The sequence below is a fragment of the Urocitellus parryii genome, chromosome 5, assembly GCF_045843805.1.
Source record: "Urocitellus parryii isolate mUroPar1 chromosome 5, mUroPar1.hap1, whole genome shotgun sequence".
NCBI classification, from domain to species: domain Eukaryota; kingdom Metazoa; phylum Chordata; class Mammalia; order Rodentia; family Sciuridae; genus Urocitellus; species Urocitellus parryii.
In genome coordinates, this window is record NC_135535.1 from 174034128 (window position 1) to 174154403 (window position 120276).

At 41.3% G+C, this 120276-nt stretch overlaps 5 protein-coding genes and 3 pseudogenes across 7 annotated transcripts; 7 read left to right on the forward strand and 1 right to left on the reverse strand.

Moving 5' to 3' along the window:
• The first annotated feature begins 15521 nt into the window (after positions 1-15521).
• On the forward strand, positions 15522-27137 carry LOC144254888 (protein IFIT1 homolog B-like). The gene is made up of 2 exons (XM_077798637.1): positions 15522-15654; positions 24967-27137. Exons 1-2 carry the CDS (start codon positions 15650-15652, stop codon positions 26363-26365), a joined length of 1404 nt encoding a protein of 467 aa, XP_077654763.1. The 5' UTR covers positions 15522-15649; the 3' UTR covers positions 26366-27137.
• A 15579-nt stretch (positions 27138-42716) lies between these two features.
• LOC144254890 (protein IFIT1 homolog B-like) lies at positions 42717-52647 on the forward strand. The gene is made up of 3 exons (XM_077798640.1): positions 42717-42851; positions 50822-51759; positions 52149-52647. The coding sequence occupies exons 1-3, from the start codon at positions 42847-42849 to the stop codon at positions 52637-52639; spliced, it is 1434 nt and encodes a 477-aa protein (XP_077654766.1). The 5' UTR covers positions 42717-42846; the 3' UTR covers positions 52640-52647.
• A 3419-nt stretch (positions 52648-56066) lies between these two features.
• On the forward strand, positions 56067-73619 carry LOC144254887 (protein IFIT1 homolog B-like; annotated as a pseudogene). Its single transcript, XR_013343623.1, has 2 exons — positions 56067-56146; positions 71125-73619. The product of XR_013343623.1 is annotated as a protein IFIT1 homolog B-like (transcript).
• LOC144254944 (syntaxin-6 pseudogene) lies at positions 65287-67210 on the reverse strand (annotated as a pseudogene).
• A 4940-nt stretch (positions 73620-78559) lies between the features above and the next one.
• Positions 78560-80948, forward strand: LOC144254889 (acyl-coenzyme A diphosphatase NUDT19 pseudogene; annotated as a pseudogene).
• Positions 80949-81683: 735 nt separating this feature from the next.
• Positions 81684-93704, forward strand: LOC144254884 (protein IFIT1 homolog B-like). Its single transcript, XM_077798634.1, has 2 exons — positions 81684-81772; positions 89939-93704. Exons 1-2 carry the CDS (start codon positions 81768-81770, stop codon positions 91341-91343), a joined length of 1410 nt encoding a protein of 469 aa, XP_077654760.1. The 5' UTR covers positions 81684-81767; the 3' UTR covers positions 91344-93704.
• LOC113201472 (antiviral innate immune response effector IFIT1-like) lies at positions 81704-109209 on the forward strand. Of its 2 annotated transcripts, none has more exons than XM_077798639.1 (2): positions 81704-81772; positions 107558-109209. In XM_077798639.1, the coding sequence occupies exons 1-2, from the start codon at positions 81768-81770 to the stop codon at positions 108948-108950; spliced, it is 1398 nt and encodes a 465-aa protein (XP_077654765.1). In that variant the 5' UTR covers positions 81704-81767; the 3' UTR covers positions 108951-109209. The 2 variants fall into 2 exon arrangements, with proteins under 2 accessions (XP_077654765.1, XP_077654764.1); XM_077798638.1 differs by lacking the exon at positions 81704-81772 and adding an exon at positions 101399-101552.
• A 3664-nt stretch (positions 109210-112873) lies between these two features.
• Positions 112874-119341, forward strand: Ifit5 (interferon induced protein with tetratricopeptide repeats 5). The gene is made up of 2 exons (XM_026415229.2): positions 112874-112944; positions 117268-119341. Exons 1-2 carry the CDS (start codon positions 112940-112942, stop codon positions 118709-118711), a joined length of 1449 nt encoding a protein of 482 aa, XP_026271014.1. The 5' UTR covers positions 112874-112939; the 3' UTR covers positions 118712-119341.
• Positions 119342-120276: the final 935 nt, after the last annotated feature.

Consider the following 120276-nt stretch of genomic DNA (forward strand, 5'->3'; position numbering starts at 1 on the left):
TTTTTTATGTGGCCAGATACCCTGAGGCACTACAAAACCCAAGAGCAAGACGACTTTTCCTTCTCTAAAATCATTCCTGTCAAGTCTTTTGGTTACAGCAATGAAAAAGCTGATGAAAATGCATCGCTGGAAATTTGTTCAAGCTAACAAGACTTTTGATGTTTCAGGGAAATAAAAAGAAGAAGAAAAACAAATCTTGTGTGAAATGTGCCAGTTGAAAATGACATAAAGAGGTTTCTATAGTTTTTAGGTGGTGTGTGATATATGCTTCGCTTTTCATCTGACCTGAAAAGATCATTAAAATTTACCAAAAGTACAAACTCTTTCAGTGTGTTTTGTTGGCCACATGACATAAGGACAGATGTGAAAGAAAAGTGTGTAAGGGAAGGGGAGAAGGGATAAGGCAGGGTAATAGATTTGGTGGATACAATCAGTGTTTGTTAAATATGTGTATGAAAATGTCACAGGGGAACCCATTACTTTGTACAATTAATATGCTCTAATAAATGTAATGGAATGTTTTTATTAAAAGTTTTGTGATGAAATGGAGAAATGTGGAACCAACTCATACAGCCCTGTGAGTCCGAAGAAAGGGAAATGAAAAAGGGTGTGCATGTGGCTTAGAATCAAAGTCATGGCTGTTTGCACAACAGACATTGAAAGGTTGGCAGCATCAGCATTCTCCACGGGTGGAGTTTTGGATAACCTTGCTGATCACATACAGCATATATATAGTTATCCATGCATTATATATAGTTTTATTCAACTATAAATATTCAGCAAATTGTTCTAAGATCACCAATTCTTTGAGTGTGGTTAGAAACATCACAAAATATGTATATTCCCTGTTTGTGTGCAAACAGCAAACTCTACAATCCACTCATACAGTACTATAAGGCCTGAAGCAAAGACATTCATGCCAATACTTACACTACCAAAGTCTTTAGAAAAGACAGGGGAGGAATTCAGTTTTAGAAGCCATAAAATTGGAAGGCTGACATGTCACCTGAATTCCTGAGTTATGAAACTGGCCAGTAGCACATAAACACACACATTCACATCACATATAACTAGATACATGAGAGTACCTTTTAAAATTCAATTATCTCTTTTTGACAATATACATGATAAAATGTTTGGATAAAAGAGCAAATACAAATATCCAAGAAACAAAGCAGAGTGAGATAAATGAGCCAAAATATGCATGGATAGAGAGAAACCCATGTGGAGAGGCAGGGTTCCCAAGGAGTTTTAATACACCACTCCTATTTAACAAGATATGCCTATGAGAGAGAGAAAGAGAGAAATATTAGGTCTTATTTTGTTTGTGCGGAACTTTTAATATTTTTCTCTGTGAATGCTTAATAACTTGAGTCTGTGAAATAAATTAGCAATAGAGAGAGTTATGGCTTCAATCTGAAATGTGCCCCTAAATCTCATTTTTGAAAGTTTGATTCCCAATTTGATTGGATCATGAGGGCTCAGATTTCATCAGTAGATTAGTCCACAGATTCATCATTTGAATGAGAAATTAGGAGGTGGTAGAAACTGTAGGAGCAGGGCCCATTGGGAGGGAATGGGTTTTGGATGAATACTTTTGGGGATTCTATCTTGTGCTTGTTCGTTCTCTCTTTCTCTCTCTCTCTCTCTCTCTCTCTCTCTCTCTCTCTCTCTCTCTCTCTCTCACCTTCCCATATTCCCACCTGTGATTCCCATCTACAATGTGTTGAACTACTTGCACCCACCATGCCCTTCCAACATGATGTATTGCCTTACCACAGGCCCAGAAGGAATGGAGTCAGCCAACCACACTGAAACCTCTAAATCTGTGAGACAAAATACATGTTTTATTCTCTAAGTTGATTTCCCCAGGTATTTTGTCCCAGTGACAAAAACTGACTAACATAGAAAATTGATGCCAAATAGAGAGGTCATTCTTGTGACAATACTTGACCATGTGTTCAGAGCATTTGGAACTGGTTTGCAAGAAGAGTTTGGAAGTTTTGGTGATACAGGCTAGAAACCTGCTAGAAAGTTAGATGCAGAGCTTAATGGACAATTCTGGTATGAGCTCAGAAGACCAGAATGCTGATCAAAATTCACAAAAGTACAGACAGTGCTGATGAGTTTCCACATGGGAATGAGGACACTATTGGTAAATGAACTAGAGGCCATGTGTGTCACATTATGTCAAAGAACTTGTCTACATTTTGTCCATGCACTGAGGTTTTTGTGAGATACCCTGAGGCCATATTAAGAGTTAGTTGGGCCTCACCTATCACAGCAACATACATGCCCCTGCCTGAATGCTGTATTGCATTAAAGGTGACAAACTAATTAATTAGATGGAGAATATTTCCAGGGAAGACAGCATTCAGGCAGGGGCATGTGTGTTGCTGATGGTTATGAGTCCCATTTCCTGTAAGAAAAGAGTAAGAAGCTGAGCAGAAAGCTTTGAACAACTTTCAGTTTGGCCAGAAAAACAAAGATACAATTGGGCCCAAGGAAGTTGACACTAAAGAGATCACCCCTACTAAAGAAAAGCGAAGGACTATGCACGAGGACAATGAGATGCTTTGAGGGCATATTAAGCATTAGTTGGGTCCCACCCATCACAGCTCAAGGGTGCAAAAGAGTAGACTGTTTCAAAAAACTTTGGTTGAAAAGAGACCCTGTGATGCCCTATGTGCAGAGGGCCATCTAGGGAATTGTGTCCTTGGGAGGCCTTTCCCCATATTCAGCCATCCAGGCACTCAGAGATCACATAGTCATGGTCCCAGGTGTCGGGGCTACTACCTCCACTGGTGGCAAACCTTGGCATTATCCAGGAGGTGCTAGCTTGGCAGGAATGCAGAATGTCAGAGTTATGGGGTCATGGAAGCTTCCACTAACATTTCAAAAGAAAGCCTAGGGTCCCAGGCAGTGTGTGACAAGGTTGGAATCCATGAGGGCAGCCCCTTAGTGGATGACATATGAAGCTGTGAGAATGAAGCCAAAACTGCAGTGCAGACCCAGGGACTTTAAGATGCCAGGAAAATGGAACATCTGCCCAGGAAAGCTGTAGGCAGCAAAGACAGCCAGCCCAACAGAGAGGCCCTGTGTGCTGGAGAGGCCCCATGTGCTGCGACCAGCAAGTCCACATAGGTAGGACTGCCCCAGCTCTTTGGAATTCACATTTCACTGTCTCGTGGCCTAGTTGTTTGACATGGACCAACAGGATTTCATGATTGCCCAGCTAGGTTTCAGTCTTGCGTTGGCCTCATCATTTCTTCAATTGTCAGCATTTCTCTTTTTTGAAATGGAAATGTTTACTTTCTGCATATCTCACCATTTGTTAATGGCAATGTGAAACACACTTTATTAATGTTGACAGAGGCTTACAGATAAGAGTTGTCTTGAGTCTGAGAAGAGTCTTTGGACCTGGACTTTTGGGCAATGCAGAAATCATTAAAACTATAGGGAACAACTATATAGAACAACAATCTTTCCTGCTTGCTGCCTACCAAAATGTATAACTTTTTGTTTTCTGCCCTAACTTAGATAATAACTACCAATGTTTTATAATATTGGTGTGTCTGCTCTGTCTTCAGGACAATACTCTACATTCCAGAAAGACCAGATATGAGGTTATGCTACTTTTAGAATTTATTATTTTCTAATATATTTTTCCTATATATCCTAAGATTGTAAAGAAAATCAAACAAGTATATTGGGGAAACATGTTGAAAGATAAAAGTGTATTACAAATATCATAGGCTGTTAAACTACTCAATGCGTAGTTATTTAGCGATTTGGAAATGCAATTAAATGGTAATAACAAGAGTTGCACTGAGGTGGTGGTGATGGGGTACCCAGCCTAAAACCCTTCTAGTAAGAAAGCATAGTTTTAAAACTTACAGACTTCCTAACAGTGCATGGCCCTGGGTGGGTTACTCTTCACAACACTTGAGTAAAGTTCTTTCAGTTAATTCTTATATATTCCCAGCCCTTATTATATATATATATATATATATATATATATATATATATATATATATATATATTAAATTTTGAGACAGAGTCTCTCTAAATTGCTTAGGGCCTAAGTTGTTCACACTATCTGAACTTCCAAATCTCCTGCCACAGCCTCCCAAGTCAGTAGATTGCAGGCATGCACCACTTTGTCCAGCTATTTCCCCCAAAATGTATAACTAATGAAATAAAAAAGTAGGTGGCAACAGCACATGCCCTCTCACCTGCCTGCCTGCTCCTGCCTTCTCCCTGCTGCCTTAGTGCCTAGGCCAGGAGCCTCCATCCTCTCCTCTGGCATCCCTGCACTCATTGGCCCTGGATGAAAATCCTTTTTGACACCCAGCAGCTGCTGAATCAACCAGGGTCCTTTTCCTAATGACTGTGCCTTGGAAGTGAACTGCTTCCTCCTTCAGTGAGGCTGTTGTCCTGGACCAAGGAGAATTCAACAGAAAGGGGTGCTTTTTTATGTGGCCAGATACCCTGAGGCACTACAAAACCCAAGAGCAAGACGACTTTTCCTTCTCTAAAATCATTCCTGTCAAGTCTTTTGGTTACAGCAATGAAAAAGCTGATGAAAATGCATCGCTGGAAATTTGTTCAAGCTAACAAGACTTTTGATGTTTCAGGGAAATAAAAAGAAGAAGAAAAACAAATCTTGTGTGAAATGTGCCAGTTGAAAATGACATAAAGAGGTTTCTATAGTTTTTAGGTGGTGTGTGATATACGCTTCGCTTTTCATCTGACCTGAAAAGATCATTAAAATTTACCAAAAGTACAAACTCTTTCAGTGTGTTTTGTTGGCCACATGACATAAGGACAGATGTGAAAGAAAAGTGTGTAAGGGAAGGGGAGAAGGGATAAGGCAGGGTAATAGATTTGGTGGATACAATCAGTGTTTGTTAAATATGTGTATGAAAATGTCACAGGGGAACCCATTACTTTGTACAATTAATATGCTCTAATAAATGTAATGGAATGTTTTTATTAAAAGTTTTGTGATGAAATGGAGAAATGTGGAACCAACTCATACAGCCCTGTGAGTCCGAAGAAAGGGAAATGAAAAAGGGTGTGCATGTGGCTTAGAATCAAAGTCATGGCTGTTTGCACAACAGACATTGAAAGGTTGGCAGCATCAGCATTCTCCACGGGTGGAGTTTTGGATAACCTTGCTGATCACATACAGCATATATATAGTTATCCATGCATTATATATAGTTTTATTCAACTATAAATATTCAGCAAATTGTTCTAAGATCACCAATTCTTTGAGTGTGGTTAGAAACATCACAAAATATGTATATTCCCTGTTTGTGTGCAAACAGCAAACTCTACAATCCACTCATACAGTACTATAAGGCCTGAAGCAAAGACATTCATGCCAATACTTACACTACCAAAGTCTTTAGAAAAGACAGGGGAGGAATTCAGTTTTAGAAGCCATAAAATTGGAAGGCTGACATGTCACCTGAATTCCTGAGTTATGAAACTGGCCAGTAGCACATAAACACACACATTCACATCACATATAACTAGATACATGAGAGTACCTTTTAAAATTCAATTATCTCTTTTTGACAATATACATGATAAAATGTTTGGATAAAAGAGCAAATACAAATATCCAAGAAACAAAGCAGAGTGAGATAAATGAGCCAAAATATGCATGGATAGAGAGAAACCCATGTGGAGAGGCAGGGTTCCCAAGGAGTTTTAATACACCACTCCTATTTAACAAGATATGCCTATGAGAGAGAGAAAGAGAGAAATATTAGGTCTTATTTTGTTTGTGCGGAACTTTTAATATTTTTCTCTGTGAATGCTTAATAACTTGAGTCTGTGAAATAAATTAGCAATAGAGAGAGTTATGGCTTCAATCTGAAATGTGCCCCTAAATCTCATTTTTGAAAGTTTGATTCCCAATTTGATTGGATCATGAGGGCTCAGATTTCATCAGTAGATTAGTCCACAGATTCATCATTTGAATGAGAAATTAGGAGGTGGTAGAAACTGTAGGAGCAGGGCCCATTGGGAGGGAATGGGTTTTGGATGAATACTTTTGGGGATTCTATCTTGTGCTTGTTCGTTCTCTCTTTCTCTCTCTCTCTCTCTCTCTCTCTCTCTCTCTCTCTCTCTCTCTCTCTCTCTCTCTCACCTTCCCATATTCCCACCTGTGATTCCCATCTACAATGTGTTGAACTACTTGCACCCACCATGCCCTTCCAACATGATGTATTGCCTTACCACAGGCCCAGAAGGAATGGAGTCAGCCAACCACACTGAAACCTCTAAATCTGTGAGACAAAATACATGTTTTATTCTCTAAGTTGATTTCCCCAGGTATTTTGTCCCAGTGACAAAAACTGACTAACATAGAAAATTGATGCCAAATAGAGAGGTCATTCTTGTGACAATACTTGACCATGTGTTCAGAGCATTTGGAACTGGTTTGCAAGAAGAGTTTGGAAGTTTTGGTGATACAGGCTAGAAACCTGCTAGAAAGTTAGATGCAGAGCTTAATGGACAATTCTGGTATGAGCTCAGAAGACCAGAATGCTGATCAAAATTCACAAAAGTACAGACAGTGCTGATGAGTTTCCACATGGGAATGAGGACACTATTGGTAAATGAACTAGAGGCCATGTGTGTCACATTATGTCAAAGAACTTGTCTACATTTTGTCCATGCACTGAGGTTTTTGTGAGATACCCTGAGGCCATATTAAGAGTTAGTTGGGCCTCACCTATCACAGCAACATACATGCCCCTGCCTGAATGCTGTATTGCATTAAAGGTGACAAACTAATTAATTAGATGGAGAATATTTCCAGGGAAGACAGCATTCAGGCAGGGGCATGTGTGTTGCTGATGGTTATGAGTCCCATTTCCTGTAAGAAAAGAGTAAGAAGCTGAGCAGAAAGCTTTGAACAACTTTCAGTTTGGCCAGAAAAACAAAGATACAATTGGGCCCAAGGAAGTTGACACTAAAGAGATCACCCCTACTAAAGAAAAGCGAAGGACTATGCACGAGGACAATGAGATGCTTTGAGGGCATATTAAGCATTAGTTGGGTCCCACCCATCACAGCTCAAGGGTGCAAAAGAGTAGACTGTTTCAAAAAACTTTGGTTGAAAAGAGACCCTGTGATGCCCTATGTGCAGAGGGCCATCTAGGGAATTGTGTCCTTGGGAGGCCTTTCCCCATATTCAGCCATCCAGGCACTCAGAGATCACATAGTCATGGTCCCAGGTGTCGGGGCTACTACCTCCACTGGTGGCAAACCTTGGCATTATCCAGGAGGTGCTAGCTTGGCAGGAATGCAGAATGTCAGAGTTATGGGGTCATGGAAGCTTCCACTAACATTTCAAAAGAAAGCCTAGGGTCCCAGGCAGTGTGTGACAAGGTTGGAATCCATGAGGGCAGCCCCTTAGTGGATGACATATGAAGCTGTGAGAATGAAGCCAAAACTGCAGTGCAGACCCAGGGACTTTAAGATGCCAGGAAAATGGAACATCTGCCCAGGAAAGCTGTAGGCAGCAAAGACAGCCAGCCCAACAGAGAGGCCCTGTGTGCTGGAGAGGCCCCATGTGCTGCGACCAGCAAGTCCACATAGGTAGGACTGCCCCAGCTCTTTGGAATTCACATTTCACTGTCTCGTGGCCTAGTTGTTTGACATGGACCAACAGGATTTCATGATTGCCCAGCTAGGTTTCAGTCTTGCGTTGGCCTCATCATTTCTTCAATTGTCAGCATTTCTCTTTTTTGAAATGGAAATGTTTACTTTCTGCATATCTCACCATTTGTTAATGGCAATGTGAAACACACTTTATTAATGTTGACAGAGGCTTACAGATAAGAGTTGTCTTGAGTCTGAGAAGAGTCTTTGGACCTGGACTTTTGGGCAATGCAGAAATCATTAAAACTATAGGGAACAACTATATAGAACAACAATCTTTCCTGCTTGCTGCCTACCAAAATGTATAACTTTTTGTTTTCTGCCCTAACTTAGATAATAACTACCAATGTTTTATAATATTGGTGTGTCTGCTCTGTCTTCAGGACAATACTCTACATTCCAGAAAGACCAGATATGAGGTTATGCTACTTTTAGAATTTATTATTTTCTAATATATTTTTCCTATATATCCTAAGATTGTAAAGAAAATCAAACAAGTATATTGGGGAAACATGTTGAAAGATAAAAGTGTATTACAAATATCATAGGCTGTTAAACTACTCAATGCGTAGTTATTTAGCGATTTGGAAATGCAATTAAATGGTAATAACAAGAGTTGCACTGAGGTGGTGGTGATGGGGTACCCAGCCTAAAACCCTTCTAGTAAGAAAGCATAGTTTTAAAACTTACAGACTTCCTAACAGTGCATGGCCCTGGGTGGGTTACTCTTCACAACACTTGAGTAAAGTTCTTTCAGTTAATTCTTATATATTCCCAGCCCTTATTATATATATATATATATATATATATATATATATATATATATATATATATTAAATTTTGAGACAGAGTCTCTCTAAATTGCTTAGGGCCTAAGTTGTTCACACTATCTGAACTTCCAAATCTCCTGCCACAGCCTCCCAAGTCAGTAGATTGCAGGCATGCACCACTTTGTCCAGCTATTTCCCCCAAAATGTATAACTAATGAAATAAAAAAGTAGGTGGCAACAGCACATGCCCTCTCACCTGCCTGCCTGCTCCTGCCTTCTCCCTGCTGCCTTAGTGCCTAGGCCAGGAGCCTCCATCCTCTCCTCTGGCATCCCTGCACTCATTGGCCCTGGATGAAAATCCTTTTTGACACCCAGCAGCTGCTGAATCAACCAGGGTCCTTTTCCTAATGACTGTGCCTTGGAAGTGAACTGCTTCCTCCTTCAGTGAGGCTGTTGTCCTGGACCAAGGAGAATTCAACAGAAAGGGGTGCTTTTTTATGTGGCCAGATACCCTGAGGCACTACAAAACCCAAGAGCAAGACGACTTTTCCTTCTCTAAAATCATTCCTGTCAAGTCTTTTGGTTACAGCAATGAAAAAGCTGATGAAAATGCATCGCTGGAAATTTGTTCAAGCTAACAAGACTTTTGATGTTTCAGGGAAATAAAAAGAAGAAGAAAAACAAATCTTGTGTGAAATGTGCCAGTTGAAAATGACATAAAGAGGTTTCTATAGTTTTTAGGTGGTGTGTGATATACGCTTCGCTTTTCATCTGACCTGAAAAGATCATTAAAATTTACCAAAAGTACAAACTCTTTCAGTGTGTTTTGTTGGCCACATGACATAAGGACAGATGTGAAAGAAAAGTGTGTAAGGGAAGGGGAGAAGGGATAAGGCAGGGTAATAGATTTGGTGGATACAATCAGTGTTTGTTAAATATGTGTATGAAAATGTCACAGGGGAACCCATTACTTTGTACAATTAATATGCTCTAATAAATGTAATGGAATGTTTTTATTAAAAGTTTTGTGATGAAATGGAGAAATGTGGAACCAACTCATACAGCCCTGTGAGTCCGAAGAAAGGGAAATGAAAAAGGGTGTGCATGTGGCTTAGAATCAAAGTCATGGCTGTTTGCACAACAGACATTGAAAGGTTGGCAGCATCAGCATTCTCCACGGGTGGAGTTTTGGATAACCTTGCTGATCACATACAGCATATATATAGTTATCCATGCATTATATATAGTTTTATTCAACTATAAATATTCAGCAAATTGTTCTAAGATCACCAATTCTTTGAGTGTGGTTAGAAACATCACAAAATATGTATATTCCCTGTTTGTGTGCAAACAGCAAACTCTACAATCCACTCATACAGTACTATAAGGCCTGAAGCAAAGACATTCATGCCAATACTTACACTACCAAAGTCTTTAGAAAAGACAGGGGAGGAATTCAGTTTTAGAAGCCATAAAATTGGAAGGCTGACATGTCACCTGAATTCCTGAGTTATGAAACTGGCCAGTAGCACATAAACACACACATTCACATCACATATAACTAGATACATGAGAGTACCTTTTAAAATTCAATTATCTCTTTTTGACAATATACATGATAAAATGTTTGGATAAAAGAGCAAATACAAATATCCAAGAAACAAAGCAGAGTGAGATAAATGAGCCAAAATATGCATGGATAGAGAGAAACCCATGTGGAGAGGCAGGGTTCCCAAGGAGTTTTAATACACCACTCCTATTTAACAAGATATGCCTATGAGAGAGAGAAAGAGAGAAATATTAGGTCTTATTTTGTTTGTGCGGAACTTTTAATATTTTTCTCTGTGAATGCTTAATAACTTGAGTCTGTGAAATAAATTAGCAATAGAGAGAGTTATGGCTTCAATCTGAAATGTGCCCCTAAATCTCATTTTTGAAAGTTTGATTCCCAATTTGATTGGATCATGAGGGCTCAGATTTCATCAGTAGATTAGTCCACAGATTCATCATTTGAATGAGAAATTAGGAGGTGGTAGAAACTGTAGGAGCAGGGCCCATTGGGAGGGAATGGGTTTTGGATGAATACTTTTGGGGATTCTATCTTGTGCTTGTTCGTTCTCTCTTTCTCTCTCTCTCTCTCTCTCTCTCTCTCTCTCTCTCTCTCTCTCTCACCTTCCCATATTCCCACCTGTGATTCCCATCTACAATGTGTTGAACTACTTGCACCCACCATGCCCTTCCAACATGATGTATTGCCTTACCACAGGCCCAGAAGGAATGGAGTCAGCCAACCACACTGAAACCTCTAAATCTGTGAGACAAAATACATGTTTTATTCTCTAAGTTGATTTCCCCAGGTATTTTGTCCCAGTGACAAAAACTGACTAACATAGAAAATTGATGCCAAATAGAGAGGTCATTCTTGTGACAATACTTGACCATGTGGTTCAGAGCCTTTGGAACTGGTTTGCAAGAAGAGTTTGGAAGTTTTGGTGATACAGGCTAGAAACCTGCTAGAAAGTTAGATGCAGAGCTTAATGGACAATTCTGGTATGAGCTCAGAAGACCAGAATGCTGCTCAAAATTCACAAAGTACAGATAGTGCTGATGAGTTTCCACATGGGAATGAGGACACTATTGGTAAATGAACTAGAGGCCATGTGTGTCACATTATGTCAAAGAACTTGTCTACATTTTGTCCATGCACTGAGGTTTTTGTGAGATACCCTGAGGCCATATTAAGAGTTAGTTGGGCCTCACCTATCACAGCAACATACATGCCCCTGCCTGAATGCTGTATTGCATTAAAGGTGACAAACTAATTAATTAGATGGAGAATATTTCCAGGGAAGACAGCATTCAGGCAGGGACATGTGTGTTGCTGATGGTTATGAGTCCCATTTCCTGTAAGAAAAGAGTAAGAAGCTGAGCAGAAAGCTTTGAACAACTTTCAGTTTGGCCAGAAAAGCAAAGGTACAATTGGGCCCAAGGAAGTTGACACTAAAGAGATCACCCCTACTAAAGAAAAGCGAAGGACTATGCACGAGGACAATGAGATGCTTTGAGGGCATATTAAGCATTAGTTGGGTCCCACCCATCACAGCTCAAGGGTGCAAAAGAGTAGACTGTTTCAAAAAACTTTGGTTGAAAAGAGACCCTGTGATGCCCTATGTGCAGAGGGCCATCTAGGGAATTGTGTCCTTGGGAGGCCTTTCCCCATATTCAGCCATCCAGGCACTCAGAGATCACACAGTCATGGTCCCAGGTGTCGGGGCTACTACCTCCACTGGTGGCAAACCTTGGCATTATCCAGGAGGTGCTAGCTTGGCAGGAATGCAGAATGTCAGAGTTATGGGGTCATGGAAGCTTCCACTAACATTTCAAAAGAAAGCCTAGGGTCCCAGGCAGTGTGTGACAAGGTTGGAATCCATGAGGGCAGCCCCTTAGTGGATGACATATGAAGCTGTGAGAATGAAGCCAAAACTGCAGTGAAGACCCCAGGGACTTAAAGATGCCAGGAAAATGGAACATCTGCCCAGGAAAGCTGTAGGCAGCAAAGACAGCCAGCCCAACAGAGAGGCCCCGTGTGCTGGAGAGGCCCCGTGTGCTGCGACCAGCAAGTCCACATAGGTAGGACTGCCCCAGCTCTTTGGAATTCACATTTCACTGTCTCGTGGCCTAGTTGTTTGACATGGACCAACAGGATTTCATGATTGCCCAGCTAGGTTTCAGTCTTGCGTTGGCCTCATCATTTCTTCAATTGTCAGCATTTCTCTTTTTTGAAATGGAAATGTTTACTTTCTGCATATCTCACCATTTGATAATGGCAATGTGAAACACACTTTATTAATGTTGACAGAGGCTTACAGATAAGAGTTGTCTTGAGTCTGAGAAGAGTCTTTGGACCTGGACTTTTGGGCAATGCAGAAATCATTAAAACTACAGGGACACTTTGGGATGGACTAATAGTATTTTTCATTATGAGATGGACATGAACTAGGGTGAAATGTTATGATTGGACAGGAAGTGTACCTCAAAGACATATGAGTTGAAGGTTTGGTTCCCAATGTAGCGATGTAGAGAGGTAGGTTTTTGGGGAATGGCAGATCATGAGGGTTCTTACCTCATCCATGGATTACTACATTGAGAGATTCAAGGCCATGTGACTATTGGGAGTTGGTAGAACCTACAGGAGGTAAACCTACTGGGAAGTGGTGGGTCCTTGGGCATGAGTCCTTGGGGGCTATATCATGTTCCTGAAGCCTTCCTCACTCTCTGCTTCCCTATTGCCATGAGGTGAACGGCTTTCCTCCATCACACCCTTCTGCCATGATGATCTGCTTCATCTCAAGCCTAAAGCAATGGAGCCAGCTGACCGTGAATTGAAACCTCTGAAATTATGAGCCAAAATAAATCTTTCCTTCTTTCCATTGTTCTTCTTGGGTATTTTGAAAAAGTGATGATAATCTGATTAACAAAGAGAGATTACGAGGGTGGGGTGGGGAGATACACAACTATTAGTGTGCTCAAACATGAGGCCCTGACAAAAGAACAAGTCTCAAAGGCAGATGTGATATTGAGGCTTAAGTAGCCTGCTAACAGGGAAGAAGAGAAGCGGGAAGAGGACTGTAGGCAATCTTAGAGACACAGTAAGTAATGATTAAAGAGAATAAATGGATGAAGAAACAGAAAACCACTTGTGAAACATTCTCTGTGGAATTTGAATGAGCCTCGGGGGCAGATATTATCTTGTGAGAAAATCCATCTGAGTTTGCATATACTCCTTATCATCTCTTCTGCCACAGAAAGTGAGATTTCAGGATGCTGCGGAAAGCAAATGTAATCACTTTTTGGTTCTGATTTTAAAGCAGATTGAATAAAATCTTCTCCCCTGCATTTGGGAGGTGAGAAACAAGTTATGAGGTACAGGATTCTGAGGCCCAATCTAAGCATCTTAGCATGTCAAGGGCCCAATTTTTGTCAGTTTTGTCTTAGGTAGCTTTTTGTTTCTACTGTGACTAAAAGACCTGACAAGAACAAATTTAAAAAGGGAATTTTTTGGGGGGGGGGAGATGTGGTGGGGCTTGCAGTTTCAGAGTTCTCAAACCATAAATGGCCAACTCCATTGTTCTGTGTGAGGGGTGGTGGAATGTTAGGGCAGAAGGGCATGAGGATGAAAACAGCAACTCAGGATTTGACAATCAGGAAACAGAGATACACTAAGCTTGGCTCACCAGAGACAAAATATATACCCCAAAAGCACACCTCCACCGACCCACTTCATCCAGCCTCACCCTACCTGCCTACAGTATCACCCACTTAATCCATTCAAGTGAATTCACACATCAATTAGCTTAAGGCTCTCCTAACTGGATATTTCACCTCTAAACTTTCTTGCATTGCCTCTCCCATGAGCTTTTGAGGGGCACATCACAACTTAGCCATAACACACTTTCTCACCCCTAACACACTCACTCCTAAACCAAGTTGATCATTTATTTCCTACGAACTGACACACATATAAGAACCAGGAAGCTTTTTACTACCTTAGGAAGCCTCTTTATATGCTATACCAGATACCCCTGCACCGAGAAAGCTAAGTAAAAGCAGAACTGCCTCCCTCAATCCTCTTCTTCTCTAAGCAGTCCAGATTCCAGACACCAACCTCCATGAGAGTCCACAAAGGGCTCTTGTTCCTTGGTAGGGTGTGAGGCAAATGTATTTCCCAATGCTGGCCAGTCACTGGATTCTGCACCTAAGAAGACGTATAGTCCAGCAATATAGTCACTGGTAGTGTGCTTTTGACAAATCAACACTCATCCGAGAAGCATAAAATGCTGCATTTGTACTTGCACCATGACTCTTGACCACACAACTCTGAGGGAAAAGCCAAAAAAAAAAAAAAAAAAGAACATCTTCAGGAATTTCCATCTTTTATCTCATATTCCCTTTATCCCAGTTCAATTGCCTGATGTTCTTCTCTGCTTGAGAACAATATTGTTTTTATGTTCAGGCCACAGGGAAAACATGTTTGACTGTGGTACCGAAATTATACATGACAGGCCCAGTACATTCAGATTCAGCTATCCAGAGAAGCAAGTCTGACACCTCCTCCCAATAAAGGGCTTTGCCATGATTAAATGAACTGAGGCTGGGGTGAGTTTGCTCTCTGTAAGCTACTGGAGAGCCATGAGATCACCACGCCTGCCAGGAAAAGGGAGAAATTTCCAGAGAAAGTTAGGAACAGCAGAGCTCAGCAGAGCATCAGTAAAAAGAACCAAAGCTGTACCCATAATTTTACATGCAGCACAGAGGTATTCTTCTTGGGCTCTGCCTATGAATTCAGAAGATTGCACGGGCAGGTAAAGGCAGAGCAAGGACAGTTTTCATGACACCAAGGGGACTTCACACAGCTCTGAATAATGTTCTCCTATGCATGGCTGTGAGAACCATTTCTGGGGAATCAGATCACCTTAAGGGGCTAGAATAGAGAGCCTCATCATGAGAAACACATTGTCATTCAGCCCCAATGTGCTCTGTTTGAAGGCTCAGAATGCTGGCACATTGGGCTTCTCTCTTCCTATGAATAAACAAGAGGTTAATAGATCATTGAGGACTCTTCAGAAGGTAAGCAAAAGATAGACTACTTAGTAAAACAACCTCTCAGAGAAAGGCAGCACACTTGGAATAAGACTCCCATTCAGAGAATTACAGAATTCTACGCCATGTCTGAACAATCCCTGGTTCCAGATGGGCAAACAGGAGCAGAGGGGGAGGCATGACTTCTCCAAGTTCACACAGCCATCTTCACAGGTCCTCCTGACTCAGGGGACTCTGAAGTAACTCCCAAGTCCTTGCACCCAGAGTGTCCCCCAGGCTGGGAGACAGGAATTCACACCTCAGAACAACTGCTGTCACCAGCCTTCTCTCAACCAGTTCTCAGAAGGAAACAAAGAAGGAATTTCTATCTCGGCTTAAGTTTCAGTTTCTTTGACCAGGAACATGCCAAGTTGAGTTGCACTTTTGACTTTCAGATTCCCGTTCTAAATTGCAAGGACACACCTTCAAATGATATCATCTGTTGCTTATAAAGCCCTGAGTTTCACTATAAGAAGACCTACACACCAGCAACCAGATCTCTGAGAAATCAACTTGACTGAAAATAGTTCAGAACTGCAACCTCATTCACAGCAACCATGAGGTGAGAATTTCTCTGCTATTTATTGGTTTATTTTTAAATTAATTAGTCGATTTATTTTAATTAGGTATATATGACAGCAGAATGCATTTTGCTTTTGTAGACAATTGCAGCATAACTTTTCATCTCTCATTGTACATGATGTAGCATCACACCATATATGCAATCATACATGTACCTAGGGTAATGACTTCTATTGCATTCCAACATCTTTCCTGCCCCCATTCCCTTTCCCCACCTCTCCCTCCCCTTTGCCTAATCAGTATTCCTCCATTTATCCCATGACTGCACCCTCATTTCTCTGCTGTTTTGCCAATATGTCTTAACGTTTAGAAGCAATGATAATCAATATTATCTCAAAAGGTTCATTTTCAGGCATCCTAAATTTTCTATTTGAGTATCTGTTCATAGACTGATGTGTACATGTGAGTGTGTAACCCGCTAGTGCATTCATACCAGAACTTGAGCTGTTGTGTTAGTGTAGGCATTTTCATTTCTGTTGGCCTTATGAAGCTATCTTCATGCTTCATAAAGAAGGACAGGAAAAAGGGAGAGAGTTTGCAGGAAAGGAGAAAATCATTCCAGATTGCGAGATTCTTTTTCATCACACTATTTTCCATCTAGGGAAAGGAGATCAGTTTGTCGGATCTCTGAGTAGAGACATCTCTTTCTCTTCATTCCTCATTTTGCTGGAAAATTAGGACCCACACAGCAATATGAGCTTCAGTGGAACCTCCCAAATGTCTGGGGAGACACTGTGGGGATGGGGTGGGAGAAGCTCATGGCCTTCTTCTGGAGACTCCTCAACTCACCTTCTGAGGAGCCTACTCTGATGAGTGTGTGAATAGACTGAAGTTGATCAGATCACATTTCCTGGGTCTGCCCATTACCTGCAGGTTCTTGGCATCCACCTGTCCATGGGTCTTGGCTGGACTTCTGAGCTTAGGAACATTCACATCTTCCTTATAAGAAGGGCTCAATGGGAATTTCTCTATGGTCCCAACCGAATCTTAAATCAAGCAACTACTCAGATCAGAAGATAAAAATCCTCTAGTTAATATTGACTTGCAAATGTCCCCTAAGAGTTCCACTGGGCAAAATTTGAGAGAGGCAGAATTTCCAGAAACTACAAAACCACAAGTCAACCCAGTGTCAAATATATACTTGTAACTGATATCTAAAATGAGAAATAGTAATAATACCAAAGGATATATGATAGTTATCTCATCCTCAATAATTATTCAATGCCAGACTGTTTTCTAAAACTGTTTTGTAAATTATTACATTTAAATCTTAAAAGAAAACAATGAGAAAATCATTTATCCTCATGTTGCAAGGTGGGGGTGATGTCAGATTTAGATAAGCTAAGGTCACCCAGTCCATTAGAGGTGGAGCTGAGATATAAAAAAGACAGTTCATTAAACTGTTAAGCCTATTGCTCCAAAAGAGTTACAATGCAGGTTCCTGACTTCATTTCAGATGACATCCTAATCAGTTCTAAAATTTTAATTTCAATATGTACCAGGAAAGGAATATGTGTAAAAGCGATATCATTTGCCATTTAAAAATTTTAAGCACTACAATTTATTGGTGTTTAGCATCTTCACCATGTTGTGGGAGCATCACCATGATATGCTTTAAGGATGTCTAATAACTGTAAGAAGACACCTCGTATACATTGTCACTTCCTACTCGGCCCTTGCTCCAGGCCCCAGCAAATTTTCTGCATTTGCCTATTTGGTTCTGTCACATGAATGGACAGGTACAATATGTGACAGGAGTGGATTCCTTCAATTTTATGTTGCCTCAGCCTCCATTTTGAAGACCAGTTGGCCTTTCTCATGTGGAAACAGAGCTAAGTCTCCCTTGACTCAGCTCCCAGTTCTTTACCACCTCCCAACTCCTCAGGGTGACTGATCCAGACATCTACCTTCTGCAAAATCCTCCTGGTAACCAATTTTGTGGGATCTCCTTTGGGACCAGACAATAATTCACGCCTAAGGATATTTACCCAACTGACACCTAAGCCCTTCCCAAACTGGGCAGATATGCCACAGGACCATATCTCAGTGACACCATGACACCTTAGAACTAGAACCAACTTGCTCAAAGCTGACCAATTAATATTCTCTGCACATTTCTCATCTAAGTTGTTGTAGAACCCAGTAAAGGATCATCCCAAAGAGGCAGTCTTCTTTCTCTTTTTATGCCCACCCCCTGGTTAAGCTTCAGTGTCCCTGAAGCTCCCCCAATTCCTGTTCTCCCTGCAACGGGTCTTGCTGTCTTTTCTCTGGGATCTGTTAGTGAGAACTTGCTTCTATTATTTCCCCTGTGACTTGGAGTGGCTGCCTCTGTGTCTCTCCTGATGGACATGTCTGCAGTGGAGAGTGGTTACTTTGTTGTGAAGAAGGTAGAGAAGGTCCAACAGAAGCCACTGGATGGTTTTCCAGTATAAAGAGGTTTGCCATGAGGGGACAGGGGACACCTGGTCATGGGTCAGACACACAGGTATTGGGCTGTACACCAGGATGAAGAAGTAGCCCCTGAAGGCACACTGCAGATATCCAGGAACAAATACCATGGAGTTACATCAGAGCAGGACTAGAGTTTACAATCACACTCAGGAGAAATCTCAAAACCAAAAGAAAAAAAAAATGAACACTACAATGTCCCTTTGTCCTGTATCCCTTCATCTGCCATAAATTTGCTTTTTGGAGGGGGCAGCATTGAACATTGAACCCAGGACCTCTCTCAGGTGAGGCAAGCACTCTACCATAGAGCTACATTCCTAGCCCTTTTTCATATTATATTGTGATAAGGGCTCTCACTAAGTTGCCCAGGGTAGCCTCAGACTTGCAGCCCCCCTGCCTCAGCCTCTTGATAAGCTGGATTACAGGCACACACACCTACACTTGGGGACCATCATGATTTCAAGGCTCTTCCCTATTTAACTTGTATCAGCCTTTGTTGCTTTCCATGGCTGAATAATATCCAGTTGTGTGGGTATATGACATCTGCTTATCCATTTATTAATTCATGAACATTTGAGCAGTTGTCACCTTTGGCTGTAGACAGTGCTGCAATAAACATCCAACTTGCACAAGTGTTGCTTTCAAACCTGTTTCCAATTGTTTTGAGCATCAACGTATGCTAAAGATACACTCATTTCAGATAGTGGTTGCAAATATTTTGTATCATTCTGGGAGCTCTTTTATCAGTCTGTTGATGGTGGCCTTTGATGCACACATTTCTTCATTTTGGTCAAGTCCAACTCATCCCTTCTTCTGTTGTTTCCTGTGTTTGGTTGTCACAGTCAAGAAAGCATTGTCAAATGCAATGTCAAGAAGCTTTTCCCTTATATTTTCCCCTGCAAGTTTTATTGTTTTAGTCTCACATTTAGGTTTTTAATTCATTTTGAGTCATTTGGTATACTAAATAACGTAGATGTCCAACACATCTTATACAACTGATGTTCTAGTTTTTCCACAACATTAGTTGTAAAGACTGTCCTTTTTCACAGTGAGTGGCCTTGACATGCTTGTCAAAGTTGCTTCATCAGTGTTCTGAACTGAATCCCTAAATCACAAGTTCAAATCTCTAAATATTACCGTTAATGTGACAGTCTCTTGATACAGAGTCTAGAAAGAGATAGGAATGATTGAGGGGAAATATTTAGGATGAGGCCTTACTTCTCTAGGGCCAATGTCATTAGAAGAAGGTAAAGAGATATTTAAGTTGTCTGCACCCATGGGCCATGGAGGGATGGCCAAGTGAAGTACAAGGAAAGTGGGAACTGGGCTGGGGTTTTGGCTCAGTGGTAGAGCGCTTGCCTAGCATATATGAGGGTTCAATTTTCAACAACATATAAGTAAATAAAATAAAGGTATTGTGTCTACCTACAACTAAAAAATATTTAAAAAATAAATAATTCATATGGCAATCTCCAAGTCAGTGGCCTTCTATAAAGAGCCCTTGCTAGGTACCATAGGCACACACTTTTACTTGCAATTCTAGCGTCCAGAACCCTGAGAAGAGTTCTACCACCACATGCTTTGTTATTATGGCAGCCAGGGCTGACTAATGTAACTCTACAGACAAGAGTTTATTTCCAAGGTCTCCCTTTTCTTGGTCTTTGTGTTCCTTATGTCTTTCATGTGGTGATTAGGGCACACCATAATGTTTGGATTTCTATAGCTTTGTATTCACTTCTGAAATCAGAAAGTGTGAGAGGTCTAGCTTTGTTCTTTGTTCTCAAGATTATTTTGGCAATCTCAGTGCCTTTGTGTAATGGTTACTCTGCATTGCCAACTTGATTGTGATAAGAGATGCTGAGGATTATGGGTGTGTCCATGATATGAGTCTAGGAATGATTGGCATGTGGGATAGCCTACCCAAAAGGAGAGCCTTCAATAGGAGGATGGCTTAAATGGAATAAAAGTTGGAAGAACAAAGAATCAGCAGCAGATGCAAGCTGGATTCTTCCTGAAAGTCTTCTTGATTGCTGGTAGCATATCTGGGGATATCAGACTCTCTCTTCTTTATTTTTCTGAAGCACACTCTGACAGTGATTCTCCAGAAGAATTAGGGCTCAGACTAGAATAGCACAATTGATCCCTCTTGTTCTGAGGCTTCAGCCTCTTGGACTGCACAGCTACTGGTTTTCCCAGCTCTCCAGCCTACAGATGGCCATTGTGGACTATTCAGCTTCTGGTTGCATAAGCCAACCTAATAAGTCCCCTTTTTATAATCATACTTCCTGTTGATTCTGTTCCTGAGATCAGAACTGTTCCAAAGAACATTCTGTTCCAGAGAACCCTGACTAATAATATACTGAGACACCACATGAATTTTAGGATGAAATTTTCTACTCCTGAAAGAAACTTTCAGTGGATCGTTGGTAGGGATTGCCCTGAATCTGTAGCTCACTTTGGGCAGTACTGACGACTTAGCAATATTAAGCATCTGGCCTATGAATTTGGGATGTCTTTCACTTTTCCTTGTGTCTTCTGTCTTTCAAAAATTGCTTGCAGTGCTCAGTGTAGTCTCCTTTTCCTCCTTGATTGAGTTTATTCTTCATTCTTCTCCATGCTATTGTAAATAGGATTGTTTTCTTTATCTCTTTTGAATTGATCATTGTGTTTAGAAACTCAACTGAGTTTTGAGTACTGATTTTGCATTCTACTCCTGTGCTTCATTTGTCTAGTAGTTGGAACAGTTTTTGTGTGGCCTCTTGAGACTCTTGTACATATAATTTATGTTAATTACAAAGGTGAAAGCCAGAATCCTTACCTTGGTCCAGATCCTGGAGAAAAAGCTTTCATTATTTCTTCATTGAGGTTGATACTAGCTGTGGACTTTTCATATACAACCTTTTTTGGGTTAGGACATTACTTTCTGTTATCCTGACAGGGAGGGTAATGTTGTTGATGGGTTTTCTGCAAACGGACTCTTTTTTTCTGTGACTCTACTAATGAACATTTACATTTATGAGTTTTATGTGTTGAACCACCCTGTTGTATAACATTCTCCACTTACCTGACTTTCTTGAAATGACAAATTAACAGCCATAAAGAGCAAAGTTTTAGTTACCCAGGGCTATGAATTTCTGAGGAATGTAGCAGAGGCGTCCACTGGTAGGACGCTAAGGGGTACATGAGGTGATGATGTAGTGGATCTTCATCTGCATCAGTGTGGTGCTTTCAGAGGTTCATTCTGTGAAAGAATGGTAGAGCTGTACACATGTTGTGGTAATCAAAGCAATTAGCTTGAGTTGATACTGTACTACAGTTGTAAAAGTTATAATTACTGGAGAAATTGGGTATAAGATAAACTGGTTCTCCTCATAACTACATTTCATGCTATATTTATTTCCAATAAAAAGTTAAGGGAAAAAAAACACCAGACTCCAGATTTCTTTTCTGTAATTCCAAGCTATCAGGAGGCTATGCCAAGAGGAACCCAGTCTGTGCATTTTAGTAAGACCTTCTATCAAAATAAAATACAAAGGGCTAGGGATGTAGTTTAGTGGTAGAACTATTGCCTAGAATGTATGAGGCTTTGTTTTCATTTCTCAGGGGGAAAACAAAAGCTTTTGTCACACATTATTCTCAGTTTAATGGTCTTCATTGGTTGTTTTCACACACTTTATAATCCCGAAGTCGATAATGTTCACTAAAGCTATGCATTTCTAATTAGTCTTTCTTATTTTTTACTAATAGTTAAATAAAAACCTTTTACATAGCATGTGATATGGAATGTTCTCTGCATAAGTAGGCTTATTAATGTTCCTGAAAGCCATTGTTATCATAATTTTACAAATGTGAGTCTAAAGAATGGAGTGGTGACTTGCTTAGAATGTGAAAGAACAATGCTATGAAGCCAAGCAAACTACAATCACTATTCATGCATAGCTTAAAGATCTAAATACATTGGTGTGGTTGCATCATTGTTATATGCTGATTTTAAGTCCTTTGGGTGTGGACTCAGGAGGGGATAGCTGGGTGAAATGGTGATTCCACGCCACATTTTCTGAGGAATCTCCACATTGCTTTCCATAAACGTTGCAGCAATTTGCAGTCCCTCCAGCAATGTATGAGTATGCCTTTTCCCCACATCCTCACCAACATTATATTTGCTTGTATTATTTTTTAAAAAATATTTATTTTTATTTTTAGTTGTATACAATACCTTTATTTTGTTTTGTTTATTTGTTTTTATTTGATGCTGAGGTCAAACCTAGGGCCTCACGCATGCTAGACCAGTGCTCTACTGCTAAGCTACAACCCCAGCACTATTTGCTTGTATTCTTGAAGATTGCCATTCTGACTGGGGTGAAATGAAATCTTAGAGTAGTTTTGATTTGCATTTCTCTACTTACTAAAGATGTTAAACATCTTTTCATATATTTGTTGATCAATTATAATTCTTCTTCTGTGAAGTGTTTGTTCAGTTCTTTAGTCCATTTATTGATTGGGTTATATGGTTTTTTTGGTGTTAGAGTGTTTGAATTATTGATATATCCTGGAGATTAATGCTCTATCAGAGGTGCATGTGGTAAAGATTTTCTCCCTTTCTGTTCGCACTCTCTTTCCGTTATAATTTTTTTTTTCTGAGAAGAAGCATTTTAGTTTGAATCCCATCCCATCTATTGATTATGTTTTAATTTGTTCAAATTAGTTACACATTTCTCTCCCTTTTTCCCCCTCCCCCTTGCCCATCATAACCTCTTATAGTTTTGTGTATCATTGAAGGTCTCCTACCATTTGCATATCCTTTCCCTTCTCTCTCCCTTTCTCTCCCCCCATTCGTCTTTGTTTACTGTTAATCTTTTCCTCATGCTCTTCCTTCCTGTTCTGTTCTTAGTTGCTCTCTTTATATCAAAGGAGACATTTGGCATTTGTTTTTTAGAGGAGGCAGAGAGGGAAGGTGGGAGGGGAGGGGAGGGGGATAGTAGGGGTTAGGAAAGGTAGCAGATTAAAACAGTCACTAATATGCCATTAGGTAAAAATGTGAGTATGTAACAGATGTGATTCTGGTATCTGTATTTGGGGTAGAAATGGGAGTTCAAAACCCAATGGAGTCAAATGTATAAAAGATGATTTATCAAGAGCTCTGTAATGTTTGGAACAATCAATTAAAAAAAAACAAAAAAAAATTAGTTATACATGATAGAAGACTTCATTTTGATTCATTCTACACAAATGGAGCACACCTTTTCATTTCTCTGATTGTAGACAATGTAGAGTCACCACCACATGTGCAGTCATACATGTACCTAGGGTAATGATGTTCATTTCATTCCACCATCTCTCCTGCACCCATGTCCCCTCCCCTTCCCACTCTCCACTTTGTGCAATCAATGTGCCTCCATTCTCCTCCTCCCCCCATTATGGATCAGTATCCACTTATCAGACAGTACATTCAGCCTCTGGGTTTTTGAGATTAGATTACTTTCCTTAGTATGATATTCTCCAGCTCCTTCCATTTACCTGCAAATGCCATAATTTTATTCTCTTTTAATGCCGAGTAATTTTCCATTGTGTATATATAACACAGTTTCTTTATCCATTCATCTGTTGAAGGGCATCTAGGTTGGTTCCACAGTTTAACTATTGTGAATTGAGCTGCTATGAACAATGATATAGCTGTGTCATTGTAGTATGCTGATTTTAAGTCCTTTGGATATAGACTAAGGAGTGGGAGAGCTGGATCAAATGGTGGTTGCATTCCAATTTTCTATGGAATCTCCACACTGCTTCCTACAGTAGTTGCACCAATTTGCTCTGCCACCAGCAGTGTATGAGTGTACTTCTTTTCCCCACATCCTTGCCAACACTTATTATTGCTTGTATTCTTGATAATTGCCTTTCTGATATGAGTGAGACAAAATCTTAGAGTAGTTTTGATTTGCATTTCTCTAAACACTAGAGAAGTTGAATGTAAATGTTTCTGGGAAAACTGGAAATCCACATGCAGCCAAATGAAATTAAAGAAATATTTCTCACCATGCACAAAGCTCAACTCAAAGGAGATTAAGGACCCAGGAATTAGATCAGAAACCGTGCACCCAATAGAAGAAAAAATAGGCCCAAATCTTCACCATGTCAGCTTAGGATCTGACTTCCTTAATGAGACTCCTAAAGCATAAGCAGTAAAATCAAGTATCAATAAATGGCCTATTGTATATCCTCTTCTAAGAAGTGTCTGTTACATATATATATATATATATATATATATATATATATATATCATATATGTATTATATACACACATACATAGTATATATAATTTACTATTACTCAACTTTATAAAAGAATAAAATTATGGCATTTACCAGTAAAGGAAAGGAGCTGGAGAATACTATGCTAAGTGAAATAAGGCAACATCAAAAAACTAAAAGCTCAATATTTTCCCTGATAAATGAATGCTAATTAACAATGGAGGCACTATGGAAAAATAGAGTTACTTTAGATTAGGTAGAAGAGAGTGAATGGAGGGGAGAGGTGTGTGGGTAGGAATGATAGTAGAATGAATCAGACATTATTATCCTAAGTACACACATTAACTATAAGACTGGCAGGATTCTATACTATGGACAACCAGAAGAATGGCAAATTATATTCCATTATATATGATACAACAAAGTGCATTATGCTGTCATGTATAACTAAATTGAAACATATTTTTTAAATTATTTTTAAAAATCTGAATACAGGTGAAACTTTCAGTTTGCACTAATATTGTAGTAGGTGTTTCACTGGAGTTTTCCTTATGGCTGTTCCTCACCTAAAGACAAAATCCACTTTTGTTTCACAGTGAGAAAGCACATGATCATGGGATCCAGAAGAACCTGGGGCAGTTGAGATGTCATTTCACGTGGGGGCTGGAAATTGAAGATAATGAAATACCGGATTTAGAAAGCAGGGTCATGGAAGAAATTAACACCAGATATAATATAGGGGGGACTCACAACCTCCTGGCCTATGTGAAGCACCTGAAAGGCCAGCATGAGGAGGCCCTGCAGAGCTTAAGAGAAGCTGAAGACTTGGTCCAGAGGGAGCACGCAGACCAGGCAGACCTGAGGAGCCTGGTGACCTGGGGCAACTGTGCCTGGGTGTATCACCACATGGGCAGATTGGCAGAAGCCCAGACTTACCTGGACAAGGTGGAGGACACTTGCAAGAAGTTCGCAAGTTCCTCCCGCTACAGGCTGGAGTCTCCTGAGATCGAGAGTGAGGAAGGATGGGCCTTGCTGAAGTGTGGGAGAAAGTATTATGAGCGGGCCAAGGCCTGCTTTGAAAGGGCTCTGGAAGTGAAGCCTAAAAACCCTGAATTCAGTCTGGGGTTCGCCATCTCCTCCTTCCGTCTGGATTATGATGATGAAAACGTAATTTCTCTAGAGCCCCTGAGGACAGCTTTCAGGTTAAACCCAGAAGATGCATATGTTAAGGTTCTCCTTGCCCTGAAGCTTCAGGATGTAGGACAGGAAGTGGAGGGAGAAGGCTACATTGAGGAAGCTCTGAACAGCACATCCTCCCAGCCCTATGTCTTTCAATATGCAAGCAAATTTTACCGAAAAAAGGGCTGTGTGGATAAAGCTATTGAGCTCCTTGAGAAAGCCTTGGAGGCAAGACCCAACTCTGCTTCCCTGCATCACCAGTTAGGGCTTTGCTACAGGGCAAAAATGTGTCAAGTAAAGGATGCAACAAATATGAACCCGATAGGGCAGGAAAGAGAAAATGTGGACAGATGGGTTCAATTGGCTATAAAGGAATTTCAAGAGTCTGTAAAATTAAAGCCAAGATTCGAGATGGCTTACGTTTACATGGCTGAAATGTATGCAGAAATACGCAAGTATGAAGAGGCAGAGAAAATTTTTCAGAAAGCATTATGCATAGACAACATTGCTGACAGCATTAAGCAAGACATTCATTACCGCTATGGCCGTTTCCAACAATTTCACATGAGATCTGAAGACAAAGCAATCACCCACTATTTAAAAGGTCTGAAGATACCAGAAAGGTCCTTTGCCAGGAAAAAACTCATAAGTGCCTTAGAAAAACTGGCTAAAAGTCATGTGAACCAGAATGTGAGTGTTGTGGAGAGGGTCAGCCTCCAGGGTCTCAGCCATGAATTAAAAGGGGAAGTGAAGGAGGCCCTGCTGTGCTATGAGAGGGCTCTGAGGCTCACTGATCAGCTGAACACTGTGTTTTGAGGAAGGGCCCCACCCCCCACTTCATCTACTCACAACTAAATAGAACAACAAGCTTCCCTGCTTGCTGCCTCCCAAAGTGTATAACTGACAAAATAAAAAAGTAGATGGGGATAGCACTTGCCCTCTCCCTGCCTGCCTGCTCCTGCCTTCTCCCTGCTGCCTTAGTGCCTAGGCCAGGAGCCTCCATCCTCTCTCCTGGAATCCCTGCACTCACTGGCCCTGGATGAAAATCCTGTTTGACACCCTGAAGCTGCTGGATCCACCAGGATCCTTTTCCTAATGACTGTGCCTTGGAAATGAACTGCTTCCTCCTTCAGTGAGGCTGTTGTCCTGGACTAAGGAGAATTCAACAGAAAGGGGTTCTTTTTCATGTGGCCAGATACCCTGAGTCACTTCAAAACCCAAGAGCAAGACGACTTTTCCTTCTCTAAAATCATTCCTGTCAAGTCTTTTGGTTACAGCAATGAAAAAGCTGATGAAAACGCATTGCTGGAAATTTGTTCAAGCTAACAAGACTTTTGATGTTTCAGGGAAATAAAAAGAAGAAGAAAAACAAATCTTGTGTGAAATGTGCCAGTTGAAAATGACATAAAGAGGTTTCTATAGTTTTTAGGTGGTGTGTGATATACGCTTCGCTTTTCATCTGACCTGAAAAGATCATTAAAATTTACCAAAAGTACAAACTCTTTCAGTGTGTTTTGTTGGCCACATGACATAAGGACAGATGTGAAAGAAAAGTGTGTAAGGGAAGGGGAGAAGGGATAAGGCAGGGTAATAGATTTGGTGGATACAATCAGTGTTTGTTAAATATGTGTATGAAAATGTCACTGGGGAACCCATTATTTTGTACAATTAATATGCTCTAATAAATATAATGGAATGTTTTTATTAAAATTTTGGGATGAAATGGAGAAATGTGGAACCAACTCACACATCCCTGGGAGTCTTAAGCAAGGGAAGTGAAAATGGGTGTGCATGTGGCATAGTATCAACGTCATGGCTCTTTGCACAACAGACATTGAAAGGTTGGCAGCATCAGCATTCTCCACGGGTGGAGTTTTGGATAACCTTGCTGACCACATACAGCATATATATAGTTATCCATGCATTATATATAGTTTTATTCAACTATAAATATTCAGCAAATTGTTCTAAGATCACCAATTCTTTAAGTTTGGTTAGAAACTTCACAAAATATGTATATTCCCTGTTTGTGTGCAAAGAGAAAACTGTACAATCCACTCATACACTACTATAAGGCCTGAAGCAAAGACATTCATGCCAATACCTACACTACCAAAGTCTTTAGAAAAGACAGGGGAGGAATTCAGTTTTAGAAGCCATAAAATTGGAAGGCTAACATGTCACCTGAATTCCTGAGTTATGAATCTGGCCAGTAGCACATAAACACACACATTCACATCACATATAACTAGATACATGAGAGTACCTTTTAAAATTCTCTCAATTATCTCTTTTTGGCAATATACATGATAAAGTGTTTGGATAAAAGAGCAAAGACAAATTTCCAAGAAACAAAGCAGAGTGAGATAAATGAGCCAAAATATGCATGGATAGAGATAAACCCATGTGGAGAGGCAGGGTTCCTAAGGAGTTTTAATACACCACTCCTATTTAACAAGATATGCCTATGAGAGAGAGAAAGAGAGAAATATTAGGTCTTATTTTGTTTGTGCAAAACTTTTAATATTTTTCTCTGTGAATCCTTAATAACTTGAGTCTGTGAAATAAATTAGCAATAGAGAGAGTTATGGCTTCAATCTGAAATGTGCCCCTAAATCTCATTTTTGAAAGTTTGATTCCCAATTTGATTGGATCATGAGGGCTCAGATTTCATAAGTAGATTAGTCCACAGATTCATCATTTGAATGAGAAATTAGGAGGTGGTAGAAACTGTAGGAGGCAGGGCCAATTGGGAGGGAATGGGTTTTGGATGGATACCTTTGGGGACTCTATCTTGTGCTTTCTCGTTCTCTCTCTCTCTCTCTCTCTCTCTCTCTCTCTCTCTCTCTCTCTCTCTCTTTATCTCACCTTCCCATATTCCCACCTGTGATTCCCATCTACAATGTGTTGACCTACTTGCACCCACCATGCCCTTCCACCATGATGTATTGCCTTACCACAGGCCCAGAAGGAATGGAGTCAGCCAACCACACTGAAACCTCTAAATCTGTGAGACAAAACACATGTTTTATTCTCTAAGTTGATTTCCCCAGGTATTTTGTCCCAGTGACAAAAACTGACTAACATAGAAAATTGATGCCAAATAGAGAGGTCATTCTTGTGACAATACTTGACCATGTGGTTCAGAGCCTTTGAAACTGGTTTGCAAGAAGAGTTTGGAAGTTTGGCGATACAGGCTAGAAACCTGCTAGAAAGTTAGATGCAGAGCTTAATGGACAATTCTGGTATGAGCTCAGAAGACCAGAATGCTGATCAAAATTCACAAAAGTACAGACAGTGCTGATGAGTTTCCACATGGGAATGAGGACACTATTGGTAAATGAACTAGAGGCCATGTGTGTCACATTATGTCAAAGAACTTGTCTACATTTTGTCCATGCACTGAGGTTTTTGTGAGATACCCTGAGGCCATTTTAAGAATTAGTTGGGCCTCACCTATCACAGCAACATACATGCCCCTGCCTGAATGCTGTATTGCATTAAAGGTGACAAACTAATTAATTAGATGGAGAATATTTCCAGGGAAGACAGCATTCAGGCAGGGGCATGTGTGTTGCTGATGGTTATGAGTCCCATTTCCTGTAAGAAAAGAGTAAGAAGCTGAGCAGAAAGCTTTGAACAACTTTCAGTTTGGCCAGAAAAGCAAAGGTACAATTGGGCCCATGGAAGTTGACACTAAAGAGATCACCCCTACTAAAGAAAAGCGAAGGACTATGCACGAGGACAATGAGATGCTTTGAGGGCATATTAAGCATTAGTTGGGTCCCACCCATCACAGCTCAAGGGTGCAAAAGAGTAGACTGTTTCAAAAAACTTTGGTTGAAAAGAGACCCTGTGATGCCCTATGTGCAGAGGGCCATCTAGGGAATTGTGTCCTTGGGATGCCTTTCCCCATATTCAGCCATCCAGGTACTCAGAGATCACACAGTCTTGGTCCCAGGTGTCGGGGCTACTACCTCCACTGGTGGCAAACCTTGGCATTATCCAGGAGGTGCTAGCTTGGCAGGAATGCAGAATGTCAGAGTTATGGGGTCATGGAAGCTTCCACTAACATTTCAAAAGAAAGCCTAGGGTCCCATGCAGTGTGTGACAAGGTTGGAATCCATGAGGGCAGCCCCTTAGTGGATGACATATGAAGCTGTGAGAATGAAGCCAAAACTGCAGTGCAGACCCAGGGACTTTAAGATGCCAGGAAAATGGAACATCTGCCCAGGAAAGCTGTAGGCAGCAAAGACAGCCAGCCCAACAGAGAGGCCCTGTGTGCTGGAGAGGCCTCGTGTGCTGCGACCAGCAAGTCCACATAGGTAGGACTGCCCCAGCTCTTTGGAATTCACATTTCACTGTCTCGTGGCCTAGTTGTTTGACATGGACCAACAGGATTTCATGATTGCCCAGCTGGGTTTCAGTCTTGCTTTGGCCTCATCATTTCTTCAATTGTCAGCATTTCTCTTTTTTGAAATGGAAATGTTTACTTTCTGCATATCTCACCATTTGATAATGGGAATGTGAAACACACTTTATTAATGTTGACAGAGGCTTACAGATAAGAGTTGTCTTGAGTCTGAGAAGACTCTTTGGACCTGGACTTTTGGGCAATGAAGAAATCATTAAAACTATAGGGAACAACTATATAGAACAACAATCTTTCCTGCTTGCTGCCTCCCAAAATGTATAACTTTTTGTTTTATGCCCTAACTTAGATAATATCTACCAATGTTTTATAATATTGGTGTGTCTGCTCTGTCTTCAGAACAATACTCTACATTCCAGAAAAGACCAGATATGAGGTTATACTACTTATAGAATTTATTATTTTCTAATACATTTTTCCTATATATCCCCAAATTGTAAAGAAAATCAAACAAGAATATTGAGAAACATGTTGAAAGATAAAAGTGTATTACAAATACCAAAGGCTGTTAAACTACTCAATGCGTAGTTATTTAGTGATTTGGAAATGCAATTGAATGGTAGTAACAAGAATTGCACTGAGGTGGTGGTGATGGGGTACCCAGCCTAAAACCCTTCTAGTAAGAAAGCATACTTTTAAAACTTACAGACTTCCTAACAGTGCATGCCCCTGGGTGGGATACTCTTCACAACAGTTGAGTAAAGTTCTTTCAGTTAATTCTTATACACTCCGAGCCCTTATTATATATATATATATATATATATATATATATATATATATATATATATTTTTTTTTTTTTTTAATTTTGAGACAGTCTCTCTCTAAATTGCTTAGGGCCTAAGTTGTTCACATTATCTTTGAACTTCCAATTCTCCTGCCTTAGCCTCCCAAGTCAGTAGATTGCAAGCATGCACCAATTTGTCCAGCTATTTCCCCCAAAATGTATAACTAATGAAAAAAAAAGTAGGTGGCAACAGCACATGCCCTCTCCCTGATGCCTGCTCCTGCCTTCTCCCTGCTGCCTTAGTGCCTAGGCCAGGAGCCTCCATCCTCTCTCCTGGCATCCCTGCACTCACTGGCCCTGGATGAAAATCCTGTTTGACACCCTGCAGCTGCTTGACCCACCAGGGTCCTTTTCCTAATGACTGTGCCTTGGAAATGAACTGCTTCCTCCTTGAGTGAGGCTGTTGTCCTGGACCAAGGAGAATTCAACAGAAAGGGGTTCTTTTGGGGGGAGGGCTGGTGGTACTGGGAATTGAATTCGGGGGCACTCAACCACTGAGCCACATCCCAAGCGCTTTTTTGTATTTTATTTAGAGACAAGGTCTCACTGAGTTGCTGAGTGCCTTATAGTGGCTGAGGCTGGCTTTGAACTCACAATCTTCCTGTCTCAGCCTCCAGAGCAGCTGGGATTGCAGGTGCAGGCCAACTCACACTGCCAGGGTTTTTTTTTTTATGTGGCCAGGTCTCCTCAGGCACTTCAAGATCTAAGAGCAACACAACTTTTCGTCCTCTAAAATCATTCCTGACAGGTCTTTTGGTTACAGCAAAAATTTATTCACAGCTAATAAAACTTTTGATGTTTTAGGGAAAGAAAAAGTAAGGAAAAAAAAACCTGTCTGGAATGTGCAAGCTGAAAATGACATAAATAGCTCCCTATAGTGATATATTTTATATGTGTATATATTCATATCACATATAAAGAGAACCCTAAGAACATCTTTTGAAGTGTTTATGGCGAGGTATGTGATATAATCTCCTTCTTCACCTGACCCAAAGTATTCATTAAAATTTGCAAAAAGTACTAACTCTTAAAGTGTGTTTGTTGGCCACATAACAAAAGAATACATAGGACAGGAAAGTGTGTGAGCGAAGGGGAGAAGGGGTAAGGCAGGGTAATAGATTTCATGAGTAGAATCCAAGTTTGTTATATGTATGAAAATGTTTGTGTATGAAAATGTCATAGAGGAACCCATTAGTTTTTCAATTAATATGCACTACAAAATTGTGGGAAGCCATTCTCACAGGTGATTGGTTGCCTCCCGTTAAGGGCCTGAGGCACTTTGGCAAAAGTCGAAGTTTTCCGGACCCTTTCCTGATGAGAGAGCCCATCCGTGTGGGGGTGTGCCTGACCACTGACCCAGGGGACCCAATCACTGACCCTGACCTTGGAGTGCAGTCCCCCCTCAACCTTCATTGGATGGAATTCTCCCCTGAATCTCTTGTTCCCTAATGAAAGGCTAGTCCCCAGCGTGCTCCTGCTAGCCCTGAGTAATCCTTGCTGCCCTGCTGGGCGGCTAGAGGAGAGAATCAGAGAGGTGAGCCATCTCGGACCTAGCAATAGAAATAAGGTAACTGAGTCTTGTGTTTTTATTTCGATCTCGTCTAACTAACTTTATGCCTAGAACCTCATTAATGAAACCACTGCGCAGGCCGCGTGATAGATTTGGCGCCCAAGAGGGGGGCATTCTAGATTAGTTAGATTGAGTGGGAGTGCGGTATAAAGATAAGGGAAAAAGAGATAAAGATAAGGAAAAGGTAAAGATAAAGGAAGAAGTGACATTGGGTCACAAAAGTACCTGGAGTTACTGAAGGAAAGAGACGTTAAATTAATTAAAATGGGAAATTCAACTTCTACTGATAAGGAAATGTACCTGACTATTTTAGACAGTATAATTAATCAGAAAGGAAAGCAGATAAAGAAAACTCAGTTATTACAATTGTTAAAGATTGTAGGTGAATATTGTCCTTGGTTTTGCGAACAGGAATCTCCAAATTTACTTACTTGGGAGAAATTAGGAAGGAAGTTATAGAGAGTTTGTATTTCTAATGAATTACCTGGAGGCATAGAAAATATACAGAAAACGTGGACAGCTCTAGAGGTTTGTCTTTTTAAATATATGGGCCAAAGTACAAGGCCCCCTGAGGACCTTTTAAAAGGCATTCCAGGAGCTGTTAGGTCTATTCAAATGGAAAATCAGCCTGAGGCTAAGTTAATTCCCTTTCCTTTAAGTTGTTTAAAAACAAAGGCAGTAAGGGCCAAGCCAAAGGTTAGAAATGTGAACTTAAACTCAGGGAGAATTCAGATGGCGTGGATCAGCCGGCCTTCTCACCGCCATCATTCCCTCCTAGCGGGGGCAAGCAACAATACGGGAATTCCAGGGAAGGTCGCAGGGTGTGTTGTCACTGGCGCCGACCAGAACAGTCCGCGATTTTTACCGGGACAGGGACAGAGATCACAGACAGTTTTCTTAGGACCTTCAAAGACAGTTGAGGTAAATCCTGAAACGGGGCCAGATCAAATTCCTACTGGGATTTTGGGGCCGCTTCCTGATAATACTGTGGGTTTAATTTTGGGACGAAATAATTTGAAGGGAGCCATTGAGGTAATACCTGGTGTGATAGATTCAGGATTTAAAGAACAGCTATATGTTACTGTAAAAGCCAATTATCCCCTAAGACTCACCCCAAAGGATACTTTTGCCCAATTAATATTATTGCCTTGTGTCTCAGAAAGGCACCTACTGGCAGATTCAGTTTCTAAACAGCCGGACAGAGTATACTGGTCACAGTTAGTAAGACAAGAACGCCCTTTATTAAAACTTAGAATTAATAATAAAAATTTTCTAGGAATAATCGACATAGGAGCTGACATTTCGGTATTGTCTAGTCGGTTTTGGCCTAGAAACTGGCCTTTGCATGTAGCACCAGCTAACCTAGAGGGAATAGGACAGGTTTCACAGCCTGCTCAAAGTGCCAGCTATCTCCGTTGGGAAGATTCTGATGGGAACAGTGGAGTATTTAAGCCTTATGTGTTAGAGTCTTTACCAGCTAACCTATGGGGAAGAGATATTTTAGCCAAAATGGGATTATTATTAGTTACTCCAAATTCTATAAGGTCAATTGAGGAAGCTAAGCAGAGGTATTTTCCTGGAGATGATAGGGAGACCTTTTAGGAAGAGTATCTGTTTACAAGCCAGTCTCCACGACAAAGATTAGTAAATGCTCCAAACCAAAATTTTTACTAGGGGCCCTGAGTACTTCCCCTATCCCTAAGACAGCTGAAAAAATAAAATGGCTCACAGAGGAGCCTATATGGATTTCTCAGTGGCCCATCTCAGGGGAAAAGCTTAAAATAATTCATAGATTAGTTGAGGAACAATTTCACGCTGGTCATATTGAACCAACGCTTAGTCCTTGGAACACACCTATTTTTGTTATTAGGAAAAAGTCAGAAAATTGGAGATTACTACAGGATTTAAGGGCAATAAATCATGCAATTCAGCCTATGGGATCATTACAGCCAGGACTTACCTCCCCCACAGCCATTCCTTTAGATTATAGCTTGATGGTAATAGATTTAAAAGACTGCTTTTTCTCTATAAGGTTACATCCTGAAGATTGTGAAAGGTTTGCTTTCACTGTCCCAGCAATTAATTTTAAGGAACCTGTTAAAAGATATTGCTGGAAGGTTCTTCCTCAGGGAATGTGTAATAGTCCTACATTGTGTCAAAAATATGTTGACCAGGCGATAGATCCCATAAGAAATAGCTTTCCTGATGCATATATTATTCATTTTATGGATGATATATTATTGGCTCATGCTAATCCAGAGGTACTTTCAGAAATTTTTACTCAGAGACTTCACTTACAGCAATGGGTTTATGTATAGCTCCTCAAAAAATTCAAAAGGTATCTCCTTTTCAATATTTAGGCCAGATAATTCAAGGACGTACAATCCGTCCTCAAAATCTTCAGATAAGAGTTAAGGAGTTACATACCCTTAATGATTTTCAAAAACTATTGGGAGATATTAATTGGCTAAGACCATCCTTAAAACTAACTACTTCTGAGTTAAGTCCCTTATTTCACATATTACAAGGGAATCCTTCTCCAACCTCTCCACGTCAGCTAACTTTGGAAGCTAAGGCAGCCTTAAGAAAAGTTGAAGTTGCAATTAAAAATGCACAGCTTACTAGAATAGATCCTAAAGAAATAGTGTATTTATTAATATTTCCAACTGAGCATACCCCAACAGGAGCCATATGGCAAAGATTAGGAGTTATTGAGTGGATTTATTTATCCCACTCTCCTCAAAAAACATTAATTCCTTTTCATGATTCTATAGCTCAATTAGTAATTAAAGGTAGAACTAGGATTTTGCAATTAATTGGATCTGAGCCTGATATCATAATTATTCCATTTTCTGTTCCACAGACTAATTGGCTTTTTCAAACTTCTAGCTCATGGCAGATAGCTTTTGCTGATTTCCCTGGACAGATAGATAGCCATTATCCTCGTGATAAGATTGTACAATTTGCATCATTAACATCACTCATTTTTCCAAAAATTGTACGAGCTTATACAATAGAGGGAGCTTTATCGGTGTTCACGGATGGTTCTAACTCCGGTAAGGCAGGTTTTTTCAGCCGTGTTCACACAGAGGTAATACAAACTTCTTATACTTCTGCTCAAAGAGCAGAGCTTCGAGCTCTGATCTGTACCTTAGATTACTTTTCAAATGAGCCTATTAATATTTATTCTGACAGCTTATATGCAGTCGGAGTTACCAAAAATATTGAAACCTCAATGATTGGGTTTACTTCATCACAGGAGTTATTTGAATTATTTCATAATTTACAAAAGACAGTGCTAATGCGAAAGTACCCATGTTTCATAGGACACATTCGAGCCCATACTAATCTTCCTGGATCTCTAGTTTCAGGTAATGACAAAATTGATAAGTTAGTAGCTTTTTGTCAACAGATGTCTTCATAGGACTGTGCACTAGCTTCCCATTCCTTGCATCACCAAAATGCTTCTAGCTTACGTAAAAAATTTAATATTACCAGAAAACAAGCTCGTCAGATTGTAAGCCAATGCCCTAAGTGTTTATTCACACTCCATCTCTGCCATCAGGGGTAAATCCCCATGGATTAAAACCAAATCAGATATGGCAGATGGATGTAACTCATATTCCTCAATTTGGTAAGCAATGTTATGTGCATGTCATAGTGGACACTTATTCTAGATTTATTTTTGCCACAGCACGTACTAAGGAAAATGCTCAACATGTAATTTCTCATTGCTTAGCAGCTTTCTCCGTTTTAGGGTGCCCTATGCAGATTAAAACAGATAATGCTCCAGCTTATGTAAGCTCTTCTTTTCAACAATTTTGCCAAGAGTTTAAAATTAATCATAAAACAGGGATTCCTTATAACCCCCAAGGTCAAGCCATTGTAGAACGAGCTCATTTATCTATTAAGCTTCAATTACAAAAATTAAAAGGGGGGAATAGGATTGTCACTCCGCAAAATAGTCTTAATCATGCCTTGTTTGTTTTAAATTTTTTAAACTGTGATGCAGAAGGTCACACTGCTGCTGAGAGGCAAATGTCTCCCTCAGTAACAGGCCCCTTAGGCAGAGTTCTGTGGAAAGACTTACAGACTGGTCAGTGGAAGGGACCAGATCCGGTAATAATGTGGGGAAAAGGCCATGCTTGTATCTTCCCAGAAGGTGCCTTCCATCCTATTTGGGTGCCTGAACGTGCTATCAGACATGGAAGAGATAGAACCCAGATTCAAGCGACTGAGGATCGACCTGGAGGAGTCCCTATCCAGAAGGAGGAGATATTGAAAAAAGATGAAGAAAGACCAGATTGAACCAGCCGAAAAGCTGATTTCATGGGAAGACGTGAAGAAGTTAACAACCCAGGCTTCCCGAATACTTCGACGCCTAGGAAAGAACAGGACCCCAGTCTTGATGGTAGCAACAGTAATTGCCCTGCTGGGCTGTCAGGTAAAAGGGAATCAAGTAGACACTTATTGGACATATTTCCCAGATCCACCCCTGGTACACCCAGCTGTGTGGACTGGAGAATCTATTCCAGTATTTACTAATGACTCATTTATGATGGGAGGATTTACAGATGCTCACATTACTCCCAATCATGTGACTAGATTTAATTATTCTGGCTACAGTGCCCAATTACCTTTGTGTTGGGCACATGATAAACATGCTGGCTGTCTGAAAGTATCATTCGAAGAAAAGACAGCGATCGGTAGACCTAGACTGACAAATAATTCTATTTATGGGGACTTAAAACCTAACACTAGATCAGTAATTAAGATGGGACTTTCCCATAACAAGCCAGTCATTTCTGCAAAACCTCCACAGATACCCCACTGTCCAAATAGTTCTATAATTGAGATTGGCACCTTTCCTAAATGGATGGATTGTGTAAATTCCTTTCCTGTACAACATAAGGTGTCTAAAGATAGTGGGTATATTTTAGACTGGTCTCCAAAAATTGATAAGAGACAATTACGAAGAAATTCTGCTATGACACCTGCAGGATTTGTTAGTAATATTTTGACTTATAGTGAAGGAGGTATTCAAAAAGATATTTGGCGTTTAATTGCTGCCTCAGAGTATTTACATTTTACAGATAAACCTTTACCAAAATTTGTCGGCAAGAACTGTAAAGAGGGATCTTGCTATGGCTTAAGAGCTTGTGTCCAATCTCCTTATGTTTTAATTATTGGAAATGTAAAAGTTAAATGGATAGATGACAGATATATAGTTACTTGTAATAAGTGCAACCTAACCAACTGTATTACTAGGTATAATGGAGGAAAAGGAGTGCTGATACTTCATCAGCCCTCTTTTGTTTTATTACCTGCTAATATTTCAGAGCCATGGTATGCTGATGCTGGTTTACAAGTCTTGCAGCAAATTCATGCTCAGCTAACAAGACCTAAACGTGCTATTGGAGTCATAATTGTTGGTGTGTTAGCACTGGTCTCATTTATTGCCTCAACTGTCTCTGTGTCTCTGACATTGTCTCAGAATATTCAGCATGCAAAATTTCTTAATAATTTAGCTCAAAATACTTCCAAGGCTCTGCATAATCAAGTAAATATTGATGAAAGGATTGAGACTAAATTAAACACCTTAGAGGCGACTGTTATAGACATAGGTAATGAACTTTCAGCCTTAAAATTTAAGGAAAGGCTTAAATGCCATGCTAATTATAAGTATGTATGTGTTACAGCTGCCAATACAATGCTTCTCTCTGGGATTGGGAGAAGGTTCAAAACCATTTATTAGGTATTTGGCAAAATAGTAATAATAGCTTGGATATTCTGGAACTTCATCACCATATCCAAGACATTCAAAATAATAGAGCTGATTTTTCAGAACCTTCTTCTTTGGCTAACCAAATATTGAAGGAGTTAAATGGATTCAATCCTGGAAATATTCTTAAACACTCCGCTTGGTATATTATTGGATTACTCTCTTTGCTGTTAATTCTCTTTTGTATTGTAACTATAGGATGGCGAGTCTTCCAATCAAGAATCCAGGAACTCCAGAGAATGAACGGCCGCCTCATTGTTAAGACAAAAAAGGGGCGATATGTGGGAAACCATTTTCACATGTGATCGGTTGCCTCCCGTTAAGGGCCTGAGGCACTTTGGCAAAAGTCGAAGTTTTCCGGACCCTTTCCTGATGAGAGAGCCCATCCGTGTGGGGGTGTGCCTGACCACTGACCCAGGGGACCCAATCACTGACCCTGACTTTGGAGTGCAGTCCCCCCTCAACCTTCATTGGATGGAATTCTCCCCTGAATCTCTTGTTCCCTAATGAAAGGCTAGTCCCCAGCGTGCTCCTGCTAGCCCTGAGTAATCCTTGCTGCCCTGCTGGGCGGCTAGAGGAGCGAACCAGAGAGGTGAGCCGTCTCGGACCTAGCAATAGAAATAAGGTAACTGAGTCTTGTGTTTTTATTTCGATCTCGTCTAACTAACTTTATGCCTAGAACCTCATTAATGAAACCACTGCGCAGGCCACGTGGTAGACAAAATGTAATGAAACTGTTTAAATATATATTTTTTTAGTTATAGATAGACCCAATATCTTTCTTTTATTTATATTTATGTGGTTCTGAGGATAGAACCCAGTGCCTCACACACGCCAGGTGAGCATTCTACGTCTGAGCCACAAACCTAGCTCGTGAAAAGGTTTTATTAAAATATTTTGAACAAACCAAGAACTGTAGAACCAACTCACACAGCCCAGGGAGGCCAGAAGCAACAGAAGTAAAACACAGTGATCACATGGCGTAGTATCAACTTCATGGCTCTTTGCAGGACAGACATTCACAGGATGGCAGCATCAGCATTCTCCACGGGTGGAGTTTTGGTAACGTGATGAAGATCACCTTTGATCACTTGAACAGGACCATGTGAAATCCTGAAATCTTTTCCAATTAACTATAAATATTCAGCAAAATGTTCTAAAATCACCAATTCTTTGAGTGTGTTTGGTTGGAAACTTCACAAAATATGTATATTCCCTGTTTGGGTGGAAACAGAAAACTGCAGAATCCACTCATGCACCATCACAAGGACCAAAGCAAAGACATTCATGCCGATACCAACACTACCAAAGTCTTTAGAAAAGACAGGAGATGTACAGTTCTTGAAGCCATAAAATTGGAAGGCTGAGTTACTGAGACATGAAATTGGCCATACACACGCATATTCATATCACATATAAAGAAAACCCTAAGAACAGCTTTTAAAATTCTCTCAATTTTCTCTGCTTTCGTCCTGAATGAAAATCCTGTTTGACAGCCTGCAGCTGCTGGATCCACCAGGATCCTTTTCCTAATGACTGTGCCTTGGAAATGAACTGTTTCCTCCTTGAGTGAGGCTGTTGTCCTGGACCAAGGAGTATTCAACAGAAAGGGTTCTTTTTTTTTTTTTTTTTTTGGTGATGGGGGGGATCCTGGGAATTAAACTCAGAAGCATTCAAAAACTAACCCACAAATGTTTTTTGCATTTTATTTAGAGACAGGATCTCACTAAGTTGTTGAGTGCCTTATAGTTGCTGAGGCTGGCTTTGAACTCGCAATCTTCCTGTCTCAGCCTCCAGAGCAGCTGTGATTAAAGATGCAAGCCATCATACTCTGCCAGGGTTTCTTTCTTATGTGGCCAGGTCTCCTCAAGCACTTCAATATCTAAGAGAAACACAACTTTTCCTCCTCTAAAATCATTCCTGTCAGGTCTCTTGGTTACAGCAAAGAAAAAGTAGAACAAACCACTTCAGTAAATACAGTACTATATAACAATAACCATTATTACTATTATGTTCCACTAGAATGGCCATCCTATGTATCAAAAAGAGAATGAGGAGTTCCTTGTCCACTGTGTCGGGAGGGCAACAACACAGAGTAAGGAAGACATTGATAGTGACCTCAAAGAAAGGGAAGTGGGGCCAGAGATTGGGTCCCACACCAGTGAACAAGACCAGTTCAGACATACAATAAGCACCAGGGATCCCTGAGGCCCTGATCAGAGCCCAGGGGCACATCCAAATCCATCCTCTCAGAATTCCTTTTTAACATTGAGTCTGGGGGCCCACAGCACATCCAGACAGGAGTTCCATAAATCTTGGGCAGGGCCTAGTAGGAATTATTTTAAAACTTCCCTGCACGTGACCCTTCTGTGTTATGAGGGTCGAGATCTGCATAGCTATTGCTAGTCACTTTTTTTATTAGCCTAGAGAAAGGAAGTTCACAGAGGTCTGTAAGTTCTCATAACTGTCCAGTGTCTTGCAGAGATGGTCTGGAATTCTGGGAAAACACTCAGAAGCTAGTACTGACATTACATTTCTTCAAGTTTCATTTTCTCCAGCTCCAATTTTCTATCTTATCTCTGCACATGGGCCAGCGCACGCTCACACACGCACACACACACACCTTTTCCTCTTTCCTCTCCCCATAATGTTTCTCTTCCTGAGTTGCGCAAGGGTCTGTTTGTTTTTTATTTTGAAACACTCTCTCACTAGGCTGGCCTCAACTTTGTGACACTCCTGCTTTAGCCTCCCAAGCACTTGGAATTACAGGCATGTATCTATAAAGATTCACTAATCAAAGTGGTCAACAACACACCAGCCTGAGCCAGATCTTACAGAACCAGAAACAATGACATTTCAGAGCAATGACAGGCAAAACACACCCTCCCTACTCTGCATGCTATCTAGCACTTTGGGAAATGGACAAAAGTTCTCTACCCATGAGAATTCTAAACACACTATCAAATAACAGATCCTTTCTAATTGATTGATATTTGGCATTTTCTTATAGCCTGAACATCTGATGACTACAGGAGAAAACCTGTCTCATTAATTCAGAAACTTGTACTTATGTCTAGCTTTGCCAAGATCTCCAGGAGGTCCCTGTGGAAGCTGATGGAATTGAAGAGGACTGCAGTGGGGGATGAGCTGGGAAGGAGGGGTTGAGCAGGACCTGTTTCCATCAGGCAGTGTGTCCAGGGACGCTTTCTAAGATGGAAACTTCTTGATGCTACTCTTCTTCTGCTTATGGTTTGAAAAGCAGTAAGAGGTAACTTCTTTAGAGGAAGCATTATTTTTAATTTGGTGACTGAAAAGAATATCAGCAATCACCTTTGCTTGGCGTGCCTCAATGTTCCAAGTCGTTGCTAAGATGCTTAGTGTTTAAACTCGAAGTCTATGAGCTAGGTTAAGGTTGAGTGGGAATTTGAATCAGATGAAGGCATCCATGCTGGAGCAATAGAGGGGTTTCTACCTAAGGAATCCTTTTTTAAAAAAATATTTTTAGTTTTGGATGGACACAATACCTTTATGTTATTTATTTATTTTTATTTGGTGTTGAGGATCGAACCCAATTCCTCATGCCGTTAGGGTGAAGCAAACACTCTGCCACTGAACCAGAATCCTTGCCCTCAGGAAACCTTTGTGTGTGTGTGTGTGTGTGTGTGTGTGTGTGTGTGTGTGTGTGTTTGTGAGAGAAAGAGAGAGAGACAGAGAGAGACAGCAATATTTGGTCTTTGTGGGGAACTTTTAATACTTTTCTCTGTGAATGTTTAATAACTTGAGTCTGTGAAATTAATCAGCAACACAGAGTGTTAAGGCTACTATCTGAAATGTCCCCCAAAATCTCATATTTTGAAAGATTGATTCCCAATGCAGCATTGCTCAAAGGTGGCTATTCATGCAATTGATGGGATCATGAGGGCTGTGATATCATGAGTGGATTATTCCACAGATTCATCATTTAAATCAGAAATTAGGAGGTGGTAGAAACTGTAGGGTGCAAGGCCTAGTAGGAGGGAGTGGGTTTTGGATACATAACCTTGGGCACTCTGTCTTGTGCTTCTCTCTCTCTCTCTCTCTCTCTCTCTCTCTTTCTCCCACCTCCCCCTACCAACCAAATCACCAGTCCTGTGCTTCCCATCTGCAATGTAGTGGGGTCTTCTCCTTCACTATGCCTTTCCACATGATGAGGACATAATACATAGGAACGCAAACCTCTCAAAAATGGCAGCACATTTAGGATAAGATTCCTATTCAGAGAATTACATAATGCTATGCCATATCTGAACAATCCCTGTTTCCAGATGGGCAAACAGGAAGCTGAGGGGAGGCATGACTTCTCCAAGGTCACACAGCCATTTTCACAGGTCCTGCTGCCATAGTCTCAGGGGACTGACTCTGCAGTAACTCCCATGTCCTTGCCCCCAAGTGTCCCCCAGGTGAGAGACAGGAATTCACACCTCAGGACAGTCTCTGTCACCAGTCTTCTCTCAACCAGTTGTCAGAAAGAAACAAAGAAGGAATCTCCATCACTGCTTAAGTTCAGTTTCTATGAACAGGAACTTGCCAGATTTAGATTTCCTTTCCACTTTCAGATTACATCATCGGTTGCTTATAAAGCCTTGTCTTGGGTTTCATCAGGAGAATACCTAAAGACAGACCACCAGATCTCTGAAAAGCCCACTCAAATGAAAAAACTGCAGAACTGCATCCTCATTCACAGCAACAATGAGGTGAGAAATTCTCTGCTTTTTTGCCCTCATCTCTAAAGATTTAGAAGCAAAGTTAATCCATACTACCTCAACAGGTTGATTCTCAGGCCTCTTAAACTTTCTATTTGAGTATCTGTTCATAGACTAATAGTGTGCGTGTCTCTCTGTGTGTGTCTGTGAGTGTGTAACATGCAAGTGCATTTATAGCCACAGCTAAGCTGTTGTATTAGTGTAAGCACTTTCATTTCTGTTGAACTTATGTAACTACATTTATGCAATTCCCAGAAGAAGGGTAGGACAGAGGATAAGAGTTTTGCAAGAAGAGAGAAAATGATCCCAGAATCAGAGATTCTTTTTCCTCACACTATTGCCCATCTAGGGAAAAGAGATCAGCTTGTCAGATTAGAGACATCTCTTTCTCCTCACTCCTCATTTTGGTGGGAAGGGACCCACACAGTAGTGTGAGGTTCAATGGAGCCTCCCAGATGTCTGGGGAGACACTGTGGGGATGGAGTGAGAAGCTCGTGCCCTTCTTCTGGAGACTCCTCAACTCACCTTCTGAGGGGCCAGCTCTGATGAAGCTCTGAGTAGATTGAAGGTGAGCACATCACGTTTCCTGGGGCTGCCCATCACCTGCAGGTCCTTGGCATCTACCTGTGCATGGGTCTTGGATGGAGGTCTCTGCTTGGGAACATCCACATCTTCCTTATCAGAAAGGCCCAATGGGAATTTCTCTATGGTCCCAACCTGAATCTTGAATCAAGCAACTCCTGAGATCAGCAGATATAATTCTTTGAGTTAATATTGACTTGCAAATGTCCCTTCTGGGCAAAACTTGGAAGAGGCAGAATTTCCAGAAACTGAAAAACCACAGGTCAACCCTCTGTCAAATATTGACTTGGAACTGATAATCTAAAATGAGAAAAAGTAATAATACCAAAGGATACAAGGTAGCTATCTCATTCAGAATAATTATTCAATGCTAATCTCTTTTCTAAAACTATTTTGTAAATTATTACATTGAATCCTTAAAAGAAAACTATGAGGCAATTTTTTATCCTAATTTTACAGAGGTGTTGTCTGACTTAGATAAGCTAGGATCACCCAGTCCATAAGAGGTGGAGCTGAGATATGAGTAAGACAGTGTATTAAACTGTTAAGCCAGTTTCGCCAAAAGAGTTACAGTGTGATTTCCTGACATCATTTCAGATGCCATCCTAATCAGTTGTTCCGTTTTGATGGTTTAATGTTAATTACAATATGTGCCACAACAAAATATGTATAAAATAGCACTAGGACAAAATTTGTGATTTTAACTTTTCAAAGTCTAAAATTTACTGGTATTTATCATCTTTCTTGTTTTTCTACCCACCCACTGGTTGAGCTTCAGTGTCCTGGAAGCTCCCCAATTCCTGTTCTCCCTGCAAAGGGTCTTGCTGTCTTTTCTCTGGGATCTGTTAGTGAGAACTTGCTTCTGTTATTTCCCCTGCGTCTTGGAGTGGCTCCCTCTGTGTCTCTCCTGATGGACATGTCTACAGTGGAGAGTGGTTACTTTGTTGTGAAGAAGGTAGAGAAAGTCCAACAGAAGCCACTGGATGGTTTTCCAGTATAAAGAGGATTGCTGTGTGGGGACAGGGGACACCTGGTCATGAGTCAGACACACAGGTATTGGGCTGTACACCAGGATGAAGAAGTAGCCACTGAAGGCACACTGCAGATATCCAGGAACAAATACCATGAAGTTACATCAGAGCAGGACTAGAGTTTACAATCACACTCAGGAGAAATCTCAAAACCAAAGAAGAAAAAAATAAATGAACACTACAATGTCCTTTTGTCCTGTATCCCTTCATCTGCCATAAATTTGCTTTTCTGGAGGGGGCAGCACTGAACATTGAACCCAGGACCTCTCTCAGGTGAGGCATGCACTCTACCATAGAGCTACATTCCTAGCCCTTTTTCACATTATTTTGTGATAAAGGCTCTCACTAAATTGCCCAGGGTAGCCTCAGACTTGCAGTCCCCCTGCCTCAGCCTCTTGATAAGCTGGATTACAGGCACAAACACCTACACTAGGGGACCATCATGATTTAAAGGCTCTTCCCTATTGTAACATGTATGAGTCTTTGTTGCTTTCCATGGCTGAATAATATCCAGTGGTATGGGTATATGACGTCTGCTTATCCATTTATTAATTCATGAACATTTGTGCAGTTGTCAAACATTTGAGCAGTTGGCTATAGATAGTGCTACAATAAATATCCATGCACAAGTGTTGCTTTCAAACCTGTTTCCAATTGTTTTGAGCATCATTGTATGCTAAAGATACACTCATTTCAGATAGTGGTTGCAAATATTTTGTATCATTCTGGGAGCTCTTTTATCAGTCTGTTGATGGTGGCCTTTGATGCACAAATTTCTTCATTTTGGTCAAGTCCAACTCATCTCTTTTTCTGTTGTTTCCTGTGTTTGGTTGTCACAGTCAAGAAAGCATTGCCAAATGCAATGTCAAGAAGCATTTCCCTTATATTTTCCTCTGCAAGTTTTATTGTTTTCATCTCACATTTGGGTTTTTAATTCATTTTGAGTCATTTGGTATGCTAAATAAGGTAGAGGTCCAACACATGTTATACAAGTGATGTTCTAGTTGTTCCACAACATTAGTTGTAAAGACTGTCCTTTATCCCAGTGAGTGGACTTGAGATGCTTGTCAAAGTTGCTTCATCAGAGTTCTTAACTGAATCCAAATCACAAGTTCAAATCTCTAAATATTAGCTTTAATGTGACAGTCTCTTGAGATAGGGTCTAGAAGGAGGTAAAAGATTAAGGAGAAACATAGGATGATGCCTTACTTCTCTAGGGCCAATGTCATTAGAAGAAGGCAAAGAGATATTTAAGTTGTCTGCATCCATGGGCCAGGGAGGGATGGCCAAGTGAACTACCAAGAAAGTGGCCACTGGGCTTGGGTTTTGGCTCAGTGGTAGAGCGCTTGCCTAGCATATATGAGGGTTCAATTTTCAACACCACATAAGTAAATAAAATAAAGGTATTGTGTCTACCTACAACTAAAAAATATTTAAAAAATAAGTAATTCATATGGCAATCTCTAAGTCAGTGGCCTTCTACAAAGAGCCCTTGCTAGGTACCATAGACACACACTTTTACTTGCAATTCTAGCAACCAGAACCCTGAGAAGACTTCTACCACCACATGCTTTGTTATTATGGCAGCCAGGGCTGACTAATGTAACTCTACAGACAAGAGTTTATTTCCAGGGTCTCTCTTTTCTTGGTCTTTGTGTTTCTTATGTCTTTCATGTGGTCATTAGGCCACACCATAATGTTTGGATTTCTATAGCTCGTAATAACCTCTGAGATCTGAAAGTGTGAGAGGTCTAGATTTGTTATTTGTTCTCAAGATTATTTTGGCTATCTCAGTGCCTTTGTGTAATGGTTACTCTGCATTGCCAACTTGATTGTGATAAGAGATGCTGAGGATTATGGGTGTGTCCATGATATGAGTCTAGGAATGATTGGCATGTGGGATAGCCTAACCAAAAGAGAACCTCCAATAGGGGGATGGATTAAATGGAAAAAAAGTTGGAAGAACAAAGAAACAGCAGCAGATGCAAGCTGGAGTCTTCCTGAAAGTCCTCTTGATTGCTGCTACCATATCTGGGGATATCAGATTCTCTCTTCTTTACTTTTCTGAAGCAGACTCTGACAGTGATTCTCCAGAAGGCTTAGTGCTCAGACTAGAATAGCACAATTGATCCCTCTTGTTCTGAGGCTTCAGCCTCTTGGACTGCACAGCTAGTGGTTTTCCCAGCTCTCCAGCCTACAGATGGCCATTGTGGACTATTCAGCTTCTGGTTGCATAAGCCAACCTAATAAGTCCCCTTTTTATAATCATACTTCCTGTTGATTCTGTTCCTGAGAACAGAACTGTTCTAAAGAACATTCTGTTCAAGAGAACCCTGACTAATAATATACTGAGACACCACATGAATTTTAGGATGAAATTTTCTACTCCTGAAAGAAACTTTCAGTGGAACGTTGGTAGGGATTGCCCTGAATCTGTAGCTCACTTTGGGCAGTACTTACAACTTAGCAATATTAAGCGTCTAGCCTATGAATTTGGGATGTCTTTCACTTTTCCGTGTGTCTTCTGTCTCAAAAATTGCTTGCAGTGCTCAGTGTAGTCTCCTTTTCCTCCTTGATTGAGTTATTCTTCAATCTTCTCCATGCTTGTAAATAGGATTGTTTTCTTTATCTCTTTTGAATTAATCATTGTGTCTAGAAACACAACTGAGTTTTGCGTACTGATTTTGCATTCTACTCCTGTGCTTCATTTGTTTAGTAGTTGGAACAGTTCTTGTGTGGCCTCTTGATACTCTTGTACATATAATTTATGTTAATTGCAAAGGTGAAAGCCAGAATCTTTACCTTGGTCCAGATCCTGGAGAAAAAGCTTTCATTGTTTCTTCATTGAGAATGATACTAGCTGTGGACTTTTCATATACAACCTTTTTTGGGTTAGGACATTTCCTTCTGTTATCCTGACAGGGAGGGAAATGTTGTTGATGGGTTTTCTGCAAACGGACTCTTTTTTTCTGTGACTCTACTAATGAACATTTACATTTATGAGTTTTATGTGTTGAACCACCCTGTTGTATAACATTCTCCACTTACCTGACTTTCTTGAAATGACAAAGTAACAGCCATAAAGAGCAAAGTTTTAGTTACCCAGGGCTATGAATTTCTGAGGAATGTAGCAGAGGCGTCCACTAGTAGGACGCTAAGGGGTACATGAGGTGATGATGTAGTGGATCTTCATCTGCATCAGTGTGGTGCTTTCAGAGGTTCATTCTGTGAAAGAATGGTAGAGCTGTACACATGTTGTGGTAACCAAAGCAATTAGCTTGTGTTGATACTGTACTAGAGTTGTAAAAGTTATGATTACTGGAGAAATTGGGTATAAGGTACACTGGATCTCCTCATAACTACATTTCATGCTATATTTATTTCCAATAAAAAGTTAAGGGAAAAAAAAAGCCAGACTCCAGATTTCTTTTCTGTAATTCCAAACTATCAGGAGGCTATGCCAAGAGGAACCCAGTCTGTGCATTTTAGTAAGACCTTCTATCAAAATAAAATACAAAGGGCTAGGGATGTAGTTTAGTGGTAGAACTATTGCCTAGAATGTATGAGGCCTTGTGTTCATTTCGTAGGGGGAAAACAAAAGCTTTTGTCACATATTATTCTCAGTTTAATGGTCTTCATTGGTTGTTTTCACACACTTTATAATCCCGAAGTCGATAATGTTCACTAAAGCTACGCATTTCTAATCAGTCTTTCTTATTTTTTACTAATAGTTAAATAAAAAACTTTTACATAGCATGTAATATGGAATGTTCTCTGCATAAGTAGGCTTATTAATGTTCCTAAAAGCCATTGTTATCATAATTTTACAAATGTGAGTCTAAAGAATCTAGTGGCGACTTGCTTAGAATGTGCCAGAACACTGCTATGAAGCCAAGCAAACTACAATCACTACATCCATAGCTTAAAGATCTAAATACATTGGTGTAGTTGCATCATTGTTATATGCTGATTTTAAGTCCTTTGGGTGTGGACTCAGGAGGGGATAGCTGGGTGAAATGGTGATTCCACACCACATTTTCTGAGGAATCTCCACATTGCTTTCCATAAAGGTTCCAGCAATTTGCAGTCCCTCCAGCAATGTATGAGTGTGCCTTTTCCCCACATCCTCACCAACATTATATTTGCTTGTATTATTTTTTAAAAAATGTTTATTTTTATTTTTAGTTGTATATAATACCTTTATTTTGTTTTTTTTTATTTGTTTTTATTTGATGCTGAGGATCAAACCTAGGGCCTCACGCATGCTAGACCAGTGCTCTACTGCTAAGCTACAACCCCAGCACTATTTGCTTGTATTCTTGAAGATTGCCATTCTGACTGGGGTGAAATGAAATCTTAGAGTAGTTTTGATTTGCATTTCTCTAATTACTAACGATGTTAAACATCTTTTCATATATTTGTTGATCAATTGTAATTCTTCTTCTGTGAAGTGTCTCTTCAGTTCCTTAGTCCATTTATTGATTGGGTTATTTGGGTTTTTTGGTGTTAGAGTGTTTGAATTATTGATAGATCCTGGAGATTAATGCTCTATCAGAGGTGCATGTGGTAAAGATTTTCTTCCTTTCTGTTCACACTCTCTTCACGTTATCATTTTTTTTTTTTTGCTGAGAAGAAGCATTTTAGTTTGAATCCCATCCCATATATTGATTATGTTTTAATTTGTTCAAATTAGTTATACATGACAGAAGAATTCATTTTGATTAATTCTACACAAATGGAGCACACCTTTCATTTCTCTGGTTGTAGACAATGTAGAGTCACACAACATGTGCAGTCATACATGTACCTAGGGTAATGATGTTCATCTCATTCCACCATCGTTCCTTCACCCATGTCCCCTCCCCTTCCCACTCTCCACATTGTGCAATCAATGTGCCTCCATTCTCCACCTCCCCCCCATTATGGATCAGTATCCACTTATCACACAGTACATTCAGCCTTTGGGTTTTGGGGATTAGATTACTTTCCTTAGCATGATATTCTCCAGCTCCTTCCATTTACCTGCAAATGTCATAATTTTATTCTCTTTTAATGCCGAGTAATTTTCCATTGTGTATACATACCACAGTTTCTTTATCCATTCATCTGGTGAAGGGTATCTAGATTGGTTCCACAGTTTAACTATTGTGAATTGAGCTGCTATGAACAATGATATAGCTGTGTCACTGTAGTATGCTGATTTTAAGTTCTTTGGATATAGACTGAGGAGTGGGAGAGCTGGATCAAATGGTGGTTGCATTCCAATTTTCTATGGAATCTCCAATCTGCTTCCTACAGTAGTTGCACCAATTTGCTCTGCCACCAGCAGTGTATGAGTGTACTTCTTATCCCCACATCCTTGCCAACACTTATTATTGCTTGTATTCTTGATAATTGCCTTTCTGATGTGAGTGAGACAAAATCTTAGAGTAGTTTTGATTTGCATTTCTCTAAACACTAGAGAAGTTGAATGTAAATGTTTCTGGGAAAACTGGAAATCCACATGCAGCCAAATGAAATTAAAGAAATATTTCTCACCATGCACAAAGCTCAACTCAAAGGAGATTAAGGACCCAGGAATTAGATCAGAAACTGTGCACCCAATAGAAGAAAAAATAGGCCCAAATCTTCACCATGTCAGCTTAGGATCTGACTTCCTTAATGAGACTCCTAAAGCACAAGCAGTAAAATCAAGAATCAATAAATGCCCTATTGTATATCCTCTTCTAAGAAGTGTCTGTTACATCACATTTTTATTCATTTATATATATATCATATATGTATTATATATATACATACACACACATACATAATATATATAATTTACTATTACTCAACTTTATAAAAGAATAAAATTATGACATTTACCAGTAAAGGAATGGAGCTGGAGAATACTATGCTAAGTGAAATAAGGCAACATCAAAAAACAAAAAGCTCAATATTTTCCGTAATAAATGAATGCTAATTCACAATGGGGGTGCTATGGAAAAATAGAGTTACTTTAGATTAGGTAGAAGAGAATGAATGGAGGGGAGGGGTGTGTGGGTAGAAATGATAGTAGAATGAATCAGACATTATTATCCTAAGTACACACATTAACTATAAGACTGGGAGGATTCTATACTATGGACAACCAGAAGAATGGCAAATTATATTCCATTATATATGATGCTACAAAGTGCATTATGCTGTCATGTATACCTAATTGAAACATATTTTTAAAATTATTTTTAAAAATCTGAATACAGGTGAAACTTTCAGTTTGCACTAATGTTGTAGTAGGTGTTTCACTGGTGTTTTCCTTTGGCTGTTCCTCACCTAAAGACAAAATCCATTTTTGTTTCACAGTGAGAATGCACATGATCATGGGATCCAGGAGAACCTATGGCAGTTGAGATGTCACTTCACATGGGGGCTAGAAATTGAAGACAATGCAGTACCAGATTTGGAAAGGAGGATCATGGAACAGATTAGGTTCCTACGCACCAGATATAATATAGGGGGGACTCACAACCTCCTGGCCTATGTGAAGCACCTGAAAGACCAGCATGAGGAGGTCCTGCAGAGTTTGAGAGAAGCTGAAGACTTGGTCCAGAGGGAGCACGCAGACCAGGCGGACCTGAGGAGCCTGGTGACCTGGGGCAACTGTGCCTGGGTGTATCACCACATGGGCAGATTGGCAGAAGCCCAGACTTACCTGGACAAGGTGGAGGACACTTGCAGGAAGTTTGCAAGTCCTTCCCACTACAGGCTGGAGTTTCCTGAGATGCAGTGTGAGGAAGGATGGGCCTTGCTGAAGTGTGGAGGGCAGTATTATGAGCGGGCCAAGGCCTGCTTTGAAAGGGTTCTGAGAGTGGAGCCTAAAAACCCTGAATTCAGCCTGGGGTTCGCCATCTCCTCCTTCCGTCTGGATTATGATGATGAAAACGTAATTTCTCTAGAGTCCCTAAAGAGAGCTGTCAGGTTAAACCCAGAAGATGCATATGTTAAGGTTCTCCTTGCCCTGAAGCTTCAGGATGTAGGACAGGAAGTGGAGGGAGAAGGCTACATTGAGGAAGCTCTGAACAGCACATCCTCCCAGCCCTATGTCTTTCAATATGCCAGCAAATTTTTCCGAAAAAAGGGCTGTGTGGATAAAGCTATTGAGCTCCTTAAGAAAGCCTTGGAGACAAGACCCGACTCTTCTTCCCTGCATCACCAGTTAGGGCTTTGCTACAGGGCAAAAAGGTGTCAAGTAAAGGATGCAACAAATGTGAACCCTATTGTTGAGAGCCACAGCCAAAGGGGCCCCAGCAAACTTGCAGCTGCCAGCAAACTTCCAGCTGCCGGCTGATGATTGGCTCACAGTGGCCCCAGCAACATCTAGCTGATTGGCTCCTCTGCGGTGATGTTCATTGGGCTGTTTCCCTGCCCTTCAGACTACGGAACTGCTCATTGGGGGACTTCTTTGGCTCCGCCCACGCGACCTAGCCAATCGGCCTCAAGAGCAGGAGGATTGTGGGAGGTGGTGGTTGGTGTGTGGGAGAGGCTTCTGGAAGCCGGTGGTGGCAGTTGGGCTCTGAGGGTTTTTCCTGAGGAGCTGTTTTGTTTGGCGTTTGTAGTTTTAAAAATAAAGTTTGTTTCTTTTGACAAGTGGCTCCTGAATTGTGCCCAGCCAGACTGCGGCACCCTATAGGGCAGGAAAGAGAAAATGTGGACAGATGGGTTCAATTGGCTATAAAGGAATTTCAAGAGACTGTAAAATTAAAGCCAAGTTTCGAGATGGCTTATGTTTTCATGGCTGAAATGTATGCAGAAATACGCAAGTATGAAGAGGCAGAGGAAATTTTTCAGAAAGTATTATGCATGGACAACATTGCTGACCCCATTCAGCAAGACATTCATTACCGCTATGGCCGTTTCCAACAATTTCACATAAGATCTAAAGACAAAGCAATCACCCACTATTTAAAATGTCTGAAGATACCAGAAATGTCCTTTGCCAGGAAAAAACTCATAAGTGCCTTAGAAAAACTGGCTAAAAGTCGTGTGAACCAGAATGTGAGTGTTGTGGAGAGTGTCAGCCTCCAGGGTCTCAGCCATGAATTACAAGGGGAAGTGAAGGAGGCCCTGCTGTGCTATGAGAGGGCTCTGAGGCTCACTGATCAGCTGAACCCTGTGTTTTGAGGAAGGGGCCCCACCTCCCACTTCATCTACTCACAACTGTATAGAAAACAAGCTTCCCTGCTTGCTGCCTCCCGAAATGTATAACTGATGAACTAAAAAAGTAGATGGGGACAGCACATGCCCTCTCCCTGCCTGCCTGTTCCTGCCTTCTCCCTACTGCCTTAGTTCCTAGGCCAGGAGCATCCATCCTCTCTCCTGGAATCCCTGCACTCACTGGCCCTGGATGAAAATCCTGTTTGACAGCCTGCAGCTGCTGGATCCATCAGGATCCTTTTCCTAATGACTGTGCCTTGGAAATGAACTGCTTCCTCCTTGAGTGAGTCTGTTGTCCTGGACCAAGGAGAATTCAACAGAAAGGGGTTCTTTTTTTTTTTTTTTTTTTTGGTGATGGGGGGGGGTCCTGGGAATTAAACTCAGAAGCATTCAAAAACTAACCCACAAATATTTTTTTGCATTTTATTTAGAGACAGGATCTCACTAAGTTGTTGAGTGCCTTATAGTTGCGGAGGCTGGCTTTGAACTGGCAGTCTTCCTGTCTCAGCCTCCAGAGCAGCTGTGATTAAAGATGCAAGCCATCATACTCTGCCAGGGTTTCTTTCTTATGTGGCTAGGTCTCCTCAAGCACTTCAAGATCTAAGAGAAACACAACTTTTCCTCCTCTAAAATCATTCCTGTCAGGTCTCTTGGTTACAGCAAAGAAAAAGCTGAACAAACCACTTCAGTAAATACAATACTATATAACAATAACAATTATTATTTTTATGTTCCACTAGAATGGCTATCCTATGTATCAAAAAGAGAATGAGGAGTTCCTTGTCCACTGTGTCGGGAGGGCAACAACACAGAGTAAGGAAGATATTGATATTGACCTCAAAGAAAGGGAAGTAGGGCCAGAGATTGGGTCCCACACCAGTGAACAAGACCAGTTCAGACATACAATAAGCACCAGGGATCCCTGAGGCCCTGATCAGAGCCCAGGGGCACATCCAAATCCATCCTCTCAGAATTCCTTTTTAACATTGAGTCTGGGGGCCCACTGCACATCCAGACAGGAGTTCCATAGATCTTGGGCAGGGCCTAGTAGGAATTATTTTAAAACTTCCCTGCACATGACCCTTCTGTGTTATGAGGGTCGAGATCTGCATAGCTATTGCTAGTCACTTTTTTTATTAGCCTAGAGAAAGGAGGATCACAGAGGTCTGTAGGTTCTCATAACTGTCCAGTGTCTTGCAGAGATGGTCTGGAATTCTGGGAAAACACTCAGAAGCTAGTACTGACATTACATTTCTTCAAGTTTCGTTTACTCCAGCTTCAATTTTCTATCTTATCTCTGCACATGTGCCAGCGCACGCTCACACACACACACACACCTTTTCCTCTTTCCTCTCCCCTTAATGTTTCTCTTCCTGAGTTGTGCAAGGGTCTCTTTTGTTTTTTATTTTGAAACACTCTCTCAACTTTGTGAGGCTCCCTGCTTTAGCCTCCCAAGCAGCTGGAATTACAGGCATGTACCTGTAAAGATTCACTAAGCAAGGTGGTCAACAACACACCAGCCTGAGCCAGATCCTCACAGAACTAGAACCAATGACATTTCAGAGCAGTGACAGGCAAAACACTCCCTCCCTGCTCTGCATGCTATCTAGCACTTTGGGAAATGGACAGCCCAAACATTCTCTACCCATGAGAATTCTAAACACACTATCAAATAACAGATCCTTTCTAATTGATTGATATTTGGCATTTTCTTAAAGCCTGAACATCTGATGACTACAGGAGAAATCCTGTCTCACTGATTCAGCAACTTGTACTTATGTCTAGCTTTGCCAAGACCTCCAGGAGGTCCCTGTGGAAGCTGATGGAATTGATGAGGACTGCAGTGGGGGATGAGCTGGGCAGGAGGGGTTGAGCAGGACCTATTTCCATCAGGCAGTGTGTCCAGGGATGCTTTCTAAGAGGAAAACTTCTTGAAGCTACTCTTCTTTTGCTTCAGGTTTGAAAAGCAGTAAGAGGTAATTTCTTCAGAGGAAGTATTATTTTTAATTTGGTGACTGAAAAGAATATCAGCAATCACCTTTGCTTGGCGTGCCTCAATGTGCCAAGTTGTTGCTAAGATGTTTAGTGTTTAAACTTGAAGTCTATGAACTAGGTTGAGGTTGAGTGGGAATTTGAATCAGATGAAGCCATCCATGCTGGAGCATTAGAGGGTTTTTTCTACCTAAGGAATCCTTTTTTTTAAAAAAAATAATTTTTAGTTGTGGATGGACACAATAACTTTATTGTATTTGTTTATTTTTATTTGGTGGTGAGGGTCAAACCCAGTGCCTCATACCATCAGCATGAAGCAAGCACTCTGCCACTGAACCAAAATCCTAGTCCTCAGGAATCCTTTGTGTGTGTGTGTGTGTGTGTGTGTGTGTGTGTGTGAGAGAGAGAGAGAGAGAGAGAGAGAGAGAGAGAGAGAGAGAGCAAGCGAGAAAGAGAGAGAGAGAGAGAGAGAGCAAGCGAGAGAGAGAGAGAGAGAGAGAGAAATATTTGATCTTTGTGGGGAACTTTTACTATTTTTCTCTGTGAATGTTTAATAACTTGAGTCTGTGAAATTAACTAGCAACAGAGAGAAATGTCCCCCAAAATCTCATGTTTTGAAAGTTTGATTCCCAATGGTTTGAAAGTTTTGAAAGTTTGATTCCCAATGGTTCTTTCTGCAATTGATGGGATCATGAGGACTTTGATATCATAAGTGGATTAGTCCACAGATTCATCATTTAAATGAGATATTAAGAGGAAGTAGAAACTGTAGTGGGCAAGGCCTAGTTGGAGGGAGTGGGTTTTGGATACATAACCTTGGGCACTCTATCTTGTGCTTCTCTCTCTCTCTCTCCCACATCCCCCTACCCATGCACCAGTCAGTGCTTCCCATCTGCAATGTAGTGGGGTCTTCTCCTTCACTATGCCTTTCCACATGATGAGGACATAATACATAGGAACGCAAACCTCTCAAAAATGCAGTACATTTAGGATAAGATCCTATTCAGGGAATTACATATTTCTACGCCATATCTAAACAATCCCTGTTTCCAGATGGGCAAACAGGAAGCTGAGGGGAGGCATGACTTCTCCAAGTTCACACAGCCATCTTCACAGGTCCTGCTGCCATAGTCTCAGGGGACTGACTCTGCAGTAACTCCCATGTCCTTGCCCCCAAGTGTCCCCCAGGTGAGAGACAGGAATTCACACCTCAGGACAGTCTCTGTCCCCAGTCTTCCCTCAACCAGTTGTCAGAAAGAAACAAAGAAGGAATCTCCATCACTGCTTAAGTCCAGTTTCTATGAACAGGAACTTGCCAAATTTAGATTTCCTTTCCACTTTTAGATTACATCATCCGTTGCTTATAAAGCCTTGTCTTGGGTTTCATCAGGAGAATACCTAAAGACAGACCACCAGATCTCTGAAAAGCCCACTCAAATGAAAAAACTGCAGAACTGCATCCTCATTCACAGCAACCATGAGGTGAGAAATTCTCTGCTTTTTTGCCTTCATCTCTAAAGGTTTATAAGCAAAGTTAATCCATACTACCTCAACAGGTTGATTCTCAGGCCTCTTAAACTTTCTATTTGAGTATCTGTTCATAGACTAATAGTGTGCGTGTCTCTCTGTGTGTGTCTGTGAGTGTGTAACATGCAAGTGCATTTATAGCCACAGCTAAACTGTTGTATTAGTGTAAGCATTTTCATTTCTGTTGAACTTATGTAACTACATTCATGCAATTCCCAGAAGAAGGGTACGACAAAGGATAAGAGTTTCGCAAGAAAAGAGAAAATGATCCCAGAATCAGAGATTCTTTTTCCTCACACTATTGCCCATCTAGGGAAAAGAGATCAGCTTGACATATTAGAGACATCTCTTTCTCCTCACTCCTCATTTAGGTGGGAAAGGACCCACACAGTAGTGTGAGGTTCAGTGGAGCCTCCAAGATGTCTGGGGAGACACTGTGGGGATGGGGTGAGAAGCTCATGCCCTTCTTCTGGAGACTCCTCAACTCACCTTCTGAGGGGCCAGCTCTGATGAAGCTCTGAGTAGATTGAAGGTGAGCACATCACATTTCCTGGGGCTGCCCATCACCTGCAGGTCCTTGGCATCTACCTGTGCATGGGTCTTGGATGGAGGTCTCTGCTTAGGAACATCCACATCTTCCTTATCAGAAATGCCCAATGGGAATTTCTCTATGGTCCCAGCTGAATCTTGAATCAAGCAACTCCTGAGATCAGCAGATAGAATTCTTTGAGTTAATATTGACTTGCAAATGTCCCTTCTGGGCAAAACTTGGAAGAGGCAGAATTTCCAGAAACTACAAAACCACAGGTCAACCTTCAGCCAAATATTGACTTGGAACTGATAATCTAACATGAGAAAGAGTAATAATACCAAAGGATACAAGGTAGCTATCTCATTCAGAATAATTATTCAATGCTAATCTGTTTTCTAAAACTATTTTGTAAATTATTAAATTGAATCCTTAAAAGAAAACTATGAGGCAATTATTTATCTTAATTTTACAGAGGTATTGTCTGACTTACATAAGCTAGGATCACCCAGTCCATAAGAGGTGGAGCTGAGATATGAGTAAGACAGTGTGTTAAATTGTTAAGCCAATTTCTCCAAAAGAGTTACAGTGTGGTTTCCTGACATCATTTCAGATGCCATCCTAATCAGTTGTTCCGTTTTGAAGGTTTAATGTGAATTTCAATATGTGCCACAACAAAATATATATAAAATAGCACTAGGACAAAATTTGTGATTTTAACTTTTCAAAGTCTAAAATTTACTGGTATTTATCATCTTTCTTGTTTTTCTCCCCACCCACTGGTTGAGCTTCATTGTCCCTGAAGCTCCCCAATTCCTGTTCTCCCTGAAGGGGTCTTGCTGTCTTTTCTCTGGGATCTGTTAGTGAGAACTTGCTTCTGTTATTTCCCCTGCGTCTTGGAGTGGCTGCCTCTGTGTCTCTCCTGATGGACATGTCTGCAGTGGAGAGTGGTTACTTTGTTGTGAAGAAGGGAGAGAAGGTCCAACAGAAGCCACTGGATGGTTTTCCAGTATAAAGAGGATTGCTGTGTGGGGACAGAGGACACCTGGTCATGGGTCAGACACACAGGTATTGGGCTGTACACCAGGATGAAGAAGTAGCCACTGAAGGCACACTGCAGATATCCAGGAACAAATACCATGAAGTTACATCAGAGCAGGACTAGAGTTTACAATCATACTCAGGAGAAATCTCAAAACCAAAGAAGAAAAAAATAAATGAACACTACAATGTCCTTTTGTCCTATATCCCTTCATCTGCCATAAATTTGCTTTTCTGGAGGGGGCAGCACTGAACATTGAACCCAGGACCTCTCTCAGGTGAGGCATGCACTCTACCATAGAGCTACATTCCTAGCCCTTTTTCACAATTTTTTGTGATAAGGGCTCTCACTAAGTTGCCCAGGGTAGACTCAGACTTGTAGTCTCCTTGCCTCAGCCTCCTGATAAGCTGGATTATCAGCACACACACCTGTACTTGGGGAGTATCATGATTTAAACGCTCTTCCCTATTGTAACATGTATGAGCCTTTGTTGCTTTCCATGGCTGAATAATATCCAGTTGTGTGGGTATATGACGTCTGCTTATCCATTTATCAATTCATGAACATTTGTGCAGTTGTCACCTTTGGCTATAGATAGTGCTACAGTAAACATCCATGCACAAGTGTTGCTTTCAAACCTGTTTCCAATTGTTTTGAGCATCAATGTATGCTAAAGATACACTCATTTCAGATAGTGATTGCAAATATTTTCTATCATTCTGGGAGCTCTTTTATCAATCTATTGATGGTGGCCTTTGATGCACAAATTTCTTCATTTTGGTCAAGTCCAACTCATCTCTTTTTCTGTTGTTTCCTGTGGTTTGGTTGTCACAGCCAAGAAAGCATTGCCAAATGCAATGTCAAGAAGCTTTTCCCTTATATTTTACTCTGCAAGTTTTATTGTTTTAGTTTCACATTTAGGTTTATAATTCATTTTGAGTCATTTGGCATACTAAATAACATAGAGGTCCAACTCACTGTTGTACAACTGATGTTCTAGTTTTTCCACAACATTAGTTGTAAAGACTAATTTTTATCTTTAAAAATTTAAGTTTTTTATCCCAGTGAGTGGACTTGACATGCTTGTCAAAGTTGCTTCATCAGTGTTCTGAATTGAATCCAAATCACAAGTTCAAATCTCTAAATATTAGCTTTAATGTGACAGTCTCTTAGATAGGGTCTAGAAGGAGGTACAAAGATTAAGGAGAAACATAGGATGAGGCATTACTTCTCTAGGGCCAATGTCATTAGAAGAAGGTAAAGAGATACTTAAGTTGTCTGCATCCATGGGCCAGGGAGGGATGGCCAAGTGAAGTAGAAAGAAAATGGCCACTGGGCTGGGGTTTTGGCTCAGTGGTAGAGCGCTTGCCGAGCATGTGTAAGAGTTCAATTTTCAACACCACATAAGTAAATAAAATAAAGGTATTGTGTCTACCTACAACTAAAAAATATTTAAAAAATAAGTAATTCATATGGCAATCTCTAAGTCAGTGGCCTTCTACAAAGAGCCCTTGCTAGGTACCATAGACACACACTTTTACGGGCAATTCTAGCGTCCAGAACCCTGAGAAGAGTTCTACCACCACATGCTTTGTTATTATGGCAGCCAGGGCTGACTAATGTAACTCTACAGACAAGAGTTTATTTCCAGGGTCACTCTTTTCTTGGTCTTTGTGTTTCTTATGTCTTTCATATGGTCATTAGGCCACACCATAATGTTTGGATTTCTATAGCTTGTAATAACCTCTGAGATCTGAAAGTGTGAGAGGTCTAGCTTTGTTCTTTGTTCTCAAGATTATTTTGGCTATCTCAGTGCCTTTGTGTAATGGTTACTCTGCATTGCCAACTTGATTGTGATAAGAGATGCTGAGGATTATGGGTGTATCAATGATAGTGAGTCTAGGAATGACTGGCATGTGGGATAGCCTAACCGAAAGAGAACCTCCAATAGGGGGATGGCTTAAATGGAATAAAAGTTGGAAGAACAAAGAAAGAGCAGCAGATGCAAGCTGGAGTCTTCCTGAAAGTCCTCTTGATTGCTGCTACCTTATCTGGGGATATCAGACTCTCTCTTCTTTACTTTTCTGAAGCAGACTCTGACAGTGATTCTCCAGAAGGCTTAGTGCTCAGACTAGAATAGCACCATTGATCCCTCTTGTTCTGAGGCTTCAGCCTCTTGGAATGCACAGCTACTGGTTTTCCCAGCTCTCCAGAATGCAGATGGCCATTGTGGAGTATTCAGCTTCTGGTTGCATAAGCCAACCTAATAAGTCCCCTTTTTATAATCATACTTCCTGTTGATTCTGTTCCTGAGATCAGAACTGTTCCAAAGACCATTCTGTTCAAGAGAATCCTGACTAATAATATACTGAGGCACCATATGAATTTTAGGATGAAATTTTCTACTCCTGAAAGAAACTTTCAGTGGATCGTTGGTAGGGATTGCCCTGAATCTGTAGCTCACTTTGGGCAGTACTGACAACTTAGCAATATTAAGCTTCTGGCCTATGAACTTGGAATATCTTTCATTTTTCTGTGTGTCTTCTGTCTTTCAAAAATTGCTTGCAGTGCTCAGTGTAGTCTCCTTTTCCTCCTTGATTGAGTTTATTCTTAAGCACTTCATTCCTCTCCATGCTATTGTAAATAGGATTGTTTTCTTTATCTCTTTTGAATTGTTCATTGTTTATAGAAACATAACTGAGTTTTGCGTACTGATTTTGCATTCTACTACTGTGCTTCATTTGTCTAGTAGCTGGAACAGTTCTTGTGTGGCCTCTTGAGACTCTTTTACATATAATTTATGTTAATTGGCAAAGGTGAAAGCCAGAATCCTTACCTTGGTCCAGATACTGGAGAAAAAGCTTTCATTGTTTCTTTTTTTTTTCTTTTTTTTAAGATCTCTCCATTTCTCTTTAATATTGAACAGTATTTTTCATACAGTTGTAACATGATCTCAAGAGAAGTAAGAAATATTACCGATAGACTTTGGGGTGTAAATATATCACTCTTAAGGGTGGCTAGCTGAGTTTTTGTTTTGTTTTACCCAAGTATATTTTTTCAAGTTTTCAAGCTTGCAGTGTCATAGATTTTAGGATTACAATCAAAGCTGTAGATGATGTTTTATTTTGCAGGGATGCTTTCCTGTAGCCTGAAGTCCGAGATGCTGTGGCATTGGTTCTCAAACTCAAGCATGCATTGGAACCCTCTGGATAGCTTGTTAAGACAGTACTGACCTCCAGACTTGCTGATTCAGCAGGTCAGAGAGGGGTCTGGGAATGTGCATTTCTAACAAGTTCCTGGGTGATGCTTTAGCCACCCTGGTCCCATACCACCTCGGAGGGCCACAGATAAAGGAAACAAATCTAGCTGTGGTCAAGGCTGGGTAAACGTCCAGCCTCTGGCTCTGGCCCCTTCTCACCATCTCAAGGGAAGCTGCTCAGGTGTCTGCAGTTCTAACCTGACCCCATTCCCTTAAGTGTGCACCTTCCAGTTACTTAAAATTAAAATGCTGCAAGTTTATTTATGCGTGGATAATATATAATGATTGATTTCTGCTGAGCTTTGCCTATCTCTAAATCATACTTATTTCTAATAACAAATAAGCCAAGGAAAAGCCCATTTCCACTTACAAACTTGGAACCCATCATGATTTAGGGCTGGGGTCCCTTGGTCCTCCCCTCAGTGGCTTCTCAGCCCCTTCACCCTGGGTACTCTCTCAAGTCTGTTGGTGGAGAGCTGGGCCCACTCTGGGCCAGTTACGAAGTCATTGCAGGAGCTTAAAAGCAGTTCCAAAAGCTTCTCTGGGGTCCTGGCTGTCCTCTCCTCATCCCAGAGGACAGGACACGCACTGTTTGCTGGGGATAGAGACATCGGCCTCTCCCAAGCTGGACCTTAGCTCAGGGACACACCTCCCACTCACAAACAGTGTCTCTGCGGGATCTACGTTCTGTGGAGCTGGGCAACAGCCCTGAGCTTGATCCCACCCCAGGGCTTCAGCTGCCACCAAGGCCAAGGAGCAGGGCCTGAGAGCAAACGAGGAAGCTGACTGGCCTTATTTTAACATCCCCTGAATAACCAAGTGGCTCTGAGTTTGACAGCTCATGACCTGAAAAGAAAACCTGATACCATGCACTGTTCTCAGGAAGGTCTGGCTACAGTTGGCAAACCAGGGCCATGAGACGTTCACGTGAAGCCCAAGCAACAGGCAGGCGTTCAGGACAACATGAACACAGTGAACATCTACACAGCCACAGGGAGGGCATCTCCGGACAAAGGTCACATCCAGAGGAAAAGAGCACCAACATGTTAGTTTATGGCAGAGGGAAACCAAGATTTTTCCTCTCTAACCACTTCCCCAACAGCTGAATTAGTGAAGAGACTTTAGTATACAAAGAGCTTCCAAATATGTCTAGGTCACTACAACCTGGCCTCGGTGCCACTGGAACTTTCAGAGCTTCTGTATTCAAAAGGGAAAAAAAATCACATAGTCTACAGAGAAGTGTTGTGCACAAGTCAGTATCCAATGACCTCTGTCACCGAAGTCAGCCTCAAGTGCTGTATCTTGTTCCACAAGCTGTGCGGGTGCCCGGTGGCCAAGTCCAGAATGCAGTGCACCCCCATGCACACTGGGGTGACCTGTTATTGTTCATCTGCAACAAGATCACACTCAGTGGTCCCAGGTCCCTCTGAGTTGACCCTCTAGAGGGTACAAGGCAGTTCTGCTCTGTTGGCATTTCTCTGCCTGAGTCACCAAGCACCAGGCACAAGGCTCACTCAGGGCTGCCTGGGGCTGAGGGACAGCTCTACTCCCTATAACACTCTTGCTTTTTGGATCCAACACCAGAGGCAGTTCCCAGTGAGCATTACCAAGAAAACAGGCGACGGTGGCACCCATGTTTACAAACAGCTGACCAATGTGGCCACACCAGAATCAGACCATTTAAGCATATTTTCTGAAGACTAGGAGTTAGGGCAACTGGACATTAAAAGGAAGACCACCTCCTCTTACCAGACTATCCGGGGACTCAACTTGCCTGACTGGGAAGGAAGGCCCAGGAGGAGCAAGGTGCCTAGCAAGGCCTCTCATCGGGTCCCATCTTTAGTGCCCTCTCCACGGCAATGGAGGGGGAGATACATCTGAGAAGCCTTTGGTTCACCTTCTCTCTAGGCAAAGAACATTCCTTTGGGAAAAAAATATTCTTGAAAACTTGGGAGGGAAAGAAATGCCGGTGAGAGAAAGAGAACTACAGGCTGCACATGCCATATTTTAGCGCGTGGTTTCCAGACAGCCACTTGTTTTGCTTACAAATTCACCTTGTGGTACCAGGTGGAGCTGAGCAGTGCACCATCCACACAGCTGAAATGCAACTCACAGTCGTCATTTGATTTCTTGATCTTCATATGCTCCAAATTCTTCAAAAAAGTAACAGGCAATAGATGTCCCTCTGGTCTCACTTTATAGCCAGGGAAATTACCAAAAGAAAAATCTTGGCTCCACCACCTTTACTTACAGAAGGTAAAATACTTAACAGAGACAGATTTCTGTTGGAGTTAGACTCGATTTCTTTTCACAGCCCTTCATCTCACGAGGTGAGAAGGCATGCAAGTTGCCAAGTTGTTGGCTACCAGACCCATCAGTCTGTTTAACTCTGGCTAAGAGCAGAGAAGAATGGGCAAGTTACCAAGTTTCCCCCCTTCAGCTCTGGTGTGAATTCTGAAGTTGTGCAAGATCCTCATGTAACACACACACACACACACACACACACACACACACATCACTGCAATTCCATTTGCCACACAGTCCAAAGCAAACGTAGCATTGTGATTTTTCACAGTCCTCACAAAGACAGGAACACAAATTAGAGGACTAGAAACTGAAGGTGCTTTGGTTTTCCAGCTGGACTCCCACTCGGGCCAACTCTCAGTGGTCCATTCGCACCTGGCCTCCAGATCGGTCACGTAAATGTTCTTCTCACAAACATAGATGTTTATGAGCTCTTTGAGCTCCTTCTCTCTGATCCACCGCATTCTGCCAGTTCTTTAAAAATGACAACTGAGCCTCCGTGTGGAGGCTGAAGGGAAAGAGCCCAGGCTGCCAGCAGGAGGCAGCCACAAGCAGCAAGGGTGTCCCTATCGCTCCCCACCCCCCCCCCCCCCGACTCTGGGACAGAGTGAAGGGAACACTTAGGTTATCTCCATCTCTGGGGAAGAAATATTTGTCCTTGAAAATCAATGTAGGCCCCTGGCCTCTGCACTTCACTACCAGTTTAGTTGTCTGTGTGGAGGCCCTTCCAAGGAAGGCTGTTCTGCAGTGACTCTCAGAGGGCACAGCAGGGTCAGGCTGGCTCTAGGTCAGTCTGAGGTGGGAGTGGGAGTGCCCTGCAGGGGGAACCTGTATTTAAGTTGATTCTCCCTCTCAACGTTCCCTACTCAGCTTCACCCCATCACGTCTCAGTCACCGTTCAGCAATCACCTTCCAACAGCGAGGTCAAAATGCCAAGGCAAAAGAATGGAACAACATGCTGCCCGGGGCCACCACGCTTGGCCCTAAACTAACGGGAGTGTCTTACTCATTAAATGACCAGGCCTTACTGTACTGACCAGGGTCTGGCGACAGCACGAGAATAGCAAGGCTTTTGAACAGGGGACCTTGTCAATCTCTGAGGTGCTACTTCTCATAATGAGGAGTGAGCAGAATGGCCTTAAACAAGGTCCCACTTATTTTTAACACAAGACTTCTTAATGCAAACCTAAGGACCATCCCTGGTCTAAGTTTATAGAAGACTATGTGAATAAGTCTTAAAACTTTTAAAACATAAATAACCTGATATCCTACCTTTGAAGCCCTTTGTAACATTCTCTTTTTTTCCTAATTTAAAAAGAAATAACTTATTTATATATCAAAATTTGAGTTGAGTGCAAACATGGATGCCAACCACCCTTTCAGTTTTATAAATTTGCTTTTAGCTTTCATTAACAGGCAGATCTCCTTACCTACCATGCTCCTAAACAAGATAGAATATCCTTCTTTAAAAATTGTTACAAATATTTATTAAAAAGTGCAATTCAAAAGTTAGCTGGGCAAGCGCACTTGTTGCAAAAAATCACAAAAAAGGGGAACCTCCCCCCCAAAACCAATCCACAAGAAATACAAAAAAAAAAAAAAAAAAAACAAGAAAAGTAAGAATCATGTTAGGGTGCTGAGGAAAGCACGAAAAGACAAGGAAAGGAGGAGGCCAGGCTTCAACTCTGCCCGGGTGCTACTGCTCTTTCCAAGTGCAAAGGCAGCGGCGCCCAGAGGCCAGCAGCCCCCGGGCCCAGCTGCGACTCTGGGTCCAGCTGCTACTCTAACATCAGCTTATGCATCAGGGAAGCTATAAAAAATATCCTATATACATGTGCGCATTTGAGGCCTTTAAAGCCATCAGAAGCTTGACTCAGCAGCTTCAGCTACTTAAGCTCAATTAAAGCATCTATCATTACATTTGGATTGGCTCAGTTATTAGAATGGATGATCCAATCAAGCTGACATCTTCAGGAATAAAAGAGTCAGGTTCACTTACCCGTCTTGCCATTACTCACAGGGTAAGGGAAATCTGGACCAGAAATAGCCTTTTTGGGTCAAGATGGTTTCTGCGTAAATGTAATAAATGTACCAACCACTCCAACCCCATCCCCCAATGGAGAGTGCCACCAGAATAAAATAAGTGTCAGTGAGGACAAGTCAGCATCCTAATCCTTTTGAGTGCGCTTCTGCACTGTTCAGCAATGATGTATTCAAGGGTTCCCCTAAAAATGTAAGTTGCACCTCTGGGAAGAAGCCCCGGGACAGCAGCATGCGAAGAGCAGGTCTGGCCCCCCCTCTGGAGACACCATCACCCCTTCCCTGGGCTGCGCCAGAGCAGGTCCGGCTGCGCCTTTTGCCTTTTAATTGCTCTTGTCCATTAAAGCCAAAGGCTGTTAGTGGCCCCAAGCCCCAGGGTGTCTCACTGTTTCCATTAGTTTTCCCACCACACACAAAAAGCACCTGGAAAAGCAATTTTATCTCAGCTCTGATCCCTGAAAAAATGAAATACGGCATTTGCAGTCACAAACTGCTTCTGAGCCTTCTGTCCTCGTCAACAACCAGCTCTTGGGGAGTGAGAAATGCTCTAGCGACGGGAAACAGCCCGCCCAGGCCGCCTCCTGGCCCAGGCCACCTCCACGACAGGGATCTTTTGATGGACAGCAGAAGAAAGGAGCTACCAGAGACGGGCGAATCGGGCTCTGCCGACCCTTCCGGGCGACTCAGTCCCTCCTCAGGGAGTGGGGTCCAGCAAGGCAAAGCAGTGGCTAGTGGCCCCTAAACAGGACGGGCAGCAGGGTTGTCGACCCGCAGGCCTGCAGTCCCTCTTCCTCTTCTCGCCAGTCCTGCTAGCGCGGGAGGGAGGGGCGTCTGGCGGTGGAGTCCGGAGGAGTGTGTGCTCAGGGCACTGCCCCTGCCCCGGCTCCCGTCCAGGAGGAACCCGGGCCACGGGCGCCACCGTCACAGCACCAAGAAGAGGATCAGCACGACCAGCAGGATGGCGAAGAGGACAGCGATGGCACACCACTGGCGCCGATCACTGGTCATGTGAGACACTTTTGCAAGTTTCTTCATCACATTGTCTAGCCGAGACTGAGTGCTCTCCAACTCGTGAGAGAAATCATCCAACATGACTGCCTGTTCCTCCAGCTCCCCTCCAATGCGCTGGGACATGTTCTTCAGCACCCCGATGCTGCCAGAGACCAGCTCCAACTGCTCATCCTGCTGTTCCACAATCAACTGCTGCTGCACCTGCTGCTCCTGGATGAAATGGGAATTGGCTAAGTGCAGCTCTCGATCCAGGCCCCCATACTGATCTGTCGTTCCTGTGCTCCAGGTCTGGCTGCCACTGTCTCCTAGCAGTGCCTGCCTATTTTTCCTGTCAGCTAACGCCTGCACAGATGAAGTTGACATCTGATCCTTCATGTCCCTGACAACTTGCCAAGTACTTGTAATGAAGGCTTTTCTTACACTCAACTCTGTAGCATCAAGGTTGAATTTTCTAGGATTTGCTTCAACTATGCTGATGGTCTCCTCAAGGTCCTCCAGATCCCATTCTATGCTCCGGAGGTTGTTTCTCAGCTCCTTGGTGGTCCAGTCGATCTCTTCCCTGGTTGCTGCAGAGGGGTCCTGCAGAAGCTCTGTCCATCTCTGAAACAATCCCTGGGCAGTGTTGACTGCTTTCTGTACCTCTCCTTTCACCACAAAGAAGGGGTCCTCCATGGACATGGCGTCCCGGCCCCCTCCGCCACTCCACGCACAGGGCGCCCGCGCCCTTCTGGCCTGCCTCCGCCCACCCACCGGCCTCCAGGAGTTCTCAGCGCCTGGGCCTGGGGTATCCTGAGCAGCGGGCTCGCGCGCAGAGCCTGGGGTGCCCAGACCATCGCTGATGCAGCCCTGAATCTGCAAGGCGGGTGGAATCCCGGACTCCGGCGCCAGCCCCCGCTTCAGCCTCCTCTCATTGTTTCTTCATTGAGGTTGATACTAGCTGTGGACTTTTCATATGCAACCTTTATTGGGTTAGGACATTTCCTTCTGTTATCCTGACAGGGAGGGAAATGCTGTTGATGGGTTTTCTGCAAAGTGACTCTTTTTTCTGACTCTGCTAATGAACATTTACATGTATGAGTTTTATGTGTTGAACCACCCTGTTGTATAACATTCTCCACTTACCTGACTTTCTTGAAATGACAAAGTAACAGCCATAAAGAGCAAAGTTTTAGTTACCCAGGGCTATGAATTTCTGAGGAATGTAGCAGAGGCGTCCACTGGTAGGACTCTAAGGGGTACATGAGGTGATGATGTAGTGGATCTTCATCTGCATCAGTGTGGTGCTTTCAGAGGTTTATTTTGTGAAAGAATGGTGGAGCTGTACACATGTTGTGGTAACCAAAGCAATTAGCTTGTGTTGATACTGTACTAGAGTTGTAAAAGTTATGATTACTGGAGAAATTGGGTATAAGGTACACTGGATCTCCTCATAACTACATTTCATGCTATATTTATTTCCAAGTAAAAAGTTAAGGGGAAAAAAAAGCCAGGCTCCAGATTTCTTTTCTCTAATTCCAAACTATCAGGAGGCTATGCCAAGAGGAACCCAGTCTGTGCATTTTAGTAAGACCTTCTATCAAAATAAAATACAAAGGGCTAGGGATGTAGTTTAGTGGTAGAACTATTGCCTAGAATGTATGAGGCCTTGTGTTCATTTCTCAGGGGAAATAAAAGGCTTTGTCACATATTATTCCCAGTTTAATGGTCTTCATTGGTTGTATTTACACACTTTATAGTCCCGAAGTCAATAATGTTCACTAAAGTTATGCATTTCTAATCAGTCTTTCTTATTTTTTACTAATAGTTAAATAAAAAACTTTTACATAGCATGTGATATGGAATGTTCTCTGCATACATAGGCTTATTAATGTTCCTAAAACCATTGTTATCATAATTTTACAAATGTGAGTCTAAAGAATGGAGTGGTGACTTGCTTAGAATGTGCTAGAACAATGCTATGAAGCCAAGCAAACGACAATCACTACATCCATAGCTTAAAGATCTAAATACATTGGTGTGGTTGCATCATTGTTATATGCTGATTTTAAGTCCTTTGGGTGTGGACTCAGGAGGGGATAGCTGGGTGAAATGGTGATTCCACGCCACATTTTCTGAGGAATCTCCACATTGTTTTCCATAATTATTGCAGCAATTTGCAGTCCCTCCAGCAATGTATGAGTGTGCCTTTTCCCCACATCCTCACCAACATTTATATTTGCTTGTATTATTTTTTTAAAATATTTATTTTTATTTTTAGTTGTATACAATACCTTTATTTTGTTTTATTTGTTTTTATGTGATAGTGAGGATCAAACCTAGGGCCTCACGCATGCTAGACCAGTGCTCTACTGCTAAGTTACAACCCCAGCACTATTTGCTTGTATTCTTGAAGATTGCCATTCTGACTGGGGTGAAATGAAATCTTAGAGTAGTTTTGATTTGCATTTCTCTAATTACTAACGATGTTAAACATCTTTTCATATATTTGTTGATCAATTGTAATTCTTCTTCTGCAAAGTGTCTGTTCAGTTCCTTAGTCCATGTATTGATTGGGTTATTTGTTTTTTTTGGTGTTAGAGTGTTTGAATTATTGATATATCCTGGAGATCAATGCTCTATCAGAGGTGCATGTGGTAAAGATTTTCTCCCTTTCTGTTCACACTCTCTTCACGTTATCATTTTTTTTTTTTTTTGCTGAGAAGAAGCATTTTAGTTTGAATCCCATCCCATATATTGATTATGTTTTAATTTGTTCAAATTAGTTATACATGATAGAAGAATTCATTTTGATTCATTCTACACAAATGGAGCACACCTTTTCATTTCTCTGGTTGTAGACAATGTAGAGTCACACCACATGTGCAGTCATACATATACCTAGGGTACTGATGTTCATCTCATTCCACCATCTCTCCTGCACCCATGTCCCCTCCCCTTCCCTCTCTCTGCTTTGTGCAATCAATGTTCCTCCATTCTCCACCTCCTCCCCATTATGGATCAGTGTCCACTTATCAGACAGTACATTCAGCCTCTGTGCTTTTGAGATTAGATTACTTTCCATAGCATGATATTCGCCAGCTCCTTCCATTTACCTGAAAATGCCATAATTTTATTCTCTTTTAATGTGGAGTAATTTCCAATTGTGTATATATACCACAGTTTCTTTATCCATTCATCTGTTGAAGGGCATCTAGGTTGGTTCCACAGTTTAGCTATTGTGAATTGAGCTGCTATGAACAATGATATAGCTGTGTCACTGTAGTATGCTGATTTTAAGTCCTTTGGATATAGACTGAGGAGTGGATACCTGGATTAAATGGTGGTTGCATTCCAATTTTCTATGGAATATCCAAACTGCTTTCCACAGTAGTTGCACCAATTTGCTCTGCCACCAGCAGTGTATGAGTGTACTTCTTATCCCAACATCCTTGCTAACACTTATTTTTGCTTGTATTCTTAATAATTGCCTTTCTGATGTGAGACAAAATCTTAGAGTAGTTTTAATTTGCATTTCACTAAACACTAGAGAAGTTGAATGTAAATGTTTCTGGGAAAACGGGAAATCCACATGCAGCCAAATGAAATTAAAGTAATATTTCTCACCATGCACAAAGCTCAACTCAAAGTGGATTAAGGACCTAGGAATTAGATCAGAAACCGTGCACCCAACAGAAGAAAAAATAGTCCTAAATCTTCATCATGTCGGATTAAGTCCTGACTTCCTTAACAAGACTCCTGAAGCACAAGAAGTAAAATCAAACATGAATAAATGGTCTATTGTGTATTCTCTTCTGAGAAGTGTCTGTTCAGTTCCTTAGCCCATTTATTGATTGGGTTATTTACTTTTTTGATGTTAAGTTTTTTGAGTTCTTTGTATATCCTGGAGACTAGTGCTCTATCTGATGTGCGTGTAGTAAAGATGTTCTCCATTCTGTGGGCTTTCTCTTCATGTTAATGATAGTTTCCTTTTAGGCACTAGAGCAGAGAGCCTGTGCCTAATAGAAGAAAAATAGGCCCAAATCTTCACCATGTCAGCTTAGGGTCTGACTTCCTTAATGAGATTCCTGAAGCACAAGCAGTAAAATCAAGAACGAATAAATGATCTATTGTATATCCTCTTCTAAGAAGTGTCTGTTACATCACATTTTTATTCATTTATATATATATCATATATGTATTATATATATATATACATACACACACATACATAATATATATAATTTACTATTACTCAACTTTATAAAAGAATAAAATTATGGCATTTACCAGTAAAGGAATGGAGCTGGAGAATAATATGCTAAGTGAAATAAGGCAACATCAAAAAACCAAAAGCTCAATATTTTCCCTGATAAATGAATGCTAATTCACAATGGGGGCGCTATGGAAAAATAGAGTTACTTTAGATTAGGTAGAAGAGAGTGAATGGAGGGGAGGGGTGTGTGGGTAGGAAGGATAGTAGAATGAATCAGACATTATTATCCTAAGTACACACATTAACTATAAGACTGGCAGGATTCTATACTATGGACAACCAGAAGAATGGCAAATTATATTCCATTATATATGATGCATCAAAGTGCATTATGCTGTCATGTATAACTAATTGAAACATATTTCTAAAATTATTTTAAAAAATCTGAATACAGGTAAAACTTTCAGTTTGCACTAATGGTGTAGTTGGTGTTTCACTGGGGTTTTCCTTATGGCTGTTCCTCACCTAACAGATAAAATCCACTTTTGTTTCACAGTGAGAATGCAGATGATCATGGGATCCAGGACAAGCTGGGGCAGTTGAGATGTCACTTCATGTGGGGGCTGGAAATTGAAGATAATGAAATACCGGATTTAGAAAGCAGGGTCATAGAAGAAATTGACACCAGATATAATATAGGGGGGACTCACAACCTCCTGGCCTATGTGAAGCACCTGAAAGGCCAGGATGAGGAGGCCCTGCAGAGCTTGAGAGAAGCTGAAGACTTGGTCCAGAGGCAGCACACAGACCAGGTGGACCTGAGGAGCCTGGTGACCTGGGGCAACTGTGCCTGGGTGTATCACCACATGGGCAGATTGGCAGAAGCCCAGACTTACCTGGACAAGGTGGAGGACACTTGCAAAAAGTTTGCAAGTCCCTCAGCTACAGGCTGGAGTCTCCTGAAATGGAGTGTGAGGAAGGATGGCCCTTGCTGAAGTGTGGAGGGCAGTATTAGAGCGGGCCAAGGCCTGCTTGGAAAGGGCTCTGAGAGTGGAGCCTGAAAACCCTGAATCAGCCTGGGGTTCGCCATCTCCTCCTACCGACTGGATTATGATGATGAAAATGTAATTTCTCTAGAGCCCCTGAGGAGAACTGTCATCTTAAACCCAGAAGATGCATATGTTAAGGTTCTCCTTGCCCTGAAGCTTCAGGATGTAGGACAGGAAAAAGAGGGAGAAGACTACATTGAGGAACTCTGAACAGCACATCCTCCCAGCCCTATGTCTTTCAATATGCAAGCAAATTTTTCCGAAAAAAGGGCTGTGTGGATAAAGCTATTGAGCTCCTTAAGAAAGCCTTGGAGGCAAGACCCAACTCTGCTTCCCTGCATCACCAGTTAGGGCTTTGCTACAGGGCAAAAAGGTGTCAAGTAAAGGATGCAACAAATGTGAACCCTATAGGGCAGGAAAGAGAAAATGTGCACAGATGGGTTCAATTGGCTATAAAAGAATTTCAAGAGACTATAAAATTAAAGCCAAGATTCGAGATGGCTTACGTTTTCATGGCTGAAATGTATGCAGAAATACGCAAATATGAAGAGGCAGAGGAAATTTTTCAGAAAGCATTATGCATGGACAACTTTGCTGACCCTATACAGCAAGACATTCATCACTGCTATGGCCGTTTCGAACAATTTCACATGAGATCTGAAGACAAAGAAATCACCCACTATTTAAAAGGTCTGAAGATACCAGAAATGTCCTTTGCCAGGAAAAAACTTACAAGTACCTTAGAAAAACTGGCTAAAAGTCCTGTGAACCAGAATGTGAGTGTTGTGGAGAGTGTCAGCCTCCTGGGGCTCAGCCACAAATTAAAAGGGGAAGTGAAGGAGGCCCTGCTGTGCTATGAGAGGGCTCTGAGGCTCACTGATCAGCTGAACCCTGAGTATTGAGGAAAGGCCCCCACCCCCCACTTCATCTACTCACAACTAAATAGAACAACAACTTTCCTGCTTGCTGCCTCCCAAAGTGTATAACTGAGGAAATAAAAAAGTAGATGGGGATAGAACTTGCCCTCTCCCTGCCTGCCTGCTCCTGCTTTCTCCCTGCTGCCTTAGTGCCTAGGCCAGTCTGCCACATGAGCAGTGCCAGATTCATAAAAGAAGGTTCCATGCACAAGAAATTGCTAGTGAGTTTTAATTAAAGAAGCAGACTCTCATTACCATTAAACCCCAGCTCCGATATGGCTTCTCCTAGCTCCTGCCTCCAGCCTCCTAATGTGGTGGCAAGTTTTACAGAATAGACTAGTGAGAGAGAGAGAGCGCACTCCAGGGAGTGAGCTTTTATTGGGGAACAAAAAATGCAAGGGAAAATCCCATCCAATGAAGGTTAAGTGGGTGAGCATCGCAAGGTCAGGGCCAGGGATTGGGTCTTCAGGTCAGTGGCCAGGCACACCTCTGCATGGACAAGCCCTCTTACATGGGAAAGGGTATGGGATGCCTTTAACACTGCTGTGTCCAAGAGCCTCTCACCCAGCCAGGGAGGTACCTCAAATCACTTGCAAGGATGGCCTCCACAGGCCAGGAGCATCCATCCTCTCTCCTGGAATCCCTGCACTCACTGGCCCTGGATGAAAATCCTGTTTGACACCCTGCAGCTGCTTGACCCACCAGGATCCTTTTCCTAATGACTGTGCCTTGGAAATGAACTGCTTCCTCCTTGAGTGAGGCTGTTGTCCTGGACCAAGGAGAATTCAACAGAAAGGGGTTCTTTTTTATGTGGCCAGATACCCTGAGGCACCAAAACCCAAGAGCAAGACAACTTTTCCTCCTCTAAAATCATTCCTGTCAAGTCCTTTTGGTTACAGCAATGAAAAACCTGACGAAAACCCATTGCTGGAAATTTGTTCAAGCTAACAAGACTTTTGATGTTTTAGGGAAACAAAAAGAAGAAGAAAAACAAATCTTGTGTGAAATGTGCCAGTTGAAAATGACATAAAGACGTTTCTATAGTTTTTAGGTGGTGTGTGATATAAGCTCCGTTTTTCATCTGACCTGAAATGTTCATTAAAATTTGCCAAAAGTACAAACTCTTCCATTGTGTTTTCTTGGCCACATGACATAAGGACAGATGTGAAAGATAAGTGTGTAAGGGAAGGGGAGAAGGGATAAGGCAGGGTAATAGATGTGGTGGATACAATCAAAGTTTGTTACATATGTGTATGAAAATGTCTCAGGGGAACCCAATATTTTGTACAATTAACATGCTCTAATAAATATAATGGAAAGTTTTTATTAAAAGTTTTGGGATGAAATGGAGAACTGTGGAACCAACTCACACATCCCTGGGAGTCTTAAGCAAGGGAAGTGAAAATGGGTGTGCATGTGGCATAGTATCAACGTCATGGCTCTTTGCACAACAGACATTGAAAGGTTGGCAGCATCAGCATTCTCCACGGGTGGAGTTTTGGATAACCTTGCTGATCACATACAGCATATATATAGTTATCCATGCATATATATAGTTTTATTCAACTATAAATATTCAGCAAATTGTTCTAAGATCACCAATTCTTTAAGTGTGGTTAGAAACTTCACAAAATATGTATATTCCCTGTTTGTGTGCAATCAGAAAATTGTACAATCCACTCATACACTATTATAAGGCCTGAAGCAAAGACATTCATGCCAATACCTACACTACCAAAGTCTTTAGAAAAGACAGGGGAGGTATTCAGTTTTAGAAGCCATAAAATTGGAAGGCTGACATGTCACCTGAATTCCTGAGTTATGAAACTGGCCAGTAGCACATAAACACACACATTCACATCACATATAACTAGATATATGAGAGCACCTTCTAAAATTCTCTCAAATATCTCTGCTTGCAATACACATGATAAAATGTTTCAATGAAAGGGCTAATACTAATCTCCAAGAAACAAAGCAGAGTGAGATAAATGAGCCAAAATATGTATGGGTAGAGAAACCCATGTGGAGAGGCAGGGTTCCCAAGGAGTTTTAATACACCACTCCTATTTAACAAGATATACATATGAGAGAGAGAAAGAGAGAAATATTTGGTCTTATTTTGTTTGTGCAGAAATTTTAATATTTTTCTCTGTGAATGCTTAATAACTTGAGTCTGTGAAATAAATTAGCAATAGAGAGAGTTATGGCTTCAATCTGAAATGTTCCCCCAAATCTCATTTTTTGAAAGTTTGATTCCCAATTTGATTGGATCATGAGGGCTCAGATTTCATAAGTAGATTAGTCCACAGATTCATCATTTGAATGAGAAATTAGGAGGTGGTAGAAACTGTAGGAGGCAGGGCCCATTAGGAGGGAATGGGTTTTGGATGGATACCTTTGGGGACTCTATCTTGTGCTTGGTCTCTCTCTCTCTCTCTCTCTCTCTCTCTCTCTCTCTCTCTCTCTCTCTCTCTCTATCTATCTCACCTTCCCATATTCCCACCTGTGATTCCCATCTACAATGTGTTGAACTACTTGCACCCACCATGCCCTTGCACCATGATGTATTGCCTTACCACAGGCCCAGAAGGAATGGAGTCAGCCAACCACACGGAAACCTCTAAATCTGTGAGACAAAACACATGTTTTATTCACTAAGTTGATTTCCCCAGGTATTTTGTCCCAGTGACAAAAACTGACTAACATAGAAAATTGATGCCAAATAGAGAGGTCATTCTTGTGACAATACTTGACCATGTGGTTCAGAGCCTTTGGAACTGGATTGGAAGAAGAGTTTGGAAGTTTTGGTGATACAGGCTAGAAACCTCCTAGAAAATTAGATGCAGAGCTTAATGGACAATTCTAGTATGAGCTTAGAAGACCAGAATGCTGCTCAAAATTCACAAAGTACAGACAGTGCTGATGAGTTTCCACATGGGAATGAAGACACTATTGGTAAATGAACTAGAGGCCATGTGTGTCACATTATGTCAAAGAACTTGTCTACATTTTGTCCATGCACTGAGGTTTTTGTGAGATACCCTGAGGCCATATTAAGAATTAGTTGGGCCTCACCTATCACAGCAACATACATGCCCCTGCCTGAATGCTGTATTGCATTAAAGGTGACAAACTAATTAATTAGATGGAGAATATTTCCAGGGAAGACAGCATTCAGGCAGGGGCATATGTGTTCCTGATGGTTATGAGTCCCATTTCCTGTAAGAAAATAGTAAGAAGCTGAGCAGAAAGCTTTGAACAACTTTCAGTTTGGCCAGAAAAGCAAAGGTACAATTGGGCCCATGGAAGTTGACACTAAAGAGATGACCCCTACTAAAGGAAAGCGAAGGACTATGCACGAGGACAATGAGATGCTTTGAGGGCATATTAAGCATTAATTGGGTCCCACCCATCACAGCTCAAGGGTGTAAAAGAGTAAACTGTTTCAAAAAACTTTGGTTGAAAAGAGACCCTGTGATGCCTTATGTGCAGAGGGCCATCTAGGGAATTGTGTCCTTGGGATGCCTTTCCCCATATTCAGCCATCCAGGCACTCAGGGATCACACAGTCATGGTCCCAGTTGTCGGGGCTGCTACCTCCACTGGTGGCAAACCTTGGCATTATCCAGGAGGTGCTAGCTTGGCAGGAATGCAGAATGTCAGAGTTATGGGGTCATGGAAGCTTCCACTAACATATCAAAAGAAAGCCTAGGGTCCCAGGTAGTGTGTGACAAGGTTGGAATCCATGAGGGCAGCCCCTTAGTGGATGACATATGAAGCTGTGAGAATGAAGCCAAAACTGCAGTGCAGACCCAGGGACTTTAAGATGCCAGGAAAATGGAACATCTGCCCAGGAAAGCTGTAGGCAGCAAAGACAGCCAGCCCAACAGAGAGGCCCTGTGTGCTGGAGAGGCCCCGTGTGCTGCGACCAGCAAGTCCACATAGGTGGGACTGCCCCAGCTCTTTGGAATTCACATTTCACTGTCTCGTGGCCTAGTTGTTTGACATGGACCAACAGGATTTCATGATTGCCCAGCTGGGTTTCAGTCTTGCTTTGGCCTCATCATTTCTTCAATTGTCAGCATTTCTGTTTTTTGAAATGGAAATGTTTACTTTCTGCATATCTCACCATTTGATAATGGCAATGTGAAACACACTTTATTAATGTTGACAGAGGCTTACAGATAAGAGTTGCCTTGAGTCTGAGACGACTCTTTGGACCTGGAATTTTGGGCAATGCAGAAACCATTAAAACTATAGGGAACAACTATATAGAACAACAATCTTTCCTGCTTGCTGCCTCCCAAAATGTATAACTTTTTGTTTTCTGCCCTAACTTAGATAATAACTACCAAAGTTTTATAATATTGGTGTGTCTGCTCTGTCTTCAGAACAATACTCTACATTCCAGAAAGACCAGATATGAGGTTATGCTACTTATAGAATTTATTATTTTCTAATACATTTTTGCTATATATCCTAAGATTGTAAAGAAAATCAAACAAGAATATTGGGGAAACATGTTGAAAGATAAAAGTGTATTACAAATATCATAGGCTGTTAAACTACTCAATGCGTAGTTATTTAGCGATTTGGAAATGCAGTTGAGTCAAGTTCTTTCAGTTAATTCTTATATATTCCCAGCCCTTATTATATATATTAATTTTGAGACAGAATCTCTCTAAACTGCTTAGGGCCTACGTTGTTCACACTATCTTTGAACTTCCAAATCTCCTGCCTCAGCCTCCCAAGTCAGTAGATTGCAGGCATGCACCACTTTGTCCAGCTATTTCCACCAAAAATGTATAACTAATGAAATAAAAAAGTAGGTGGCAACAGCACATGCCCTCTCCCTGATGCCTGCTCCTGCCTTCTCCCTGCTTCCTTAGTGCCTAGGCCAGGAGCTACCATCCTCTCTCCTGGCATCCCTGCACTCACTGGCCCTGGATGAAAATCCTGTTTGACACCCAGCAGCTGCTGGATCCACCAGGATCCTTTTCCTAATGACTGTGCCTTGGAAATGAACTGCTTCCTCCTTGAGTGAGGCTGTTGTCCTGGACCAAGGAGAATTCAACAGAAAGGGGTTCTTTTTAGGGGAAGGTCTGGTGGTACTGGGAATTGAATTCGGGGACACTCAACCACTGAGCCACATCCCAAGCGATTTTTTGTATTTTATTTAGAGACAAGGTCTCACTGAGTTGCTGAGTGCCTTATAGTTGCTGAGGCTGGCTTTGAACTCACAGTCTTCCTGTCTCAGCCTCCAGAGCAGCTGGGATTGCAGGTGCAGGTCTTCACACACTGCCAGGGTTTCTTTTTTATGTGGCCAGGTCTCCTCAGGCACTTCAAGATCTAAGAGCAACAAACTTTTCCTCCTCTAAAATCATTCCTGACAGGTCTTTTGGTTACAGCAAAGAAATAGCTGAACAAACCACATCACTAAAAATTTATTCACAGCTAATAAGACTTTTGATGTTTTAGGGAAAGAAAAAGCAAGGAAAAAAAAAAACCTGTCTGGAATGTGCAAGCTGAAAATGACATAAATAGCTCCCTATAGTGATATATTTTATATGTGTATATATTCATATCACATATAAAGAGAACCCTAAGAACATCTTTTGAAGTGTTTATAGCGAGGTATGTGATATAATCTCCTTCTTCGCCTGACCCAAAGTATTCATTAAAATTTGCAAAAAGTACTAACTCTTACAGTGTGTTTTGTTGGCCACATAACAAAAGAATACATAGGAAAGGAAAGTGTGTGAGGGAAGGGGAGAAGGGGTAAGGCAGGGTAATAGATTTCATGAATAGAATCCAAGTTTGTTATATGTATGAAAATGTTTGTGTATGAAAATGTCATAGAGGAACCCATTATTTTTTCAATTAACATGCATTACAAAATGTAGTGAAACTTTTTAAATACATATATATATTTTTTAGTTATACATAGACCCAATATCTTTCTTTTATTTATATTTATGTGGTGCTGAGGATAGAACCCAGTGCCTCACACATGCCAGGTGAGCATTCTACTTCTGAGCCACAAATCCAGCTCGTGAAAAGGTTTTATTAAAATATTTTGAACAAACCATGAACTGTAGAACCAACTCACACAGCCCAGGGAGGCCAGAAGCAACGGAAGTAAAACACAGTGATCACATGGCATAGTATCAACTTCATGGCTCTTTGCAGGACAGACATTCACAGGATGGCAGCATCAGCATTCTCCACGGGTGGAGTTTTGGTAACGTGATGAAGATCACCTTTGATCACTTGAACAGGACCATGTGAAATCCTGAAATCTTTTCCAATTAACTATAAATATTCAGCAAAATGTTCTAAGATCACCAATTCTTTGAGTGTGTTTGGTTGGAAACTTCACAAAATATGTATATTCCCTGTTTGGATGGAAACAGAAAACGGTAGAATCCACTCATGCACCATCACAAGGACCAAAGCAAAGACATTCATGCCAATACCAACACTACCAAAGTCTTTAGAAAAGACAGGAGGTGTTCAGTTCTTTTTTTTTTTTTTTTTTTTTTGATTTTTTAATATTTATTTTTTAGTTCTCGGCGGACACAACATCTTTGTTGGTATGTGGTGCTGAGGATCGAACCCGGGCCGCACGCATGCCAGGAGAGCGCGCTACCGCTTGAGCCACTTCCCCAGCCCCGACTGAAACTTCTTAAACTGAGCCAGAATAAGCCCCTCCTTCCTCCAGTTGTTCATGTTTTGGTCACAGCAATGAAAAGTTGACTAACACACAGACTCAAGGTGGATAGAAGTTGGCAGATCCTCTCAGTACAGCATATGTTCTCCTTTGGCCTCTACATGTGCTTTTTTCAGCATGTGATCTCCTTTTGTTTTGGGGGATATAGTCAGTATTCAGGCATGTGCATTAGAAATGATCCTAACAAAAATCAACCTAAATACTGCAGTGCCATCTGTGGATTCTCCTCAGGAAAAAAAAATCCCATATTAAAATGAAAGTTTGTAAATGAAGCTCCATGGTATAGTCTCTCACAAAACCTAAACAATGTGTGATCAATTTTAATAGCAATTGTGGGAGATGTTTTGTTGACTGAAAAGGATTTGTGAAAAGAGAAGACTCAGATTTAAACCAGCTCTCTCCAAAAGATAGAGAAAAGAAGAGAAAAACCAATCAAATCAAATGACCTAAGTTGCCTAAGGAGATTCTCAGATGCCCTAACACTAAAAAGAATCCAGGAAGATAAAACCAATTGCCCTGGAAGACAAGTATCCAGGAAGGACCTTTCCCATTCAGGCTGCACAGAAATGTACAATTCGGCATCTGGTTCATCCGTTCATTTTTCATTAGCGTGGTTCTTCTGAGTTTGTAAAGCTCTCTTCCTTCCCCAAAAGTAACACTCAGGGTTCCACCTTAGTTTAAGGGAGAAAGTCCTATAGGTCTCAAATCTTATTGGGACAGGTAGGTGTCGTCAGGCCTGGGTTTCCATCCCATTTTTACTACCGTAGGTTATGTACACCCTTAAGCCTTCTTGCACTCGGTCCCAGCGTCCCGAACGGGGTTAACGCAGCCCTCCTTCCAGCTGTGAAAGACGCCGCTCGTTGGCGGCTAACAGACCTGGTCCCGCGAGAGTGGCTGTCTCAGCCCCAAGGCATTCGAGGCGGTGCCGAGTCGCGCTGGGTTACGCCCCTCCCATAGGCCGGCGCCGAGCGGGTAAAGGCTGCACAACCAAATTCACCGAGAATCCGGCATTCCTCCTAAAAACCGTAAGGCCGCTGGGGTTGATGCAAGGCTCCAAACCTGTCCAGGAGCTCCCGCCCGCGCCAGGACCCGAGTTGCAAACCCGCGCGCCGCCGCCCATCATGAGCGGCCCCTTGCGGCCGGGCTCTAGCGTCTGGCGGCGGGCGGCCACCGTAGTGCTGGCTGCCGGCTGGACGCGCCCGCGTGCCGCCGCCCGGTCACTGCCCCCGCCGCCCTCCGAAGGCTTCCGGCTCCTGCTGCTGCAACGCTCCCCGAACCAAGGCTTTATGCCCGGTGCGCACGTCTTCCCGGGAGGCGTGCTGGACGCGGCAGATCGCTCTGCGGACTGGCTGCACCTCTTCACCGAGCACCAAGGGCAGCCGCGCTTCGGCCTGGGCCCAGCGCCGCCCCGGAGAGCCTCTTTCCCCTTGCCGCCCGACGCCGCCGAAGGACGCGCCGGGGCACTGCCAGATGACGTTGCCACGCGCATCTGCGCCATCCGCGAGACCTTCCAGGAGGCCGGGGTGCTGCTGCTGCGGCCCAGGGGCTCCCTGCAGGGCTCCGAGCCCCCAGGTCCCGCTCGGGAGCCCGGCCTGGCCCTGGCCCCGCCGCAGGACCTGGATGCCTGGCGCCGGTGTTCAGTTCTTGAAGCCATAAAATTGGAAGGCTGAGCTACTGAGACATGAAATTGGCCATACACACGCATATTCATATCACATATAAAGAAAACCCTAAGAACATCTTTTAAAATTCTCTCAATTTTCTCTGCTTGACAATATACATGATGAAATGTTTGGATGAAAGAGCAAATACTAATATTCAAGAAGCAAAGTAGAGTGAGATAAATGAGCCAAAAAATGCATGAGATAGAAGATAATCCCATGTGGAGAGGCAGGGTTCCCAGGGAGTTTTAAAACATCACAACTTCACTTATTTAACAAGATATACTTATTAAAGAGAAAGACATGGGGGGAGGGAGAAAAAGAGAGAGAGAGACAGAGGAACTGAGGGAGAGAGAAAGAGAAAAAATTCTGTGCTCTGTTCTGCAAACATTCTGGAAGTTTCTTTTGTTTTTGTAATTCTGTGGCTGCCTATGCATTTTGGAATTGGTCACGTGAAGAATGATGTTGGTATCAGAGAAGGAGCTATCCACTTGAGAGCAAATACATAGAGATATAAGACAGAATCAGTTGAATAGAAATCTTGAGTACCTGAATTTATAAGATGAATTCATTACATTCCATCTTAAAACACACACACAATATCAATCTCCATCTCTGCTTAAGTTTCAGTTTCTCTGAGCAGCAACTTGCCAGTTTCACTTTCCACTTCCAGATTCCACTCTCCTATTGTATGGAGACATGGGCAGATTACATCATCGGTTGCTTATAAAGCCTTGTCCTGGGTTTCATTAGCAGAATACCTACAGACAGACCACCAGATCTCTGAAAAGCCCACTCGACTGAAAAAACTATAGAACTGCAACCTCATTCACAGCAACCATGAGGTGAGAAATTCTCTGCTTTTTTGCCCTCATCTCTAAAGGTTTAGAAGCAAAATTAATCTATACTACCTCAACAGGTTGATTCTCAGGCATCCTAAACTTTCTATTTGAGTATCTGTTCATAGACTAATGTGTGTGTGTGTGTGTGTGTGTGTGTGTAACATGCAAGTGCATTATTGACACAGCAAAGCTCTTGAATTAATGTAGGCATTTTCACTTCTGAGAATGAAAATTGAACTTACATAGCTACATTTATGCAATTCCCTGAAAAAGGGTAGGACAGAGGATAAGAGTTTTGCAAGAAGAGAGAAAATGATCCCAGAATCAGAAATTCTTTTTCCTCACACTATTGCCCATCTAGGGAAAAGGGATCAGCTTGTCAGGTTAGAGACATCTCTTTCTCCTCACTCCTCAGTTTGGTGGGAAGGGACCCACACAGTAGTGTGAGGTTCAATGGAGCCTCCCAGATGTCTGGGGAGACACTGTGGGGATGGGGTGAGAAGCTCGTGCCCTTCTTCTGGAGACTCCTCAACTCACCTTCTGAGGGGCCAGCTCTGATGAAGCTCTGAGTAGATTGAAGGTGAACACATCACATTTCCTGGGGCTGCCCATCACCTCAGGTCCTTGGCATCTACCTGTCCATGGCTCTTGGCTGGAGGTCTCTGCTTGGGAACATCCACATCTTCCTTATCAGAAAGGCCCAATGGGAATTTCTCTATGGTCCCAGCTGAATCTTGAATCAAGCAACTCCTGACATCAGCAGATATAATTCTTTTAGTTAATATTGACTTGCAAATGTCCCTTCTGGGAAAAACTTGGAAGAGGCAGAATTTCCAGAAACTACAAAACCACAGGTCAACCCTCTGCCTAATATTGACTTGGAACTGGTTATTTAAAATGAGAAAGAGTAATAATACCAAAGGATACAAGGTAGCTATCTCATTCTGAATAATTATTCAATGCTAATCTGCTTTCTAAAACTATTTTGTAAATTATTACATTGAATCCTTAAGAGAGAACTATGAGGCAATTATTTATCCTAATTTTACAGCGATGTTGTCTGACTTAGATAAGCTAGGATCACCCAGTCTATAGGAGGTGGAGCTGAGATATGAGTAAGACAGTGTATTAAACTGTTAAGCCAGTTTCTCCAAAAGAGTTACAGTGTGGTTTCCTGACATCATTTCAGATTTCATCCTAATCAGTTGTTCCGTTTTGATGGTTTAATGTGAATTTCAATATGTGCCACGACAAAATGTGTATAAAATAGCACTAGGATAAAATTTGCCATTTTAACTTTTCAAAGTCTAAAATTTACTGGTATTTATCATCTTCCTTGTTTTTCTCCCCACCCACTGGTTGAGCTTCAGTGTCCCTGAAGCTCCCCAATTCCTGTTCTCCCTGCAAGGGGTCTTGCTGTCTTTTCTCTGGGATCTGTTAGTGAGAACTTGCTTCTGTTATTTCCCCTGTGTCTTGGAGTGGCTGCCTCTGTGTCTCTCCTGATGGACATGTCTGCAGTGGAGAGTGGTTACTTTGTTGTGAAGAAGATAGAGAAGGTCCAACAGAAGCCACTGGATAGTTTTCCAGTATAAAAAGGTTTGCCATGAGGGGACAGGGGACACCTGGACATGGGTCAGACACACAGGTATTGGGCTATACACCAGGATGAAGAAGTAGCCCCTGAAGGTACACTGCAGATATCCAGGAACAAATACCATGGAGTTACATCAGAGCAGGACTAGAGTTTACAATCACACTCAGGAGAAATCTCAAAACCAAAGAAGAAGAAGAAAAAAAAAGTTGAACACTTCAATGTCCTTTTGTCCTGTGTTCCATCATCTGCCATAAATTTGTTTTTTTGGAGTGGGCAGCACTGAACATTGAACCCAGGACCTCTCAGATGAGGCAAGCACTCTACCATAGAGCTACATTCCTAGCCCTTTTTCATATTATATTGTGATAAGGGCTCTCACTAAGTTGCCCAGGGTAGCCTCAGACTTGCAGTCCCCTTGCCTCAACCTCCTAATAAGCTGGATTACAGGCACACACACCTACACTAGGGGATCATCATGATTTAAAGGCTCTTCCCTATTGTAACATGTATCAGCCTTTGTTGCTTTCCATGGCTGAATAATATCCAGTGGTGTGTATTCATTTATCAATTCATGAACATTTGTGCAGTTGTCACCTTTGGGTATAGACAGTGCTGCAATAAACATCCATGCACAAGTGTTGCTTTCAAACCTGTTTCCAATTGTTTTGAGTATCAATGTATGCTAAAGATACATTCATTTCAGATAGTGATTGCAAATATCTTCTATCATTCTGGGAGCTCTTTTATCAATCTGTTGATAGTGGCCTTTGATGCACAAATTTCTTCATTTTGGTCAAGTCCAACTCATCTCTTTTTCTGTTGTTTCCTGTGGATGGTTGTCACAGCCAAGAAAGCATTGCCAAATGCTATGTCAAGAATCTTTTCCCTTATATTTTCCTCTGCAAGTTTTATTGTTTTCATCTCACATTTAGGTTTTTAATTCATTTTGAGTCATTTGGTGTACTAAATAAGGTAGAGGTCCAACTCACTGTTGTACAACTGGTGTTCTAGTTTTTCCACAACATTAGTTGTAAAGATTGTCCTTTATCCCAGTGAGTGGGCTTGACAGGCTTGTCAAAGTTGCTTCATCAGTGTTCTGAACTGAATCCCCAAATCACAAGTTCAAATCTCTAAATGATAGCCTTAATGTGACAGTGTCTTAGATAGGGTCTAGAAGGAGGTAGCAAAGATTAAGGGGAAACATAGGATGAGGCCTTACTTCTCTAGAGCCAATGTCATTATAAGAAGGTAAAGAGATACTTAAGTTGTCTGCATCCATGGGCTAGGGGGATGGATGGCCAAGTAAAGTACAAGAAAGTGCACACTGGGCTGGGGTTTTGGCTCAGTGGTAGAGAGCTTGCCTAGCATGTGTGAGAGTACAATTTTCAGTACCACATATGAGTAAATAAAATAAAGGTATTGTGTCTACCTATAACTAAAAAATATTCAAAAAATAAATAATTCAAGTGGCCATCTTTAAGTCAGTGGCCTTCTATAAAGAGCCCTTGCTAGGGACCATAGGCACACACTTTTACTGGCAATTCTAGCGTCGTGAACCCTGAGAAGAGCTCTACCACCACATGCTTTGTTATTATGGCAGCCTGGGCTGACTAATGTAACTCTACAGACAAGAGTTTATTTCCAGGGTCTCTCTTTTCTTGGTCTTTGTGTTCTTATATCTTTCATGTGGTCATTACACCACACCATAATGTTTGGATTTCTAAAGCTTTGTATTCCCCTCTGAAATCAAAAAGTGTGAGAGGTCCAGCTTTGTTCTTTGATCTTAAGATTATTTTGGCTATCTCAGTGCCTTTGTGTAATGTTTAATCTGCATTGCCAACTTGATTGTGTTAAGATTATAGGTGTGTCTATCAGGGTGTGTCTATGAATGATTGGCATGTGCAATAGCCTACCCAAATGGAGAAACTCCCTAAGTTTGGGCAAAGCCAACCAATAGGAGGATGGCTTAAATGGAATAAAATTTGGAAGAACAAAGAAAGAGCAGCAGATGCAAGCTGGATTCTTCCTGAAAGTCTTCTTGATTGCTGCTACCATATCTGAGGATATCAGACTCTCTTCTTTACTTTTCTGAAGCAAACTCTGACAGTGATTCTCCAGAAGGCTTCGGGCTCAGACTAGAATAGCACCATTGATCCCTCTTGTTCTGAGGCTTCAGCCTCTTGGACTGCACAGCTACTGGTTTTCCCAGCTCTCCAGCCTGCAGATGGCCATTGTAGACTATTCAGCTTCTGGTTGCATAAGCCAACCTAATAAGTCCCCTTTTTAAAATCATACTTCCTGTTGATTCTGTTCCTGAGATCAGAACTGTTCCAAAGAACATTCTGTTCCAGAGAACCCTAACTAATAATATACTGAGACACCATATGAATTTTAGGATGAAATTTTCTACTCCTGAGAGAAACTTTCAGTGGAACATTGGTAGGGATTGCCCTAAATCTGTAGCTCACTTTGGGCAGTACTGACAACTTAGCAATATTAAGCTTCTGGCCTATGAACTTAGGTTGTCTTTCACTTTTCTGTGTGTCTTCTGTCTTTCAAATATAGCTTGCAGTGCTCAGTGGAGTCTCATTTTCCTCCTTGATTGAGTTTATTCTTAAGCACTTCATTCCTCTCCTTGCTATTGTAAATAGGATTGTTTTCTTCATTTCTTTTGAATTGTTCATTGTGTTTAGAAACACAACTGAGTTTTGCATACTGATTTGCATTCTACTACTGTGCTTCACTTGTCTAGTAGTTGTAACAGTTCTTGTGTGGTCTCTTGAGACTCTTGCACATATAATTTATGCTAATTGGCAAAGGTAAAAGCCAGAGTCTTTACCTTGTTCCAGATGCTGGGAAAAATATTTCATTGTTTATTTTTCTTAAATTGATTTTATTTTGTTAAATACATGACAGTGGAATGCATTACAATTCTTATTACACATATAGAGCACAATTTTTCATATCTTTGTATATAAAGTATGTTCATGCGAATTCATATCTTTGTACATGTACATTGTATTTTTGCATTACAATTATTATTACACATATATAGCACAATTTTTTATATATCTGTATATTACATATGTTGACACCCAATTTGTGTCTTCATACATGTATTTTGGATAATGATGTTCATCACATTCTACCTTCCTTGCTAATCCCCTACCTTCTCCCTTTCCCTCCCACCCCTCTTTCTGAGAAATCATCTATTCTTCCCATACTCCCCCTCTATTCTAGAATTCCTCCCATGCCCCCCTCCCTACTTCACAATGAGTCAGCCTCCTTATATCAGAGGAAAAAATTGGCTTTTCTTTTTTTGGGGATTGGCTAACTTCACTTAGCATTATTTTCTCCAATGCCATCCATTTTCCTGCACATGCCATGTTTTTATTCTCTTTTATTGTTGAGTAAAATTCTATTGTGTATATATGCCACATTTTTTTTATCCATTCATCCACTGAAGGGCACCTAGGTGGGCTCCACGGTTTAGCTATTGTGAATTGTGCTGCTATAAACATTGATGTGGCTCTGTCCCTGTAGTGTGCTGTTTTGAAGTCCTTTGGCTATATTCTGAGGAGAGGGATAACTGGGTCAAATGGTGGATCCTTTCCCGGATTTCTAAGGAATCTCCATACTGCTTTCCATATTCGCTGCGCCAATTTGTAGTCCCACCAGCAATGTATGAGTGTTCCTTTTTCTCCACCTCCTCACAAAAATTTATTGTTGTTTGTCTTCATAAATAGCTGCCATTCTGACTGGAGTGAGATGATATCTTTCATTATTTTTTCATTGAGGTTGATACTAGCTGTGGACTTTTCATATACAACCTTTATGGGTTAGGACATTTCCTTCTGTTATCCTGACAGGGAGTTAATGTTGTTGATGGGTTTTCTGCAAAATGACTCTTTTTCTGTGACTCTGCTAATGATCATTTACGCTTATACTTTTCATGTGTTGAACCACCCTGTTGTATAACATTCTCCACTTACCTGACATTCTTTACATTACAAATTAACAGCCATAAAGAGCAAAGTTTTAGTTACCCAGGGCAATGAACTTCTGAGGAATGTAGCGGAGGCGTCCACTGGTAGAACTCTAAGGGGTACATGAAGTGATGATGTAGTGGATGTTCATCTGCATCAGTGTGGTGCTTTCAGAGGTTTATTTTGTGAAAGAATGGTAGAGCTGTACACATGTTGTGGTAACTGAAGCAATCAGCTTGTGTTGATAGTATACTAGAGCCATAAAAGTTATAAGTACTTGAGAAATTGGGTATAAGAAACACTGGATCTCAAAACAACTACTTTTCATTTTATATTTATTTCAAAGTAAATAGTTAAGGGGGAAAAAAAGCCAGGCTCACAGTTTCTTTTGTGTAATTCCAAGCTATCAGGAAGCTATGCCAAGAGGAACCCAGTCTGGGCATTTTAGTAAGACCTTCTATCAAAATAAAATACAAAGGGCTAGGGATGTAGTTTAGTGGTAGAACTATTGCCTAGAATGTATGAGGACTTGTGTTCATTTCTCAGGGGGAAGAAAAGACTTTGTCTCATATTATTCTCAGTTCAATGGTCTTCATTGGTTGTATTTACACACTTTATAGTCCCGAAGTCAATAATGTTCACTAAAGTTATGCATTTCTAATCAGTCTCTCTTATTTTTTACTAATAGTTAAATAAAACCCTTTTACACAGCATGTGATATGGAGTTGCTTTCCATAAGTAGGGAAAAAAGTTAAAAGTTCCCAAAGGCCAGGGTGTCAAGTGCCATTGTTATCATAATGTTACAAATGTGATTCTAAATATGGAATGGTGACTAGCTTAGAATGTGCTGGAACAATGCTATGAAGCCAAGCAAACTATAATCACTATTCATGCATAACTAAAGATCTAAATACATTGATGTGGCTGCATCACTCTAATATGCTGATTTTAAGTCCTTTGGGTGTAAACAGAGGAGTGGGATAGCTGGGTCAAATGTTGGACCCATGCCACATTTTCTAAGGAATCTCCACATTGCTTTCCATAAAGGTTGCAGCAACTTGCAGTCCCTCCAGCAATGTATGAGTGTGCCTTTTCCCCACATCTCATCAACATTTATATTTGCTTGTATTCTTGAAGATTGCCATTCAGCCTGGGGTGAGATGAAATCTTAGAGTAGTTTTGATTTGCATTTCTCTAATTGCTAAGGGTGTTAAACACCTTTTCATATATTTGTGGATCAATTGTACTTCTTCTGTGAAGTGTCTGTTCAGTTCCTTAGTCCATTTATTTATTGGGTTATTTGGTTTTTTGGTGCTAGAGTGTTTGAGTTATAATATATCCTGGAGATATATTAAAGGTGCAAGTGGTAAAGATTTTCTCCATTTCTGTTCGCTCTCTCTTCATGTTGTCTTTTTTTTTTTTCTGAGAAGAAGCATCTTAGTTTGAATTCCATCCCATCTATTCATTATGTTTTAATTTGTTCAAATTAGTTATACATGATACAACAATGCATTTTGATTCATTCTACACAAATGGAGCACACCTTTTCATTTCTCTGGTTGTAGACAATGTAGAGTCACACCACATGTGCAGTCATACATGTACCTAGGGTAATGATGTTCATCTCATTCCACCATCGTTCCTGCACCCATGTCCCCTCCCCTTTCCTCTCTCTGCTTTGTGCAATCAATGTTCCTCCATTCTCCACTCCCCCTCCCCTTATGGATTAGTATCCACTTATCAGACAGTACATTCAGCCTTTGGGTTTTGAGGATTGGATTACTTCCCTTAGCATGGTATTCTCCAGCTCCTTCCATTTACCTGCAAATGCCATAATTTTATTCTCTTTTAATGCTGAGTAATTTTCCACTGTGTATACATACCACAGTTTCTTTATCCATTCATCTGTTGAAGGGTATCTAGGTTGGTTCCACAGTTTAACTATTGTGAATTGAGCTGCTATGAACAATGATATATCTGTGTCACTGTAGTATGCTGATTTTAAGTTCTTTGGATATAGATTGAGGAGTGGGAGAGCTGGATCAAATGGTGGTTGCATTCCCAACTTTCTAAGGAATCTCCATACTGCGTTCCACAGAATTTGCACCAATTTGAAGTGCCACCAGTGTGTATGAGTGTACCTTTATTTTCCCCACATCTTTGCCAACATTTATTATTGCTTGTATTCTTGATAATGGCCATTCTGACACTGTAAGATGAAATTTTAGAGGAGCTTTGATTTGCCTTTCTGTAAATATTAAATGGGGGGGGGAGAAATAAGGGGTTGGAAGGATAGTAGAATGAATCAATATTATTACCATATATATACACACATTAACTATAAGACTGGCAGGATTCTACACCATGTACAACCAGAAGAATGACAAATTGTACTCCATTATATATGATGTATCAAAGTGCATTCTACTGACACGTATAATTAATTAAAACATATTTTTAAAATTATTTTTAAAAATCTGAATACAGGTGAAACTTTCAGTTTGCACTAATGGTGTAGTAGATGTTTCCCTGGAGTTTTCCTTATGGCTATATCTCACCTAACAGATAAAATCCACTGTTGTTTCACAGTGAGAAACCACATGATCATGGGATCCAGGACAAGCTGTGGCAGTTGAGATGTCACTTCACGTGGGGGCTGAAAATTGAAGACAATGCAATACCGGATTTAGAAACTAGGGTCATGGAAGAGATTGAGTTCCTAGACACCAGATACAATGTGGGGATTCACAACTTCCTGGCCTATGTGAAGCACCTGAAAGGCCAGGATGAGAGAGCCCTGCAGAGCTTGAGAGAAGCTGAAGACTTGGTCCAGAGGGATCACGCAGACCAGGCAGACCTGAGGAGCCTGGTGACCTGGGGCAACTGTGCCTGGGTGTATCACCACATGGGCAGATTGGCAGAAGCCCAGACTTACCTGGACAAGGTGGAGGACACTTGCAGGAAGTTCGAAAGTCCCTCCCGCTACAGGCTGGAGTTTCCTGAGATGGAGTGTGAGGAAGGATGGGCCTTGCTGAAGTGTGGAGGGCAGTATTATGAGCGGGCCAAGGCCTGCTTCGAAAGGGCTCTGAGAGTGGAGCCTGAAAACCCTGAATTCAGCCTGGGGTTCGCCATCTCCTCCTACCGACTGGATTATGATGATGAAAACGTAATTTCTCTAGAGCCCCTGAGGAGAGCTGTCAGGTTAAACCCAGAAGATGCATATGTTAAGGTTCTCCTTGCCCTGAAGCTTCAGGAGGTAGGACAGGAAGTGGAGGGAGAAGGCTACATTGAGGAAGCTCTGAACAGCACATCCTCCCAGCCCTATGTCTTTCAATATGCAAGCAAATTTTTCCGAAAAAAGGGCTGTGTGGATAAAGCTATTGAGCTCCTTAAGAAAGCCTTGGAGGCAAGACCCGACTCTGCTTCCCTGCATCACCAGTTAGGGCTCTGCTACAGGGCAAAAATGTGTCAAGTAAAGGATGCAACAAATATGAACCCTATAGGGCAGGAAAGAGAAAATGTGGACAGATGGGTTCAATTGGCTATAAAGGAATTTCAAGAGACTGTAAAATTAAAGCCAAGATTCGAGATGGCTTACGTTTTCATGGCTGAAATGTATGCAGAAAGAGGCCAGTGCAGATTGGCAGAGGAATATTTTCAGAAAGCATTATGCATGGATAACCTTGCTGAACACATACAGCAAGACATTCATTACCGCTATGGCCGTTTCCAACAATTTCACATGAAATCTGAAGACAAAGCAATCACCCACTATTTAAAAGGTCTGAAGATACCAGAAATGTCCTTTGCCAGGAAAAAACTTATACGTGCCTTAGAAAAACTGGCTAAAAGTCCTGTGAACCAGAATGTGAGTGTTGTGGAGAGTGTCAGCCTCCTGGGGCTCAGCCACAAATTAAAAGGGGAAGTGAAGGAGGCCCTGCTGTGCTATGAGAGGGCTCTGAGGCTCACTGATCAGCTGAACCCTGAGTTTTGAGGAAGGGCCCCACCCCCCACTTCATCTACTCACAACAAATAGAACAACAAGCTTCCCTGCTTGCTGCCTCCCAAAATGTATAACTGACGAAATAAAAAAGTAGATGGGGATAGCACTTGCCCTCTCACCTGCCTGCCTGCTCCTGCCTTCTTCCTGCTGCCTTAGTGCCTAGGCCAGGAGCCTCCATCCTCTCTCCTGGAATCCCTGCACTCACTGGCCCTGGATGAAAATCCTGTTTGACACCCAGCAGCTGCTGGATCCACCAGGATCCTTTTCCTAATGACTGTGCCTTGGAAATGAACTGCTTCCTCCTTGAGTGAGGCTGTTGTCCTGGACCAAGGAGAATTCAACAGAAAGGGGTTCTGTTTTATGTGGCCAGATACCCTGAGGCACTTTAAGATCTAAGAGCAAGACAAATGATCAAACAGAAGTCTATAAAAGGTGAGGCCTTGAGAAGTTCAGTATAGCATTCTAGCCCAAGGTCCATTTGCCCGGCCCCACTATACCCTAGACCTGCTGGTCAGTGGGCACTTTATACAACCTTCTCATCATTTGACCTTTCATTTTCATGTGTCCAGCTGCTGGAAAATCACAAGGGAGCTATGTGATCCAAACACATAGCTGGAAATTTATTCATAGCTACAAAGACTTGATGTTTTAGGGAAAGAAAAGGGAAGTCAAAAACCTGTTTGGGATGTGCAAGGTCAAAATGACACAAATAGGTTCATACCATTTTTTGGTGTTTATTAGGTGGTATGTGATATAATATTTTTTACCTGACATAAAAATATTTCAGTAAAATTGGCTAAGAGCATCAATTCTTTGAGAGTATTTTGAGTGATATTCTAAAAAGATATATATTCTCTGTGTAGAAATAGAAAACTATAGAACATAAAAAGGCAGCCATGACAATTCAAATATCACCAAGTCTTTAGAAAACACAGGGAAGATATTCCCTTTAGAGGGCATGGGATTAGAAGCCTGACTTATGTGACCTGGATCCCTGAGGGATGTTAACCAATGGTGGGGACCGGGAGTGGGAATGGGTTTGGTTGTGGCATTCATTTCACACTTGGGGAAGCCACAAGTGACACATTTTTGATTTGTTGATACTTAACCAAGAACAAATTTAGTAAATTAAACCAGAGGAAACTATTAGAACAGAAATATTGCCCTTATTTTGTGTGGGAGGAAAAACAAAGTATGACTTAAGCTCACCAGGCCTCTCTGAATTTGTTACCATGCCCGTTGCAGAGTAACTTGGAGGGGGAGATTTGCCTCCTCTCAGAGAATTAATCTAAATGAGAACTCTGAGGGCACATCTGTACTCATTGGAAGATACACACAAGGCACTTCTGGTTGTCACACTAGACAGCTCTTGGTTTGGCTCAGTTTTATAGTTGTTGGTAAATTGAAGGCCATTGTTCCGGAGCCATTGGATGGTTTAGGCAAAAAGATGTATGGGCATTTATATCGCCTTGGCTGAATTCATCACAAATGTAATGAAGCTAGTTGGTAAGTTGTCAGAAAGTGTGATTTCAATGCACCAAACTCACTCATCAATGAATATTGAAACATCCCCAGTATTCCAGGTACTGGAACCAAAATCAGTTTGCTAGCAACCAGTTTTTGAGTTTCTACAAGTTTGTGTGCATGTATGTATGTCTATGTGCATGCACGAAGGTGTGAGTGTATATGCGCTTGGAACAGCAAAAGGTAACTTCTCATATAATCTCTTTTAAACAAAATCAGCTCTCAAACAAATAAGAGGCACTTGATAAGGCATAATGGGTTGGTTGACTGAAAGTCTTGTGAGTGCTACTTTTGTGTAGCTCATATATGCAATATGTAGCAGAGAAGAACAGAGGACCAGGAATATAGGACTGCATAGCTCTCTCTGCTTACGTGAAAATGAAGTCTATGGAAGAATACATTAAACTTTGCAATGTTTCCTGGTGCAGAAGAGTGTGGAAAAGAAAGAGGAACTGCAATAAAAGATAGACTTCTCTGTATTCACTTTTGGAACCATGTCAATGTTCTATGAAATTCCTATTTTAAAAGCCATCCACATATGTATGCAATTCATGAATTTATCTTTTTATTTTTTAGTTGTAGTTGACACAATACCTTTATTATATTCATTATATGTGGTGCTGAGGATTGAACCCAGCACCTCACACGAGCTAGGCAAGTGCTCTACTGCTGAGCCACAACCCCAGCCCGCAATTCATGAAATGTTTAGCAATTAGTTATGCTGATTGCATTTTTATCCAACAACAAAGAAACAGAGAAATTGATGGATAGATAGAGAAATGAGTGGATTAACAAATATGCAATAAACAAAATAAAATGTAAAATGTAGACTCTAGGTGTGTGACTGTTCATTGCAAAATTCTCTCAGCTTTTCTGTTTGACAATGTGCATTATAAAATGCTTGGATTAAAAAAAAAGGCAATACTAATATCCAATTAGTAAAGCAGACTGAGTGACACAAAGGAGCCAAAATGTACATGGAATGGAGGACGAAACCACACACAGAGAAAGGATTTCCAGGGATTGGTAATATACAGCAATTTCACTCTACATATTTAGTAGGATGTATCTTTTGACAAAAAAGAATAGGGAAAATTCTTCCACTCCATTTAGCTCTCATTCTGAAGGGTTTTGTTGGCTGTCAATGTGTTTTAGAATAGACTCCATGAAAATGAGTTGTTGTCACTTTAAAAAGGATTGCTCTACTTGGGAGCAAAGATGCAGAGAGCTAAGTTGGACGCAGTTAAATAGAAATCCTGTGAACCTGAATTTATCAGATGAGCTCATTACACATCATCTTAAAATGCACACATAATATCAATTTCATTTTCCAGGTTTTCATATTGTACTACAATTATATAAAATATCACTGTTGGGGGAAGTTGGTTGAAAGGTACACAGGAACCTTCCTGCTGCTACCTATGAGTTATCACAGTTTCAAAAAGTGAGTGAAATACTAAAAATGACACAAAAACTCTATCAGTATTGAGTACTTGCAGTAAGACAAACTGCAGGTCAAGTTGGGATGAGGGGGTCCCTTGAAGATCTCTAAGAAGGGGTGAAAATGATCAGACCATTTGCAAGAAAGGAGTTTTGTATTCTGAGTGCTTTCTCTTTGGTTGTAATTAGAAGCAGTTTAGGAAAAATCTCAAAGCCTCAAGTACATATTTATATCTTGGTCAAAACAATGAGTAGTATATTCTTAAAAAAAACGGCATACCACAGTGGCGCAGCCACTTCAATATTCATAGCAGCATAATTCACAATTTCTAAACTGTGGAACCAACCTAGATGCCCTTCAATAGATGAATGGATAAGAGAAACTGTAGTACATATTCACAATGGAATATTATGACATTAAAAGAGAATAAAATTATGGCATCTGCAGGTAAATGGATGGAGCTGGAGAGTATCATGTGAAGTGAAATAAGCCAATTGCACAAATCCAGAAACCAAATGTTCCTCTGATAAGTGGATGCTAATCCATATGCGGGGCATGGAATGAGTGGAGGAATTTTGGATAGGGCAAAGGGGAGGGGGAAGGACAAGGAGATAAAAAAGATGATGAAATGAGGTGGACATCATTACCCTAGGTACATGTATGATAGCATGAATGGTGAGACTACTTTGTGTACAGAGAAATGAAAAATTATGCTCCATTTGTGTACAATGAATCAACAAGCTTTCTACTGTCATGTGTGACTGATTACAACTAACAATAAAAGAAAAACAGGTTGTAACATTATTGTACAATGGTTACTTTTCAGTTACACCACTCTAACTCTGCTAAAAATTGGTTAATTTCTCAGTGTAGGTATCCTCCCAATACCATGTTATTTTGGAAGACAAGATTATTGGCAAGGATGTGAGTGGTGGTGGGTGGAGGTCAATTAACAAAAATAAGGATTAAAACAACAAAGAACAAATGAAAAACAGGTTGTAACTAAGAATATCCTTATGATTGAATCAATTGGGGAAGTGTGATGTGCAATTAACAGAGATATTCCAAATACTGAGAGCCAGTTTTTAAATTATAAAGAGAAATATTTATACATCTGACTTGATGATAAAGTGAAAACTCTAAGGAAAATCAAAGACCCTGAAAAGCATATATGGGTTGGCGACTGCAGTTAAGCCTTTCCTGATCCTAACATGAACGCATCCTGTATGTCTTCTGAGGTCACTAAATTGCTTTTGCTTTGCTATAATTACCACCATTGCTTGGGCAATGCAGGCTGTTGGAAAGGGTGAGCCCAATGCAGGAAAGTCGGCTGTGGGAAGAGCGCCACCTAGGGGTTTAATTTGTTTCTGACCCCCCACCCCCAGCCCACAAAAAAAAAAAAAAAAAAACAGATTTTCAATACTTTACTAGTCACTAGCTCTTATTTGATATGGGCTTCAGCAAGCTGGTAACAGATTTCGGGCCAAAATTCATGACTTCTGGAAATATGTACAGTAAGCATTTACTAATACTATGTGATTGGGTATTTGAGATATTTCAGCAGAAATGGTTCAATGTCTGTCTATGAAATAATAATGATGACGAAGATGATGACAACGATGTTGGTAGTAAACCACTCAGAACTGCATTCTTTTTCCATACCATTCTGTTGAGGATCAGGAACAGAAGGAAGAATTCCTTTCCTGCTGCATCCATGTGGAAACAAGGCAGAGAGTAATACCTAGATAGAAGTGGGGGCAGGGATTGCGTCCCATACCACTGAACAAGTTCCTTATAGCTGAACATTTGCTGAATACAGGATAAAACCTGTCCCATTAATTCAGCTCTCTGACGGCCTCAGGAAGTCCCTGTGGAAGCTTATGGCATTGGTGAGGACGGGAGTGGGAGATGAGCTGGGCAGGAGGGGTTGAGCAGGAACAGCATCCATCAGGCAGCATGTCTAGGGATTTCTAAGAGGAAAACGGCTTCCAGCTGCTCTTCTTCTGCACCTGATTTGAAAAGACATAGGAGGTAACTTTTTTAGAGGAAGCATTATTTTTAATACAATGACTGAAAAAGAATAACAATAACTCAATCACCTCTTTTTGGCATGCTTTTTTAGAGTAAGCAGCTGGGAAGAGAGCAAAGGAGATGGAGAAAAGAAAATTCAGACTCTACCTCTGGGTGGCACCATAACCAGGTGCTGCCTTTATAGGATTAGACAGCTCCCTGTGAGTCTGGAGAGAATGGATGTGGTCTATGCTGAAAAAAAATTTCCAATGTGACAAAATTGGCACAAGCACACTAAGCTGTGGTGGAAAACCTCAGTAACTGCCCCAAATACATAATACACGAGGAGAGAGGTCCCCAAGCCAAATATAAAAAATTTCCATGTGGGTGACTCCCCCAGCAGGCCCTTTCCTCTCTTGAAGGTGGCTTGCTTCACACACGTCTTCCACCTCCAAACAAACTTCCACATCGCCAAATAAATAATTTTTTTATTTTCTATAAGATTCTTGATTAAAATCTTTCTTTCAAGAAGACAAGAACTGAGAAACCCTTCACCTGATAATTTTCATGTGCCCAGTAGTGTCTAAATGTTTGAACTCAAATTTCACAAACTGTAGTTGAGATTGGATGGGAATTGGTATCGGAACAAAGGGGTCCAACTGGGCACAGTGGTGCAGGCCGGTAACTTGGGAGGCTGAGGCAGGAGGATAAAAATTTTGAGGCCAGCTCAGCAATTTAGCAAGTCCTCTGCAACTTAGTGAGACCCTGTCTCAAAATTAAAAAAAAAAAATTAAAAATCATGGCTGAAGATGTAGCTCAGTGGTTAAGTGCACCTGAATTCAATCACCAGTACCCCTTCCCCCCCGCCCCCAAAAAAAATAAACTTAGAGGAGGTCCATGCTGGAGCAATAGAAAGTTTTCTGTTCCAACCATAGGATCCAGGGTTAGGAAGCACTTTTTGAGATTTGACTTCTTTCCTTTATAGGGAAGTTTTAAACTTTATTTTCTCTTTGGTGTTTCAATAACTTTAGTCTATGAAACAATGTGCGAATACAGAGATTAACAGGAAAAAAATAAGGCACATAGTTATAAATGTGATAAAAATTGGCCCATGACAAAAGAATTAATCTCAGTGGTAGAGGAGATAGTTGAAGCTTAAATATTCTCCTCAGGAGGAAAAGAGAATGAGGTAGGCGAGGGGGTGGTAGGCAACTTTAGAGGCACACTAAGCAATTATTAAAGAGACTGGACAGACCTGAGGACAGGAAGTGACTTGTCAATGATTCGTTCTGGAATTTGAATGAGCCTCAGGAACAGACATAACCTTGGGAGAAAGTCCTTCTGAGTGTGAATACACTCCTGCAGAAAGTGAGATATCAGGGTGGGATCCAAGGCAACTCTGGTCAATTTTTGGTTCTGGTCTTAATCCAGAGTAAGGAATTGCAGAGAAGCTCCATCTCTGTTTTGGAGATAGAAGCAAGACAAGGTATGATATAGTTTGATTCTGAGGTCCCATCTGAGCTTCTCAGCATGACAACAGGCTAATCTTTGGTTTGTCAATTCCTCCTCCTCCTCCTCCTCCTCCTCCTCCTCCTCCTCCTCCTCCTCCTCCCCCTCCTCCTCCTCCTCCTCCTCCTCCCCCTCCTCCTTCTCCCCCTCCTTCTCCTCCTCCTCCTCCTCCTCTTCTTCCTCCTCCTCCTCCTCCTCCTCCTCCTCCCCCTCCTCCTTCTCCCCCTCCTTCTCCTCCTCCTCCTCCTCCTCTTCCTCCTCCTCCTCCTCCTCCTCCTCCTCCTCCTCCTCCTCCTCCTCCTCCTCTTTCTTTTTTTTGTACCAAGGATTATACCCAGGGGCACTTAACTACTGAACTACATCCCCAGCCTTTTTTTTTTTTTAATACAGACATGGTTTTGCTAAGTTGCTTCTGACCTCCCTAAATTGCTGAGACTGACTTTGAATTTGAACTTGCAATCCTCCTTCCTTAGCCTCCCATGCCTCTGGGATTACAGGAGTGAATCACCATGCCCAGCTCTAACACTTCATTTCTAAACAAGGTTGATTGCTTATTTCTGTCAAACTGACACCAAATGTAACAACTAGAATGCTTTTTACTTCATTAAGGGGACACCTTTATGTGTTATATGTGCCTTCAGCAGGCAGAAGGCCAAGTGAGAGTGTGGTAAGAGCCCTCCTGAGAGACAAGACAAGGCAACTAGGCATAGTCAGTTTCTCTATGTATAGGTGTCTGTTGCAAGTTTATTGCAACTCTTTGTGGCCTAGGATACCTAACCAAACTGTATATTACCATATATGTGAGACAAAGGGGCTAACATGTAAAAGAAACTAGTAAAGGGTATATAAGGCAATGCCCCAATTGCACTCCAGGCTCAGCCTTTGGATACAAATCCCTGGGCCAGTGCTGGCACTAATAAATATTGCCCCCATGCCCTGTGTCTCTGCCCAAGAATTGCACACAAAAGCAGAGCTGCCTCCTGAAATTCTCCCTTTTCTGTGCAGTCATCCAGATTCCAGACACTGGCCTCCATGAGAGGCCACAATGAGCTGGCTACCAGAAGAGTTCCCTGAGGAAGGACCTCAACTCAGGACAAGTGGGGTCTTTGGCATAGGTGATGGACAAGAATTTCAGCACATGCCAGCCAGAGACACAAAGAGATTTATTTAGGAAAGCAGATGCACATTCAAGAGAGAAGGTGGCCTATCTCAAGGGTGAGAGGCCTTGGGGGTAAAGCAAGGAACACACGTTCAAGGGAGAACACGAACCATCTGCAGAAGAATGAAGAGCAGCCCCTTGTTCTGAGGTGTTAATGTGTATAGAGGGGGAGTAACAAGAGGCTGACCTAGAGGAGTCAGGGTGGAGTTACACAATTTCATACCAGTTTTCCCTGTGCTTTCTTATTTCCTGTTACTTTTGGTAGGCTAGCACCTGGGCTGAAGAAGAGGGGCATGGACATGAACCAGGTTGCTCAGGAATTTCTCGTTGTACATTTCAAAGGTTCCTGGGAATTTCCTGTTTCCAAGGGGTCATTGAGACTCAGTGCTTTTGAGATTCATTATATCTTTCTTTTTTCTGTATTCTCAAATCCTTATCTCAGGTTGATATTCCCTGTTAGGGAAAGAGGCAGATGTGGGTGCAAATGCTAGCCAATGACTGGATTTCTGTAACACTAGAAATATCTATGGTCCAGGTGCACAGTTACTGGTAATATGCTTTCAGTTACTCAGCACACACCTGAAAATCTCAAAAACAAACAAACAAAAAAAAAAAAAAACAGTACTTGGTTCTTATCCCTTGACTCTTAAGCATAAAGCCATGGGCAAAAGGCACCTTCAGAAATTTCCATCTCTTATCTCCAATTCTCTCTGCCTCTGCTTGACTGCGTGATATTCACCTCTGTTTATAAACAAGAGTCCTCTGTTTTTATTCTTTTTCAGACCATTAACCAGAGGTGGGAACTTTGGGCTGGGAAATGAAAGATATGAGATTGAGCCCCGTATCAGGAGCCTACAGAGGGAAAGCTTGGATTGAGCCTTCAGTGGAAGGGAGACAGTTCTGATTGACAAGGGGAACTAAGCCACTCCTCAAAGGAAAGGGCAGCTTTTGACCAAGTTGCTGAGGAGGTGCCTTGGGTCTGGTATTTCTTATCTGAAACGAGTGTCAAAATTTTTAAAGAAATTTCTTCCTTATGAAAGATATGGATCAGTTGATAATTAGTTTCTTCTTAGAGACCTTATGATATCAATGTTCTGAATCTTGAGGTGCACTAGCTCTTATGGCCCTCCCAGTCATTGAGATAAGATTGTTGAAACTGTGGAAAGAAGGAGAAAGAAAAAAAAAAAAAAAACACCTCCCTATCAAAGGAATGACAGATTGGGGAATTAAGGCCTCTGGGGTTCTGCAGCCTTTCTGAATACAATTCTTCTTCTAATGAATGACAGGTCAAGGCTAAGGCCTCAGGTTTTTTGTCTTCTGTGCTCATGGTGGTTCCAAACCATCACATAGCCACAAGGAAAATTATGTAGTATCCAAATTATACATGACAGGCCCAGCACATTCAGGTTCAGTTTTCTAGGGAAGCAAGTCTGACATCTCCTCCCAATAAGGGGCTTTGCCATGATTAAATAAACTGAGGCTGGGGTGAGTTTGCTTTCTGTAAGCCACTGGAGAGCTATGACATCACTACACCTGCCAGGAAAAGGGAGAAATTTCCAGAGAAAGTTAGGAAAAGCAGAGCTCAGCAGAATATCAGTATTAAGAACCAAAATTGTACCCACAATCTCACACTCAGCACAGGGGTATTCTTCCTGAGCTCTGCTCACAAACTAAGAAGATTGCACAGGTAGGTAAAAGCAGAGCAAGGACAGTTTTCATGACACCAGGAGGATTTCACACAGCTCTGAAGAATGTTCTCGTATGCATGGCTATGAGAACCATTTCTGGGGAATCCCACTGCCTTAGGTGGCTAGACTAGAGAGCATCAGCATTGGGAAACACGTCGTCATTCAGTCCTAATATGCTCTGTTTGAAGGCTCAGGAGGCTGGGGGCACATAGGGCTTCCCTCTTCCTATGAATAAGCAAGAGGTTACATAGATAGATGCTTAATGACAGTGAGAACTCTCCAGAAGGTAAGCAATGGATAGAACACTTAGTGACACACACCTCTCAGAGAAAGGCAGCACACTTGGAATAAGACTCCCATTTAGAGAATTACATAATTCTACGCCATGTCTGAACAATCCCTGGTTCCAGATGGGCAAACAGGAGCAGAGGGGGAGGCATGACTTCTCCAAGTTCACACAGCCATCTTCACAGGTCCTCCTGACTCAGGGGACTCTGAAGTAACTCCCACATCCTTACACCCAGAGTGTCCCCCAGGCTGGGAGACAGGAATTCACACCTTAGGACAATCTTTGTCACCAGCCTTCTCTCAACCAGTTCTCAGGAGGAAACAAAGAAGGAATCTCCACCTCGGCTGAGGTTTCAGTTTCTATGAGCAGGAATTTGCCAGGCTTAGTTTCACTTTCCACTTTCAGTTTCTAATCTGCAATTGCAAGGACACATCTGCAGATTACATCGTCTGTTCCTTATAAATCCCTGTCCTGGGCTTCCAATTTATGAGCATATCTACAGACAGACCGCCAGATCTCTGAGAAGCCCACCGAACTGAAAACACTGCAGAACTGCAGGCTCATTCACAGCAACCATGAGGTAAGGATTTCTTTGCTTTTTGGCCATTATGTCTAAGTGTTAATACTCTCTCAGCAGGTTAGTTCTCTGAGATCAAGCTTTCTAATTTTTCTATTTGATTATCCACTCATAATGTGTGTGTGTGTGTGTGTGTGCACACATGCAAGGACATTCATAGCCACAGCTAAGCTGTTGTATTAGTGTAAGTATTTTCATTTCTGTTGAACTTATGTAACTACATTCATCATGCAATTCCTGGAGAAGCGTAGGACAGAGGATAAGAGTTTCCCAAGAAGAGAGAAAATGATCCCAGAATCAGAAATTCTTTTTCCTCACACTATTGCCCATCTAGGGAAAAGAGATCAGCTTGTCAGGTCAGAGACATCTCTTTCTCCTCACTCCTCAGTTTGGTGGGAAAGGACCCACACAGTAGTGTGAGGTTCAATGGAGCCTCCCAGATGCCTGGGGAGATACTGTGGGGATGGGGTGAGAAGCTCATGGCCTTCCTCCGGAGACTCCTCAACTCATCTTCTGAGGGACCAGCTCTGATGAAGCTCTGACTAGACTGAAGGTGAGCACATCACGTTTCCTGTGACCTCCAGTCCCTGCCGGTCCGTGCTTAAGAACATTCACATCTTCCTTACCAGAAGGGCCCAATGGGAATTTCTCTATGGTCCCAACTGAATCCTGAATCAAGTAACTCCTGTGATCAGCAGATAAAAAAAATCACCAGTTAACATTAACTTGCAAATGTCCCCTCAGAGTTCCACTGGGAAAAAGTTGGGAGGGGAAGAATTTCCAGAAATCACACAACCACAGGTCTATGATCAACCCTCCTGCAAAAACAGATTAGTCACTGCCTAAAATAATCAATTAAGCATAAACATTGCAAAAATAGTTATCACTCCCTGAATGCTTATTAAGTGCCAGTCTGGCTTCCAACAGGATAATATAAATTATTATATTTAATCATAAGAAAAAAACAAAGAGGCAGGTACCTATATTATGACTTTGCAATATGGAATCTTAGATCTTGAAATGTAATGATTACACAGACAATAAGAAGTAGAGTTTGGATATGAATAAGTCTGTTTATTAAACTATTAAACTGAAGTTTCCCATAGAATTACAGTGGGTTTGCATGACATCACTTCAGGTGGCATCCTAATATGTTGTTACATTTTGATGATTTAACGTTAATTTCAACCTATGCTAGGAAAAAATTATTATATATGTCATATATAATATTTAAGTTATATAATTTGTAAAATTTCTATTTAGGTTAGCAGCATGAGTTTTTTTTATTAGGATAATATAACATGTAAGATAAAATTTGTCATTTTTAACTTTTCAAACTCTAAAATTCACTGGTATTTAGCACCTTCACCATGTTGTGTGAGCATCATCACCACCATGTAGTTCAAGGATATCTAATAACTATGAGAAGACACCTCGTACACATTTTGACTTCCTACTCGGCCTCGCTCAGGCCCCAGCAAACTTTCATCTGCTTTCTGTGTCTCTGCATTTGCCTGTTTGGCTCTGTCATATGAATGGGCACATATAACATGTGGCTGGAATGGATTCTTTCAATTTTATGTTGCCTTCAGCCTCCATTTTGAAGACGAGTTGACCATTCTCATGTGGAAGCTGAGTGAAGCTACTCTTGACACAGCTCCCAGTTCTTTATTAACTCCCAGCTCCTCAGGGTGACTGATCCAGACATCTGCCTTCTGCAAATTTCTCCTGGTAACCAGTTTTGTGGGACCTCTCTTTGGGACCGGTCAATAATTAATTCCTTAGGAGATTCATCCTACTGACCCCTAAGCCCTTCCCAGACTGGGCAGATATGCCACAGTGTCCACCTCTCAGTGACACCATGGTCTCATAGAACTGGAACCAGCTTGCTCTAAGCCCACCAATTAGAACTCTCTGCAGGATTTCAACCTGAGTGACGTCTTGGACCCTAATAAAGGATTGGGCCCGTATGAGAAGAGCCTGGTGATATTCTTTCCCTCTTGGTCCCCACCCACTGGTTGAGCATCAATGTCCCTGAAGCTCCCTACTTCCTATTGTCCCTGAAAGGCATCTTGCCCTCTTTTCTCTGGGATTTATAAGTGGTGGACTTCTTCTGTTATTTCATATGTTGTTTGAGTTGCCCTCTTGTGTTTCACCTGGGTAACAAACCTGCAGTTCACTTCTTTCCAGGTCAGAGCTGCCTCAGAGAGTATATACTCAGGTGTGAATGAAGAGGACAAAGCCAGAAAAACAGCCACTATGGATTTTGCCAGTGTCTACAGATTTGCTATAAGGGGGCACCTGGTCATGGATCAGATATTCAGGCATTGGACTGTCCACCCAAATATAGATGTACCCCTGGAAGACACACTGCAAACATCCATGAACAAATGCCTGAAGTCTCCTCAGAGCAGGACTAGAGTTTGTAGACACCATCATGAGAGCCCTCTCAAACCACTGCCCTCCCACCTACAAAAATAAAAAATAAAACAGGGTACTCATGGTTGGCTTCTTTCATTTAACCCAATGTTTTACATGTTCACTTGTGTTATATCAGGTGTGAATAGTTCATTGCTTTTCATGGCTAAAATTTTTTTCAATTTTGTGGGTATATAACTTTTTATTTATCCATTCGTCAATTAATGAACATTTGCATAGTTTTAACCTTTTGGCTATTGTGAATGGTGCTGAGAATGAATATACAAATACAAGTGATGTTTTCAATTATTTTGAGCATATATTCTGATGTGTAATTCAATAAAAAAAATTATATTCTGTAGTGAATCATAAGGCAATTGTAAATTTAACTTACTAAGGGACTGCCAAACTCTTTTCCATAACAACTCTAGCATTCTACATTCTCACCCAGCAATGTATGAGGGATCCAATTTCTCTACATTCTCACAATTCACTGGCTATGTTCCTCCCCTGTCCCTTTTTTTTTTTTTTTTATTGCTCAGTTACAGGTAAGAGGTTGGGTCTCTTTGTGGCTTTGATTTGTGTTCTTCAAGTGACTAAGGATGCTGAGCATATTTTCTTGTAATTTCTGGCCCTTTGTAACTCTTCCTTGGATAATGTCTCTTCAAGGTCTTTGCCCATTTGTGAAATGGGTCTCTTGTGGTTTTGTTGGTGAGTTATGGGAGGTTGTTACACATGCTGAATATGCATCCCATTTCATATAGTGATTGCAAATATTTTCTATCATTCTAGGAGTTGTGTTATCTCTGTCAATGGTGTTCTTTGATGAACAAAAGTTCTTAATTTTAATAAAGTCCAGCATATCTCTCTCTCTCTCTCTCTCTCTCTCTCTCTCTCTCTCTCTCTCTCTCTCTCATTTCCTGTGATTTTGGGATCAAAGCCAAGAAAGCATTATCAAATGCAATGTTATGAAGCTATTCCCTCAAAGCTTATAGTTTTAGTCTCACTTTTAGGTTTTTGATCCATAAAGGCATGCACCTTGATGTGGGAATTCTAGCTTCACAAACTGTGGGAAAATGAATTTCTGTTGTTTATGCTACCCAGTTGATGATGATATTTTGTTATGGCAGCTTGAGCTGACTAATACAACCATATATTCAAGGATTTATTTTGGGGATCTCTATTCTCTTACATTGCTCTACTTTCCATTCTCTTCCAGTGGTCTATATATCTCTGTGTTCTTTCATATGGTCTTGATGCCCATATCAGAATGTTTTGATTTCTGTAGATTTGTAGTAAGTTTTAAAATCAAAACTATATCCCCAGCCCTATTTATTTTATATGTTGAGACAAGGTCTCACTATGTTGCCCAAAGTGGCCTTGAACCTGTGATCCACCTACCTGCCTTAGCTTCCCAAGTAGCTGGGTTTACAGGTGTGAGCCACCACATCTGGCCCATTTTGTAGTTTTCAGTGTACAAGTCTTTTATCAACTTAGTTAATTTTTTTCAAGGTATTTTATTCTTTTCTATGTTATCGAAAGTGGGATTTTTTCATTTGTTTTTGGATTTTTATTGTATATAGAAACACAACTGGATTTTACATATTGATTTTATGTCCTTCCATTTTGCCTAATTTGCTTATTAGTTGTAACATTTGTGTGTGTGTGTGTGCAGAATCCTGACGGTCTTGCACATATAAGATCTATGTTGAATAGAAGAGATGAAAGGAGGCATACTTGACTTAGTCCTGATCTTAGAGGAAAAGCTTTCAGTGTTTCACCATTCAGGATGACTATATCTGTGGGGTTTTCATAAAGAGCCTTTACTGTGTCAAGGAAGTTTCCTTCAGTTACTCTCTGTTGAGTGTTTTCATCATGCAAATGTTTCTGGTTTGTTATTATTTTTTTCCAGCTGCTTTTCTTCATTAATTTGGACAGTTGTGATTTCTTCTTTCATTCCATTTATGGTATGTGTTATGTTTTGGATATGAGGTGTCCCATATGTGGTGAGACAATGCAAGAATGTTCAGAGATTAATCAATGAATTTACCCATTGATAAATTGTAACTATAGGCAGGTAGGGTGTGGCTGGAAGAAGTAGGTCACCGGGGGTGTGCCTTTGGGATTTACATTTTGTCCTTTGTGAGAACAGCTCTCTCTGCTTCCTGTTTCCCATGTCCTGAGCTGCTTTCCTTTGCCACACTCTTCTGCTATGATGTTCTGCCTCACTTCGGGCCCAGAGCAGTAGAGTCAGCTGCCTATGGACTGAGACCTCTGAAGTGTATTGAGACCTCAAATGTATTAAAATATGTGAGCAAATTTGACTAAGGAAATGGCTGTGTGGATAAAGCTATTCAGTTCTTGGCAGAGGCCTTGTGGGCAATACCCAACTCTGCCTTTCTGCAGCTCCAAATAAACTTTTTCTTCTCTATATTGTTTTTGTCAGGTCTTTTAGTCACAGTGACACAACAGTTGATTAAAAAGTATATTACATTAACGATTTTCATGTGTTGAACCACCCCTTTCTATGACATTATCCATTTAAATGACATTTGGGAAATGCTGGGGATTAAATCCAGGGCCTGACACATGTTAGGCAAGCATTTGATCATTAAGCTGCACCCTCTGCCCTTTTTAAGTTATATGGAGACAGGATCTCACTACGTTGCCCGGGACGGACTTGAACTTGTTATCTTTCTGACTCAGTCTCCTGGGTAGCTGGAATAACAGCTGTGCAGCACTGAACCAAGCTTCCATTATATTGTTGAGTTGACATAATTACAGACATGAAGAACAACATGTTATGTCAACTCAACAATATAATGGAAGGCCGCAGGTGTGACTGTAGAGGGGTATCATGAGGTGATGTTGTGGTGATGAGGTGATTCTGTATCTTGATCAAGGTGGCGGTTCTAGAGGTTTACTCACATGAAAAAAATAGCCAAGTTTACCTAAACTCATTGTTGTGCCATGTCAATTTTGTAGTGTTGATTTTGTACTATAGCTGTGTAACTTATCATTGAGAGAAACTGGGTGAAAAATACATTGTATCTCTGTACTATGTTCACAACTTTTGTGAACCTATCATTATTTCCAAGTAAAAAGTGAAGGGAAAAAAACTGTCTAATATTTTCTCATTTCAGTCATCTTCATTGGCTGAATACCATGCACAGTGCAGTCCTGAAGTCAATAATGTTTACTGGAGTTCTGCCTTTCTAACTGGTCTCCGTTGTTTTCAGTTAAATAAGAAGTTTTACATAGCATAAAATAAACTTTAATAGTTTCCATATGTAGACTTATGAATCCTCTCGGAGCCTAGCATGACAAGTGTTAATGTTATCACAGTTTTGCAAATGTGACCTTGAAGAACAGAGTGGTTACTTGCCTAGAAAGGGCTGTAAACACCTTAGAAAGCCACACAAATTACATTCATTGTTCCTGCATATTTTAAAAATCCAGGGAACTCTAAGTAAAATTTCTGTAAATGTGACACTTTCAGAATAAGAACTAAAATTGAACAGGATGTTTTATTGGGCTTTTTCTTATGACTGTTCCTTACTCAAAAAATAAAATCTGCTTTGGTTTCACAGTGAGAACACTGATGAGATCCAGGACAGGCTGTGGCAGTTGAGATGTCACTTCACGTGGGATCTGCAATTTGAAGACAGTGAAATACCGAATTTAGAAAGCAGGATCTTGGAACAGATTGAGTTCCTAGACACGAAAAACAATGTGGGGATTCACAACCTCCTGGCCTATGTGAAGCATGTGAAAGGCCAAGATGAGAAAGCCCTGCAGAGCTTGAGAGAAGCTGAAGACTTGGTCCAGAGGGAGCACGCAGACCAGGTGGACCTGAGGAGCCTGGTGACCTGGGGCAACTATGCCTGGGTGTATCACCACATGGGCAGATTGGCAGAAGCCCAGACTTACCTGGACAAGGTGGAGGACACTTGCAAGAAGTTCGCAAGTCCCTCCCACTACAGGCTGGAGTCTCCTGAGATGGAGTGTGAGGAAGGATGGGCCTTGCTGAAGTGTGGGAAAAAAAATTATGAGCGGGCCAAGGCCTGCTTTGAAAGGGCTCTGAGAGTGGAGCCTGAAAACCCTGAATTCTATTCGGGGTTTGCCATCACTGTCTACCGCCTGAATTACAATAATGTAATTTCTCTTGGCCCCCTGAGAAAGGCTGTCCAGCTAAATCCAGATAATCCATATGTTAAGGTTCTCCTTGCCCTGAAGCTCCAGGATATAGGACAGGAAACTGAGGGAGAACACTACATTGAGGAAGCTCTAAACAATACCTCCTCCCAGACCTATGTCTTTCGATATGCGAGCAAGTTTTACCGAAGAAAGGGCTGTGTGGATAAAGCTATTCAGCTCTTGGCGAAGGCCTTGCAGGCAACACCCAACTCTGCCTTTCTGCATCACCAGATGGGGCTTTGCTACAGGGCAAAACTGTTCCAAATAAAGCAAGCTAAAAACATGCAGGATAGAGAACATGTGGACAGAATAGTAAGATTAGTCATATTTCATTTTGAATTTGCTCTGCAACAAAAGCCCACATTTGCTCTTGCTCTTCTGCACTTGGCACGTATGTATGTTGAAGCAAAGGATTACAGAAAAGCTGAAGACAGCTATCAAAAATTGTTAGTGATGGAAACAGATGAGGATCAAGTACTGGTAGATGCACATTTCTACTATGGCCAATTTCAGGAATTTCAAAAGAAATCTGAAGTTGATGCAATTAGGCATTACTTAAAAGCAATAAAAACAGAAAAAGAATCACATTCAAGGAATCAAAGTATGAAGTCTTTGGAGAAATTGGCCTTAAAGAAACTTCAGAGAAATGCATTTGACCTGGAAGCCCTGAGCCTTGTTGGTTTTGTCTACAAATTGAAAGGAAAAATAAATGAAGCCCTGGATTATTATGAGCGGGCCCTGAGCCTGGCTGCTGGTTCTGAGAAAACTGTGGGACATGGTCCTTAGGCACTGAATATCAGCCACTTTCACATTTTATTCTCTTTTAGGTTAATATGTACTATAATCATCTATTCTGTTTGCTGCTTTCAGAAACATTCTGTGTAATTCATTGTAATGATGTAATTTTTAAACAATTACTCAAAACCTAATATAACCTTAAACAGACTTAAATTGTATTTAGAAAATGGTGAAACAGAATATTTGTGTGTGTGTGTGTGAGTGTGTGTGTGGTGTGTGTGTATGTGTGTGTATGTGTGTGGGGGGGAAGGAGACAACATTTGTGTGAATGCTATTTAGTAAAATAAAAGTTTACCGAGCAGATTGGTAGCAAGTAAAGACACTGAACTTGCATACACAACATGTTTAATTAATTCATTTTATCAACAAGTAGTTTATAGTAATATATACCAAAAATACTAAGGTGAACAAGCAAATGCTTTTCCTGAACCTCATGCAGCTTATGATCTAGTCAAAGAAACAGGTACATAATTAAAAGTGGACTTTATCCATATTTCAGGTTTAATTTACTATCAAATTGTCCCAGGGAGTTTCTCTTGTTCTATGCCATTTTATTTGAAGCACTATTTAAGTTACTTACTAATAATCTATTGATCTAAGTCAAGAAATATGAAAAGGATGTAAAACAATTTGAAAGCAGAGCTCACTGATGCAAAACAAATCTCCGGATTGCATAATATGTTGTTCAAAGTAGGTTGACCATTTCCAAGTAGCACACTTAGATAATGTCTTTTTGTTAACTCAACAGCACCTCTCTTTCTCATTCTTCTCAATTCTGGAAGAGGTATTTGCACTTCTGAGTGCTGAATAATACTACAGTGTGATACAGTCCGGATGTTTTCCAGAGAAAAACAACACATAGCAAATCCTGAAACATAGGTGCTCTTTTGTATTGAAAATACTACTGACAAACTTATACATGAGCACCTCTAGGCATTACCAAGAAGTCTGTTTAAGTTGGCAACTGAATTTTAGGAACTTATTACTTCCAAATAAATGACTGACAGATCCTCAGTTGGTACTCTCATTTAGATTGACTCCTGAGGTGCCCAAGCCCAGGCCTTTGCTAATTGCTTTCACTGTAGGATCCAGTCCATTGTGGACCACTCTAGCCACCAGTGTATTCCATTCTCATGAACTGCTTCGGGAATCAGTCTACCCTATAGCCTACTCCAACTAGTATTACCTTCTCTATTCATCCATTTTCTGTTACTATGACAAAATATTTGAGGCTAGGTAAGTTATAAAAAAAATAGATCTACTTAGCTCACAGTTTTGGAGGCTGAAAATTCAAATAGTATAGCATAGGCTCTAACAAGGTCATCCCCCCAAAAAAACTGTACCATGTCATGGTGTATGATATGATGGAGTGCACAGATAAGGAAGCAATCACACAGCCAGACAGGAAGTCAGAGAGGGAAGAGGGGTCATTTTTACAACCTCTCACTAGGCACTACCTCTTGAAGCTTCCACCACCTGTTAACATCACCACACTGGGGACATACTCACAAACCATATTCAAACTATAACCACCATCATCAGCCTGTGGCCACAGCTATGTGCCTTGCTCCAACTAGACCAAATGTGATGGCAACCACTTCCATCCTGAAGTTCCATGCTAAAGGACATACTCCTTGAAACCTCCACTTTTACTCAGGCCTCTTCCTCCTAAATATCAATATACGCCCAACATCTCTTGATCTGTATTCATTTTTCCTCTCTGACCTGAAGTCTGCCTCAGATCACTTGCAGGAGGTATAATTATTTTTAATTAGAAATACAAATGATGGTATTATTTACAGCAGGGATTCTCAACCCTGGTGGGGTGGGGGTAGTGAGAGGTGAGGATTTTGCTTCCCAGAGGGCTTTGACAAGGTCAGAAGGGTTTTGTTGTTGTTGCTTTGGGGGGGGGGGGGGGGCAGGAATCACAATTGTGGGGTACTTCTGCCATCTAGTGGATGAACACAAGAATGCTGCTTAAAGAGCCTAGAATGTACTGGACAGCTTCCCACAACAAAGAATTATCCAGCCCAAATGTTACTAGTGCCAAGTTTGAGAAAGTCTGACTTCATCTACTTCTTGGAAGTTATTGACAGTCAGTGTTTATTCTGAAGGACTACTTTGGGAATCCCTATTATGTTTGTTTCCCAAGCAGGTTTTACAACAGTTGTGTTTAATTTTCTGTTCCCCTTTTCTCCAGTTGTTGTATTTTACATGTTGATAAACATAATGTTCAAAAGACAATGAATTATTGATTCTCTCAAGATTTGCTCAGTTCAACAGTCTGTTTAAAAAAGATTGGTATTCAAACTCCATGTAGTAATTTCAGCATGTTCAACACACTCCCTCAACAGCCAGGTCTTTTTTTTTCAGTCCTGAAAATGTAGTCCTTTAACACTTTTTACAGATGATTTGTGTTTTTCTAAACAATGTAAGTAGATATCCGAGAATTTTTCCCTTTGACTTTTTTTTAACCACTGATGTTAGTTATGGTCATTTAAACTTCTATAAACAAAAACTATTTCTTAGCCCATACACAGCTAAGAAAAGGGAAGGAGAAGAAGTAGGAACACATAAGGGGAAGAAAATGACGGGTGTATGGGAAAACTTTTCAAACATCAGAGCTTTATCAAACTTTTCTATAATCTTGGCAAGATGGAAATTCTGGGTTTATTTTTCAATGCAAAATAAATCTGTGAGTACATTTTCTAAAATTTGGTTTCAGACTTCAGGTAAGCAGTACTCTAACTTACAGGCCTACCACGCCCATGTTCTCTCCCACCTAATTTCTGACCACAAAGTTCATGTTTGCCAAGTATATTCCCCCCTGAGGGCCTTTGCACCTACCTTTTTATCTACCTGGAATGCTTTTCTCCAGTCTCATATCCACAGTGCTCACTCCTTCATCCCCTTCAGATCTTTGTGCAATGACCATCTTCTCAGTGAAACCTTCGATTACCCCCATATTTATAAAACAATCTACACCCCCAACCCTCTCTTTGCTCGACTCTTCCCCATAGTACCAGCATTTAATAGGTTTTGCTTATTGTCTTTATCACCCCACACCAGAAACGAACTCCATGAAGGTATGGGCCTCATCTGTTTTATTTATTGCTATGTTGACAGTACTTTGAACCAAGTCTGGCTCTTAGGAGTTGTTCAATAAAATCTGTTCAATGAACGAACATCTGAATCCAATGAGCACAGAAATCTTAATGTATGGAAATTTGACACTTTCTGCTTAGGTCCCCAATTCAACCCCCACCCCTTATCTTCATTGGGACCTTATTGCACAAAGCGCCGCAGCAAGGGCACAGAAGTATAACACTCATACAACTGTGCGTGGAAATGTACACCTCTTTGTAAAGCCTAAAATGTATATGCATTTTGACAACAAACTTTTCCTGTTTTAAATATACCAAGTAAGAACAGCGGTGTACAGCGCTGCAGTGTGGCTGGTGGTATCAAAAGACAGGACCGGAAGCAGAGACTTCAGATTCACTTAGATGGTAGAGAGCTGGAGAGAGCATCGTTACCACAATTGCAACAAAAATAACGCTGAACAACCTCCTGATGCTTTTGCTTAAAATAATGATAGACAAAAATTGGACAGTTAACCGAGAGGCACATGAAATGCAGCAGGTCAGAGGCCCTGCTGCAAACCCAACTCAGAACGACCCTGCGCTCAGCAAAGGTTTTGCCGCGGCTGGTCCGCGCTCGCGTTAAGTTTCGGTTTCTGGAGCCGGTCTCGGCGCCCAGGGGGATCAGATTCGGTTTCCAGTTTTCTTTTCCCGTTCGGGTCCAGCCTTGAACAAAGACCTGCGCGCGGCCGAGTCCCCGCGCTGCCCACGCCAGGCGGGAAGCGCGCGCACGCGCACTCGCCTCCGGTCCGCCCGCCGCGACAGCCGAGGCGCCGGGTGCTGTGGAGCGAGCCCGAGGGCACCGCCGCCCAGGACGGCCCGCAGAGCCCCGCCGCCATGAGGTAAGGGCTTCCCCGCCTAGCTTCTCTCAAGTGCTGCGTCCGCCTGGGTTGGAAACCGTTGTCGCTCTCGTGTTCGTTCCCAGGGCAGCGCTGGGGCCCTTCCAGGGGACGCGCCCCCCTCGCGGGGCAGCCGGGCGTCTGTGTTTGGGACGCTCCCCGGAGTCCCGTCCCGGCAGGCGGCGTCCGAAGTCCGGCGGGCCGCGGAGATGGCCAAAAGGACGCTGCCCGGGAGTCCCGACCTCCTCCCGCGGGCTCTGAAAGCGGCCCGGGCAGGGCGGAGGGCAGGGCGACGGTCCCCGGGAGCCCGTCCCTTGCCGGGGTCTGCGGTCGGGACCGTCGCGGAGGGTGGCCAGGAGACGCCGGTTTCCTCCCGCGCTCTTCTCAGCCGCCGCCGTTGAGGCGGTGCGGCGCCGGCGGCCGTCGCCCCCGCTCGTCAGCGCCCACAGAGCCCTCCTTTCCTGCCCGGGAAGCCCCCGGGGCCGTGCCAGGCGGCGGCTGCGTGGCGCTGGTCACCTTCCCAGGCCGCCTTCCAGCTGCCGTGCCCTCCGCGTGGCACTCGCGGTTTCGCCGCAGCCTCCAGGCGTCACGTTTGCTTCCACTACCTTTTGCCTTTCCGTTATCCGGCTCTTGAATGCTACCCTTTCTTGGCGCTATCCTGGTACCACGGACGGATTGTTCGTGTTCCATCCAATCCGTTGTCTAAAGCGCTACAAGTTTGTTTTAACTATAAACATTAGTGGCATCCAGCTCTGGGGTCTGTGGAAAGGGTTAATTGCTTAGCACATAATAGTTGCACAATAAATGTTAAGTGTTACCATAATTATTGTCGTTATAACAAGTTAGGAAAAAAAAAGTTTAAGTGCCTCACTTCTAACATTTGTAAGAAAGGAAGAGGTAATCAGAAAAGGGCTTGAAGAAACTACCAGGAAGGGCTGGGGTTGTGGCTCAGTGATAGAGGGCTCACCTACCATGCGTGAGGCGTGAGGCACTGGGTTCGATCCTCAGCACCACATAAAAATAAAATAAAGATCTTGTGTCCACCTGTAATTAAAAATAAATATTAAAAAGAAAGAAACAACTAGGAAAATGGTATGCATTGCATTTTGTGCGGGATGGACTGGAAGAGGGTTGGCCCCACTGTGGTCGATGTCTCCCAACGACAAAATTTACCTAAAGTCAAATTGGTTTATCAGGTCTCATAGCCTCTCTACCAGTTTTCCAGAATCAAAGTTAAAAAATTAACCAGAGGGTGGCACACGCCTGCAATCCCAGAGGATCAAGAGTTCAAAGCCAGCCTCAGCAAAAAGCAGCTGCTAAGCAAAATAGGGTTGGGGATGTGGCTCAGTGGTCAAGTGCCCCTGAGTTCAATGCCTGCATACCCCACACCCATAAAATTAACCAGATGAAGTTTGAACAGTAGAACTTCTCATGGTGTCCAATTGAGCATCAGTTCCCCACCATCTGAGCAAAGCACTTTAGTGTCTCAGTGTCCCTTTTGAGATCTCACAGCTGCATTCCTAATATCTCTTCCTTGGTGGGACTGATTGAGATCTTATGAACAAAGGCAAGTGTTTATTTGACTCTACGATGGGCAGAAGACTAGTAAGGCCACATTGTCATGAATTTGGTTGTGCTGTAAGGACATGGTGCATCTTGTCATGCTTTTAGTGTAATTACACCAGAGAAGGAACAATTTCCAAGGTGCAGTCTTTACAGGTTTCCCAGTCTGACTCTCTGGGTCAAATGCAGTAGTCCAAGATCTATTCTCAAACCCAAACATAGAGCTAGAAAGCAAGCAAGGATATAAAACAAGTGGGACAGAGACCACTGAAATGGGAGGAGTTTGGAGCCATCATTTGGAAGGGTGGAACTGGCAAGAATTCCCTCATTTGAACTTTAGGTGCTTTTTATGCTAAACTTGTGCTGGACACACTAGGAGCTGACAGTATATAAGTGGATTCATTCATTCAACAAATATTTATTGAGCTTCTGTTATGTGCCTGGTATACACAGAGGTGAAAAAAATAAAACAACACAAAGTACTTACTCTCAGGGGATTTATATTTTAATGGAAGAAATGGACAAACAGCTGATAAGTAAGTAAATAACATAATTCAAGATAAGGGCTATAAGGAAAATAAAACAATAGAATAGAGAGTGAACTAAATTGGAAGGGGCAATTTTTAGATAGCTCTGTCACAGGCAGCCTCTTGGGTAGGGAATATTTGTGCTGAGTTACAGAAAAGCTGGTCATGTGAAGATTTGGAAGCAGAACATATCAGGTATAATAAGAACAATAGGTGATAAAGCCCTGAAACTTCTGTGCCCAAGACTGGAAGAAGGTCAGTTCATCTAAAAAACAGTGAAAAGGGGGGAGAAGTAAGGAAGTAGGTTGGATAGATGGATAAGGCCAGCTCCTTTAGGGGCTTGTAGAACATAGCAAGGGCTATATTAATATCTAAGGGAAGCCCTTAGATTAAGGGAGATTAAAAATTGGGCTTATTTAAGCAGAAGAAACATAATTTAGTTTCCTGCCTTTTCAAAAGTTTATTGGTGCTGATTTAGAGAATGGATCATAGGGGGCCAAGAGTACAAACAGGCATAACAGATCTTTGCCCATCCCAAAGGAAAGATAGCTGTGATTTAAACTAGGAAAATATATAGTCTCCCTCCACCAGAAGTTACACTTCTTTACTCTCATCATAATAAGAATTCCTGGAAACAGTGGTCTGTACACCCCCATTTTATTATCTCCACCTCTCATTATGCCCTGGAACCATCCCAGTAATGTTTTCATCCTTACCATTGTATTAAATGCTTTTATCAAGATCCCCATAGATTTCCTGACAAAACAATAATCTGTTTTCTGTCTTTATTTTCTCCACCTCTGTGAATCATTTTACACATTGGATGTTCATCTCTCTTCCTTGAAATAAATACTTTCTTCCTTCAGCTTCCATTACACCATGTTTTTTGGTTTTCTTACTTTCCTCACTGAGTAGTATTTCTTGGCCTCCTTTCCAGATGCTTCTAATCGCTGGTCCTGGAGTATCTCACAGCTTAGTTTGTGAACTTCTTTTCTATCTATGCACTCCATAGGTAATCTCATCTAGGTCTTGTGGCTTTGAAGTTCATCTGTATGCTAATAACATATAGATAAACTTCAAAACCACAAGACCTAGATGAACATTTTATATCTCTTACTAATTTCACCCCTCCACATCTCCAGAATTTTATACATTTCTATTATCCAACTTCATATTTGACATTTTCACTTGACTGTCTAGTAAATATCCAAAATTTACATTTCCCAACAGTCCTTCAGATTCATTCACTCAGTTTTTGAAGTCAAAGTAGGGGAGTCATCCTTGATTCCCTCTTTCCCTGCTGGCCTTTCCCATACCCAATCCATCAGAAAGATCCAAATAGGACTATCCACTCCTCAGAAACCCTCTACTGCAACTCTAGAGTAAGTCTGTACTGTCTCTTTTTGGATTTCTTCAACCCTCCCTCATATCTGTCAGGGAGATTTGCTCTGGCCATCTGACTTTAAACTGTCTTGCAGAGTCCTTACCAACCTCCTGTTTCCTTTCCAGCTTTCTTTCTTTTTTAAATATCTATTTTTTAGCTATAGGTGGACACAATATTTTATTTTTATGTGGTGCTGAGGATAGAACCCAGTGCTTCACGCATCGTAGGCGAGCGCTCTACCTCTTAGCCACAACTCCAGCCCCTCCAGCTTTACTTCTTATCTTAGTAATTATCATCATCTCACTCTTTATTTTCATTTATTGTTTTGTCTTATGTTATACCCCCTCCCATTAGAATGTAAATGGCATTAGGTCATGATTTTATTTTGTTCACTTCTGTATCCCCAACACTTATAATAGCACCCTGAATATAATAGGCTTTCACTAAATATTCTAATGAATACATAGCTTCCCTGTCTTTTTGTCTTGACCCCCTATTGTTCTTTGTTTACAGAGTAGACAGGGATTTTTAAAAACCTAGACCAAAGGCTACCATTTCCCTACTTTAAAATCTCCTTCCAGGACTAGGAATGTAGATCAAGGTTAGAATGCTTGTCTAGCATGTGTAAGGCCCTGAGTTTAAATCCCCAGCACTGAAAAATAAAATTTAAATGAAATATTTCTGGGCTAGAACTATAAATCAAGGAAACCAGAATAAAGTTATGAGATCCTAGTGCTTTAGTTAAAAGATCAAATAAGATATAATTGGTTGGTATGTAAAGAACAGTAGGTAAGGTTTAGAAATTATTCCCTTTATTTCTTCAAAAAATAAAAAAGATTTTATCTTTTACAGTGAAATTCCTAAGGACTCCTTGAAAGCCATTCTGTTAGAGTTGGACTGTCACTTTACTTGGAATTTACTTAAGGAAGATATTGATCTGTTTGATGTAGAAGATACAATTGGGCAACAGCTTGAATTTCTTACCACAAAATCCAGACTTGTTCTTTATAATTTATTGGCCTATGTGAAACATCTAAAAGGTCAAAATAATGATGCCCTAGAGTGTTTGAAACAAGCAGAAGAAATAATCCAGAGAGAACACTCAAATGAAAAAGATGTACGAAGTCTGGTCACTTGGGGAAACTACGCCTGGGTATCTTACCACATGGACCAGAGTGAGGAAGTTCGGAAGTATATAGACAAGGTAGGGAATGTCTGCAGGAAATTGTCCAGTCCTTCTGACTACAAGTTGGAGCGCCCTGAAATTGACTGTGAGAAAGGGTGGGCACTCTTGAAATTTGGAGGAAAGTATTACCAAAAAGCTAAAGCAGCTTTTGAGAAGGCTCTGAAAGTAGAACCTGACAATCCTGAATTTAACATTGGCTATGCCATCACTGTGTATCGGCTGGATGATTCTGATAGAGAAGGGTCTGTAAAGAGCTTTTCTCTGGGACCTCTGAGGAAGGCTGTTATGCTGAACCCGGACAACAGCTACATTAAGGTTTTTCTGGCCCTGAAGCTTCAAGATGTTCATGCAGAAGCTGAAGGGGAAAAGTATATCGAAGAAATCCTAGACCAGGTATCATCTCAGCCTTATGTCCTTCGTTATGCAGCTAAATTCTATAGGAGAAAAAATTCCTGGGACAAAGCTCTTGAACTTTTAAAAAAGGCTTTGGAGGCGACACCAACCTCTTCTTTCCTGCATCACCAGATGGGGCTTTGCTACAGGGCACAAATGATCCAAATCAAGAAGGTCACGCGCAACAGACCTAAAGGAAAAGATAAACTGAAGGTCAATGAGTTGATTGCATCCGCTATATTTCATTTCAAAGCAGCTGTGGAACGAGACTCTATGTTTGCATTTGCCTACACAGACCTTGCCAACATGTATGCTGAGGGAGGCCAGTATAGCAATGCTGAGGACATTTTCCAGAAAGCTCTTCATCTGGAGAATATAACTGATGATCACAAACACCAGATCCACTACCACTATGGCCGCTTTCAGGAATTTCACTGTAAATCAGAAAATACTGCCATCTACCATTATTTAGAAGCCTTAAAGGTCAAAGACAGGTCATCCTTGCGTACCAAATTGATAAGTGCTCTGAGGAAATTGGCTACCAAGAGACTTTGTCACAATGCTTTAGATGTGCAGAGTTTAAGTGCCCTAGGGTTTGTTTATAAGCTGGAGGGAGAAAAGAGACAAGCTGCTGAGTACTATAAGAGGGCCCAGAAGATTGATCCTGAAAATGCAGAATTCCTTACTGCTCTCTGTGAGCTCCAACTTTCCATTTAAATACTTACTCTAGGAAATGTGGTTTAAGTTCCCCGCCCCCATTTTGGTTTCTTGTATTTTGATTGTTTTGATCCATCTTCATTATAGAGCCAATATTTTTTGAGTTAACTATGTACTAGACATTGTGCTAAATATTTTCTATTCATTACGATGAATTTTGCTGTTTTAATTCTTTTTTTAATTACAATTCCATAATTCATTAAGAAACAGCAAGAGTCCAGCTGTTGTTATTTTTTAAATGATATGGCCATTATGATTTGACACCCTTTTTCTCTGCTATTTATAATAATTTTATGATTAAATTTTGTGAAATTTCCCATATTGCTTATGCTACAAAAACTTGATAGCTAAGTCAGGAATACTCTTCAGAAATACAAAATGGTGTTAAACTCTTACCTATATAGCTTGCAAAAAACAGAACCTTTCACTTAACAGATGTTTTGAGTCTAAAAGGATGTTTTTCAACCTGAAAGTCACCTGAAGAATTCTTTTTGTTGGAAAAAATAATAGTAAAAAGTTTGTCAATCTTTGTTGACTTCAGTAAAAGGGGGAAACTAGAATAGGAGAAAAAAGATATTCTCAAATTGTAAATATTCCAGAACTTAGATGATTTATAAGAAATTGAAAATATTGTCTTCCTGAATGTTCAATATAGACCTAGAAATTATGAGAAAAATGAATAATGGAATATCATTAAGCTCATGTGTTTTTTAACTAGAAAAATAAACCTACACTGAATGTAGATGGAGTTAATCTTATTCTTTCCAATTAAAATTGCAGTATTTTTAGGTTAAGATCATTGAAATAAGAAGCAGACCAGCTGAGAAACTGAAAGAACTGATAAACAAATGGATAAAGTAGATATCTCTAACCTATATTCCCAGACTACCAAGATTTCAGTATATTAATTGGATCTGGACTGGGTGGGGCTCTCCCACTTCCAATCTGGCCTTGTTTAACTGTTTTAGTATTCCAAAGTGACTTCTGTGAAACTTTCTTTTGTCTGAAATTTTCATATTGTCAGTGCGTATCTCAGGATTTTTCTGTAGATCCTTAGGAATAGTTAAGCTTTGTTTTCAGTTTTAATATTCACCTTGAGGGGTTATTTCCTAAAGACTTTTATCCAAGAGGGATTAAAAACATCTTAAGTTGGGATATTACAGTGTGGTTTCTCTAATGGTGTATCTTTGGTGATAGACCAGTTGTATAACTACACTGCATAACTGGAAAAGTATGCCGTATATTTAATTCTCCATTTTTCCAGTGTAATTCTTAAAATTCTTGTGTGTTTGTTTTACTTTATTTTTTATTTTTTTAGTTCACAGAACTCTAATTCTTTATTAATCACAGCTTGCTCACAATGACATACAGGAAAATAGCACTAATGAAGAGTATATATGCAGGCAGCAACCTTCAGGAGTTGGGGGATGAGAGTTGAGGGAGAAACGACTTTAGAACTGTGATAGATACTTATGATGGGTATCTGGTGATTCTCTTAGTTGGCAAAAATGCCCTGCCTAGCCCCCTTTGACTGTATCAGCTTCACAGATTAAGTGATTTTTTTA

Excerpts from the sequence above, each read along its gene's own strand:
- LOC144254890 (XM_077798640.1), top strand. Across the intron at positions 51,760-52,148 it reads TGAGAGCCACAGCCAAAGGG|GGCAGGAAAGAGAAAATGTG; the intron begins GCCCCAGCAAAC and ends GGCACCCTATAG.